This window comes from Sander vitreus, chromosome 1, assembly GCF_031162955.1.
Source record: "Sander vitreus isolate 19-12246 chromosome 1, sanVit1, whole genome shotgun sequence".
Taxonomy (NCBI): Eukaryota; Metazoa; Chordata; class Actinopteri; order Perciformes; family Percidae; genus Sander; species Sander vitreus.
The window spans coordinates 34,472,416-34,616,594 of record NC_135855.1 but is presented as its reverse complement, the minus strand read 5'-3'; the positions used below and the strand labels follow the sequence as shown (position 1 = coordinate 34,616,594).

General features: G+C 40.6%; 3 protein-coding genes and 1 pseudogene across 7 annotated transcripts in view; 3 read left to right on the top strand and 1 right to left on the bottom strand.

Annotated features, from left to right (window-relative positions):
* The window catches only part of lrrc49 (leucine rich repeat containing 49), a 37,483-nt gene extending 6,450 nt beyond the window's left edge, over window positions 1–31,033 (top strand). Inside the window, exons 8-18 of the mRNA XM_078258161.1 lie at window positions 1,623–1,766; window positions 6,569–6,630; window positions 8,949–9,096; window positions 11,246–11,329; window positions 14,257–14,432; window positions 15,329–15,424; window positions 20,863–21,097; window positions 25,051–25,236; window positions 26,368–26,477; window positions 29,043–29,196; window positions 30,220–31,033. Of these exons, the coding sequence (XP_078114287.1) occupies window positions 1,623–1,766; window positions 6,569–6,630; window positions 8,949–9,096; window positions 11,246–11,329; window positions 14,257–14,432; window positions 15,329–15,424; window positions 20,863–21,097; window positions 25,051–25,236; window positions 26,368–26,477; window positions 29,043–29,196; window positions 30,220–30,435 (1,611 nt within the window). The 3' untranslated portion in view covers window positions 30,436–31,033. The remainder of the gene's footprint in view (window positions 1–1,622; window positions 1,767–6,568; window positions 6,631–8,948; window positions 9,097–11,245; window positions 11,330–14,256; window positions 14,433–15,328; window positions 15,425–20,862; window positions 21,098–25,050; window positions 25,237–26,367; window positions 26,478–29,042; window positions 29,197–30,219) is intronic.
* A 5,729-nt stretch (window positions 31,034–36,762) lies between these two features.
* thsd4 (thrombospondin type 1 domain containing 4) lies at window positions 36,763–86,056 on the top strand. 4 transcript variants are annotated; one of them, XM_078253403.1, is made up of 18 exons: window positions 36,763–37,175; window positions 37,825–37,879; window positions 38,135–38,204; window positions 39,451–39,773; window positions 41,070–41,502; window positions 43,249–43,351; window positions 47,510–47,646; window positions 76,177–76,381; window positions 78,571–78,746; window positions 78,911–79,007; window positions 79,347–79,472; window positions 79,623–79,752; window positions 80,223–80,427; window positions 81,493–81,666; window positions 82,325–82,498; window positions 82,671–82,850; window positions 83,713–83,857; window positions 84,232–86,056. In XM_078253403.1, the coding sequence occupies exons 2-18, from the start codon at window positions 37,851–37,853 to the stop codon at window positions 84,372–84,374; spliced, it is 2,850 nt and encodes a 949-aa protein (XP_078109529.1). In that variant the 5' UTR covers window positions 36,763–37,175; window positions 37,825–37,850; the 3' UTR covers window positions 84,375–86,056. The 4 variants fall into 4 exon arrangements, with proteins under 4 accessions (XP_078109529.1, XP_078109519.1, XP_078109511.1 ...); XM_078253393.1 differs by having other exon boundaries at window positions 79,344–79,472; XM_078253385.1 differs by having other exon boundaries at window positions 79,275–79,472.
* A 280-nt stretch (window positions 86,057–86,336) lies between these two features.
* LOC144523279 (xaa-Pro dipeptidase-like) lies at window positions 86,337–100,458 on the top strand (annotated as a pseudogene). The gene is made up of 11 exons (XR_013502491.1): window positions 86,337–86,429; window positions 89,670–89,921; window positions 90,345–90,472; window positions 92,020–92,134; window positions 93,575–93,636; window positions 94,373–94,417; window positions 95,257–95,332; window positions 96,166–96,193; window positions 97,637–97,821; window positions 99,379–99,573; window positions 100,430–100,458. The product of XR_013502491.1 is annotated as a xaa-Pro dipeptidase-like (transcript).
* A 1,155-nt stretch (window positions 100,459–101,613) lies between these two features.
* Window positions 101,614–115,748, bottom strand: pepd (peptidase D). Its single transcript, XM_078253362.1, has 15 exons — window positions 115,640–115,748; window positions 114,145–114,328; window positions 113,594–113,721; window positions 112,447–112,510; window positions 110,407–110,454; window positions 109,787–109,848; window positions 109,002–109,046; window positions 108,236–108,311; window positions 107,364–107,410; window positions 105,494–105,562; window positions 104,851–104,928; window positions 104,433–104,581; window positions 104,123–104,307; window positions 102,436–102,627; window positions 101,614–102,103 (listed from the first exon to the last, which is right to left on the bottom strand). The coding sequence occupies exons 1-15, from the start codon at window positions 115,657–115,659 to the stop codon at window positions 101,960–101,962; spliced, it is 1,491 nt and encodes a 496-aa protein (XP_078109488.1). The 5' UTR covers window positions 115,660–115,748; the 3' UTR covers window positions 101,614–101,959.
* Window positions 115,749–144,179: the final 28,431 nt, after the last annotated feature.

The following is a 144,179-nucleotide window of genomic DNA, read 5'->3' as shown; positions in this document are numbered from 1 at the left end:
TGAACTCCCTAAAACAAGAAATAAATCAACTGCAATTAATCTAAAAGTGCGCTGACTAGGACTGGGATGGTAAGCACATATCACTTCCCATGTACCAGTGGTTCCCTGTAGGTTTATCTATTGATTTTAAAATCCTATAATTAGTTTTTATGCATATGAACCTACAAGATCTCCCTGACCATCTGGGAGTGCCGTACTAAGCCTAGAAACTTTTGCAGAGCCTGCTTTTGAAATAGTTATCCTTTTTTAAGAGATGAGCTGAGAAAAATAACAAAGCTCAAAACTCATCGTGGTTCTTATATTTACCTGCGCCAAGGAGGTTTTGTTTTCCGCTTGGTTTGCCTGTTGGTTGGTTTGTTTTGTTTGTTTGTATGTCAGCAGGATTATAGAGAAACTTCTGGCCCAAGGAAGAACTCATTACATCTTGGATATGAATCACAGGGTGGTTACACAAATAAGCATTGGGATACAGGGCATTTGTGCTGCATTCATGTGCTGTCGGAATAATCGGATTGTATAGAATAGTTCCTGATCATATTTCGTGGCTCACCTAATCCATTTCTCTTCTTTGTCACACCAAATACTGGAAACCGCTATCAATGTGCTGTTCAAATGCTCTGAACAATAAAATACAACGCATCTTTTTTGTAGTGTCCATGTCATTTCCACGTTACGACTTAAAGCTCATGAACACACTGAAGTCGGATGAACGACTTTCCAACTCGGGAAATGGGACCATCCGTGCAGCATTTGAATGCATCAGTGGCCTTTGTGAAGGCCTGCGCTATCAAAGTACCATTCTAGTTATCTATATTTCTAGTTTGAACAGCTTTTCATTATTTTATTTAATTCTAAATTTCAAATCCAAATTATCTACCGTATTTAACATTTCAACTGATTGTTGGGTGTTGCGTTTTGACAGAATCCTTGAACCCCTGATGCCCTTTTAACCTTATCCTAACATGTACAGTGTTCACTAGAGCAAACACATCATTCTCATTGTAACAAACACCAGGAATTCTTCTGAAGTACTGTGTATAATGTCATTATGACAGGGACCCCTACAGTAAGTATTCTCTCCCAGAGAGAGGAGGGGGGAGACCTGGGTATATTGTCACTATTGGCTGACCCTCAAATACTTGTTTGTTATTATGATTTGGGAGGTCAAACAGGAGTCGCGGCTCGATGTGACTCACTGCATATCAGTCATTCAAGATGTTACCAAGTGATGCAGATTGTTGCTGTGAATTGGTTCGCTCTGAGGTAAATGAAGGGAGTGGAAATACCATTTCTGTTTTTTAGCAAAAGGTGTAGCCTCAGGCATTGCAAAGAAAATGGAGCCCATTGCGTTTTGGTTTTCTTGCTCCCCAAAAACATTTAGCTGTGTGCAGGCTAAATCAATTCTAAATAGATGTGAACTGTCTGATGATAGTTGATATTTAAATACATGATTTGCATGTGATAGTGAGCAATGAATGTATACAATTCATACAATGTTGTTATGCTCTGCTAAGCCTGCCTCCTATTTGTGTCTCTCTATACGTGAAATATCGTTATCTAAATTGCCATTTCACATTGTTTTATGTTATGCACTATCTTTGTCTCGCTGTGCTTTAATCCAGATCTGCAGGATCGAAAACATGTCTCACCTAATCGAGCTGCGAGTGTTGAACCTGGCAGGAAACAACATATCCAGAGTGGAAAACCTGCAGGGCCTCAACTGTTTGACTGAACTCAACCTACGAAACAACTGCATCTCTGTTGTGGTGAGGGGCCTCTTTCCCAATTAGCGACCGCTTAAAGCATTTTATTCACTGCATGCTCACTATTCTGCTCCTTCATATAAAGGAAAAGGCCCCAACTGTTCATCTCATTTTCAACCAAGACTGTAGCTTCTGCTTCCCTTTCCCTTTTATGTGGCTTCTATTTTCTTCCACTTGAAAGTGCAATGAGGAGTTAGAAATATTATAAAAATGTGTTACAAGATATCCCAGTAAGATATTTGCAGGATACAGTAGTTGTAGACTTCAGAACTTTTGTGGCTGCTGCCATAGAATGATTTAACCAGCCTAGTTCTTTGACAGTGTGCTGTGTCTGATCTGCACAGCTTATACCAATGCATCATACACATGTACATCACATTACATCAAATGTAGCTGACCCTTTTATCCAAAGCAACTTCCAATAAGTGCATTCAACCATGAAGGTACAAACTCAGAAATTTAGAACCGCAAGAATCATCACATAGAAGTACATTAGCTTCAAGTAAGCTAAACTACAAAGAGCCACATGTAAGTGCATTTTTTATTTTGTAACCATCTTCTTAGCCAAGACGCAGTCGGAAGAGATGTGGTGTTTAGACTTGTAGCTCTCCCGATGTCAATAGGGGGCTGTATTGCATTGTATGTATTGGCTCAGTGTTAATAATTCAAACCTAGTCCCAGATTGTTAACTCTAGCTGCCTTATGATTTGCAAGCGCCATGGATGGTTTCCTGCATGCACCATGTTCCTCTTAGGATAAAAGTACTAGTAGCGTGCTACATCTGGGCGCCTGTGGCTCAGGCGGTAGAGTGGTCGTTTATCAATAGGAGGTTCGGTGGTTTGATCCCTGGTCTACATGTCGAAGTGTCCTTTGGCAAGACACTGAACTTTGAATTTCTCCCGATCGGTGTGTGAATGTGCATGAATGTTTATCTGATGAGCAGGTGGCAGCCTGGTCCACCAGTGTATTAATGTGTGTGTGTGTGAATGGCGAATGGTGCCTATACTGTGTAAAGCGCTTTGAGTAGACTAGAAAAGAGCTATATAAATGCAGTCCATTTACATCTTTCATCTTCATGTCATTCCTTTGGCTAATGTCCTATGGATGGCTACTGTTTTCTCTGCTGTCTCATGATATCCCATGTAGCAGGTTTTACCGTCACAAAATAACAAACAAAAATGACATCAATAGAATCATTGTAAGAAAGTCTGTGGTGAAATATCTCTCTCTGGCGTTACCTAGGGAGACGTAGCTCATTACCCACAACCTCCCTCTGAATTTATGGCGCAGTGAAAGAGAAACTGGATATTCTTAACACGGAAATTCACTCCCCTTGGTTTCTATAGTTTTAATCTGATAAACAGAACAGTGCATGCCAAAACAGGCCCCTTCATTTGTATGCAAATCCCTGAAGCCCTTTCCTGCTTTTTGGTAGAAAATAGGAATGGAATCCAACATTGTGTTGTTGTATAAAACCTCTTTCCATCACTCACCCTGTCCTCTGCCTGCAGGCTCTGATCAAGAACCACTTTCAGTCCTAATTATCGGATGTAATATTTGATGCACAGGAGAGAAAAAGTGCTACTCCTCAGCAGATTCTTGAGTCTGTCATTAGTGGTGTTTGCTGCCAAGTGCCTGTATCAGGCACAAGGTAAATAACATCCTCCAGGTGTCCAGGTTTTCCCTTTCATTCAAGGCAGATGAAAAGTGGAATTGTGGACTATAAAAAAGCTATGCTATGCTATAATAAATGCTATGAGTTACTTACAAGTAATTGATGACCTTATATTTAGTCTCATTCAGCTAATACATAAATATATCAGCATTATATGCCACATATGCACTACATATACTGTATCTTTAAGTTTTTTTCATTTCGACACATCAATACAATTAGTATTTAATGTATTCTTGTACTGTATTGAATGTGAAACTATCTGTTGTCTTGCACGCCTACGCTTTTCTTGGCCAGGTCGCCATTGCAAATGAGAACCTGTTCTCAACGGCCTACCTAGTTAAATAAGGGTTAAATAAAAAAAATTAAAATGTTGTAATACATCTCATGTTGTAATGTTGTAATACATCATGTTGTAATACATCTCTCATGTTGTAATACATCTCTCTGAATGTTATCATCTACATATTTCCATAGTTTTAACCATACATTTCTACTTCAATCCATTACATTTTCATATAAATGACACTCTAATGTTTACAACACATTCATTGATAAAACAGTGGTGATTTAACGAATCACTTCATAAAGCTGTTTACATATGCTCTCAGGTGGGTCTTTCCATTGAGAAATCTTGTGGCATTCAGGAAGTGATGCATTTTATATTTTTGGCAGCAGGAACCGTGATTCGTTTGGAAGAGCTGGGTAGTCAGCATGAGCATTGATAGAACAGACAAAGCAAAAATGCATCACCCACAGGCAGACTGGCTTATGAATTAGCAGAACTGTAATAAAAAAAAGCAAGATAACTTTTGCAACTTACAGTTTTATCCAAACTATTGAATAATAATACAAAACCAGATTGTTACCTCAGCATGTGTACGCGCATAATGCACAGCATCTGCAATTCTAGCACACAATACTTGAGGCCAGATGTGTGCCGGCTAAGCTCACACCTCAGCTCTATGCTATTCAAAGAGTAGCCACAAAACCCAACAGCTTACAAGCTTTGAAACCCCCTTGGCATCCACATGTACCTGTGTGTTGATTTGAGCAGCTTTCATGCTCTTTTGTGGTGTATGTTTGCATGCAACAGAGACAGCGGTGATGAGAGGTAGTTCTGTGTTTGTGGAGTAACGCCTCTGCCAGAGCTCAGTATAAGTGTGAAAAATGAAGACACGCAAACTGTCAGTGAGAAGAGGGTGGATCTGGGATAAAGAGGTGAAGGCGCGGTCACATAAATACACAGCTGCAGGCAGACACTCACAGCAACACAGCTCTACGCAACCTCACATCAGATCCGGTCAGCTGATTGGTTCTGATCAATCAGTTTAAAAAAGAGACCAGATTGGGGGAGATTATTATGCAGCACATCAGCTCAGTGATGACATCATTCTGTCTGAGACAGGGCTGCTATATTTAGTCTCAGACAGTGTGCAGCAGTGGCTGCAGCCTCACCAGCATCCATACAGGGACTGGCACAGACAGAGACTGTGGGAGTGTGGTGGAGGGTCAGATTAAGCTAGCACTGGATAGCATGACTTGCAGTTTTTTAAAAGAAGGAAAGAGGACACGCCCCTGTACTGCGGAGGTGCACAGTAAAGCATTACACAATCTAATTTTATTAGACTTAGTCTCAATTCATTAAAATATGCTGTTGCCATAAGAATTATAATTTGTACCTCCATACATCAGAAATGTAGCCTAGAAATCTAGACGCACCCTAGTGGCAGCAAATGTAATTTGCTGCCGCTATCAGAAATGACAATGTCAATGTGATTTTGTTTTACCACTAGGGAGCAATAAACCTGTCAAGTGCTAATGGCTAGCATGTTTGCATACAGTTGACAAATTACATATTCGGCAAACGCATAACAACTTGCTTTTAACGTTTAAGTTTTGTACGGGAAAAAATGTCTGGGTCGCTTTGGCTTGCTAGATGTTCTGACAATGTCAAATGTCACTCATACCTCGTCTCGCCACCATTTGGTGGTGGACAGGTGCTGTATTGCGTAATGGAGTTTTAATGCTGGGAAAACCACCAATTCCTGTATTAAAACACACTGTTTTTGCAAAGTTACTTTTATTAATTCCATAGGTTTAGCATCAACAATGTAACACAACAGTCACATACACAACACTTACAAACCCTCTAGCATTGCTCCTGATGTTGCATACTGTACTATAGTGAGCATTTTGGCCGTTGGAATGGATGAAACAAGGATGAGTAACTGTGTACTATATTTATATGTTTGTGTGGATGGGGGTGGTAGGAATTTTCAAAAATGTCAAGACTCTGTGCTGCAGTATTAGTACTGTTCGCTGCAGAGGAGCTAGCATAGCCTAAATGCTAGGCTGATCTCTCATTTGAATGGAGACTGGCAACAGTTCTGGTGGAGGCTGTGAGGCGTTGGCTGCAATATGGGTGGACGCTGACGCAGCTCATTCAGTGTCTGCTTTGCTTCCAGCATATGCAACACTGGTCACTGGACACCCACCCACACACACACACAATCTGATTAGCTGATGTCGTGGTTGTGACTTTGCCTACGTCCCCATGTATCCTCTTCAGCTTGCCAGCTGGCCAGCTGCTGCTCCTTACTCCACCCCCTCACTTAATTCTGCATTGATTTAGATGCTTAGAAAGAAACAGCCCCCATCCCAGTCAGTTTCCATTGAAATAACCCAAGCTATTGTTCTTGCGTGAGATGGTACAGTAGCTAACTGCTCTGAGTGTGTGCGACTGAATGTATATGTGTTCGAGTGGCATCCTGAGTTTGCCTCCTGCAGCAGGGGATCTCTGCATTAGCGCAGCACACACTCCACTCTCTCTCCCCTCCCCCTTTCCTCCTCATGCTCTCTCTCTCTCTGTCTCTCCTGCCCCTCCTCTCCATGTGCAGACAAGGCAGCGCGCTGTGTGTGTGTGTGTGTGTGTGTGTGTGTGTGTGTGTGTGTGCATGCGCAGGATGGATGGGGATGCTGTATGCTGGAGCTGAGAGCTGCAAGGTGATTGAGGGAATGGAGAGAAATACAGAGCTCTGGCGACAGTGACGATGCAGTGCCCTCTTCCTGAGCACCTTCTTCTCTTCACATCCCTCCATCTCTCTCTCTTTCCTCTTTCTCTTTCTAGACTGAGGTGTACCGCCTGCCCTGCTTGCAGCGCCTCTTTCTCAGCTGTAACAACATCACCAGGTAAGAGCTCGTATCGCTTAACTCCTTCCTCCCCGCAGGGCAGGGACAGAGATGGTAGCCGGACAGTTCCTTGTCCACTCCCTTGGCTCTTGACAGGGCCTGGCCAACAAGCCGCAGGCAGAATACACACAAACGGTTTGCTGTGGTGGGCAGTTTCTGTAACCTAAAAAAAACCCATAACCTGGATGTGTTCTTTATTGTTATTGATTAGCATGCTGTTATCTATGGGTGTGCCAGTACTTTAAAGTTATTCAGACAATCAGAGAAGCAGGCTAACAAGAAGCAAATTAATAACAGATTTGAAGGTTGAGTAAATTCAAGCATTTGCAGCATTGCTAGGTGAGAGAAGTAAGATGAATGAGAGGTGTCTTTTGTTGCAAACGTCAGCCTGCTTTACACACATATTCCAATATCTGCGGTCTGTGTTTTTTTTTCTTTGCATCTTCCTCTCTGAACCTAGCTGTAAAGGTGTTACTGAGTTAACCTGTTCAAGCAACATATCCCTCCCAATGAATAAGGCTGCTTTAAGGAGGGGTCTGTATGTGGGATTATGGGTCAGACAGTGTTTATTAGCCTCCCTGACCATAGTCACCTTGTGCTGTGATAGATCTGACCTGACGTCTTAAGCCAGCCGTGCTGTTCTAGTGTCTGTATGATTCTGTATCTGACACACTGTTACAGAGAGAATTGTGACAAAGAAATAAGCAACAAATAATAAACAAAGGTTTGTATTCTTAAACTTCTTTATGACATTCTAGAGGGACACTATTCTAAGTGGAGCGTGATTATTCAACTAATTTCCATAATATGTACATTATTTTATACATTTTCTTTCTTCTTCATATTCTTACTATTACTATAATGACCTTTTGGTAAAGGCATTTGAATTCAAACTTCTCTTTTGAATGGTTGCTCACCATGGCATCGTAGAAAGGTGGCTGGTGTACATTTTGAAACTGTTCAATTCTGATAGGAGAACAGTTGTGCTCTGTTGCTAGGTAGAGGGACATAACATATTGTCTACTTGGTGCAGTCAGTTTGCCCGGTAGAGGATGATGGAGCAAAAAACAATCCCTCATGAATGTTTTTTAATTATTATTTCACTTATCGTAATCTTGCATTTTTGACTTTACCTGCCTTGATTTTGAACACCTTATGAATCCGGTGAAGGCAGACATACTAATGAGAAGTCAGTAAAGAAATTGGTGCAGCGATTGTAGTGCCAGATGGATTTGGAAACTACACAGTTTTCAACCACAATCCACTCTGCACACACAACAAACACATATTTTTTTGATATTCTCTTCTGATTAGATATTTGATCCAGGGACATGCATGTATACTTAATTACTGCAACTATTAATGAGTGGTTATATCATAGTAACATTACCCAAGAGGGCATTGGTCACTGATTATGAATGCAAACAACTATGCAAAATGCATGAGATGCAGTCAAGCTCCACTGGGATCTCTCAAGTAGTCTTCTATAATCACTGTGACAAAACGCCATTACGTCGTTATTGCTAGATTATAATTGTCTTTATTATAAGTTCATATATGTAATGACACAAAGTATAAAGTATTACTAGTATAGTATAAGGAATTAATAGCAAATAATAATGCCTTGTCACAGTACTGTATGCACCAGTGCAGAAGAGAGGTCCAGCTGTTCCCACTGTGAGATAGGAGAAAATAATACTCAAATTAGTGCAGTTTCCTGACTAGATTGAAATGTTGCTTTGCATTTGTCATAACGCTTTATTTTATTGTTCATCAGAGGTCTATTGTCTGACCCTCTTTTGCATCCAAAGAATCCTGGCTAGGATCAGGCACAGTGCAGTATAGTAGGTTCATAAGGCTTTCAGGCAAATGATTCATCAAGGTTATTATCACAAATTAGCTATGATAAAATCTCCACTGCCTTACTTACTGGTTTTTCATGTTTCCCTTTGCCACAGGCTGATATCAACAGTGTAGCGAATATTTTTCTCTTCATTGCCCGCTGAGTAATGTCAGGCTGCCAGTGTGCCTGCTAAATTACCAGTTGTTCATGTCTTGTTTTAGCTTGGCTCTATTCAGTCAATACAAGCCTAGATAAAGGTATAAGAATCAAAACATAGATGGGGGAAGTTGTCTTGTTTGACTAAAGCGGTGGATGACTCAGGCTTCCCAAAATGTACTTAGGTCGCCATGCCTATATCATTGTAAAGCATTCAGTGTACCTTGTTTTTTTTTTTTTTTTAAACAATCAAACATTTGTTTGTTTGTGTAGCTTTAACTCTCGATCTCTTTTCAAAATGTTCTTTCTTTATGCCTAGTTTTGATCACCTAGCCTGCCTTGGAGAGTCACACTCCCTTTCTGAGCTCACCCTGGATGGGAATCCTGTAGCCCTGGAGACATGGTACAAGCAGGCCGTCCTGCGCTGTGTGCTTCATCTGAGACAGCTGGACATGAAGCGCATCACAGTAAGTCTGAACTGTGTGTGTGTGTGTGTGTGTGTTTACCAGAGTAAAAAACTGGCCACTGACTAAATGCTGCTAATTATAGCTGTTAAAATTTAGTTTATTGTCCCCTTCATTTTTTTTATTTTTATTTCTACATGGTATTTTTGACGTGAAGGTTTTTATCATGCCATTATGCCATAAGCAAACATGTTAAACAGCAAAGAGGAACGAGGATGTAGAGTTATGACAAACTAAAAGCTATAAAACCCTCATAGCTCATGGTTGTGCTGTACTTTGTATTTACAAAGCCTGCGTTGTATGTCATATTTGATGTCACTGTCTAAGCACATATTCCTGACTGCACTGTACATGTTGATTCTTGAGTGAGTCTTGACATCAACTTTATTATGGTTTTACTGTTAAAAACAAACTTCCGATGAACCCTCATAGGCAGTCTCCTATTCACTGTTAATGGGTTATCTCCAGGATCCTGTACATCGTGACGACACTATACTCATTAGTCTTTGTTTTGGGACATTTGTGCAGCATTCATAATTTTCTCGGTTGCATATTAGAGGCAAAAATGCATCAGTGACTAAACTATGACTATAAGCTAAGCATATACAATAGACGTAATATATATTCGGTTTAACAAAACAATGTTTATCCTAAAGCATAAACATGAAGTCATTGTATTTATATAACATTCCAGCAAAGTGCTACAGTGAAATACATCAGCATGCTTTTAGAGGCTGTCAAGCAGGGAGCACCAGGTCTGAGCTTGCACTTTAAATGGAATCTATAAGTACCACACACCTTGCCCTCAGAACATAATGCTGATATAAAAAATAAAAAAAATCCTCGTAACTCCTATTTCAACAATGTTCATGTTTTTACTTGAATGTTAGGGTACATGTGGTCCCTAACAGGTTTGGCAAGTTTCATGATCTCCAGAGCCCATTCAACCACTCCAACCAACCACCGCCCGTAGCTGTCAGTCCTGAAAACAAGGATGGTGGGTTTTTTTCCATAAAAGTTAAATTTTTGGAGATTGATTTGATAGATTTGGAAAAAGTGACATAAACAATGTCAGGCTATGACTGGAGTTTCCATCTTTTCAAACTGTGTCATGATATTGCTGGGGGCAAACTTCGTTGTAGCTACTGAAGATCGAGATTTTCCCCCCTAACCCATTTAACAGAATTTGCCCCCAGTGCGCTATGCTGTCAGCAGTAGGAGACAGATCAGATTATCTGAGATAAAATCTATGCCTGACTGCTGGCAGATTGGCTGTGATATATGAATTAAATGAGAGTTAATACTGTAAATGAGGAGATGCAGTACTACTTTTCAGCTTTGGGCTACAGTAAAAAAAAAAAAGCTGTTTCTTCGTTTCCTGTGTCAGAACTGTTTGGATTATTTCGAAACAGTGGGAAATTGTTTTATAGTCATATTTGATTGACTGATAAAACATATAATCCCAGTCTGATTATAATATTTACCTGCAAATACATTTGATATGGCAAAGAGAGCTTTTATGTATATATACACAATATATCATGCAATTTTCAGAATATAACTTAAATATGATTAAAATGTGTAATTATGTATTAAACTGAAAGCCAAATAATTATGTGGAGGCTGCCCAATCAAAGAAATTGTTATCTCAATAAGAAATTGATCAATTTCATACAAAAGCAGCGCTTTGGTGATATTTCCCATTGGAAGCTGTTCTTCGCACAAAAATGAGTTTAAAGCAGTGACATACAGGCCTTGCACCTTAATCTGTCTCCACTAGCTGACATCAGTGCCTGGACTCTAGTGAGGCTAGCATTTTGCCACTATTGATCAGACTGAAGCATCGTCACAGACAGCTGAATACCCCCAGCTCTTAGCTGGCACACTTAGCTAGTGTTGGCAGCGTTGCATTCTGGGAGTTTTGGCTTTCCCCAACAGCTGGGCTGAGTTGATCCGAGTCTGAAAATCAGACAGATAATCCTGTCATGCAGCCGGCTGATGTGATGAGAATCTCTCCCATCCTCCACAGTGGTCCAGTTCTGCTGTAGAGAACAGCCTTCCTTGCGGCGTCTTTTGTGGTTCCCCTCTCTCCTGAATAATTCAGAACTCATGAATGGCGCGACACTCTGATTGCACAAGCTTTCTTTTTCAGGACGAGGATCGGCGCATGGCTGGTGTACAGGCTCGAAAAGAGGAGGAGAAGAAGAGGGAGAGTCACAAGCAGACTATTCATAAGGTACCACTCTGATCGAATTTGCTCCTGCTGTCTTTGTCTGCCTGGATGTAGGGTTTGAATATGTAGCAAATACACGTGACGGCCTACAGAGTAGATGAAACTAGTGTCCACTGAACAAATGGCGCCCTTTTTTTATACATTGGGTGTTGTATGGTTAGTTATTCTTGGTAAAAAGAAGATAACTACTTGGTTCAAAGTATTGGATGGAGCTACATACTGTAGCATTCTAAAACTACCACATACTGTATTGCTGATGAGATGTGATTAATATCTGAATGTTACACTGTGTATACTGTAGTCTGAATCCAATGCCTTTTACAGTATTAGCCAGCTTCAGGCCATTATTATTTTTGGGATCATGGTTAAAGTAAGGGTTAAGTGTGTATTTGGAAAATAACCTCTTTGGCCTCTTGTACCAATATATATATATATATATAATATTTAGGTCATGCTCAGGACTTTTTTCCCTCTTATGTGACTTCTAATTAATGTGTCTTTTGATTGTTGAGGCTGCTTGGGCCATAAAATATTTTTACTTTTGGATGCTGACATGGACTTCAAGATAAGATAAGATAAGATAGACTTTATTAATCCCACACTGGGGGAATTCCTGTGCTACAGCAGCTCAAAAGTCAAATACACATTAATTAGACATAGGAGAAAAAATATACATAAACTATAGGAAATGGAAAAATAGAATAGAATTAGTTATAATAATAATAATAATAGTAATAAAGCAACCGTAATTACACAATAAACAACCTTATATAAACAGACAGTATATAAACACAGATATAAAGATGAGTAAGGTGCGAATGAATAGAGATGACATATTGCACAGTTGGAGGTGACACAGAGTAATAAATAGATAAATGTGTAGAATATTGTCCAGTGATGGCTCATATTGCAGAAACAGCTAGCAGTGCTACATTATGATGTTGTATTAAAGAGTCTGACTGCTGCTGGAATGAAGGACCTGCGATAGCGCTCCTTCTTGCCCTGAGGGTGCAGCAGTGTGCTGCTGAAGGAGCTGCTCAGGGAACTCACAGTCTCATGTAGGGGGGGGGTGAGAGGTGTTGCCCATGATTGATGCCAAACATCAACATCCTCCTCTCGCCCACCTCCTCTATGGTGTCCAGAGAGCAGACCAGAACCAACCAATCAACTTTTCAAACGTATCCACATCAGTACTACACAACAAAAGTTTGGGAACATTGTTGATGTACTAGAACAGTGCCTGTTGAACCCCAAAATGACTTACAGAAGGAGAGAGACGGTGTTGTCTCGTGTCGTATGATCGGCAGAGGTGTTAATTTCCGTGCAGGTTTAGTGGCTTGACGGTTAACGGTGAAGTAGGGGATTTGATTTGTGGGGATATTGACGGTAATGTTATTAGTGTTGTAAGTTAGCAGTAGACTTAATTAACCAGACCCAGGGTGAGTGATGAAAACTGCTGTGTCTGCCCGATTCAACTCTGAGATTTTCTCGCATTGCACAGCCCTGTGAAGGAATAATCTCTGAGATTACTTTATATTCTGCCTCTGTTTAGAAGTGGTGAATGTAGGCTACAGCTCACAGCAACTTAATACTATATAGTGTCTAGCTTTTAATTCTAGACACTGAAAAGCATAGGGCCTTTTTTTGCCAACCTCCACACAACAGTCGCGATGTTTTTATTTTTTATTTTATTGGTTTATTTGATAGGGACCATGCATATTTATGAACATTGTTGTATAAAAACACCATGTAAATATGCCAGAATTAGTAAAAATAACTACTTTTCATCTGCAGTCCCTAGGCAGGTAACATAGGACTGACATAGAGACAGCCAGCAGTCATACAGCACTCATTCACTATACATTAAAAAGGTTCACATAATGGTGACATATACATTGACAAAACAAAACAAATAAAAAAAATAAATAAAAAAAAAGATGACATGCATACATGATGATGTTCCTTTCAGCTATCCGCTCGTGTTCCAGGAAAGTGAAGAAGAGTTAGTTCGGTATATCCAGCAATCAGGTAGCTAACGTCGGAAGCAGCTGTTGTAAAGCGTTCTGCTTGTGGCGTCTGCGTATGACGTGCAGGTTACCTTCCCCCCAAACACTCCCCCAAACACGGACACACACATACATACAGATATGTCTCGCTTTATTAGATAGATGGGGAGGGGTACACTGTCAACAGTATTTGTAAATGGGTCTGTAAATTCTACTTTATTTCTCTAAATGGTCTAAGATGTTCTGTCTTGCCCAGGCATCTCTTTTTTCAGTGTGTGTGTGTGTGTGTGTGTGTGTGTGTGTGTGTGTGTGTGTGTGTGTGTGTGTGTAAAAGTACATATTGATGGTGCTACTGCTGTGAATGTGCTGCAGTGGGGTCTTTTGCTGAGAGATGGTCTCTGTGTGGAACACATTGACTCCCAGTAAACTAACTCCTGTTACTCCCTGGTGTTAAGAAAATGTTAAATTGAATGTTGCAGCCAAGAGTTCGTAAGGGTGAAGGATTCACTATGAATAATACTGACTCACCACTGCATCGGGGAGTGGCACATTCCATAACTGAGCGTACCGAAACTACAGCTTGGCCAGAAAGGAACAATTGAAAGACAGCGAAGGAGCAGAAATCTTCTCTCTTGCAGGGTGGGGATGGCACTTTAACTGCTATAACAGCAGTTAAATCAAAAAGCTGCAGTACCAAGAGCAAATAAATTAGACCAACACATGCATATACAATTTCAGATTTAACTTTGAGGTGTAATATCTGCCAGTAAGGCCAGTAAGCAGTTTCCATACTTTATTTAGCAACATACCTAGTATATGCCCTCTGTGTTCTGCTTAAGAGAACTGACACTTGAAACCTTCTGTGTGTGTGTGTGTGTGTGTGTGTGTGTGTGTGTGTGTGTGTGTGTGTGTGTGTTCATCAAGGAGAAGCGGCGTCTGGCGATCCGTAATGCAGCGCAGCAGTGGGAGGGCGTCAGAGCCTGCCTGGAACTGCCACCCACAAATGGTGCTAAAGAAGAAGTCAGTCCAGAGAACAGCCCCGCCCACAGCCCCGCCCAGACCAATGGCCTTGCACAGGAACCATCTCCAGATGAACCCAGGTACACACAGAAAGAGAAAAGTGAAATTTCAAAAGAGAAATGTAGAGGAATCAGTAAAAAATTTATTATTATCTGACATTTTACAATCTCTTTACTGTTACATCTACCGTCCGTACTATATGTATACGGTAAGTCAACATGGCTAACACTATGACAGTCTAATTATTTAGACTTGGTTGGACTGTAAATAATGTAGCTCAGATGGGAATCTGTAAACATAAGGAATGAATGAATGTTGGGTTTAGATTCAAAGGGGTTTGATTTGATACACAGTAGTCATGAGTCTCCTCTCCTGACAGTTGGGAGGGGAAATCTGATCTCAGGCCTTGGTACTGATGTTGGGCATGGAATATCTGTTAAAAGGAGCAGTGTTCAGATAAAGAGCTGTTGGCCGACTCATCTTAGGTGCCCTGATCATTTGAAACTAGTTTCATGTTTGCAAATAGCTGGACAATTATGTGCGTACTGTCTGAATGGACACACAATAGCCAAGGTAGGTAGGTCAACAAGGTAGGAGAAGGAAGATTATGTTTAAAATGACAACCATAAAGAAACATCAAGATATAGGCTTTTACTTTGATTGACAGCTGAGATGAAGGAAAGGAAATGTGTCTTTTAACATACGATCCTGGGAGATAGAAGTGAGACTAGTATGTGCATTTTTTTGCATGTTAATCTTAATAATGTGTTGAGTATGATTTCATTTCTAATCCTCTACTATATGTTTGTAATTACAAAGCAGAGCGTGTTTAAAATTGATTTTAAAAAATGATTTCAAAACAACCCTCTAATCTGAGCATTGCTTTACAGGCTTGCTCCTCCTTCATCTGAAAGGGTTCTGAAAAGAATGGTATGCTCTGTTGCTGAGTTTGTTTGTTTTATTTTTTGTTTATCAGACGGGTAAGTCCAGGTTTAGGACCAGAGCGACCATCAGGGGGAACGGAGAGCAGACTTCGCACCAACAGCCGTCCAAACAGCCCACGAGATCCCAAGTAAGAAAAAAATGCATGTGTGTGTGTGTGTGTGTGTGTCTACACCCACCCTGACATATGCGTCCACAGAAAGTAAAAAATAAGCAGCCGCACGGAAAATACAGTAGTCTGCGGTCAGTAGATCAGTAGAGTTCTCTGTGTTGACCAGTAACTGTATGAGACACAAACAGATTTCACAATCTGATATTTTCTGTTGGAATCTATGATGATTTTGAGACAGATGTAGTGTAATATTGCGTAAAGGATCAGTTCACTCGAATTGCAAAGAAACACATGTTCCCTCGTGGAATCTAGCCCCGCAGAAAGTTTTTGTTTTATTTGGTTGATGCCCGACGAGGTGTCCATTGTCAGGAATTAATGAATGACCAGGAGGCCAAGCGTCCGACGCGGCGCTTCGCCGGAGCTTCGCCGGAGCTTCGCGGAGCTCTGTGAGTACATACGTGTCTAAGATGTCTGAAGAGAGTTTTCTTCTTCCACTGTTTATAACATAATGCTGGAAGCGCTCTAAATCAACAGTCTGTGCTAAGTTTATGTGACCGTAGGGCTCTGATATACTCTCCTGCGCAGAGTGAGATCCAGGTCTAGATGAGTTATGAGGGGGAGGGCTGAGATAAAAGTGGGGGCTGTGTTAAGGACTATTATTACATGTTTCAAAGAAGGCTTTTCCTTCCTGCATAAGGATATGAAAATGGCCCCCGAAGCGCAATCCCTCAGTGGCAATGGCTATCCTTTACAGGGTCCATTATAACTTCAGTCATGTGGATTAACAGGTTATGGTGATGAACAGGACTCAGGCAATCCAATCTACCACACTCGTTTCAGATGGGAGTTGTATCACTTTGGCTTGTATTGAATGACAAAATACCAAGGGCCTTTACAAACCCTGGCACGACCAATAACTTGAAAGATTAGCAAGATCTGTGACTAAAAGGTCAAAGGGTAAAATCTTTAAAATACCTGGGAATGTGTACAGTAGCTGGGAAATGTAACGGTAGTTTCGTTCAGCAGTGTGTGAATTTATTGAAGGGTTATAATGCCTTCACAGTGTAGCCCAGATTACCTCTGATAGCTGTTGAACTACTACTACTATGCTGATGGAAATTACGTCATCCTCCCCGATAGAGCATGAAGGGGAAAATGATGGATGAACTTGTCTCTGGTTTTTGAGGCCTGTGAATCAACACTCTTGCCTCTAATGCATGACATTGTGGATCAGGTCAATGGGGGTGTGAATTCCCAGAAATCCCAACAGCAGGAGGTGGTTTATTCATTTGCACCCTGAAGAGACAGTGAATGGTTTTGTTGCAGGTCATCCATAACCCTGCTACTCCAGAATCTCAACAGATTCTCGGTTTCCCATTCAGGTCAGGGTCTGGGCCTGGCACATCTACACATCTGGATCTGCTCAGTGACAGCCTGGGGAGCAGGGCTACCTCTTATGTGTGTTTCTTATTTGAGTAACAAACTGGGGACTGCCCTCTATTTCTTTAACTCCAAGCATGCTGATCACCTCAACTAGAGACAATTTAAGAGTAAAACACAACTTTAATTGATTAAGTTTAGAAAAGTCAGAACAATGTATATCATTTGACACACTATGACTTTTTTCTTATGATAAAATCTGTTTTAGTCTCCACGATTTCTATGTGTTTGCATTGTTAGATTTCTGAAAATTATGATTTTAATCAAGATGTCTATTGTTGCCAATCGCTATGATAAAGAAATTTTGTTATGTGTCACAAAGGGTTAAAAACTGTCAAATATAAAGTACACAACTACACTCCCTCAGAATGTCGTTAAATGACAAATATGGAAAAAAGATGACGATATGATGTCATCTCTGGTTTGCATTAGCAGCCTCAGTTTGGTGGCAAATTAGAATGACGTTGATGTGAATGTTGACGGCACATTCAACGTGATAGTGTCAGTGTTCCTATAATACTGTAAGTATATTAGTAGTATATTATGTAAGTTAGTTTGTGTCACTACCAACTTGTGACAGTGTGAACAATTTAGGATTTATATGACCTCATTTCCCCTGTGAGAAGGGATTAGGGGTGCATGGCAATGGAAGAGTTATTTCTCAGAAATCCAATAGTGGTGTTGATCACCGTGTGGGCAGATGGAAAGGCCTTTGTACTATTCATTCATTCATTTAAAAGAGAGTTGTGCTGAGACCCTGAAGAGGTGGTTTTGCAGGCACATATATGATTTGTCCCTACAATGGTGAGAAAGAAGTTAAACAGGCTTCTCAAATGAAACCTTAGATCCAAAACCACCACACACTGTAGAAACAAACTTTACAGTAGTAGTCTGCAGCACTTGGCACCCAGTACATCTGCACTGCACCACTAACTGCCACTTGAACCATTTGTTTTCACTTTTCAACTGTGAAATGATGAAATGCTCTTTTGAAATAACTGCTCAGAGAGTAATGTTTCATACCCATCACTCCCACACAGTATTTAGGCAATTGAAGACATGTGTATGCTACAAGCCATGTCTTTGGGGGGATTAAGTTGTTGAGAGACGATGGATGAATGTCCTTTTTAAAAACTTTGTAGTGGATTAAGTGAGATAGCCCTAATTGAATTAGATTCAGAGTCGAATAGGCTAGAGCAGGATCCATGTAATATGACGGACTCTTTATTTGGTCTACCCCACCTTGTTCGCTTCTTCTCTCAGCGTTAGTTGCTGGATTCATGTCACAAGGGGATTTGGGGCCACCTTGCAGCCTTTCAGCTGCCATTATGTGGGGAACAATATATGACACAGTGCTGAGTGTGTTGTTGGCACACTTCCAGGTGCACACAGAAGTTACGCTCATTCTTAACGTGACTTATCTACATGTTATGCTCCATCTCCTGCACTGCTCTCCCAACTCATCCTGATTTACTGCCTTTGGCAGTCTTACATCTTGGAGGCATGGCGTATCCTGATGATTAAATTGCTTTTTAGTGTCTGGCTCCTCCCCTTCTATTGCTGGCATTTGCCTTTGACTTTGCAATTCGAACATTTCTTCACTACTGGGTTTTAATGCTTTAAGTATTACACCTGCTCTCAGTTGATGCTCTTTCCGCTTGAATAACATTTATCTACTTATACCTGCTTTTGTAACTGCGCTCATTGCAAGAATCCCCTATTTTGAGGCCTTTTCACATCTGTCAATGCCCTTGTCAATTCTAGATGTTAGTAGTGTAACAAGGAACCAGAGTAGTACTGTAATTGACCTTATGGGTTGTTAAAGGGGCCCTCCTAAAGTTTTACAGATATGTGTTTTGTAATCGTGATCATCAGGGGAAAAAGCTTTCTATGCCTTCAGGGGATTTTTTTAGTAGGAGTTTAATGGTTGGCCACTGGGAAACAATTACAGCAAGAATGACTCTGCAACATTGTATCCATTTTTTTAATATATCCATGGTATCCCCCCATATTTTCCTATGATCATCTCTTACATTTGATTAAGAATGGCTTTCATACGGGGTGCATGGAGGGTCACCTGAGGTATCATGTAAGAGTGTCTGGATAGATATGACGATTGAGTGGGATATTCCCTGTCAGTCACTGGGTTATTGGTTCAGGCTGTATTACACGATTAATCCTGTTGTTGTTTTTACTGGCAAGTGTAATCTGTGGCTTTTTATGTTTTTAAAGCTGTAGCTCTCCCAAAGGGTATTCAAAACTAACTGAACTAATTAAAACTGACTGAACTCTAGGGCAGACTACGGCCTCAAAGAAAACTTTGAGTTCCATCACACTGTATACTTATATAGACACAAGCGGGCCACACAGAAAGTTTCCCAAAAGCAGCCCTGTGGGAAAACTTTGCCATCTCCTGTGGCACCTGGCCATTCACCTTCACAATTCCATCATCAGTCTTTTACACAAGAATGAATACGTTAAAGTGACTCAAGGCCAAAGTATCACCTACCGAGAACCTGCTGTCAATGTCTAGTCATGTTCCTCTTTTAGCATTTTACACATGTGATGTGGACTGGGGGAATATTCCACTATATACTGGTTAGCGTCTTTACTTTTCAACACAAACACTTAACACAAGTACTCAACTGTTGTTTCGAAATTTAAAAAAAACCTTTGGGTTTTGTACTCTTGGTGGGGAAAAAAGCAATTTGGAGATATTTTACAGTTAACAGGTTAATCGAGAAAATAATCTGCAGATGAATCGATAAGGATAACAATCGCTAATTGCAGCCCTAATCAACAGCATATTACTATGGTGCATCAGCCAAATAATTTGTATATGATTGGGTTGACCTTTATAAACTGTATGTAATAAACCAAAAGCTTTAACTTCATATTTTTATCTTTCAAAGCATTATATTTAAGGCCTTGTTAAAACAAATGTATTTGGATCTAGGACAAAAAAGAAAATTAAGAGAGAATACTTATGGTCTCATATTGCGAACATCGTATGTGCAGAGGCGGGGTTTTGTTTACACTAGAAAGTTGATCTCTGTCTCCATCACTCCTCTCTTCTCTTGTCTTTACCTGGACCTCCTTATTTTTTTGACCGAGACTCCAATCTACTGTAGCATACCTCTCATTTTGATTTAGGTCTTTAATTATCCATTTTAATTGTTTGTCTGATTTTCCAAATCTTTGATCCTCTTTTGGCTGCTCAGCTATGAGAGCAAACTGTTCCTTTCCTCCGGTGGAGAGGAGTCACCTCTGGGGGGGGGTCAGTCTTACTGAGCTGCAACAAAAGTGGCCTTTTATTTTTATTTTTTTTAAATGCTTCAGTTACAGTACAGCTCGATTTTGTTTCCTTATTTATGTACCCTCTCTGTCTACAGTATGTCTGCTATCCTTTTTGTTTTTCTGTCCCTGATTTTTACTCAAAAAAACTAAATTGGTCTCAACAAGAATCTTGGATTAGAGTTCTGTAATCAAAGGATTAGTTATCTAACCACTATGGCTTTCTGTTGCGGCAAGATTGGGAGGGTGTGAAATATGAATAGGGGTGATTAGTTTGTTGGCGGGCTGATCAGTGTTGAGTAGCGTGCAGCCAGTAGCCATCTGATGCCCTGCTATGCTGAAAAGTCCCTTGAGTGTCAGCATACCCAGAGGGCTCAGCACATGGGCTTGGGCAGGGAGAGATTATGTCTCCTTGAGACTCACCCAGATTCTCCACTCTCACGACTCTCTTATCAGGGAAGGGCACTTCAACTGTTGTATAGCAGAATAGAAAGCAATTAAACAAGACAAGTAGGACATTGACTAAACCGCTGCGTGTTCTGTAGCGATGTTGCTTTTTCCTTTTTTTAGCACAATGTTTGCCTTTTCAAACAAATGTGAGCAAAGCACTTTTGGCACAAATATATTCTTCAAGTTTCACAAGGCAACAAATTCTGTGCATTCAGCAAATCAAGACTGGTTTACAAAGTGTGTTTTTGTGTGCGTGTGTATATTTTTTGCAGGCTTGTGGAGGCAGGGAGCGGCAGTATTCAGAGCTTGTCCCTCTCTGACAGTCACCTGGCGGAGCTGGATGGAGACACGCTGCGTTTATTCGGAACCGGAGCCCTGGAGGCCCTGGAGAGGGGCTGGGGAGTTCAGACTGCTGGTGCTGTCACTGTAATAACCTTCCGCTACATCAACTTTGACGCCATTGTACCAACACTGCCGCGAATAAGGATCAAGTTCCCAAATCTATCGGTGAGGACACTAGACACATACCATAATGAGCCATGGCATAATTTTGACTTAAAGAAGAAACAAAAAGAGTGCATTTGTCATTTTACCTTCAGATGTGGTTGTAGTACATGCTGAGTGTCATTTAACACCAAACCGCCATGACATGACACAAAGAGGGAGGATTTTGGAAGGGGAGCCTGCCCTCTCACAGCCCAATAGTTCTTGTTTGTCATTATCTTTGGCCTTTAGCCACTGAACCAATATAAAAAAATCTAACATCATCTGACCATGGTTCCCACGGGACCTTGAAATCCTTTATTGTTTGTGAAAATAGACATAAATAGACATGGGTATATTTTTTTGCAAATATGTTTTACTCAAAGTAATACTCAAAATACTGAAAAAAGTGGGCTGGGATTACCTCTACATGGCTCTGATGACTAAAAGCCAGTCCAAGATTTACTCTCGTCTGGCAGCCTCTTGCTCGTTACTCTCTCCTTTTGTCTTCTGAGCTTCCTCCATCAAGGTCCTCTTCGGTCTCTTCGCCTCTGCCATGAAGTCCGTAGAGGCTGTTGAACCCGGTTCAGTTACGCACTGGCCCGGCTACACCAGCAACGCTCTCTGCCAGTCCTGGTAGCATGGCTAACTGAGCTTACTAGCTGACAGCAGCTATACAGTTATCAGCAGTTAGTTACTTGAGCAACAAGTAAAGCTTTCTGTCCATCAGGAAACTATGTAAATCACAGAGTCGGGCAGAGCAGCCGGAGGACATCAAAGGGATAAACAGATAACATTTGTCCTCCCTAAAATATGATCCAGTTTCACCCAAATCAGTGGTAGTGCCATAAAGCGTTGCATACTTCTCCCAGGTGATCCACAGGGCTTAAACTTCTCATGGCATGGTGCAGTTTTACATTTACACAATACTTAATTCAAAACATTGTACACATTTCCTCCAGGGCAGCATTTTAGGCTCACAAATGGTATCTTGCTTGAACCCCTGGATCCAACCCGCTCGCCAAAGTTACATAGTGGGACAACAGGTGTTTGGGGCGCGCAGTGGGAATGCAAGAGGCACCATTCTTCCTATTTAAAGTCAGTGTAGCATGATGTTGAAGTGGTTAATTTAATGTAAAATAGTTAGACGATTTTCTGTAAAGCATGCTAGTTCTCATTATAAAACTTCTCAGTCTTGTAACAGTTATTAACCATGATCGTGTCTTAAACTTTACCATGTTGGGTCCTTGAATTTGAGGGAATTAGGTCTGGAAAGTAATTGAAAAGTCCTTGAATTTGATGTTTAAGATGGTGTGGGAACCCTGTCTGACCTTGGCAGATAACCAAAGGTGCTGGATATCCAGTTGTGGTCGTTCTGAACATCCTGCACAAAAACATCCATCCATCCATCTTCATCCGCTTATCCGGTATCGGGTCGCGGGGGGAGCAGCTCCAGCAGGGGACCTTAAACTTCCCTTTCCCGAGCCACATTAACCAGTTCAGACTGGGGGATCCCGAGGCGTTCCCAGGCCAGGTTGGAGATGTAATCCCTCCACCTAGTCCTGGGTCTTCCCCTATGCCTCCTCCCAGCTGGACGTGCCTGGAACACCTCCCTAGGGAGGCGGCCAGGGGGCATCCTTACCAGATGCCCGAACCACCTCAACTGGCTCCTTTCGACGTGAAGGAGCAGCGGCTCTACTCCGAGCTCCTCACGGATGACTGAGCTTCTCACCCTATCTCTAAGGGAGACGCCAGCCACCCTCCTGAGGAAACCCATTTCGGCCGCTTGTACCCTGGATCTTGTTCTTTCGGTCATGACCCAGCCTTCATGACCATAGGTGAGGGTAGGAACGAAAATTGACCGGTAGATTGAGAGCTTTGCCTTCTGGCTCAGCTCTCCTTTTGTCACAATGGTGCGATAAATTGAATTCTGCCGATTCTCCGACCAATCTCCCGCTCCATTGTCCCCTCACTCGCGAACAAGACCCCAAGGTATTTAAACTCCTTCACTTGGGGTAAGGACTCATTCCCTACCTGGAGAAGGCACTCCATCGGTTTCCTGCTGAGAACCATGGCCTCAGATTTAGAGATGCTGATCCTCATCCCAGCCGCATTGTTCCTCTTCAACCCAAGGTTCGACTATTGGCCGAACCCTCCTTTCCAGCACCTTAGAGTAGACTTTACCGGGGAGGCTGAGAAGTGTGATACCCCTGTAATTGGCACACACCCTCTGGTCCCCCTTTTTAAACAGGGGAACCACCACCCCGGTCTGCCACTCCTTAGGCACCGTCCCAGACTTCCATGCAATGTTGAAGAGGCGTGTCAACCAAGACAACCCCTCCACACCCAGAGCTTTAAGCATTTCTGGACGGATCTCATCAATCCCTGGGGCTTTGCCACTGTGGAGTTTAACTACCTCAGCGACTTCCACCAGGGACATTGACGACAATCCCCCATCATCCTCCAGCTCTGGCTCTACCATAGAGGGCGTATTAGTCGGATTTAGGAGTTCCTCAAAGTGCTCCTTCCATCGCCCTATTACCTCCTCAGTTGAGGTCAACAGCATCCCATCCTTACTGTACACAGCTTGGATGGTTCACCGCTTCCCCCTCCTAAGGTGGGGAACGGTTTTCCAGAAGCACCTTGGTGCCGACCGAAAATCCTTCTCCATGTCTTCTCCGAACTTCTCCCACACCCACTGCTTTGCCTCTTTCACGGCAGAGGCTGCAGCCCTTCGGGCCCTTCGGTACCTTGCAACTGCCTCCAGAGTCCTCTGGGATAACATATCCCGGAAAGACTCCTTCAGTCGGACGGCTTCCCTGTCCACCATGGTGTTCAAGGGTTACCGCCCCTTGAGGTACCTAAGACCCTAAGACCACAGCTCCCCGCCGCAGCTTCAGCAATGGAAACTTTGAACATTGTCCACTCAGGTTCAATGCCCCCAGCCTCCACAGGGATGCACAACGTTCCCAATTTACCCGCACTACCCGTTTGGGCTTACCAGGTCTGTCCAGAGTCTTCCCCCACCCCCTGACCCAACTCACCACCAGATGGTGATCGGTTGACAGCTCCGCCCCTCTCTTCACCCGAGTGTCCAAAACATACGGCCTCAGATCAGATGAAACGATTATGAAATCGATCATTGACCTTCGGCCTAGGGTGCTTTGGTTCCAGGTACACTTATGAGCATCCCTATGTTCGAACATGGTGTTTGTTATAGACAATCCATGACTAGCACAGAAGTCCAACAACAGACAACCACTCTGGTTTAGATCAGGGAGGCCGTTCCTCCCAATCACGCCTCTCCATGTATCTCCATCATTACCCACGTGTGCGTTGAAGTCCCCCAGCAGAACTATGGCGCTCAGCCGGGGGCTTGTGAGTATCCCCACACCCGCCCAGCACCTCACACCCTGGGCAACTCCGGAGAAGAAAAGAGTCCAACCCCTATCCAGGAGTATGGTCCCAGAACCGACTGGTAGCGCTCCACCTCCCGCACAAGTTCCGGCTCCTTCCCCCACAGAGAGGTGACATTCCACGTCCCCAGAGCCAGCCTCTGCCGCCCGGGTCTGGTCTGTCGAGGCCCCTGACCTTCACTGCCACCCATGTGGCACAAAAACATCCAATTTCTTATTGGTTCTTTTGTGGCAGAACTACTCCCAACCTAATTTGTCATATTTGTAAAATTGTGTGAGTAATGCGGTAAAGAGAGCAATGGTTGAAATAAACCTGTTTTAAGCAACTTTTAAGAAGGCTATATTCTTTATATTAAATATACTGAACAAAACACTTTGTTCATGTAACATACAGTATAATAAGGTGCATATTTTTATCCAAAGCACCTTACAGTTTCCTGAAAAGCATATATTTTTCAAATCGATTTCTCCAAGAGGAATAAAACTAAGTGAGGCATGAACAAATATACAGTTGCTATATAATTCTACATCTCTGAAACCAACATGTTACTCTTTCTGCAGCACCTGATCTTCTTGGAAACCAACATCAGCCGTCTGCCCCAGCTGGCTGCCTTGACTCAGGTGAGGCGTCTAGACCAGCTGACCATCCACCCAGAAGGCAACCCAGTGGTCAGTCTGGCTCTGTGGCGCTCCTTCCTCATCTACCGCCTCCACCATTTCAACCTGCAGAAGATCAACGCCCAGGAGGTACAGTGTTTAATGCATTCCTCCTGCCGCATTTTAAAGACACAAATATAGTAACCAATTTGAACAACAAATTTGAAGGTTAAAGAAATAGTTTGACTTTTTGCGAACTACACTTGGCTTTCTGCTGGAGAGTTAGATTGATATCACTTTCATTTCTTCCCGTTAAATGTAAGGCTTCTAGACTTCGAGCAGCTGGTTAGCCTAGCTTAGCTCATGGACCTAGCCTGGCTTTGTCTAGCACCTCCAAGGATCACTCATTTACACTTTATATCTTGTTTGTATCATATCTATACAAAATTCTCAAAAACTCATCTCATCTAACTCCCTGCCAGAAAGCAAATAAGCCTATTTCTCAAAATATCAAACTTTTCCCTTACATTTAAAGGAAGGTTGGGCAGCCTGTGGTTCTCACCACTGCTTTTCTACTCACGTCTCATACCGACACACACACACACACACACACACACACACACACACACACACACACAGACAGGTTAAAGTTATGCATTCACACTTAATGTAGGCATCTTTCTGCAGAGATGTGTGTTTATTTGTGCCTTAGAACGTAACCACCCTGAAACAATCAGAAAGCAACATTTTATTCTTCTGATTCACTGCTTAGTTCGGCGCTCCCTCTCTTCAGTCACTCTCAAGTTCGCCCGACCACCGCTGCGCTCTCTCTCTCTCTCTCTCTCTCTCTCTCTCTCTCTCTCTCTGGCTATTGAGCCGAGGACTTTAAACACTGTGTTTACAAACAGTAAGCGCTATTGACTGCATATTATACCTTTAAATTATGGGCCCATGTCTCCTTGATTGATCTCATGTACTTCTAAATTAGAACTCTGTAAAGACTTTGTTTGATTAATGATTTTTATTTTATATTATACCTGCTGTTTCTTTTTTCTTACCTTGTTTTCATTGTGTTAGTTTTAATGTTTCATCCCAAACAGCGTCTGTTAAATGTTCTTAGATATAACACAGTACAGAGTTGTACTTTTGTGCTGGGACTGTAACTTTTGACTCAGTGACAAAGCTGTAACTCTTACATCTGTGTTTTCAGAGTTTACAGATACACATGAAGTTACCAATCAATCAAGTATCTCCTGTTGTGTGCTTGTCCGTCTACCTTAGGTCACCATGAATGATGTGATCGCTGCAGTGCGTGTCTTTGGGACACTGGGTCATATAGCAGCCACCGAAACTCCACGTTGCCGGCTCCTCCTGCTACTAGAGGAATCCAGGTGAGAACTTGATATCAGGCAATTAACCACAACATAACATTAGCTAGAATTAATTGACAGGTGTGTGCTGTGTCCTGGACTGTGTATGTTGTTCGTTTGAATATGTCAAGAATGTATGATTCTTACATGTGCATATGTGTGAGTTACAGCTTGCGAGCAGGCTAATGTACATGCATGTGCATGCCTGTTCTGTGTGTATTTTGCCTCTATACATTTGTGTGTGTGTGTGTGTGTGTGTGAGAGAGAGACAGCAAGACAGAGCCTGGCACAGAGGAGCCAGGGGAATTAGACTATGTGTCTCTGGGTAAGGATGGGTTCTTGGCACTTCGACACAAACATTCTTCTCTCTCCCCAGCCAAAAGCTCTCGAGGTCCGTCACTCGTGGTTAATGAAAAAACATCTTCGCAAAGCAAAAATCTGCTGAATTTTGTCACGCACAGGAGCGTTTTTGAATGGTTCTCATTATCTGGTTGGTTATGGGCAGCCTAAAAGGTCAAAAGCAAACATAGTATTACTGTTCTCCCAAAGATTTAACTATTGCCTGGTCGAATCATTGACTGGTTAAGGAAACTGTATTACATGTGATCCCTCTAAATAACCTCGATTTTGATGACATAATAAAGGAAATTTAATTTCTTTGAGTTATACAGTTAGAAGTTGAAGACAGTGACAATGAAATATAAACAAAGCGTATTGAGCAATGAGCTGCCTCAGTGTCCTCAGTTGCCCTTTCAGAGTCTGAAATGAACTATGCAAGTAAACTTTAGGACAACTGTCTCTCGGCTTGATCTCACCATGGTTCATACACTGTTATGGATAGATAATAATAGTGACTGTGGATACATAATATACAACAGCCCAGGGCTGAAGATTATATTTGCATCAGCACTGAAATCTTAATCACTCCATGCAGTCATTAGCCCTTAAGTCAACATAGTATCTATTTGTTTTACTAAATGCTGTTAGATTTGTCTTTGTATCTACCAAAACCTTCCTGCTGTAGACTGTGTGTGAAATAAAGTGGGTCTTGGATGTTATTTTACATGTAGCTGTGAATAAAGACTTTGCTCATGTAAATGTGCATCATAGGGGTTCTTGTCAAGAATCACTGTAACCTACACATCCTTATGGAATCCCATTTCACTAAATACTTTCAAATATCATTTTAGTAGACTGGACTATACAGTATCTTGCAGCACAAAGAACATTAACTGTATTGCCTTGTTAACACATGTAGCACCCCAAGTAAGATAAAATGTCTCCAAAAAAATCTGTTTGACCCAGATGTGACACTGTTTATGTTGCATCTAATCATTAGCTATTAGATTTGGATTACAGTTTGTCTTGGACACATGCTTCTGTAAAATGGACCATTTGGCCAGGTTTTTCCAAGACAAATTGTTTGAAGGGCAAACAGTTATCACTACTGTTCTCTGTTGAACAAGGCTTTTTGCAGTCATCACTAGCAAGGGTATACACTAGTTGCTACCAAAAATAACACATATCCTACAATTCATCACATCATAAGGTCCCTCTGTTATAGTTTGTGGTTCTTTTGCTTTCATTGGCTGTTTATTTATAATTCTGCACTGTGCAGACGTTCTAGTAAAGTGAAAGAAAGGCCTTAAACATTTTCTTTTATTAGAAAACGTTTGTAAGGACAACAATTCCATGTATTGCTTGTCAGTGTTGTTTGATTTCAACCTCAGTTGACCCTTGAACTTTGTTGAGAACGAGCAGAGTTCACTTCTTGGAATTAACACATTTCATCACTAGGGGTCCCGCTAAAGGGAAAATATTAAGGAAAAACTGTTTTAACATGGAAGTGAATGCATCCACTATAATACTAAAGGCTGTTGTTGCATACAAAGCCTTTTATCTTACAAAACGCAACAATATTTCACAATACATTTAAATAGATTTCAATAGCTGTGTTTGTAAAACTTCAATCAGCAACTAAATTATCATGTTAACTTTTAGCTCAAAACCCAACATGTAAAAATTCTCTACAAGTAGTGTTACAATGTTTCACACAATTGACTGAGTTGATCTTTGTTACAGTCCTATCATAACTGCTGTTCTCTCAAGAGATGTTTACACTCTATTAAGAAATACACACAAATACACACACACACACACACACACACACACACACACACACACACACACACACACACACACACACACACATCGTATATGGAATATTTGCCTCCAGCCTCCACTGAAAAGACTATTTCAGCATCCTGGCACTGGCCTGTGGAACATGTTGGTGCAGTCGTGTAACACATGAGATTTCGTACTGATAGACAGCAACATTTGATGTAGTTTACATCACTTTTAGAGTGAGTGAAATTAAAACACCGACATTTATGGGAAAGCTATTCAAATGTAAAAAATATTACCATTTTTTTGCGTGACAGTTTGACTCACTGAGGTGAGACATTTTATTTGACGGACACAAGAACACACCTTTATTACCTTGGTGTCACTCACTTTCTGCCACTGTTTCTCCCCAGGTGTCTCTTCACTCTGTGTCTAACTCATTCTTCTCTCTTCACCCTGAAGGAAGCGTCAGCTGCAATTCCTGTTAGAGGGACGTGGCAGGCGGGCGGGACTGAGTCCGGAGGAGCTGCGAGATAATGGGAAGCTCCTGGGAGAAGGCCTGAGCAGGGCGCTGTTCAACTACCCAAGCAGAGACTGCAGTGCAGAGAGCCCTGAGGTCAGCTCTTAACATGTATTTTTTTGGCCTAGTGGTTTGAGATACTGCAATAACTCTTGAATGTGACTGAAAAGTTAGTAAAAGCTAGTTTGAGTTACCACATCAATCCATTTGTCTACCAACAGCCAACTGGGTTATGGAGTCACATACCTAACCCCACTATATGTCAGCCTACATCTCTTTAACCAAAACCAAAAATCAGTTCAACCAATAAAATGGATTTGATCTTGCAGTAAATCTGTGTGAGGTTTAAAAATTGCTTTACCAAACTCACAAGTATTTCGATGTAAAAGGCATCAATATTTTAATGCCGTTATAAATCTAGCACACCGTCAGACAGAATCAACACTCGCCATCCACCCTGTATAATTGGTGTGTGAGTGCATGCATGTAACAGAAGTTATTATGTGGGCACCTGCAATCACAGATGTTTTGCTGAATGCACCATTGCAACACCAACATCTGATTTTACTTTCTATACTATTGTCGTTTAAAACCATGCTGTGCTCCAAGTCCCAAACATAACTCAATCTTTATTTCCACTGCAATAAATAAATAAATAGGGTTTAGAATAATGGAAGGTTAATTCTATCAACAAACAACACCAAAAATTTAAAGCAGCACAAATGCAGTCATAATACAATTACAACCACCCTTCCAGTGGGTGTGGAGTGGCACATTTTAGATTGTGTTTGTGTAGATCAGGCACCATTACTTTTCTGCCTTGTGTTCAGATCGCCCACTTTGATAACCTGCATCCACCAAGGAGTGGATGCACATTTTCTCCTGGTACAGATTTAAAAGAAATACATCAAAGTACAACTTTTAATTCAATCAATTGATTCATTTTAATGTATGATACATCTAATGAGTGAGCTTTTTTAAAACCTAGATCCAAATTTTTTTTTGTCAATCATAATACCTAGTATGCAAGCTTTACCCCTTCCTCCTATGATTTTCCTGCCACTGCACCTCACCTTAATGTACTCAACAGGACTGATAATTCTCTTCTTTTCCTCACAGGAGGGCACTGTGGAGTCATCGGAACGTGCTGCCATGATAGAGCAGTACCTGCAGGAGTTGGTCCAAAGGGCGTCAGACACCAATCTGAAGGGTGAGGCACTACACAAGCTCTGGCCCTCCATGTTTGCTGAGATGGTGAGGGACTGTGTGTTGGAGATGAGGGACCGAGCAGCCTTCCGCCAAGCCAGCCTTGCGAGGCTCTCTGAGACCAAGTGAAGTCGTTCACTCTTAGACTACACGCACACAAACACACGTGGACATAGGTTTACCTGGCGCCCACAGGGCTTCATCTCAAACTCCATTCACATAATCACTCAGTGACTTATCATCACTGACTATCAGTTATTAAAATCGTTGGAAACTAAGATCTGAAATCCCCCAGTGTGTGGGACACTCTTTAAGATGGCTGTAGACTTTTTTTAAAGAAGTTATCATGACAAATCCGCCTTGATTGAATGTAGATTTTCACTGAAAACACACTGTTAGATTCATCAATGCTTGGAGCTGTAACATACTTGAAAAACGTTAAAGGAACTTATTGACTCCCAGTGCATTGTGGTCCCTACGGAGCATACTCTGCACTTTTAAAGCTTTCTGAATGACCCCTCTTCACGGTTAATGTTATCAGCTGAAAATAGCCGGTGTCTCTTTTGTTGAGACTAGAATGATTTTTCTGTGTCTTAAATAATGTTTCACGCATCATTCTCTCACTTGCTCCTGTCTGACGTAAAAAGACGGGCACAAACAAGGACAATGACTTTTCTTTGTTTACCACTGATTTTCTGTATTGTACTTAGTATTAAACAATTCTGTATTAACACTCAGTTTGTGTACATGGTTTGCATGGTTGTTCTTCATGGAAATCTGTAATGGCATCAAATGGGTTCAGATCAGCTGTTTTGCTTGGTGTAAGTGTTCACCTGTGTCTACCTCTAAAATACATCAATGCTCACAGTCATCTCTTAGACTTGACCATCACCTTGAAGTCAGCATTATCAACACCTCATGCATGCATGCGCATGTGTGTGTGTGTGTGTGTGTGTGTGTGTGTGTGTGTGTGCGCGCGGTAGCAGATCCAGGAATCATGAAGGGTCCTCTGGGTAGTGTGAACTCAGACTGGAATGTCCCTGAAGGCATAGAGGCTTCACCAGTTTATCACCACCTGTTCCTGTTCCCTTCACTCAAACCGTTACGCAAAGAATTTTTTAACCCTTATTTAATCAGGCATGACGGCGGAAAACACAGCACCAGCCTGAAGGAGCAACTGCAGGGGGAGGGAGTGTCAAACAGCATCACACACACAGATCAAGGAGTTGACTGGCACTGCTGTTCAATGTCATCCACTCCACTGGACTTCAAGGCCTTGTTAACAGGTTAAAGAAGAGACTTGAAGAAGACAAGAAGTCAGGTTGTATATTACACGAGTTTGTCTCCTTCCAGCGTTGGATTGTTTTCTGGTTTTAAAAAGGGGTGAAAGAATGATTATATAGGGTATTTCACACTGATCCTTAAGGTCTCCTAATAGGGTATGTAACATTGGTTGGGCTGAAAATGTCCCAGGTGCTATTCTATGGGCCCTTGTGCATCCCTGTGGAATGTCTTTATTTGGAACGACAGCTTTTCTTCCAAATATGGTATGCTCATGAATATTTAGATGAGCTGCGCGCTGATTGGTTGAGCGAACCACATACACATACATTGGAGACGAGACAGCAGGTCTCATATTTCAGACACTGCAACGTTCTACATTGTCTGCTATTTCGTTATTAAATTCACTTATGAGACTTTGTTATGCGAGAAATCAACTATATAAAGCTCAAATATGGGCCGTTTTACGAAAATTGATGCAAATTTGGTGACTTCAGGAGCTCCACACAGTCTGACGAGAAAGCGGCAGCCTGCTGGGCTCCATACGCAGGGCAAAGTTACCGTTTCTGGGTTACTGGACTACCGGGGCTCGATCGGGCTGCCAGCTGCCGGCATAACTATCGTATATTTACAGTTTGAATTTTGTCACGGCATGTATATCACAACTACCCTAAGGTCTTACAAAGCTAACACTTGTGTTCGATTTCAATTCAAGGCATTTTTGTGAATTTGAGGGGTCTCGTTAGGAGGAGCTGCTAGCTAGGCTATGTGTCCCATTCATTCCTATGGGAAAAGATCACTGCTACACTTTTGGCATAGTATATATATATATATATATATATATATATATATATATATATATATATAAGTATAGTATATTTATACTTTGAAATTTGTCACGGCATGTATATCACAGCTACCCTAAGGTCTTACAAAGCTTAGCTAACACTTTTGTCCAATTTCAATGTAATACATTTTTGTGAATTTCAGAGGTCTCGTTAGGAGGAGGCTAGCTAGCTCTCATTGATAGCTCTCCATCCAGCTCACTCGCGGACAAGAGGCGTTTATTTCCCCGATCGTGTGTTTAAATAACTCAACACACATATCCATTATAAGATTAACTGTAACCCGTGGTAAGAGATTGCGGGTGTAACAAGCTCGCTGACTGCGCTCTCACTCACACACACCGGCCATTTAGCAGGAAGAGGGGAGCTGCAGGCCCTGGAGCTCTGTCAGGGCAGCGGCGTTTGGTAGTCCAGTAACCCAGAAACGGTGACTTTGCGCGGGTATGGAGCGCCGCGGGCTGCCGTCCGTGACGGAGCTCCATCTAGCTCACAGCGGGCCGGGGTCTGTGAAGGAGGACAGGCCAGGCGGCTAGGCAGCACCGGCCGCTGAATTCCGACACGCAGTCGGACAAAATTTGCAATTAGTCATCAATTTTCGTAAAACGGCACATATTTGACCTCTACATAGTTGATTTCTCGCATAAAAGTCTCAGAAGTGAATTTAGTGATAAAATAGCAGATGAACAATGTATACAATTTCTGAGATCTGCGTGACCTATTCAGAAGACTACCTGATCTCAGATCCGTCGTGTAGCCTATGTAAATGTTGGGGCGTGACAAAGATAGAGACTAGAGCTAAATGAGGAGGAGCCACCGAGTTGATGTCAACTATTAGCTTCGTTGAGATTTGCCCGTTTTCAGAGGCAGTTTCAAATTGTGAGATTTACAGAGGAAAGAGGTGTCAATGGGATTTTGAGGTTCTATGTATGTCTTATTTACCTTCCAAACTGTCGTTATTCAACTATGACAAGGTAAAATTGGTTTTGCATTCTATCACCCCTTTAAATGGTGACGATTACTCTGAAATAATCCTTTTCTATCTAGCTGTGAATGTTCTCAATCATCCAGGTGGTACACAGAAAGTAGTTGGTTTTGGGGGTACCTGTCCATCAAGATCTAATACGAACATGAAAAATAAATGCAATGTTTACTTTTCTTTAACAAGAAACCATTTGGTGCAAATGTCTGCTGTCAAAAAGCTAGTTTTATTTGAGCAACTCTGATGAACAACATCGCTTTGTGCTGACACATTTAGTCATTTCATGGGACTACGGCTGTCAACATCGTGAGAGGAGCTTGGTCCCAAAGGACTGACAGAACTCCATGACTAGTGACAGCATGCAGACACAGAGGCAGAGAGCAAGAACAATGTCTCATCGTTGGAAAGCAGTTTAGAACAGTGCAGTAATTCCTGAGGCCCACACAGTTAAGAGCTCAACAAATTAACATGAAGTCCATATGTCTTGGTGAGTAATAACACACAATCAATCTGTTGCTCAAATTAAAAGTTGTATTTGTTCTTTATAGAGGCTTTCCATATTTGGCCGAGAGTGAGGACAGTGCACCAGGCCTGATGACTGTCAGTGCATGACAACCAATATATAGTCAGCAAAATTTGTGTTGGTAGTGGTGGGGTTTAAGGGTATTAATTTTTTTTCGTATATATATATATATATATATATATATATATAGTTACTGAGTTATATATATATATATAACTTACTTTATTGTACATATATATATATATATATATATATATATATATATATATATATATATATATATATATATATATATAGTACAATAAGTTAATCAGTTAATACAGTAATACAGTTAATCTGAGTTATCATGGTCATTAAAATGGCTTTTATTTAAATTGTTAACTGAACTCTTCTGCTACAGATGAAAGTGACGTGATAAATCAAAGCACTGTTTTTTCTGTCACATCTGCATCATTGTAGGCCCTGGCTCTGCCAATGCATAGTGTAGATTGGTCAAGAAGGACTCCGGTATTTTTGTTGGTCCCACTTTCTCTCAGTCTGCCGTGTACCTCAAGTTTAGTTACCTACATTTCCCAGAACACTTCTTGATAACCCCCAGAGAACATGCCTGAACTTGTTTCATTCAGCTGTATGTTTTATAGCTGTACCTGTTTAAAAGAGTAACTTTGTAATCATTTATGTACACATAGAGGAGGAGTGACAGCAGCTTTATTGCACTAATATGCCCTTCCCAAAATATTAGGGTAATGCGATATTATCTTCACAATTTGTGTTTGGGTGCAGACAAGCAATAAACCTAAGCACTGGTTTGGATGCTGCAGTGTTGATGTGCTCGGCCATCTGATAGACTTTTGTCTAGTCTGGAGACACGGCTGCCAATTCGTTCCACCTCACAGGACCAACTATTAGTTTCTCCTGGAATGAACCAAGTGCATTGTTTATTGTTAGCCATCCGCTGCAAAAAATAACCACCTGAAACTGTAATTTCAATTTGTTTGGAGGTTTATCAAAAAAATCTCATTTTTACCTAAAGCAACAAACTCAGCAATCGGCAACATATTTTGCTTATTTCTAAATTAACCATTTTGTCTTTCTTATTTCTTTTTTTTATATTGTAAATCAGATCACATTATTTTTGTTACCAGGCCAGTATTCTGGCTCGTTTGTTCAAGCTTTATTAACCAATGATTAGATTAACAAATGAATTTCTTTTTGCAAATAGGCCTACTAAAGTAATGTCCAATATATTATTCTGTTGAAGTATCAATGATTTATTTATTTTTTTTCTTCAGTGTAGTGTCTGTCCAGTGGCAAGTCATATTGTATATTTTTGTCCATTGTCAGACAACAGATAGTCTCCTCTACAGATCTCGTCTGGAGAGGCCTTCGATGGGTCATCCGGAACGGTTCGTTAACAATGCTTTAATTGGAGGCTTGTTTGCCTTTGAAGGGTTTGGAAACATTGGGGTTAAAGGCAAATTCCTGAGCAGTATCAACGTCTACGCACCAGTGAGGACAGTCAGTGTGGGCAACAACAGGACCAGCTCTCCTGCAGATACCTAGAGAGATGAGGTGCAGCAGCACACGAATGAGCAGATGGATTCACAAACTTACATTTGTAGATGCATTCGCACACTCAAGTTCACTATATTTACAGATTATGTTTGGCTACATAATGAAGCAAATGTCAAGCCAGCATGTTTACAGACAATGAAGACCACTGAACCGTGCATAGCTCTGTTTTGTTGTGTCAAATTAAACAAACAGGCTAAACACAACAGTAGCCTACACCAAGCTTTTTCAGTTTATGAATATGAACAAGTAAATGTCAGTGATTTTGCCCTGGAAAAAAGTTTCACCACATTCCCCTTCTGTAGGCTGTAAATCCATAAGTGTGCAACACTTTGGGGTGCACCCTGATACATTAGGAGGCTTTTGTACAAACCAAGTCCCATTGTTCATTGAACTTAAAGGTCTTTTAGTTTATACAGTTTAGTTGTATTGTTTTTGGACACCAAAGTAAGCCATGGCTGGGTCCGGGTGACATGCTTGAATTAATAGTTGGGTGTCTGGGCTCACCCTTCAGGACAGGATGAAGAGGCTATCTGGAGGAGGCTATCCTGGTCTTGATGGTGCCCATTAGTACATTAATAACCACTATATGTCACTCCAGCTTGTTGGTCATTTTTCTACCTTTGAGAAAACAATACAGCTGTTTTCAGTCCTCCACTGTTTTTTTTCTGTGCACTCTGGTCCCATTTTGTACCACTGACTACAGCATCAGTAACCAATCCCATCGGCCAATAGAAACAACAACTGAAGTGTGAGGAGTGCGGCCAGTGTGTCATCACGAAGTGGGGGGGGGGATATGTTAATTTCTGTGATTTGGATAAACTGACCCTTTTAATCCTGCTGTAATGACATTTTGTATAATACTGTTTAGTTGTGTGAGTGTTATCCTACTTCTTTTTAACGATGTTGTAAAATCAAAAGTAACACCATGCATATGTTAAATGAAATGCCAAACAAAAGAAATAAGTTTCCGTGCTTCTTTTCTGTCTTTTGTTAAACCATGACAGAGCATACTCATTTGTAAACATGGCCACACTGAATGCAGCTGACTGATTGTATATCCCTGGTGGTGAGATCATTCACCTGTCTATGGCTCCAATATGCACATTTAAGTGTCAGAGAGAGGCACTGGAGACTCTCTTCCACACGCGTCACTCACGGAGTGGGATAAAGGAGGAGACACACCTACATATTTACATGGCACACACACACACACACACACACACACACACACACACACACACACACACACACACACACACACAGAGACAGAGAGAGAGAGAGAGAGAGAGAGAGAGAGAGAGAGAGAGAGAGAGTGGTTGTTGCGGCAGAGGGCGCAGCAGAGGTTGTTTTCTTTCTGCCGTGTCGGTTTCCAGCTTTCTGTCATTCTGTGTCTTTGTGCGTAAAAGCAGAACCGCCGGAATCACCATGATGACCAAGGTCCGGAGTTTCTACTGCGCCAGGATTTGATTCACAACTCTGGATACGGATTTACTGACTTAAATGGCTTAGCACAAAGTCTCTGTAGGGAAATCCTGAATTTCCACCTGGATTAAAGTTTCGACCGTGAGGATACCTGCGTTTGGGAATGAATCTGTGGAGGACACACTAATTCGAAAGTACAGTGAAGTAGCAAATATTTCTCCGTACCCGCATCATTGACCTACAGGTACGTCGACATAATTATATATGGGCTGTTAATGTTGATTATTAATTCATTTATGAATTAACAATTTGATCCTTATGAGGAGTTTTTTTTCATTCCCTACAATCATTGCATACTATGTATTCTGTATGTTTTTCTTCTGATTTGGATGCTATAAAGTGTGCAGGACTTTTTTTGACCATCCTGTCTGGTTCAATGAACTTAATTTAGACAACAAAGCTGAGATATATGGCCTGGGGTGAGAAGTGAAAGTCCTTCCCTAACTAGACCTCAGATATAGGGTAGCAGTTTTTCAGCAGGGAGGGGGGGCTTCCTCATTAGGAGTAAAAGGCCAGAGAGGTCAACTCACACGGTCTAATGGGTAGAAGTCGTTTATTTTTTCTCTGAGTTGCTGAGTCAGTGTCTTGAGGGACTGTCAGGCAGATGGATGTGGTGTAGTGGCAGTTGAAAAAGTAGCAGGATTTTGACGTTCGTGGGATATTTACAGCACACAAAATGATATTCTGTAGATGGGTAGTGATTAGACAGAGTTCCTTTGGATTTTGACCCTCCAGTGCCTCTATGCTGGGGCACCACAGACAGCATTAGTGTTGAAAATGTGAGTACAACTCAGGTGTGTATGCTAATGTGAACTTCTCAATTTTCACTTAAGTGTCCAACTTTAAGAATCCAGGAGCTATGCAAGCAGCCTGTGTCTGGATTGTCAGGTAATCTCAGATTCTCAGTGATCGTTTCAATAATGGATTACTTATTTGTTTCAAACGTTTTTGTATTAATTTGTATTTGAATGCTGATGAATCTCTTTGTTTCTATTTTGTTATTCTCTGATTACCTTTTAACTTTTGAATATAGTGATATTGTATTAGCACTACAATGCTATGTATATTCTTGATTCTAAACCAACAATTACTGTAATTAAAATTACCAGTATCATCAGTATCACTTCTGCCTGTTTCCTGTAGAGCTTCTGTCCTCCTGCTGTTGCTTTGGTCAGACCTCCTGGACTGCCAGCACACAGCTGACCACAGGAAGGTGAGCAGCAATTGCGTAGCAAGTGTTGCTACAGAAAAACAAAAAAATCTGTGTTCTAGCATGTGTCATCTATTTGACACCCTCATGCACACGATGGTAGACCTCCCTCGAATATTTCCAGGAATCAGTCTGATCGCATGGTTGGCAAGTGGAACGCTCCTCTTGTGGGACATGGCATGCATGGTCGTGTCTTGGCATAGCCAAATGCCGCCCTAAAGTATATACTTTTATACCTTGCTTGTTCTGTCCCAGTATTTGTAGACAGTGAGAGTATTCCCATGGGGAACTTGACCAGGGTGCTAATCTGTTAACTTGTAATGAGAGCATGAGTGAAAAGCACTGTTGATTGTAGTAAAACAGAGAGGCCTTATGTCAGCTGTCAGCAAACCACCCCATGACCTCTGGAGCCACAGGAACCTCATGGAAGAAACTAGTGGATGCACCTCTTGGATGAAGCTGACTGACAGATCAACTATCCGGTCAGGTTAGAGGGGGTCGGCGCAAGTCGGCTTCATGGGTTTCCATTGGGAATCCAGCTGTGTGACCTATGGCTGACCCGGGGGATGACAGTGGCGTTAAGTTACAAAGGCTGAAGCAGGGTAGAGGAGGTGGGGTGGTTGGGGGGGATATGTCTGAGATCTCGCTGAATAGCTGCACAGGCTGATTGACAGGAGAATAACTTCCTGCCAACTCTCCCTAGTGGTTCTTTATTCTCTTTCCATTTGCTAAAAGTCAAAGGCAGCTGAGCTCTTACTACGGCCATGTGTTTGCCCAGAGAGGTTGCTGTGAATGGAGACAAAGTGCTCCTTAAAGAGCAGGATTTCCACGCCGCTCCATGGATAAAGCTGACTTGGCACAGGGCTTCTCCTGGCAGGTTCCTCAAACAGAGAGCACAGTGCACACTGCTAATACGTCCCTGGCAAAGTTGCGCAGAGGAATAGAGTCAACAGTGAGAAATGCAGGTAGCCAATATGGGATAGGCCACTAACAGACACCCACTAATCAGCCAAATCAGGGCTTTATAACCGTGAACAGAGGTCTGTTTCATGGACAGTGGTGGGAGGCGGAGGGGCAGGATAGTCATGTTGATGAGATGAGGTCACTGACTTGAGCCTTTATACAAGGCCATGATCTGGGGAGATTAAAGTCTCGTTGATGGAGGCTTTCCATCAATCCTTGGCACACACTATTCAGCTTTCTTGCACTCTGGGGTGTCGCTAATTTTGGTTGTTTCATCTCCATACAGGTTACTCAGAGGGCAGAGCCCCAACAGGAGTTCAGGGCAGAGCATGGAGAAATTCAGGGCTCCTGGGGCGCCTGGGGGCCCTGGTCAACCTGCTCCCGGACCTGTGGAAGAGGGGTACAAGAGCAGAGCAGGCCCTGCCTGCCTGTTTACACTCCATCCCAATACCCCTCTAGAAGAGCTGGTGTTCACCCCCAGCAACCAGGCCATGTCATTTCAGCCCTGCGGCCAACAGTTCCTCTGCACCGCAACGCAGGCAGGTCCTCAAACAGCAGCAGCCGGGGAGATCAGAAGGAGGAGAAGGAGACCCGGCCTAGTGGACGCAGGTACTGTATCATCCTGCACAGGGTGATGAGATTGATTTTGTGCTACAAAACGAACTGAGGTGTTGAAATCAATGTGCTTAAAACTGGAATTTGTAAATGGAAGGCTGTGATTTTATATCTATTTAAAGGAAGTGATACAGATGACTGACAAAAGGAAACACCCGATAAAATGAATGAAGAAACATAACAACACATGGCACAAGGGGTCAATACATGATTTTGATCAGTGTGAAAATAATGTTAATGATATTCTACGGCCTTCACCATCACCAGATCCTAAACCAGATGAACACCTATAACACATTGTAGAGCTGGGTTATAGATAGCGCTCTCCACCATCACCATCAACATTAAATGAGGTGAAATCTTTAAAAAGAATAGTGTTAATCTTTCCAGCTCAGTTCCAGAGACATGGAGAATATATGACAAGGCTCAATACGTAAGACACTTTATGCTGGTTTTTCTTTTAACTTGTCACCTATCAGTAGCTTCCGACACAACACACTGCAAATAGTCGCAAAAGAGTAAGAAAATAATGACTATCTATTATCTATTTTATTGTAATTCATGATCATTTATTTAACCTGAGTGTTATTTAGGCATTAAAGAAGTACTGTGAAAAGAACTGTCAAAATTGGAAGTAATCTGACTATCATGATGGTCCATGAAGAACTTTTTTCAGTATTGCAGCTCTTTGTCAAGATCTGCAAGTCCTTAAAGAGCCTGTACGGCTGTGCTGCATGCTGAGCAGCCTGGTCTAAAAGTGACTTTTCCGGAGCCCTCACTGTGGGCCATCTGACTGCCCTTCAGTGGAAAGCTAGTCTTTTATGGATGTAGTCAAAAGCTCGGCTTGTGCTTGGCAGCTTTGTGACCTCCTTCCTGTTGTGCTTGCATTTAAACAAATAGCACTGACAGCTGAGTAATGGGGGGGTTGTTTGAGTTGGAATCTAAGGAGCCAAATAACAACAAAAGCTCCCAGAATCATGCTACTGGGACCTGGATGCTTCTCAAAACTTGTGGCAGTTTCCTCAGCAAAAGAAGAAATTTAGCTAAAAGATAAAATAAAAGGTGTGTACCCAAATATACTGGATGGCCTCTGTTGTACAATCTCGGGTTGGTTTTAAAAGGCAGAGTAGATGACATTTTCTATAGGTTGACAGACGATATGTGATTCAATTGTGTGCTTCTGTGTCAGCGGGGACGTGTGGCGGTTTAGAGATGGCAGTGACAACTAGTACAGTTAAACTAGTACAAAATCATTGGTTTAGTTCAATCTCCTCATGTTTGTGTCTTCAGGAGGGTCACTCAGATCATCCCGGGGAGGTATGGCTACGGGAGAACTCCTTATGTTGCTCCTCTTCAGACAGACACAGGCCAGGGCTCTGGGACGGCTCGCCCTCACAGACAGAGACGCTCTGCTGCAGCTGATGCCTACCACCCTACCACTAGTGGTCGCGGTGGCCACAGGTCAGACAACCTCGACCCCTCCAACAACCTCCATCACTATAGCAGACCCTACATGCAACCCCGGGCACAGCAGCCCAAAAATAACCAAGTCTGGGCCCCTCTCTACCAGCCTGGTTCGGCCAACCATGCTCAGGGCCAGCAGGAGCCACAATCGAGCAGCCAGACATTTGGACCCCAGCAGCACCCAGAGAGACCCTACAACCCCCTGCCTAGTTCCTTCTGCACAGGGGAACATGCTCACTACAGGATCTGCAACAGTAATGTATGCAAATCTTCACCTTGTTCCTATTATTATTTTTAGCATGTTGGCTAGGTAAGGCAAGGCAGCTTTATATGTAACTGTAGTAATTGTAATTGTAGCACATTTCAGCAACAGGGCAATTCAAAGTGATTTACATAAAACACTGAAGAGCAGTTAAAAACAATATAAAATATAAAAACAAATAACACGATTTTATGACGCTAGTGTGGGACAATGTATAAGGCGTTGCTATGTACACATAATCCACCCGCAATCCTTGCCGTTCCCAGAACGGCCGGTCTCACTGGACTTACTTTTTAATTCTCATTATATGCTTACATAGATTGTCATACAGTTCCAATGTTCAACAAAGTAACTTCAGTAACAGCTAAAAATATAAAAAGAGATACTGGAATAAAAGTTACAGTGCAGTATAAGAAGTGAACAATTAGTTAAAGAAAGGCAGCATCAAAAAGAAAGGTACGGGCATTTAATGGATAGATAACATGATTGATTTCACTTATTGTTCTGGTTTTTATTTAGTTTTATTCCATAATCTCAGATGAGGAAAATTCTACAAAATCAAAAGAAATGTGAGAACAAAAGATAGAAACATAACACTTGCACAGACAGACATCTCGCAAGCTCAGTTTTTTTCCACAGTGCAAAGTATTCAAGAATCGTACTGTATGTGTGGCAACAGCCTTTGAGGTTTACAGTAAAGACCCACTGCAGGTGGAGCGAGGCAGTGCTTTGCAAGGCATTGTGGGGTTCCAGGTGGTGCGGTACTGACTAGTGATGAAACAAAGGGATGGGTGGAAAGTTTAGTTGACATTTTCTATCTTTTTGCAAATGAGGGCAAACTGTGCCTGCCGGGTATGCAGTATTTTGCTGAAAAACAGTGATGAGTCAGGAAATTTAGTGTTTACCTGCTGTGGAGCTGTGGAGGAGAAGATCATTATTGTACTTTCTGGGATCCCTCTTTTCTATGTCCCCAGCCTCAAGCATTACAGTTACAAAACTAAATGAAGGGCTGCTTGGCACAACATCATGTAAATTGTGGGAGGAAGTGCAGGTTGCTTATTTACACACTGTTTGCTAATGAGCAAGCTACATGCTAGCTTGCGAGCGTTCACACGCCCACCATGACGAGCAAGGCAGACGAGAACTCCATTTTTGTCCAAAGACTATACAAAACAAAATATTTGTTAGAATTCAAAGCTATAAATCCGACACTAAATATTTTCCAATATTGGTAAAGCTATTGGCTTAGCAAACCTCATCAGTTAAACCCCAGCTGTAAAGTGTGTGAATGGGCTTTGCTTATCTGAGCCGAGGTTATGGAATCCATCCAGTACATTAAAATAAATTAAAACAAAAGTGGCTGGTTCTGTATATTGTCTCTGGTGTGCGATGTCACAGATATTTAAGCGAAGTAAAGCAGACCAGGGGCTTGTTTAGACAAAGGAGATATGGGGGGATGTCAGGGAGGTTGAGTTACACTGGCGAGCCTTTATAAATACTGGAATCTAACCGCTTTTGGCAAAAAAGACTGAGCTACAAGCACAGAGTTAAAACTGTTAAAACAGAGTGGGTCATCTACAGCAGTCAATCAATAGCTACAGAGCGTGACAATGAGAAATATGAGCTTGCTCCTGTTACAAAGGATTTACCTGTTGGAATCCGTCTTTGTGGAAAATAAATGTGTGTGTGTGTGTGTGTGTGTGTGTGTGTGTGTGTGTGTGTGTGTGTGTGGTCCGTCCTCAGGCCTGTCCTCCATCCAGCAGACATATCAGGGCTGTTCAGTGTTCTTCATACAACAACCAACCTTTCATGGGCAGATTGTACGAGTGGGAACCTTTCAATGAGGGTAAGTTATATGTATACAGCATGTGCATATGTATATGTTCTTATGGAATTGCAGTATTATTTTGCAGTATTACTTTACTAGTTAGTTTAGTACTTTTTAATACTATAGTACTGTTTTTGTTTATCTCTGTGTACCCTGGGAAGAGTAACATTAGCTGGTCAGGGATTCAAAAATATAACAAATAAAGACAAAATTGCATTGTGATAGCATTTATCTTGAAAACTCTAAATTATGGCAAATAGTGATCTGTAATGATCATATAATTGTAACACAAAAGTAGTAGGCTGATGGGAATATCATTAATAGTAATGGACAAATTAATGTGTTGACCTGATGAGGGTTATGTCACCAAAGTTATTACAATTCATCCTGAAGGGGACATACAGTAAATGTGTGTAATCCAATAGACACAAACAGAGAGTTTAAAAGAGGGTAAAAAAAACAAAATAAAAGAACAAACAAGTAAAACTGTTTATAAAAATGTGTTTAAGGAGTGACAGCACATGTGTAACCACATGGGTCCTGCCTAGATGTCTGAGATAACCTAAAAAGTACTTCATCTTAAGGTCGCACACATTTCATAATTAATCACATTTTCACTGTCAGTTACATCTTCAGCTGCCTGACCTATATGAACTAAGGTGTGTAGCGATGTAAGCACTGCGGTATGTCACCTGACTGTACGCTCACTGATAAATGTTCACCCATACAAACTCTCTGACTTTACTCACTTGAAGTATCCAGGCAACAGTCAAAACACCTCCTGAAATGTAATTTCTCTGAGAAGAACACTAATGGAAATAACAGTCTCCAGATGAATATCCTGTCAAACGTGTGTATTTGAGATCTCGTCTTTGTACTACAGACTTTGACTGACGGGTAATGCAGATGTAAAGATTAAATAACCTCAGGTAAATGTAAGAGGTTGAGTTTGGATTATTTGACACCCATCTTGAACAATGCTTAACGTACTCTTGTACATCTGTTTAAGAAATACCTTGCTTTTGGGCTTATAGCACACATGTCAAACTCAAGGCCTGCGGGCCAAATCTGGCCCCTTGCTAATTTTTATCCGGCCCCTATATACATTTAGGTTGACAATACATTTTGGCTCAAATACTTTTTGTCACTTCTCACAATGTTATTTTTGACACTTTTTCCAAACGTTTTTGGCATTTTCTTCGTCATTTTTTACAACCAAACTGTAAGTGAGAAGACTATATGAAACATACAATAATAAAGTCAAAGATATTTGACTTTTCCCATGACATAAAAGCAATAAACTATATGTCTGGCCCTTGATGTGATTCTCATTTTCTAGTGTGGCCCTTAGGGAAGTTGAGTTTGACACCCCTGGCTTATAGTATATCTCATTGATATTGCACCTGAACAAAATGTGAAGTACAGGGGTCAGAATCCTTCGTGGTCACTCACTGCAGTTTTTGTGTCATCAAACAAAAGCATTTTAGGGATTCATTTTATTGTTTGTTTCATCTAGCTTTTGTGCTAGCTCCTGATGCTCTGCCCAATGGGCATCAGACACTTTCTGAATTTGTAAACCCCTCTTATGTGCTACTTTAGTAGCCTGGCTCCGCCCTCCTACTTACTTCCACTCAATTTTCATTTCCCTTCAGTACTCTGTCTGGGTTTGCGGTATATTCTTGGGTTTTCTCCGGTCAAATATTTGTAGGTCCAATCAGCGAACAGAGGGAGTGGCTGAGAACGATGACGTTGAGGACGTGCGCTAGAAAGATGCGAGCGAAGCCATTCGGTCCGTTGTGGCAGCAATGCTGCCGAATATCCAGAAGTCAAAGCCCGAGCAAGAACAATCTTTGCTGAGTTTTGTTGGTGGCCATGATGTTGTGAACCTCCTCCCCACGGGGTTCGGGGAAAGTTTGATTTTCCAGCTCGCTCCGTTAGTGGTGAAGGAGTTGGCTAAGGCTAATGCTAGCGATGCTAATGCTAAATATAAGCCGATAGTTGTTGTCGTTCTCCCCTCTTGTTGCACATGCGCATGACATATGTCACGACCAAACGTTAGCGATTGGTTATGGCCAGTGCTTAATTTGTAAAGAGGGAGGTCCCGGAGTGCAGAGGGGGGGTGGATCCAGCGACTCAAAACGGGGGTTGGAGGTAACGGATCAAAAAAAACAATTACACTGCCTACGTAGCTTCTCTGACTAAAAACACCTAAACAGCACTGTGTGTACATCAGGGCAATGTTTATTTTTATTTCAGAAATGTAAAAAAAAAATAAATAAAAATATACACTGCAACAATCGTTGTCACAAGCAGCAATTATCCATCGGACTATTCAATTAACCAAAAAACCCACCGTGGTCTCCACATTCTTGATCGGCTGAAATGGTTTTTGCTTGTTTGGGATCCGACTGGCCAGCGTATTTGAAAAAGTTAAGCAAACTTTGTTGTCTTTTTGACAGCAATCTCAACCAGCACATCTGCCTGTGTCACTTGAAGTGCAGCGCCGCGCTTTTGAAGTGCCTCCCCTCTCTCCGTCCCCCCCCCCCTCTGTCTTACCCTGAAAATTCACCTCAAAACGCATCGAAAACGCAAACACAAGATTTTTGTGGAACTTCAATGGGGAATAAAGACTAACAAGACAGATAAAAACATTGAACACTACACAAACAGTAATTTATTTTTTTCATTTAGGTGATACATTTTTCATGGTGACAGAGGAGGTGCCGGATCCAATAAAAAAAGGTTCCAAAGTCGGAGGTGCCGGAACATGTTCCGGCGTGTTCCGGCTCAAATTAAGCCCTGGTTATGGCAGATCCAGAGTGGCTCTGGGCAAATCCAATAGTTTTAAACTTCAAAAGAGTACCCGCCTTCAAGGAAGTTAACACTTGTCAATGGAGAGAGGCCAGACTCTCTGTACAAATTAAATGTACGAGAGTCTGGTAAATGTAAATGTAAATGTAAATGGACTGTATTTATATAGCACTTTTCTAGTCTTAACGACTACTCAAAGCGCTTTTACATAGTACAGGAACCATTCACCATTCACACACATTCATACACTGTGGCCGAGGCTGCCGTACAAGGTGCCACCTGCTCATCAGATAAACATTCACACACATTTACACTCCGATGCGCAGCATCCAGACCAGGCTACTACTTTAGGGCACTTAAACACAGAATCATTTCCAAACTGTTGCTATGTTTCCATTCACTGCCGTTTTGTCGAGACACAAAGCAACCATTAATATTATTTTTTGCCTAATTAAATGTTGTTTTAGTACTTTGACTGACTGTAATTACATTTCATTTAAGGCTGCAGGGTTAGATAGCAGACCTGTGTATTAGTTGTATTGGTAACATGGTGACATAATGTTGCTCTATGTGATTTTTCACTGACATCTAATCTTTTGGGAAGTTAAGTATTTGAAGGCCTGTGACGTAATATTCTCATGCTACAAAAAGGTCAGTGATATGTAAGGGATAATGTGGAGCGACGACACAATATGTAGCCTACGCTTCGCGTCGGGGTCCTGCATCACCCTGTTGGGGTTGTATTCGCTATAATGACCAGCTCGCTCTACATTATATATATATATATATATATTTAACCCTCTGAGGTCTAAGGGCATTTTCACATATCTTCTTAAATGTACCTTTTTTAGGGTATTTGCATACATTATTGCATATATTTATATCAAAATGTTCAGAACAAACTCAGCTTTGCGTATATTGACGCCCACATTTTTGCTAGAGCAATGTGTAAAGAGATAATTTGGTGCTAAAGCTGAAACATTGATGTTGGCTTTTTGAAATTCCTCAAATCTCTTTTGAAAACAAACCTTAACTTATGATGTGTTGTACGAATTGTTTCGGTGCTTGAAATGAGTTTACCAAAGTCGTATAGGTTATATATATTTAAAATAGTAGATAATTGTCTGAAATTAAATGTTGTAATATCGTTTTTTGAGTGGGAGTTTTTGTCAAACATCGTTTAGACGTGCCGGTACGTCTTTCGTCCTCAGAGGGTTGATGTTACATGTAACAATGTTGTTAATGTTGACACATGATAAAAGTATTGCATTTACACACTCGATGTAACTATGTAGATTGATGTAACGTAATATATATGTTATCAAAATGTCTTGATTTGTCACAGCCTTCTAAATCTCTTTTCAGTTCCTGGGGACCAGCATTGTGAACTGAACTGCCGGGCTATAGGGTTCAGGTTCTACGTGCGACAGTCGGAGAGGGTGATCGATGGGACGCCATGTGGGCAGAATGATACTTCTCTCTGCGTGGCGGGAAAGTGTTCGGTAGGCCACTTCATAAACCCTTCTTTATTTGAGCCTTTTAGTCACAAGCCAGCGTCTTTACTTCCTTTACCCTATGACTCTGCCCATTTCTACCAGGTCCATGGTGTTTTTGAAGATGTATACCAGAAATAATACATTCATGTGTTTTACAGAAAATGCAAACAAGAGCTTCCTCAAGCTTTGTTTTTATAAGTTGACAATGTTGTTGGATCCTAGCGTCCTTTACGGTTTAATATCTTTCGATCAAAATACAATTAATAAGAGGACATGAAGGATGTATAAAGATCCTGGAAGTTTACTGTACCTATATGTACGTATATACAACATTATATTGCATGGACATCAATGTCAAAATTGATAGGGGATCACTTATTTCATCCACATTTGCATCGTGAATGAGCAGGTGGTACACATATTTTGCTCAACACTTTATTTGCATATTCTATGCTGCAATCTTGGAATATGGTTCATGTTTCACAATGAGTCATTTGTCTATTAGATATATTATATCTCTATCTCTATCTGTAAACCATGACCATACGCCAATAATAACCCAACCTGAAGGTTTAATCCTAACCCAAACATTGTAAGTAAACCCAGTACATCATTTAAGTGGCACGACATAGTCAGTTGATTATAAAAGAACTGGACACTTGATCTCTAATATGACTAACATGTATGTAGTAGCAATGGCTGTGACCAGCAGAGGGCAGCATGGCATCAGAGTGAGAGCTCTTCATACAGTATGTGATGTGGAGGAGTGAAGTGGAGGTCAGGAGGAGGTTTCTACGCCCTTGGGCCTAAGCAGCAGACCTGGAATCTCAATGTAGGACATATTTCTACTTCTGACCCCGTATTTAATACACACCATGAAAACATACCTGTGAGCACAGAGCTGGAGAGACATAAATTGCTGTGTGGGCCTGCTTATGGCTGGCTATGTATTGAGTGTGCTGGATTCACTTTGACGTTCTTTTGATCAGGGTTTAACTAGAAGAAATATGTTGGAGCAGGAGCTCGTTTCCAGTTTGGTTGTGCTGACCTCGCTCTGTTAACCCCCGTGTATTTCCCATGCGCTGTAATCCAGCAACAATCTCAACATTAAGATTTAATCAAGATAGAAAGCCCTCTGATCTCTCGTTTTGGCCTTGATCACATTTCCACTGTTAACACACATGACATGATGATCCTTCGTGTGGGAAGGGTTGATTTATTTTTAATAACGGAAACTAAATTGTGCTTCATGAGTCTGAATGAAGGAATTACACGAAAAAAGTTTCTACAAGTGTTAATTATTTTTTTCCCTCCCTCAGACCACTGGCTGATTATTTAAGGATTCAAATTCATCAGCAGTTTTTCGGGGAGATTTTTCAAAAAGTTTTCTTATCACTCTCCCAGCTTTCTCAGCTGTTCCAGCCATTTAACCAGGAGACCTCCTCCATGAGGATGGAGTACAACCAAGCGCAGTCTGGTATACTGTATGTGTTATTTGTTTGATGGTTTCTAGTATTGGAAATACAGGAGGAATATTACATCATCAGTATTTTGAAAGTTGATTAATGCATTGTGAGTGTAGTCTGGCTATCACCAGACCAAGCTCAATCTTTTAAGATTGAACATTAGTCTGGGGAGTCTGCTCTGTATTTTCTCTGCACAAGAGGCGTGATCAACAGGCATAGTTCAAATGACTCTGTACGCATTTTGGATAGTCCTTCAACCAATCAGACCAACGATCTGGGTGATGTAGCAGCGACAGCAGCATCAAAGGGTTGCTGCCATGGAGTGCTGCCAAAGAATTTCTAATAAGGGAGATTCACTCTCTCGACACTTCCGGCTTCTGAACTGGTTGCAGTTCCACTCTTCGTTTCATATAGGGGGCGCTCACAGGCGAGTGCAGAATGAATGGAACTCTATGGAGCTATACCCCTCAAAATCCACTTTTAGGATATCATTTTTTGTCTAGTAATTTGAATGTTGCATTCGAAAGGGGAGGCTAAGAAAATACACACTGCTGGGTGTTTAGCTTTTTTGTTCTAAAAAGCCTTTTAAAATGTCAATGACGTCATACACATATACGGCCAGAGATACTGCTTTACGGCAAGCTCTGAGTCGCTTCCTTTTTTCTCTCGAGGCATCGACAACACAGCTAACAGGTGACAGCTCTCCCTGTCAATACACGTGCTAGAAAGAGGTTTGCTAATGTTTTAAAGACCACGCCAAAATATTCACTCTGACATTCTGGTTCTGCTTCGGATGCCGTCAAGCGGGATCTCCGATCGTAATCAGTCCTTCACTGACCAATCAGCATTCATTAGCAGAATGCTAGCGTGTTATGGGCAACAACGACTCAACCTGTGAGAACTCAAAAGGACATAAGTACTCATTCATTCAACTTTTGACCTATAATCCATGTTGAACTTGCAAAAACTACAATCAAATCTGAGATTTCTCAACGACAATCAGGCGAAAGAGACAAATTTAGCCGTCTAGCTCCATAGAGTCCCATTCATTTAGCACTGGACCGCGATCACCCCCAGTGGAACTCTGGTGGAACTGCAACCAAAGTAGGTACAATGGGGCTAAATAGGGAGTGAAGAGGCTTTCCGTAGACGTGCTTTGGTGCTGCGCTTCGGTGGCCGGCTTGTTGAATGTAAACAAAAAGCTGCTTGTTTGCTTCTCTATCGTCATCGTGTTAAACCCGCCAATAGCGCACCAGGTGGATAAGCCAGTTTGTGATTGGTTCCCGCAAATTTGTAACGGAAGCAGGATAGATAAATGTACAGGTTTCCAGCTTGAGCTGCAGGGCGAAATCAAATCACAGGCAGATTGGGCTCGGTTTACCCAGTCTATCGTGAGTGAGCACATTTGATGAATTCTCCGGTGATGGTCAAGCTGCATGAGTTGATTTTACAAGTGGGACACTTTACATACAAGATTGTATTTTACAACATTTTTCACACATTCATGACATGACTGTTTTTAGTTGTTTCTCTGTGGTAAGCCCAGTTGCAGTGAAAACCGGACTGTTTCATTCTTTTCTGACCTGACGGAGTTTGATTTCTGTTTATTTGGTTGTCAAAGCAATACGTCCCTTTATAGCTTTTCAAAGTCCACTTTTCACTGACTGGTCTCTTTGTGACATATCCTACAAAAACTCTATATGTTATTTTGCCTCAACCTATTTATGTTGGCTATTTTCCAGACCAGTAACAGTGACAAAGTTAAAACCAAAGAGATGTTAAACTAAAGTGCAATAATCTCAACACTTGTCTATTTAAGTCTGAACTAACAGAACTAAAACACTTCTGTACTATAAAGATCAGTAGGTATCTCATACACAGCTACGGTACAAGCTGGTGCACTGTCCCCAAGGCACTGAGAAGTGATATACTCCGAAATACCAAGGACTCTATTACCTCTGATTTAGATCAGAGCCAAACCATGCTATAATGTCTTTCTAATTATTCAAACGGAGGGGATCCAACAGGTCAGAGCCTGTCCTTGCACAGCACAGAGATACTGAAGTACATATTTCTGGAAGCTCAAAACACATTGATGACATTGTCAAGAAACAACTAGTCTATATCCTTCGCGTTCTACTTCCGGGATTGCCCCCTTGCTGTAGGATGCATGTATTTTCCGTTTCCTTCCGCTTTCTTGGTGTTGGAATCAGGGGCATAGCACAAAATTCTGGGCCCTGTAGAAAGGCATTTTCTATGGGCCCCTCCCCGCATCCACAGCTATTCATTCTAGCATCTTTTTGGGCCCGCCCTGGGTACTCAGTCCCCTTTTTCCCCCCAGTCCAACGCCCCTGGTTGGAATTTTAAATTTGGTGGATTTATGAGGACTATTGTTGACTGCTCCTCAGATCTCTGCAGGGTAAATTGAGACAGGAGTTTAGCACCGCCCATGACGATTCTGATTGGTTTAAAGAAATGCCATTAAACCAGAGCACCTTTTCCTCCCATCCCTGAATGCTGTTTGGAGTAACCCGACTCTCCTTCAGCGTGCTTTTGGAGGAGGGTCTGGCAAAGCGAGACTAAGAAACAACTAGTTGTCCAACTGTGTGCATTTTTCTTGAAGAAAAAGGATGATTATGTTGAACTTTTGCTATTTGTACAAATAGGTAGGTGTATATATTTTATTTAAATCAAACATTCAAAGAATTCATCATTTATACACCTACTGTTGCAGAGTTATTAAAAGCACACATACAAAACTATTATGGCATTTTCCAGAGGGTAACATAATATATGCTTAACCTTGGTGCATTAATAACATGCACTTGGTTGGACAAAATGATTAGTGTGGACCAGGTACGGAGTGTGGACTGGTAGCTCGAGAGGTGCTAGTTCAACTCCTGGGCACCAAACCCCCATCTCTCCACATTTAATGCATGTCTAATGGTCCTGTGGAGCTGCTGCCCCCGCGACCCGACCCCGGATAAGCGGACGAAGATGGATGGATGGATGGTCGTGTGTGTGTGTGTGTGTGTGTGTGTGTGTGTGTGTGTGCGTGCGTGCGTGTGTTAATGAAGTAAATAACAACAGAATGAAAAAAGGGGGCAAATAAATGACTTATTATTATCATTATTATCACCCTTAATATAGACGGGATGTAGTATACCTAATACGATATTGAATGAAGAAGGTAGACCTCTGAAGCTATGGTTAGTAAAAGCTGAAAAACTGCATGCACTGAGTTTATATGATTGTGTGTGTGTGTGTGTGTGTGTGTGTGTGTTAATGAAGTAAATAACAACAGAATGAAAAAAGGGGGCAAATAAATGACTTATTATTATCATTATTTTCACCCTTAATATAGACAGGATGTAGTATACCTAATACGATATTGAATGAATCTTAAGTTTTAAATTTATATTGGCAAATAGTGTCACATATTGTAAATTGAAGTCCTCAGTTTGTGGAATAATACAGCGCAGAAGTAGAGATTATTGCCTGGCCTACAGTATGGCCTTTGATCTTTCATGTAGACTGCAGAAGGTAGACCTCTGAAGCTATGGTTAGTAAAAGCTGAAAAATTGCATGCACTGAGTTTATATGATTGTGTGTGTGTGTGTGTGTGTATGCAGGGGTGTGGTCATAAAACAATTATTTAAAATGAATAATTATTTTATACATTTTATATTATTTAAACATGATGTGACGGTGTTTCTAGACCTTTGTGTGCACACTAACACATCACACATGGGTGGGAAAATGAAAGGTGAATGAATGAGAGAGAAAAGGAACAATGTCATGAGCTGAGGTTGAAGCTACATTATACTCACACAGTATAGCAGCTCACTGTTTCCTTTGAGAGGTTTTTTTTTTCTTTTCTTTTTTACATTGCAGTAGTGTCTGGAGGTAATTTTAGTTTTGGCTTTAATATTGGTCTAATTGCGCTTCTCGGCTGCAGGTTGGGGCAATGATCTGATTTTTAAATCTTAATCATGATAATGAAAAATGAATTGAAAGCATTTGGACTGTACTCTTGTTTTAGAGGGAAATGTGGCTCAATTATCATGTTATTTTAACTTTCCATATAAACCAACCCACAGAGGTTATGTGCTCGTTGGGGTGACGCACTGCTGTTGATTACAGTGGAAACACTGTCTTCTACTTTACAGCCCACCGTTTGTGTGGTCCCTGATACTTCTCCCTGACACCTTTCATGCTGCATGAATAACAACCCAGCTCTGTCCATTTGACCTTTGGCTCCTGGTGCCACTTCAGATGTACATCTCAGATTTCTAAATCTGACACAGTGACACCCTCATATTGGCCTTTTAGAGAGACTCACGTCTATCCAACTGATGATGCAAATCAAGGTCTTTTAAGGTTTGTACCTGTACTGTAGCACTGCTACAGCTTTTGTCTGATGGAGGACTGATGTGATTTCTTCTTCATCTCACACCTGGACTGTTGCCCAGCCTGTATGCTGTTTTGGCACCCCAATGCTTGCCCTGCACTGTCTGAGATGGGATGGAGCGAGGGCTTGGTGACGTGGTTGCTAGCAGTTTGACCCATAACAAAGGTTTCAGTGTTCTTGTCCATCAAAAAGGTCTGGAAAGTTTAGAAAGTGGCAGATTTCAAGGTTGTTTCCATGTTGGTGCACTGTCCAGAGTGCCCATACAGATTTCAGTGGCCTGCTACATTTGGCTTTCCTTCATGATTTGGAAAACAAACCATTTTTTGTCAATATTGTTTTCAAGAGGGATTGTCTCAACACCTATGACTTTAGTGTTGGGCAGATTTATTACAGTATCTTCAAAACTTCAGCCCCTTTGTGCTGGATGAAGCAGCACAAAGGAAGCATGTGCTAACATGCTGATGTTAAGCAGGTAAACTGTTTACCATGTTCACCATCTTAGTTTAGCATGTTAGCATGCAAACCTTTTCGATTAAAGCACTAAACACAAAGTGCAGCTGAGGCTAATGGGAATGTCATTAGTTCTATTTCACCTGATCCTAATGATCACCACAGTGATTACAGTTCATCATGAGGGGAACATGAATATCGGTACCAAAGTACATGGCAATCTATCCAGTACTTCATAGTCAAGATGTTTTACTAAAAGCCAAAACAACATCTGATGGTGCTAGATGAAAAATTAGGGGATCACCCAAATCAGTAGGATTTAAGTACTACGTAATTTTTGTTAAATTATAGGATTATGAATAACTATGATTTTTGAGAGTTATGTCGAGTATATTTGATATCTAAATATCCTTTGATCCGATTCTTTTGGATCACCATTTGTCTTTAAAAAGTGGAAACGCTGAACATTTCCTATAAATCACATGTGTATATGAACATGTTGAACCAGCCAGCTCTTATGCACTGAAACCCCCCTGAATGTGGTTACTCATTTCAGATGAACAGTGAAAGAAAGATCCCTTTATGGTGGGAATTCCATTCAGCTGTGACTTCTCTCTCTTTATACCAAGGAAGGGCATTTGAGAAGGGTGTGTGTATTTTTAAAGGCCGATCACTGACCCCACACTTCTCTGCTGACGGTGGTGGGCCTAGCTGAGGGTAGAAATCGATATAGCTTACACTTCTCTAGACCCAGTAGTTGGTTTGCACTACTTCCTGCTGCTCTTTACAGTTAGGTGCTAAACGATGATGAAAGAACGGGAAAACAGTTATGAAAGCTGATATTGAAATCTGGTTGATACATGTTGATAAAAGTAGCATGTTTTAATTCAGGTTCTATTAGTATAAATGCTTACTGATGTGCAGTGCAACATTTAACTACCAGATTTTGGCATGGATTTTGACGTATTGTTCTTAATAAAGATGACAGATAAAATGAGGCTACTTCTGACCCAGTGCAGTGTCGAGGTCTCAGCATCAGTCATCCTCTGACTGGCATGTTTCCCAGCACCCAGAGCCAGTCTCAGGCCCAAACTCATCAAACAACATCCTAGGCCACTCCTCACTTCTCTCCTCTGACAGCTGCATCTGTTTTATGCATTCCCCGCTGTGGTGGACAGACAGACTTGTTAAAAGGGAGATGACTGCTTTGATATACAACCTGTCTGGTGAAGACTGGTGTAGATACCTCAATCCCTTCTCTGTCACGACAAGCCCCAGTTGCACGCTCACAGGGTGTTCTCCACCATTACCCACTGCAGATGGTTATCATGTCAGCAGGGCCTGTCGTCAGTTATTGGACATGTGCAATAACAGTTATGATGGGTATTTGCTGAGGAAAGATGCTGTCTTTACAATTACCATGCGAGCTGGGATGGCAGTCTAGGGTGATCAGTCAGTCCACCACTTTGAGAATTAAATATCTGTATTTTGTACAGATATTCATGGTACCCAGATGATGTATCATAATGACGTGGATGATCCCCTGACTTGACTTCTCCTGTAGTGCCACCATGAGAATGAAATTTGTAGTTTTGAGTGAAATGTATGGACTTATTGGATGGATTGCCATGAAATCTGGTGTAGACATTCATGCTCCTCTCAGGATTAATTGAAATTACGTTGGTGGTTTACTGACCTTTTATCTAGCAACATTGTCAGATCTTGGTCTTTTTTTAAATTAAACTTTAACAGATTGTCAACAAAGGTTACCCAACAGAACTTTCTGAAACTTGCAATTACAAGCAATTATCTTGGAGTGATAGTGTAACAGTTCAGCAAGTGTGCAAAATGAAATTTTATGATGGATTTGTCTGTAATGGAAAGTGGAAATGGAAATATCAAAAACAAAACATAAATGAACAAAAATATAGAACTGCCTAATGTATCCCTTGAATGAAGATAGGCCTACTGTTCCTTCTAGCTCCCCTCCACAGGGCGTCAAAGGTCAGGTTTAGCGATAGAGCGGCAGCACTGGAGCTAGAGATACAGTATCCTGCTTAATGACACTTGTTAGAGCACTTGTCCCTGTCAAGAGGGCTTGAATATGAGTATTCCAGTTGAAAGACAGTTAAGACAAATGGTGTTTGAGAAGTTAAGGTGTGAGGGAGATGACAGATTGATGTCTTAGTTTGGCCTAAACCTCCTGGTTCTTAATGGGCCATCCCACCCCCCCCCCCCACTGGCTTTTACTGGCCCACGTCGGCCCTAACTGGCTCTGTGTGACCTGTGAACTCCGGTAGGCTTGAGCGCTCTGGGTTCGGTGGTCAGACACTTGTTCTGCACCACTACAGCTCATAAAGTTTTTCTTCAGGAGACAGGGGAGTGTTTAACCTTGTGAGTGGGGCCTCCTTCAAGCTGTGAAAAAGCAGAGTGTCTGCATTTGATGGGATCTCCATTTGATGTGTTTCCAACACACTGCTGGTTCTTCTGTTTATATCCTGTTTTTTTTACGTGGTCTGGTACTTTCCTCCGAGTAATGTTCTCCTTAGTCCTGCCTTAATACCCTCTTAGTCCTGTTTGCTAATATAAAACTTTTTTAAACTAGTTTAAATTAATGTTTGTATGAAGGGCAGTCATTACTCTCAGGCTTTTTGGTACATTGGCTGGGTTATATTTTCATGGTACCACATGGGACTATTAGGGGACTTCAGGAAGAGTAGAAGACAGCCAGTGTTCAGCTGGGTGTTGAACTTCCATTTCCTGGTCATATTCTGGCAGTTCAGCACAACAACAGCTGGGCCAGTGCCTTCAAATATTGGTGTCAGCTGAAAAAATAAAGCGTTTGCACAGATCAGATCCATATGCTTTTTTCTTATTTCTTAGTCTTAATGAACATCAAAAATACCTTTGCTGAATTATGCGCAGATGAAGGAAGATTATGCCCAAATGGAGCAAAAACTGGAAAGATTAGAAAAGTTGACTGTGGTGTGACTTTTTTTTATACTCAATATTTGTTATTATAGTTATTTTGTTCTGCTATATCCACTAAACTGCTATTCTGTGATTCCTTTCCATTCTCACAGTGTGGGACTCTTTAGCCCTGCTATGATCATTAGGCATGTCCCTCACAGTGTGCTGACTCATGATATCATGATGATGTGTGGTTCTGTGTGGAGACTAAGCAGGTGGACAGATGATAGCTGATAAGATGGATGGATGATGGTGATTTGGGGACAGTTGATGTATAGTGAGCTACGTGGCTGGCCCACAACAGGTTGAGCTCTGCAGTGGAATGTGTTTTGAGGGCAAAGAGCAGCCAGTCCCAGTGTCCGTTCTCGGAGACTGATTTATGAGGGTGTACTATACAGATACAAGGTTGTATTTTTAGCACTCAGTGGTCACACAGGTCTTCCTCAGACAAACAGCTGTTGACAGTGATTGGTTGCTATCTGGGTGGCTGTCAATTGAGGAGACAGTTTAGCACATTGTATGCGTCATCGGTTTGTTTGGAATGTCTGAAGCACTCAAGGTGTGGTCAGCGCTCAATGGGCACTTGGGATTTAGGGTCATTTGATAATAAGATAAGACACGTAGGTGTGAGTGTGTGTCAGGTGGATGTTGCACTTCCGGTAATGTGTGTGAGAATATTATGTGAGACACTTTGTATGCATAATATAAGTAATGAATTATAAATGCCTAATTGTATATTTCTATGTCAGCATGTGTTTGTTTGTGTGTGTGCGCTTGTATATGTGTAAATCTGTTACTAAGAGTGTATAACAGAAAGTGTGTCTATGCTGTAGGTTCCCTGCTGCTCAGGGTCAAACCCCATTGTAAATCGGACTCTTATCTGATGGTGTCTAATAGCTTTATTAACAAAAGGCCTACAGCAGGTGTGTAAAGACATTAAACACAGAAAACAAATAAGTTAATGCGTGACTTATTTGGTCTATGTGTTCATTGTCTTGTCAGTTGCAGTTTTGTGTTACACCAAAGCTTCTTGTTGAGGTCAAGATTATTGAATAAGAAACAGGCCTTGGAGCGTGTACAGGCAGCAGTCTGTGATACATTTTCACCAAAAAAAAGTTGTTACCAAATTTTTAAGCCTTTATCCCATTCCCCTTCCCATATCCCATATTCAAGAGGAAAGACAAACACCATATATTTTATTGATTTATTGATTTATTTTTTCTGCATACAGTCATTACATACATTCAAAATCATTTAGGATAAAACACAATAAAACCTGAAGACTTATTTCCATTGTGGTCCGCTACACAGAACACCATCCAGTTTACCAGTAGAATGCAGCGTAATCAAAATGACTTTGTGAGAACTGGTCTGTCCAAAAAAGTAGCTTGTTTTGGCAATAAACTTAATTCTTTGATTTATCTTGATGAGGGCTTTTAAAGCCATATTTTCACTTGATAAAACCTGTCTAAATGCAGCCAAGATAATTTACACTGTATTTAGCAGTTGTAGGGAACTCTCCAACTTTAACCATAAAACCCGGTAACCTTGCTAATTTTATTTCAGATCCAAAAATAATTGCTTTAGTTTTTCCCAAGTGTACGGATAATCTATTATCTTTCTAAGATCCTCACTGAGGGTATTCTCAACCACTGTTTTTTCTTTGTATGCTACCTTATTATCAGAATTTAAAAAGATTGCATGAGGCAGCTGCTTTTAAGTCATATTAATGAAAATAATAAAGGCCCCAGAATACTACCCTATGGCATCCCACATCCCATAATTATAACGATTTGATTATGATTTGATAGGTACAGTATGACTGTGAGTCACCACTGAACTGCTATTCTGTGATGCTTTTCTATAATCAGAGTGTGGCAGTTATGTGTGCTTGAAGGGTGTCACAAGTCCAACTGTATCTTCACACTGTGAGCAACATGGTCAACAAATCACTGAAAGTCAAATTAATTGCTATACAGCTACAAAGTGAGACTGGATTAATGTACTTTACACACTTATGTGACACTGCTCTTTAATTCATAATACTACCTGTCAAGTGCAACATTGACAAGTGGTTCATTTCAGCTGTTGTATATTTTTAGTTATGTGCTGGAAAGTTACATGAACTATTTCATATCTCTTCTGGAGACCGTGTCATCCATTGTCGGAGCAGTGGCTTCCCTCAGCCACACCTTGCCCCTCCCAGCCCAAATCTCCTCTCAACCTGCTTTATTCATTAACCCGCCTCCCTAGACTGTGCTCCTGCCTTTTTTAGTCAAATACATTGCTCAAAGGAAACAATCATGGGACCTACATGCCTTTGCTGACTAATATGTTTCCCAGATGCACAAAAATCACGTGTTTTCTCTTCATACTTTTTGCCTTTTCTTAACTTTCACTGTTTTAGTTAACTAGTTTGAAGAGGTGGATGAAAAGAATGGAGATGTTGGAATATGATTGAAAAGCAATAGAGATTTGTTAGAAATTGTGACTATGGTTGCCGAAATGAGAAAGTATGTTTGTGCTCCTGCAAACAACTCTGAGGGCTCTGTATGTATGATGCATGATGTAAGCTAGATTAATGATAGAGGCATGATAGCTGCCAGGTAGAGTGTTTCCCACTGAGGCAACACCTGCTAAAAAATTTTGCAGTCATGATTCTGCTAATGTAGCCTGGCTCAGCCCTCCTACGTACTTCCGTTCAGTACTACGTCTGGGTTTGTGGTACATTCTTGGGTTTTCTCCGGTCAAAAAATTAACGGTCCAATCAGCGAACAGAGGGAGTGGCTGAGAACAATGACGTTGTAATGGCGGCGTAATGGCGGCGGAGAAAAATGCGAGCGAAGCTATTCAGTCCGTTGTGGAAACGCTGCTCGAATATCCAGAAGTTAAAGCCTGAGCAAGAACAGTCTTTGCTGAGTTTTGTTAGTGGCCATGATGTTGTAGCCCTCCTCCCCACATGGTTCGGGAAAAGTTTGATTTACAGCTCGCTCCATTAGTGGTGAAGGAGTTGGCTAAAGCGAACGCTAGCGATGCTAAGCCGACGTCACGACCAAACGTTAGCGATTGGTTATGGCAGATCCAAACAGAGTTTCAACAGAGTACCCGCCTTCAAGGAAGTTAAAGCTTGTCAATGGAGAGTGGCCCTACTCTCTGTACAAATGAAATGTACGAGAGTCTGGTAGGACCAGGCTACCGCTAATGAGCTTTGGATTTAAACGTCCTCCAAACTGCAAATGCTATAAAATGCTGGAAACGTGACAACAAATAAGAGCAGGAGCTAAATACAGCTATTGTATGAGCATGTGTCTGCTGGACCCTGACAGTGTACAGTCATTTTGAGCCCACCTGCTGTAGAGCATGACTCGGACATGTGTGGGTTGGAGACTGGAGGAATCAGGCGCCTGGTGCCAAGGTTGCTTCAGAGCTGACCCAGTTGTTGAAGGAAACAAAGACCCCAGGGTGTACTGGAGAGTCAGTCTGGCCCCGCCCGACCTCTGGGCGCTATGCCTCCATAATGAGATCTGTCCAGATCAGAGGCAGATCAGGGGAGCAGGAGACGATGTATGTTGGTTCATCACGACGGACGGGCTGCTGAAAAGAGCCATTCCCGTCCAACACACCTGCAGCTGTGCTGTTTTGACCATAGACAGTATATAAGAATGGACCAACAGATCCCGTTGCTCTGGACGGAGACCAGTGAAGGCCATTAGAAGCACTTTTCCGGTGAGCGCCGAGAGTTACTGCGCAGCCTCCAACTGAGAGAGACAACGTAAATGTGACGTGAGCAACCTGTCTGAAAGTTGTAAGTCTTCTGGTAGCTGTGCCAAGAGAAATCTCAATCATTCCCAATCTTGCAGAGACGGAGAGCGTAGGTATAATGAAGGAGATAACATGGACACAGGCTAATTATTGCTAACTAAAATGCTAGTTAACATTAGTAATTAAACTTAAACAGCTAATGTAAGTCGAAACTGTCTGCGAGCTTCTCCTGTACTATATGGTAAGTCCTCTACTATGCGACAGTAAGTCCTGTGGTTATGACACAATCGTTAGCCTATTTTTACAAAAACATCTGCTACGGAGCCATAATGTGAGATACAAGGTAATGGAGCCTTTTATACATTATCGTGTTTCTTTAGAAATAAACAATGGCCAAATAAAGTCTTTAAACGCTTCAGATGTAAAGTTATTCGCTGTCAAAGTGACGTCAAAATGAATGGCAGTCAATGGAATGCTAACGAAAACAAAGCTGATTGAGTGAGCCATTCCCAATTTCAGTCTACTACTGTTTTGTTTGGGGAAAGTCACATGCTACTGGCCGGATGAAGGAGTAGACGTGTGTCAGGTGTGGAGATTTTTGTTTCTTGCTACGCTTCCTTGCACTCAGTGCCTCTACTTGCTCTGTGAAACAGCTTTACAGAATATTAGGAAAGGTGGCAGAGTGTGATTTATTATTAAGTATAGTGCTAATATATAATATAGTATAGTGAAAAACATTCTGACACTGGGCATATGTCCCTCATTAAAAGTATTTTACAACCCATTTGATATCAAATGTATTCCACTGTTAATTATTCCATAAATTATCTCATTAAAGTGTCTCTGGCTTGCTCTGATATGATGTGCTATGCAGGATAGGGTAAAGATAAGCAAATTATTAGGCCAAATACCTTCCAAACCTGAAGTGATTTGATGTCAGTGTGTACATTTGAATGTGTTCTGGTAGGGAAACAGTCATTTTAAGAAAAGTAAATAGCCACATCACAAGGGTGAATGACCTAGAACAAGTGTTCTTTTATAACATGGATGACAGTAAATGTAATGAAGTAAGGTAAACAGGGTATAAATATCTCCCGAAAAAGATTAAATATGTCACCAGTAAAGTATGTAATCGGTTTGTTTTCGTTCTCCCTCTCCTCTCCTTGTATTCCCACCATGTGTGCCCTGATGCTCGGCCATCTGAGACACAGCCTTTCAGTGCATACAATAGACTTTGCAGCAGCCTGTTGTGGTCTCTGTGTGCCACTTCAAAACAGCAAAGTTTTCGATAATCTCATGCTTACTCCAGAAGGCTCTTTGTATAGAAACAGATCCAGCCACAATGTCCCTGATGCGCTAGGTCTGCCTATAAAATTTTAAAATTTAAAATGTACTCCTTACCTCAGTATGTCTTGGTCAATTAGGGTTTAATGTCGTGGAAACAATGGTGGTGCAATAGGAAAACCATATGATGAGTCAGGTTTTTTTTTTTTGGCTGCAGAAGTTGTGCTTCCAGCATTGAAACTGGTGGTGGTGGTGGTGGTGGTGGTGGGGGGGGGGGTTATAGAGGGCAAAGGGATCTTATTCTTTTTGAGTTATTGTTTCTGTATCTTGAGAGTGAGCAGAAACAACAAAATATGTTTTTCATGTGGGGTTATTTCCACTTCAGGATGCTCATTAGACCTTGGAACCTTATTATTTTCCCCCTTTTTCTGGTTTGAACGAATGTGATGTCCAACTTAAGTGTATAATTCTGTAATTCCTATTTGTTGGCATGCCTACCTGCCAATTATTTCCACACAATTTTAACCACAGTGGTTTTGCTTACACATTAATTTTAGTCCTGCAAGAATTTCCTTCCTCTCACTTTTTCTGTCACATCAAAAATATTTCCCAAAGCTTCCTCTCCGTCTTACAATTTACTGTCAGCAGTAGCTGTCCCACTCTCCTCTATGCCTCTTTTTCCCTCCCGCCTCTCTCTCCTTCCTATTCATTTTCTACCTCTCCCTTCTCTAAAAAAGCCCCAGTCCCCCCTACCTCCCTGCACCTCCCCCAGCTCAGTTTACAAGGGGAGCTCGTTGAGAACAGCTCTGTAGTGAGAGTGGCATTCTCAGAGCTACAGAGGCAAGGAAGAGGCTGACGGGAGCAGCCACTGGGTTCTAATAGAAGCCTGAGTGACTGGTCGAACATTTCTGTGGCCACATGAGAGAATGCTGTCAGGACTGGCTCTACTGCTGCTCGTCTGCCTCCACATGCACGTGCAGGGGAAGCCGCGGTCACAGGTAGGACCCGCTTCACCTCTGTTGGGTCCTAGAGGAACCTGGGAGAGAGTGGGAATTCCCATTGATGCTAACACAACTTTAAGAGTTGCATTGCATGATGCACTGCTCAGTGTAAGTTTCTTTTGGACTCTTTACAGAGAGGTTTTGGAAGTCGTTGATGTCACCAAGAGAAATTCTGTGCAAATATTGGACTTGGAGATTAAAGTAGATCTGATTAAGACATCGACATTTCGTGGATGTAGATATAAGTAAGCCTGGTACTCATTTTACAACCAGTTTTTAGTGTTTGTAAGCAGCTCTGGACAGCGTTACTACATAACTTGGACTGTCCTTGCGGCCCATGATCCTGTGGTCCATCTACTGAGTGGTAGTATTTACAGTATGGCTGTTTTCACTGTGGCTCTGCTTGCTCTCCGAGTGGTTTATTTTTCCACCGCACATTCACAGGCTACTTCACAGGATTAGATTTCCCTCTGAGTGGAAGACTCGGTGAGACAAGCCTGTTTTGGGACAATAAAGTGTACTCGTAAATGTAAATGTACTTGGAACTCTATTAGGGATAGACTGCAAGCATGGATTAACCTGTCGCTGCCTGTGGCTCAGCTCAGCTAATTTTAGCTCACCTGTGCTTGCTGATGATTAATGAGGCTGGTGTGTGAGGTGCCTGAGGTCTTTAATGCAAACTTGTGAAGTGCCGAGGTCTTGATGATGATGTTCTGTGGCAGCTTTATATGACCCTTAACTGCATAGCTAGCTATTTCATATAAATGTTGGAATCTGTCAATGTATAAAATGCAGGTTGAGTTACTCGTGTGATATTTTGTGTTAGCACCTACTTAGACGTCAGATTATTAAGAGTGGTTGCGTGTTTGGAGAAATCAAGTTGACAGACGTCATCATAAATGTTTGATAGAATTAGATCTAAACTCAGTCTCAATGACTACAGACTGAAGACAGCTGACATCACCTTGAATAAGAATGACGTGTTACTGTACATCTTGTGTATTTTCTATACAGATGTTGGGATTATCTTTCTTTAGAGATCTGTCAGGTATTTCTGTTAAAAAATACAGAAATGAGCAAAACCCATAATTTTTATGCTGTATGACGAATATTTTATGAGCTATGCATTAAGAAAAATTAGATTAACTGGACTTACTGACACATAAGTTACTAACTTATGTTTGGTGGCTAGTAGACCTGGCTGAGCAAACTGTTATAAAACTCCAATAGCAGAAATTAAATTATAATTATTTGAGATTTGGGATGGGTAGTGCTGCATGAAAGATAAGAGCATATATTTATTTAACCATGGTTTACATCTCAGCTCTCCGAGACCCCAAACAGAAGTGATTTGTCATTGACTATAGCGGACATGTCACCGGTTCAAATGTTTAATGATGCAAATTCTCATAACATTAATAAAATGTAAGCTTATTATACTTAATATAATTAGCCAAAACTGTTTTTTGAGCTGTTTAAAAAGGGCCTAAGGTAACCCCTAACAGAACATTGAGATTGTATTACAGGCACAAAGTTTTGTCAGAACCACAGATAGCACAGCTCATGTCAAAATAACAGTGACATAATTTGACACATTTGACACTTTGACGTTAACTCAATGAAACGTTGGAAGTCCTCCTTTTATCATAATAATAATAATAATAACTTTATTTGTATAGCACCTTTCATACAATGAAATGCAGCTCAAAGTGCTTTACGGTGTGGTATTAAAACAAAATACAATTATTAAAGAAAAAAAACACATACCTGACAATGACAACATACATAAGAGAGGTTCATAAGAAGAGAATAAAAACAATAAAAAGGCACAGAGTTAAAAGTAGAAAAGTGGCAGTAGAAAAAAAAGAAGCTAAAAACAAACCACATTAACTAAATGGCAGCCTGAATAGGAAGGTCTTTAGTTGAGTTGATCGTGTCATCAATCTATGTTGTTTTGTGGTAGTTTCCAGTTGGAATCAAAGCCATTACCTTGCAGTGTTGACACCCAGCAGAGACCCTTTGCTCATTCTGTTCCCAAAACCAAACAGAGGAGTGATGTCAGGAGAAACCCAATGCGCTTTTATGACTGTAGATTCAGCATGCTCAGTGCTATTTCTGAGTGTTTTACAAGCATGGGAGTCTTTAACGAAGACGCGCTGCCCTTCGCCCCGGGCTTCGAGGGCAGATTGTGGTGTGGATGAGGCCTTCTTTTTACTGTTGGGATCAAAGGTCCTGCCACTCATGCCTACATTTCCATTCAACACTTGGCGATGCCTTGCTCGCAGCTTGTGGGATATCTTGCAGATATGAGATATGATAACCTGATAGGAATTTTGAGACTTTTAGTCCTGCAAAAATAATTTTAACAACACTAAAATAAATGCGGGTAACTTGCTTAATCGCCAATATAAAAAGGCACAGACAGCTGTAAATTGTAAATTTGTCGGAACCAACGCCGCCACTTGTTTTGTTTTGTCCTCCTCTCATCTTTTCCTATGTTAAATAATCCCAGCTTGTCTGGGTTCCCATTTTGGTTTGACACATGTTGATATTGGTTTCATGAAAAGCTATGTTGTGGAGAATGGAATGCTGAGTGATTACTATCCAAAACACCAGAACCTGTGTTTCTGTTTGTGGTTACAAACCACGGTTAGTCTTCTAGTTAGTGTTCCCATTTTACCAGAGCCAGAAATGAAATCTGAGGGAAAGGAACACATTGAATAAATCTGCAAGTTTTGAGCTATTGATGAAGTCACATCTCCCATTAAGTACATGCATGACTGGGCTAGAAGCTTGATTCATCTTGTTTCCAGTTAACTTTCCAGAAAGTCTTGTAAAAGGGGTCTTATGGGCACATACATGATATTGTGGTAAAAGACTCCCACCTCCACCCAGAGCCCTTTGCTGCAGGTCTTCCTCTCTCTCTCTCGCCTTCCCTCTTTATCTAAATAAAGCACACAATGCCTAAAATATATCTCTTATAAAAAGGCTCCCACCAGAGGCTGCATGTCCCGGCGAAAAATCTGCATCCTCACGAGTTGATAAAGAAACCGCATTGTTCTTGTAGCAGTGTAGAGATAGGTAGTCCTGGTATTTTATGTATTATTAAGTATAATAAGGAAATATATAAAATCTGAATATTGTTACTCTGCTATACCCTGTTCACTTGGATACTTAGGTAACGTTGGCTGTGGTTAAATCCAATAAAGAGCTGGAAAAAGATGCTAACATTAGGCAAGGCAAGGCAGCTTTATTTGTATAGCACATTTCAGCAACAGGGCAATTCAAAGTGCTTTACATAAAACATCAAAGTGCAGGTAAAAATGATAAAAAAAACCAACAACATTTCTCCGTCCACAGGTCCTTTTGGCTCCAGTTACTTGGTGTTTTCGTTACCCATTACAAGATTGCAGTAGTTCTACTTTTCACTACGATGTAGCCGTCGCTACAAAGCCTAGTTTAATCTCGGTAAACCTTGCAAAATCCGGGACAGTTCACAGTCTGACAGACGTTCACAGACTAAATCTGACCAGTTCACAGACGTGGTCCTTGTATGGATAATCTATTGTCACACCCGTGTTTTTTGAGTTCTAATCTATGTTACACCCGCGTTGGAGAAATTCTTTTATTATTCTTTTATTACCCTAAACTCTGGTAGCAGCCAGGAGCGGCTTCCACACAGATGGGAAATACTGAAGAGTTTGTGTAAGTAGTCGTGAGAGGAAATTTTTTAAACATAACCTGTAGCCCCATAAACACATGTTAATGAGGTGCTCCTTGCTTTTGGAACTTGGAAGTAACGTTTTGTTACTACTGTAGGTAGTAAGCTTGCAATTGCAGCTTACAGTAAAGTCGATAAACTCGCTGTTTAACACGTTCCTTGCTCTTGTATTTTTGATTTTTGAAAAGACAAAAAAACACGGCCCTCTAATCTCTTTAAGTGCTTAGTATCTCTCTTACTACAGCCCTGTGTTTACCGCGTCAACATGCGCAGAAATCCAAAGCTTTACAGACCTGACTGTAGTTACAGTTTCTAAGCTGTGATTGGACAATCACTGTTTGTGGGAGGGGTTTAGTGAACGGTCTAATCCTTTCACATAACCCAAAGAAGAAGAAATCCATACCAACAATGGATGTGCCCTGAATCCTGGAAAAGAGGAACTTTCTCTAATATTTTGTACTTAACTGTGTACATTTCACACAGGATGTAACAGTAAACCAGTGGTTCAGTCCGTTTATTAGTGAGAATGTCACATGTGAACTTGATGACAGTGTGGCTTCCACATATGCAGATGTGTTTGAAGTGCTGACTGAAGTAAAAGCAGTGTCTCCTTCACTCGCTCATTAAAACCAGTTAAAGATCCACAGCATCCCAGCATGTGGGAGGCAGATGTTGGTAGCCGTGACAACCACAATGTGCACTTCATTTGAGAGAGAAATAAAAATCTATTTAATCATGATCTTACTTGATTTTTATGAGATGTCTGTGAAATCTCAGTAATTTCATTTCCAGACTCAGCATCGTGTCCTGAGGTCACTTCCACTCTAAATTCTTTGTCGTTGGGATGATGTTGCCTCTGTATTCTCAACCTGGAAGCTAAGTTAGGGCTGTATTGCATTTCCAGATGAGCTGGGGTGTCACAGCTGACCAAGTCATGATAACTTCATTGGCAGTTTGCCAAATATAATTATAACCTTTCTACGTGTGAAGAGCTGTAGAGATCCCTGTGGTCACCAAACAGCCCCATTTTAACCTCACGCTCATAAAAATGCTTTAAAATACTGCACTACCTCCATCCCGGGATGCATTTTTACAGTAGGATTACAGATCATACTGTAGCATGCCTTTATTCCTAGAGGTTTACCATGAGGAGCTGTGCTAATATCCCACTGGCTTTGCCTGGCAGGAAGTACACATCTCACATTTGTGTTGTTTTTTGTTTTGCTTTTTGCTCTTAGTAGGAAAGCTGAGAGGGAAACCACTAAGACACAGGTTAGAAGGTTCTGGTGGGATCTGAGCCTCAGCCAACATGGATGATGCATGTGGATGGGGGGGGGGGTTAACCGCTGCAACATCTCCAGACTAAGAAAACATACTTTTATTCATAACGTCCTCCATTTCATTGCAGAATTATGACCAGCAGAATGTAGCCATGTGAGTTTTTCTGGGCAGGAATTGTAATTTTTAACTAAAACTACTATCAATGAGAAATATCCAGGTGATGCTTCAGTGCTTGACACAGACTCTTTACTTGTTGATGTTAATCTCCCATCATGTCTAGGGTAGCACTGGTACCGTACAGTTGTAGACTAACATACTGTATTGTGGAACCTCTTTACCTGGCATGCTGCCCTGGACATGGGAAAGAGGCAGCAAGTCACATAAAGTTTGTATTTGCGTTGTGCTATGCCTGTTAAAGCCCCTATAAACATGACATTGTATGTCGACAAACTGCCTCACTACTGCTGATTTACAACATGATTTGGTTATAAACCACTTTATTTACTATGAATTATTGTCTTGGGACTGTTATCAATTATATTTAGAGGATGTAAGAAGCTAATGTATGAAATGTTTGTTGGACATATGTACTGTATAATTATGACAGACCAGTTTGAGTTATGTTGAATGTAGGGCTGTGCAATTAATCAAAACTGTAATCGCGAAACAGAGTAAATGAGAAAAGCAATTATTTTGCAGATTATATTTTTTTCTTGTGTTCTGAATTTAAAAAAAAAAATTTCAAATGGAAAAGGTATAAAGGGGAAATTTTTCAGTTTTCACTGTTGATTTGTTTAACTCATTAATCGTTTTTAAGGTTCAATAATTGCAACATCTTTCCAAAAGACTCGTGAGTAATCGTGTTAAATAATCGTGATTATGATTTTTTTTACATAATCGAGCAGCCCTAGTTGAACCTAGGGCTGGGCAATATATCGATAATATATCGATATATGAGGCTAGATATCATATCACAACTGTCGTCTTTTCCTGGTTTCAAAGGCTGCATTGCAGTAAAGGGATGTAATATTCTGAACTTACCAAACTGTTCTAGCTTCTAGCAATATTTCATTTTCTCCATCTCGCCCATCTAGTTGATGCTGAGCCTTGTGCAATATTTAATGTCTACAGCTTCTCTTCACCTGGGTATAGTTTGGCCCAAAATGTGGATACTGCTGGTACAGTGGATGTAGTGCAGCTCTGTGGCCCAGTGTCAATCTGTCAGCCTTGGGCTTGATGTGTCTGTCAGTCGCACAATTTTCTGTCTGAGCACCCAAAACACTGGCTGACAATGTTCATCTGTTAGACGCAGAAACTGGTGCCTTCACTTTCCAAACTCTATTACATGCTTTGTGATTTTAAAATACATTTTGTATCTCATCCCGTAACTAAGGTCTCAGATACAGTCCCTTTAGCAGCCATGTTTCAGGAAGACACCAGACCACTTATTAGTCTGTTACCCAGGAGCACTTATGTTATTTGAGCAGACATAATAATGTTAATGAAGCTGTATAAATAACTCATCCTAATAAAAGTATCATCTGGGTCACAGAATAATCTGCGTAAAATATCTTGACCGATGCTTTAGGCCAGGGTGACAAAGAGCTGATGCCTGATGATATCCCACTTCACCCAGTAAATAACCATGTCTGACAAAACCTCACAAAAGATTTGAACTGCTGCAAAACAACAGAGTTCATCTTAGGTACACAGACCCACTCTTCTGCTCGACATTCCAGCAACAAGTAGAGCCTGTTTTCCACCACATCTCAAACTTAATTTACCTCAGGAGTTAAAAGCCTGCGTGATATAATTCTTAACATTCACATTGTATTCAGATTTGCATTCCTAGTTTGAAACCACAAATCAGGCCTCCTGCATGGATAAAAGCACTATTATTGCAAGGCAACTGTAACATTATGCCAGAGCTGCCGGGAAGCGATCTAGTGCCTGTGCAACTGTATATCTTGACTTTATGCATGTTTACTGTAAAGGAATGATACAAATGTTCTGATATTTGCCCCAATTCTCTGATAGTGGTTTATTCACTCCCTCTAAATATGTATTACAAGAAATAGATGCCTCTGCACACATGCAAGTGAAACAGCAAACTGGGAATCATTTGTACAATTATGTTATAACAGACAGCTCAAGGGGCCAGTGCAAATCATCACTCATTTCTGGGGTACAATATAAAGCTCTGTATTAGGTGCTTGGCCTCATATCTAGTTGCTAGAAATTGTTAGAGGTATCAGAACTTGTATTCAGTCCAGTGTGTGATTTTCTTTATACGCATTAATGCATATTGTCTGTAATTATTACCACACACATTTATTGTGCTTGTCAGTTTGTCCCCTTTAAAGCTGCACTAGTCTTGCATTGCCAAACCTATATTCACAGCACTGTGAAGTAAGGTCTGCCTACTCTACACATACATTCTAGGATAAGAGGAAAAAATGCTCGAAACAAAGGGATTTTCAGAACGGCAAGAGAGCGGAAGCAGAGGGACATCCAGCGCTCTGCTTCTGTCAGGCCATTATCCTGGAAGTGATCCAGACGATAGATAGATAGATAGATAGATCTATTGTCATTGTGCTCAGAGTACATTGAAAATCTGTTCAGCAGGTCATCAGCAGTGTGCATAAAAAACCAAAGAGCTGTTACTATCAGTGAAGCAAGCCATCATTAGGCTGAAAAATCTAAACAAACCCATCAGAGAGATAGCAAAAACATGAGGTGTGGCCAAATCAACTGTTTGGAACATTCTTAAAAAGAAAGAACGCACCGGTGAGCTCAGCAACACCAAAAGACCCGGAAGACCACGGAAAACAACTGTGGTGGATGACCGAAGAATACTTTCCCTGGTGAAGAAAACACCCTTCACAACAGTTGGCCAGATCAAGAACACTCTCCAGGAGGTAGGTGTATGTGTGTCAAAGTCAACAATCAAGAGAAGACTTCACCAGAGTGAATACAGAGGGTTCACTACAAGATGTAAACCATTGGTGAGCCTCAAAAACAGGAAGGCCAGATTAGAGTTTGCCAAACAACATCTAAAAAAGCCTTCACATTTCTGGAACAACATCCTATGGACAGATGAGACAAAGATCAACTTGTACCAGAGTGATGGGAAGAGAAGAGTATGGAGAAGGAAAGGAACTGCTCATGATCCAAAGCATACCACCTCATCAGTGAAGTATGGTGGTGGTAGTGTCATGGCGTGGGCATGTATGGCTGCCAATGGAACTGGTTCTCTTGTATTTATTGACGATGTGACTGCTGACAAAAGCAGCAGGATGAATTCTGAAGTGTTTCAGGCAATATTATCTGCTCATATTCAGCCAAATGCTTCAGAACTCATTGAATGGCGCTTCACAGTGCAGATGGACAATGACCCGAAGCATACTGCGAAAGCAACCAAAAGAGTCTTTTAAGGGAAAGAAGTGGAATGTTATGCAATGGCCAAGTCAATCACCTGACATGAATCCGATTGAGCATGCATTTCACTTGCTGAAGACAAAACTGAAGGGAAAATGCCCCAAGAACAAGCAGGAACTGAAGACAGTTTCAGTAGAGGCCTGGCAGAGCATCGCCAGGGATGAAACCCAGCATCTGGTGATGTCTATGCGTTCCAGACTTCAGGCTGTAATTGATTGCAAAGGATTTGCAACCAAGTATTAAAAAGTGAAAGTTTGATTTATGATTGTTAATCTGTCCCATTACTTTTGGTCCCTTAAAAAGTGGGAGGCACATATACAAACTGTTGTAATTCCTACACCGTTCACCTGATTTAGATGTAAATACCCTCAAATTAAAGCTGAAAGTCTGCAGTTAAAGCACATCTTGTTCGTTTCATTTCAACTCCATTGTGGTGGTGTATAGAGCCAAAAAGATTAGAATTGTGTCGATGTCCCAGTATTTATGGACCTGACTGTATGCAAGTTATCTTAAATAGTAAAACTCAAAAGTGATTGTGCAAAACAAAAACTGCACTAATCAATATTTCGGTTAACAACTGGTGAAATTACTACTTGTAATGTGAAAGTTGTTGCTCATTGGAATGAACAGAGCAGACAGAAAATTATCCCCAACTCTGCACTTCTCTACAGTGCGTTTTCGAATCATTCGGCTCATAGTTTGGGTTTAACAGGCCGAAACTTGTGTTGGTTCGCTTTTATCACTCATCTCATCAACCATGTTTCAAGCAGCAGCAGGGAGCTGTTTTCAGCTCTAATAAACCCAAATCTGGCAAGAACGACATGGTAAACTGGCAAAGTTAGCAACTAACAACGTAACAACGTAGTGGAGCAAAAGAGACAGATCTTTCCTTCAGGAGTTGGTGGAGACAAAAACAGATCTAAAAGGAGAGCAAGCATTGCATTTAAATGTGTTCGGTTGCCTGAAACAAGACTCCATATGAATGTGTGAATAGGCAGTTGTGCTTATAGCTTGTTTCAAAGTGGCCGCAAATAATTTAATACTGCTTTAAAAGACTACTTTTATGAAAAACAATTGCGAGTAGCCTAACCTGTCCTAAAAATAACATTTCCTGAGACATAGGGGCTATGCCATAATCCTCGAAATACAAAAAGTGAAAGAGTACCTTGGGTTTAAGAGATTTAGCGAAATACGAGCGAAAGCCCCTTCCTTCTATTTGTAAGGTCCCAAAATTCACATGACCCCAGAAATTAGTTAAAATGACTTTATTATTCATTTTAGGACCCAGCACACTCAATGTATGTGTTAACATTTATCCAATAACTCACAGTTTACTTGACAGGCTAGTAGCTATATACTGGCCACTGTGACCCCAAGGTTTACAGTCTCTACCAGAGTTTATTTTCAATATTCAAACTTTATATGTAATATTCAAAATGATTTGGGTATATGGGTTATTATTCGGTTTGATGTAGATAAAAGGAAAAGAAGTAGAAAAAATGTGGATATGTGTGTATGCATGTGTATATGTGCTTGTAGGTAGGTAGATATGCTGTACATGTATGTGTATGTATAAATATATAAATAAGTGAAGCATCACATTGTTTTGTATTTAACTAAAGTACAAAAATAGAAAAAGGGTTTTTTTTAACTTCTTCCTACTCCTTGAACATGGGAATCCTTATTTGAATCATTTACAATACTTTTGGAAGATATGTTTGCTGGGGACTTTGTTTTTATTGGTTTTATTGCCTGTGCTGAAATGTACTTTTTTTTTCACTTTCTGCAAAGTGAGTGGAAGTGCTGCTATCATTGAACTATAGGCCCGTGGGGAAAAACAATAGTGCAACAAGATCTCACCTCTCAGAAGCTCTGTGTCTCATTCTTAATATCTTGTGTTTTCTGGGAGAAGAAGAAATCTTCAGTGACATGTGCCTTGGCTGTGTGTGAGTTCAGTTTGTTACAAAAACGCTGCAATATGATGAGTTTATCCCAGCTGCATCGCGTGGGACAATACCATCAGGATTTACTTTAAGATTATGTTGTTTTTTAGTGTTCACGAGTTGACTGGGAGTTGACTCTACCGTCCTAACACATGTAACCATTTCCAGATGAAGGTGGGCTTTAGCTGCGTTTTAAAAAAATCCTATTATAATTCCACTGAAAACATGGCGATTTCCCTCACCAGATGGCACAAGCCACCCACAGAGAGAAGGTGCAAGAAAGCATTAACGGTGGTCTCTGAGTGAAGAAACTCCAAAGCTGCCTCCTCATTCATCAACCACCATGAGATTTCTGTTTGAGTTCTTCTAGAAAGAGTTGGCGAGGCTTTCGCCAAGCCATGCCTGCATTCATTTGTCCTGACACCAGCGACACCTCATGTTGATGGGTTCACGGTTAAGGTCACATTAGTCAGAGACAGCCTGGGGGATTATTTAGGGACAGATTAGGATGTTAGTGTTGTGTGCAGAGTTTGTCTTGACACTTGGTGTTTTAATGGTGCAACTGTCCAAATCACTAGATATCAAGGAGTCCCTTTACTCTCTAATGCTTCCTGCAGTGTAGAAGTAAAACCTCTTGGCTCTTCCCATATAAGAAGAACAAAAACCCTGTGTTTTTTTCCATCCACAGTCATACAATATTACATTAACAATTCTGATTTGGGGTACGCACATTTGACTGCTCATTCTTGTTTTGATACAGCCATTTTCCCATCCAAGATAACCTCTCACTGTGTCAGCATCTGTTTTATGAGAGGGACATTTTTCCCTTTTTCAGGCAAAGGCTGCCTAGCTATAATTGTGTTGTTTTAGTTTGAAGGGATTTATGGTGAAAATGGAGAGGTAGAGGAGATATTCATTGGTAGTCATGTCACTAACAGTCCTCCTTGACTGTATTTTTATTTGTTTTCCACGGTGGACTCATTGTAGCTTGTCAAAATGTCCCAAAATAAGTTTTACCATGCATTATGAATTCCTTTATTGCTGGCCTGTTAGTATTCTGAGTTGCTTTATATTCACTGATCTGTAAAGGTTCGATCATGAAATGCAGCAGTTTTTCTCTGAATGTTATCGTGTTATGTTTAGTGATTTTTATCCCGGCTTTATTCAGCCCCATGCTGTACTGCAACATAATTCCACAGAAGCGTTTGGCAGTTTTATTTCCTTTTTTTCCATCTCTCTTAGTTTGCTGTTTTTTTTTTTCTCTCATCACTTATTTCCTGTGTGGAAGGAGGCAATTTATGTTTGTGTTGGCCCAGGTGGTGTTTTGGCCCAGAACACAGTGAGCTACTATGGGTGGGGAAGTGCCAGAACTCCTCTTGAGTTCAACCCAACTGCCACAGTCCACCCCTGGCCGCCATTTTTTCCTCCATCTCTCCTGCTATACCTCCATCTATCCCGCTTTTCATCCCTTTACTTTACCTTTCTCCACCTCCTTGTCCTCTCCTTGCTCTCTGTCCTTTCCCTCTGCCAGCTTACGGCTGCTCAAGTACAGCTAAACCCATGAAGATGACCACAATGTTTAGGACTTATACACTTCCTGTAAATTACTTTGTCCTTCATCATCTCAAGTTAGTTTTGGTACCTCATGACTAGGGCAGGGCATCATTCAAAAATGTTCGATACCAGTTCCTAAACAATACTTTTTTCGATACCAATTTTATAAAACAAAAATAAATTACAACATTACATGTTACGGCACTGATTTTTTTTCTGCCTGCCTCTACAACGTGAAATGCTAAACAGCCAATCACAAGCATTATAAGAACATGGTAGAAGCATGCTGCATGCTCATTGGCTCACTGATGCTAATGAGATTTACTCCTAAGGTATTGAAATTGGGTATTGAATGATGAGGCATTTTTCGATACTCGATACTTTAGAGGCAATTCGGTCGGTGCCTAAAAAGTATTGATCGAATTGTCTATGTTGTTAAGGAAGTTGCCATATTTTAACATGTTTTTGAGCCAACATTCATAGCTCTGAGGGAAATATGCTTGCATGACATGACAAGACAGAGCAAGAGGAATATGCCAGCTTCAAACAGGGAATACACATGGAAGCCATGCAAGGTCTGCAAACTGACTAGAAGGCCGGGAGTTTGGCTGCTGTCCAATCCCAGAAAGCCTTTGTATGATTATGTCCCTCCCCCCCACAATGCCCACTCTCTTGGTTTCCTTATTGGCGACCGAGGTCTGTTTGGGACTTACCCTGGCGCTGCAATACCCACAGCCCAGTGTGTTTTTGTGTACGGTAGCTCACTCGGACCAGTTTTGGTTGCTCCACCACCTGTTTCCACAGCGAGTTGCTTTTACTGCTGGTTTGAGGGAATTTATGGACTGCTGATGTTAACTGTTCTGTTTTTACTGTACCCAGGTTTCCTGTAATTTATTACCACCAATGTGACACAAAACACTCCCACCCTAAAGATTCAGGAAGAAAATTCTGGGATCAGTTTAAAGTCACGCCAAAATGATGCCTTCTGGAAAGTAACAAGATCTCTGCCAATTAGATATATAATTATTGTAATTAATGGTATGAGTTTATGGAGTTCATTTTGCAGGAACAACTTGGCTCAGCTTTGTAATTACAATCGTTAATACCTAATTAGCTCTTGTTATTCTTAAACAGCTATATTATTGAACACGTTTTATGCAAAATTGTAATAATACCTCAGCTGTGAGCTGTTTCACTTCGTAATGCTCGTCACTCCACACTTCTTCATTAAAATTGTTCCTCCTCTGTCTCACAGGATCTAGGCTGCGATGAGTACCTCGGATCAGGGAAGGCGATGGACAAGTGTGGAGTGTGTGGAGGCGACAACACAACCTGCAGGCTGGTCTCCGGGGTGTTTAAACACAGTTTAACCAAGATTGGCTACCACAAGATAGTGGAGATCCCAGAGGGAGCCACCAAGATCAACGTCACAGAAATGGTGAAGAGCAGAAACTATCTAGGTGGGGGAAAAAAAAAACACTCGCATTGATACAGCAACATATATCCCACACACCTTTTTCATTATATAATGACATTATATTGGTGCACTTAAGATGTCTGCTCACTCTGCCACATCACTCATCTGAAAACTATGTCATTACTTACTGCTGCATCTACTGCTGCTGTTGTAGGCTTTGAGGGCTTTGAGTCTACCTTCCCACAGGGGAAAGCAATCATTGTCTCTCCCCACTCCCTGCTGTGCTGAGCTTGGTGTTTTCTTCTGGGGAGGGATGAGGTCAGAGCCTAGACGCCAAATATCAATGCTGTACATATTTTGCATTCACACAATAATCCTTTCCATGTGAGTTGGCTGAGTGAACTATTGTACATTAGGGGGGAAATCCAACAGAGATCTTTCAGTTTCTTAGCAGCATGTTAATGTGTTAAAACCATAATACTGTTTGCATCTCTTAGTTTGCCTAAAAAACAGGGTTTTTAGCCTTTGTTGCTAAATGGTCTGAGCAGTTAGTAATGCTTGAAAATGGAAGGAGAGTCCTAATCACTGAGGCATTGGCATTGACTGAAATCCCACTTCTTTTTTCTGCTCTATTTTGAAATATGAGGCCTCTCAGTGTTTGCTGAAGTACTTGTGTTCTGTCGCAGCTTACCCTCTCATCCACAAATCGTCACGTCCGGTTTCCGGTTTCAAAACCAAGTTGGTGACAGCCAAATTGCCAAACACAACACTTCAAAACAGTAGTCCACAAACCAATGGGTGACGTCACTGCTGCTATTTCTACAGTCCTCAGTTGCAGAGCTCTGCCTTTATTCCAGTTCAAAACACATGTTGAAGGAATGGGAATCTCCATCCACCGCATGTAGTATTATGTTACAGATTAAAAGTATGACACCATTGGAAAAAAAAGTTAATGTAAGGTCATAGTAGAAATAATTAAATGATAAATGCATGTGATAAGTTGACATTTGACAATTGTTGACGATTTATGTGATTAGAAGGCAGATCAACCAGGGGGCGGTGTCACTTTTTAAGGATTTCTCCGGCATGCAGCCTATATTACCACCCACCACTGTGGTGCAGCCTTTCATTGAAACCTCTGAGTGAAACACACTACGCAGATAATTGGCATCTTTATAGAGGTGTAACAGTAGGACACACAAGTGGGTTATTTTCAGAAGTGACTGTTGGAATGTCAGACATTGTTTAATTAGAGCCATGGCTCAACTCAGCAGGAGGTTTGGAGGAAGAGGGAAATGGCCCCGATCCCCCATTTAATTAAAGTGAGGAATTTCATCCACTCTGTAAGAAATAGGATGAGAAATACTGAAGATGGATTCAGTGTCTACCTTTTAAAATGCCAAATACTTGGATGCCAAGTATGTTTGCCTTCTTAAATCTGAGTTATGTACAGCCACATACACAAATTTCACATACATATGTATTTGCACCTTCCGCAACATTTACACGCACGCATACTGTATATTTTGGACAGCACTTCACATGCAAAATCTTGCATGGGCAATAGCTCCTTTCACTTTCAGAATGTTAGACACTGTGAGTCCTTGTGGGTAAAATAAACCGGAGTCATCTTAGAAGTCAGCTTTTTTTTAAATTTGATGAAGATGGTACAAAATTACAGCATTTACCCCAAAATAGACATATAGGTTTTAAAATGCAAACAAGAATATGAGACAAGGGAAGGAATCTAGCAGGAGCCACTGTATCCTCGCCACGTCCCTGATTTTCCCTCAATAGGCCTCTGTTCTACACTGTGCATCTCTAATGTGCTTTTAGTTGTCCAAACACTCTTTTACAAGCCTGTCTAATGTTACACCTCTAATGCTTTTCTAATGGCCTCTTGTACCATTCCATGTACCAATCCATGAAATCAATGGAAAACATTTTGGGAGATTTTGTTACAGGATTTGCATGAAAGATTTGCCAGCACAAACATATTGTCACGTTTCTAAAGGATATTTCTTTAAAAGTGCACGTGAGAGCATTTATTCCGTAAGCTATAATAACTTTTTTGGGTGGAGAAAGTCGGTGTCAGAGATTTGATTTTTTTTGTTCTCATTCTCTCATCAAACAATAATTATGTGGAAGTGGTTGTGGCAGTATATTTTCCTTTTCGTTTAAACTCAGGGCTGTCAGTGGTGATTGTGTGATTATTCTCTCTGTCTCTTCCAGCTCTCCGAAGCCGATCGGGGCGATCCATCATTAATGGAAACTGGGCTATTGACCGACCAGGGAAGTATGAGGGAGGGGGGACTATGTTCACCTACCGTCGACCCAACGAAATCAGAAGCACAGCTGGGGAGTCCTTTCTCGCTGAAGGACCCACCAATGAGATCCTGGATGTTTATGTAAGTAACAAATCAACTCCGACCTCCAGAAACTAAGGTCTGTCATTATATGATCACTTTTCAGAGCAGAGATCATTTTAGAAGGACAACCCTTCAAATATTTGAAGGTGGAGAGTATTATTTTACTGTATGATAGTTACTGAGTCTCATCTACTTTGCCTTAGATGATCTTCCAGCAGCCAAACCCTGGTGTCCACTACGAGTACCTTCTCCCCTCTGAAAAACCAGTCGTCCCTCAGCAACCAAACCACAGACCAGATGGTAAATGACACCCACTCTGTACACCCCTTACTGTTTATTGCCATGTTGGATTGCTCAATACATTTCATAGGCAAGACAATTGAGAAAATAACTGGCGAATAATCGATAATGAACATTAGCATTGGTTGTAGCTGTATACAATCAATCTATTTAAACCCCAACCAAAACCAACCAAGCATTTATTCATCCTCATATATCTAATAAAAAATGTCACTTTCCCCATCCATTCACCACAGTCATAACTCATGTGTCTATGCCTGAAAGCAGGGAACACTGTGAATGGACAGGGTGGATACGACCATCACAGCAACACTCACCAAGAAAACTTCAATTCAGCAGGTGGTGGGTGGGACCCTCCTCATCTCCCAGACAACCAGGTTCCTGCCGTACAGCCACCCAGACAGGAGAGAGAGTACAACTGGAAACTGGCTGGTGCTACAGAGTGTAGTGCCTCTTGTGGTAAAGGTCAGTCAAACTATTTATATTTTAGCTTTTTAGTGAGGATGACTCCATTTCATAGAATTCATTCAATTCGTTTTTTTTACTGCTTATTTATTCTATTTCAGATGTAGAAGTCAGTGCTTAAATTAAACATCTGCTTTGTATGAATTTTAGGATTCAGATACTCCATCTTTCACTGTGTCTCCCGGCTGAACCATGGCCAGGTATCAGATGCTCTTTGTGACAGCAGCAGCAGACCGACTCCGCAGGAAGAGGCCTGCAACCTGCAGCCCTGCCCAGCCTTGTGAGAGACCACACTTTTCTGTTCTCACACTTGTGCGCACTGCTAAATACTGCTAAGTAGAAAAGACTCTCCACTCAAAGAGCAAGTTTACTAAATAGCATACACACTACTATTATGAAATGATGACTATACTTTTTTTTTTTTTAAATGGTTTAAAAAAATAAATAATAATAATAAAGACTGAGGACTGAGTTTGACCCAAGAAGATGCTGTGTTAGTGTACCTGCTAGGTTATGCAGTATCTATATGTTATGCAGTCTATGTTAACATCTGTTTTGTCAACCCATAATTACAGTAGTTCGATCCTTTTATAATTAAAAGATTTTATCCTGTGACTGCCTCATTCTCATATGTGGTTTCTTTATACTGTATAAACAACATGTATATAATATACATACATAAATGTACGTAATATACACTGCCTAGGATACCCTCCTAACACCAAGCTGTTATGATTTCCCCCTGAGCAGCTGGGATATTGGAGAGTGGTCAGAATGCAGTAAGACCTGCGGCCTGGGCATGCAAAACCGTCAGGTCCTGTGTCGCCAGATTTACGCCAACCGCACCCTCAACGTCCACACGAGTCGCTGCCGACACTTGGAGCGGCCCGAAATCGCCACTACTTGCCAGCTGAAGATCTGCAGTGAGTGGCAGATACGCTCCGAGTGGACCACGGTGAGTGGCAGCTGTCACTCACAATGTGACTGCATTGCATTAAACACTTTTACTTTTACGTTTACATCTTTATTACATTGTACTTCTCATTATGCATACACGTTTACATTACTGTTTACATTACATTTTATTTATTGTGCAATTACTGTCTACCACAAATATATATTATTTTATATGTTATCCCTATATTTTAACTTCCGCACTATTTTATATCTAAGATTCAAATTTTTTTTACTTGCGTGATTTTCTTTTTATATTGAATGAGCTCTGTTGGATGGAGCGTGACATCTAATATTTTCATTGCCAACGACTGCTTCTCTGTAATTGTTGTCCATATGACAATAAATAACTTGAAGCTTGAAACATGAATTGCACCTGTCTGACATGTCTCTACAGTTAGCGTACATCATCTTTAATGACATACAGCTTTAAAAAAAATCAGTGAGGTTCAACAGAAAGTTCTGTGCATGTTTGAGATTTTATCCCTGACATCATTATGATTTTTTTCTCTAGTTCTATTCTTTGACACTTGTATCAACTTGTATTTTAAGGAAAGTTCAACATTTTGGGAAACATGCTTACTCTCATACTGTATCAGACATTCAGAAGCTGGAGCCAGGAGACAGTTAGCTTAGAGTGTGAGTTTTAAAATGACAAGATGTGTTTTTTTTGTGTTTGTTATATCCCAAACTATTTCTTGGTCCGGCGCTGTGACTTCTGGAGTCTCAGCTGGTTTCTTGGAAACCCTCACCGTGATGACAAGACTCCAGGAAACCACTGTGCTTGGTCAAGTAGTATTCTCACACATAACCCCCTTAAAACCACAACTTGTCTTTGGTGTTTGCGCAGATTAAAACGGCTATGATTTATATTTTTATGATAACGGTGTATCAAATGACCACGGGAAAACAATGTCAAAGTTGTCGCTCGTAGTGATGAACAGAGGATTATCACCTGAATCTGCAGCTCCCCTCGGCTTTAAGGAGCTTTATCCAGCAATCCAGTCTCTCCAGCAGTGCTTACCTCTACAGTATAGTGTTAACCATGTGGCCTGTGTCTCCATAGTGTTCGGTGCCATGTGGGCTGGGTCAGAGGTCACGGGAGGTCCGCTGTGTCAGCAACGTAGGCGACTTTGTTCCTGATGAGGAGTGCAACATGAATCTGCGGCCCTTCGATGTAGAGAACTGTGACATGGGATCCTGTGCCAAGAGCTGGTTCTACACCGAGTGGGGCAATAGGGTAGGTGTTGTAGTCTACTACAGGGACATGTAGTAACGTTCATTCATTCCTAATAACAGCGGTAGTCATTGTATAGATTTGTCTTCATGGATCTAGCAGCTGTTTTGATATTCAGGTAATTAATTGGTCTTTTAATATAGATTCTGATAGCCTCAAAGAAAGCAACTGTATATTGAGGGTCAGGGTGCTCAAGAGTCAGAGCCATATAATGAATAATTTGTTGCCCTTTCTGTAGTATGATTATAAAGGAAATTAGTATTTTTGTTTTACAGTGCTGCAGATCTGATGAGCCTCTTAACTGCACCCTGTTATGGCAATACAATGGGATGAAATGAAATACAATGATTTAATATAATCCACTTCAGACTTGAGGGAAATGAACCGCAAAATTAAGGGAGGTATGACTTGTTCAAAAGCAGGCAAAATTGAATCTTAATAATATATTTTGCCTTCACAGTATACAGTATATAGGCTACTGCCAATCAAAGTCAACTCCAAATTAGTTTTAGTTCTATTTAAATCAGGTTATGGCCCAGTATTTTAGACTTCACAAAATAAAAGCCCACAGTGATTTAAAAAAAAAAATAAGATTATAACATTTTTATTTTTGCCAGTCGGTGAACAACATTGAATTGTAAAACGAGTGTTTACTCCACAGTGTTCAGCTGAATGTGGGATGGGTGTACGGACGCGGGGAATCGTCTGCCTGACCAACCACATCAGCAGCCTTCCTCTGGAGGGGTGTGGCAGCGAGCGGCCCGCAGATTCTCAGGTCTGCAACAACGGCCTCTGTGAGAATCGCATCGAGTGGTTCACAGGCCCCTGGAGCCAGGTATGAGAATGACAGAAGGTCCCACTGGGCTCAAGGGGAAGTTGTCTGGAGTAGCTAAATGCATGGGATTTTACAGTGGTTTTACATTGACATATTTTTTTTTCCTGTCTCAACTTCTGAACTGTGTAATTGAATCCATATGATCTCAATGCTATGGTTGTATGTGACCCAGTGCTCTGCAGAGTGTGGCGCAGGCAGCCAGCATAGGTCAGTGGTGTGTCTGGTAAAGGCAGATGAGGGATTCACCATCATGCCACCGTATGAGTGCTCCTCACTGGATCGGCCCCTCAGCCAGCAAAGCTGCAACCTCAAGGCCTGTGGAGCAAAGTGGTACCACACTGACTGGAGCGCTGTGAGTAAGATATGAAACCCTAAGGCAATGCATCTATTCCCTACTGCTACTCACTAACTGATTCATGGCCAATCAGTGATGATAACCTGGGTATCTCAAAATCCTATTTAGATACATTGTAGTATACATTGAGCGTACAGACACAGAAAGTGTGTCAATCACAGATAAACTCATTTATACAGTAGGCCTTTGATTTGTCAGAACAGGGTATAAGGGCAAAGAATAGTATGCTTATTTTCAGGGTCTCCTTAAGGAAGGAATTTTTGTATTGCATTTAAAATCTCAAATTGTGAATTATGTTCATATCTGCTACTATCTCAGGAAAAAGGGCAAAAAATTATCCTTTATTTTCTTTGTACTAATATTTACCATGTGTAAATGACAGTATTTAAACCCCCTGAAAACTTGGATTCAAACTGTATTCATAACATCAAATATTCATCATTAACTTAGCAACAATCAAACAGTATTAATCAGGAGTGTGGTGTGGGTTGATCGGATTTGATCATGTCGGATTTGAGTGTCATCCGATTTTGATTCAAATGTTTAATGTCTAAACTCCGATTGTACCATCACCTTTTATCCAACTCTGCCCCGCCCCCTTCAAACCACTGTGAAGAGCACAAAGAAAAAAAGGAATACATCTTTTGTGAAAAAACCACCTCACTTTGGCAGAAAATACTGTGTTTAAGTAGGATCCCATCACATAATAAAAAACTGATGGAGAAAATAGGTTTCCAGGTTCAGTTCGCAACATTAACAATGTTTGAAAAGTAGCAGCAAAACGTGGCAGTAGATCAGCTTTAGGGGGAAGTTTTATTAACCTGGCACTGACTGCTGTCCCTGACCCCTGTCCTTCCAGTGTTCAAAAACATGTGAGCGAGGTTTCCGTGTGCGGGAGGTGCGCTGCCTGTCTGACGACATGCTATCCAGCGAAGGCTGCGACCAGCAGCTGAGACCGGCAGCCAAGGAGGACTGCAACCCAGAGCCCTGCATACCTAGCATAGGTCAGTCATTATCTGTTATCTGGAATATTACTCACTTTTCCTAATGATTTTAGCATCCTTAGAAACACAAGTGGCATTATTGTGACTGTAATGGCCAGCTGAGGAACTACTTGCATGAAGAGTAGATGAGTAATGTTCTGTGCCAGCTCAGAATGCTTGAAGTGTATCTTGAGCAAGGTGTTGAACCCCAAACTTTAGTCAACAGTAGAAGTTCAAGCAGCACTGGGAAGCTATAAATGTTGGTAACTCTCCCATCCCCCTGCAACACTTTACCCAGGATCTATTGTTCTTAGTCAGCTCTCTCGATTAAATACGAGTCATATATTATTTGCTGGAACTTAGCAATAAAAGCTCAACCGTTCTTTTTGTTTCAGATGAAAACTGCAGAGACAAATACTTTAACTGCAATGTGGTGGTCCAGGCTCGCCTTTGCGTGTACGATTACTACAAGACGACGTGCTGTGCTTCGTGTTCACGAGTAGCTCACAGACAGTTGTTTAATCTGGGCCGCAGCTAGCACTCTCTACCAGTGTCCCTCAGCTCAATGTTGGGCAAGACTCAATACCCGCTGCAGGCACTTTGCTCCTGGGCCAGCCAGGGGAGTGGACCAGCTGGACCTTGGCTTAAATGAACACTTGTTTTGACTGCCAAGGATGGAAACTGAAGAAAGAACATTTCTGTTGGTTCATTTAGAGACAGCTGTTGGGAGAAAGGAATACCTGAGAAAAGTGGAGGACAGGAATCCACTCACTGGATAAACAGAGCCCTGGAGGGGTGACAGAAATCAGTAGCAAACCGAGGAAACTACAAAACACTTTATGGATTTTAACCGCCAAGTTTGATATAAAGAATACATCTGTTTTTATTTCAAGGCCAGCAGTTTGCAGCTGTCTTTTACCTATAATGGCTGTTGTGTATTACATGATATGAAGAGGAGAACACCTGTAAACTTTTTAAGGTGGTATACTGTATATATAGAAAGTATATGTTCTAATATGGTTCTGTACACTTCAATGCTCAGATTCATGCCAAGATGTCATATGAAGTTGATGCAGTCTCACCTATAATCAATCTATTTACCACCCACTTTGTTGACCAAAGATATGTAACCTCCACAAACTGAAGACAGTTACAAATGAACACTTAAACCTTTGAAACAAATACTGTGCATCAAACCCTCCATGGTGCTGATGGTGAATCCTTTATGCAACATGGATTCACAAGAAAATGTTTAGTTCTTTGTGGTACAGATTAGGTTTTTCTGATTTCCTAAGCAGTGGCAAAACACTTCTTTTTTCCCTGCCTGCACAGCTATGAGGTGTAAATGCAGCCTTTGTAATATGTATGTATATATGTGTGAATGATAACAGTCTTTTTTAAGGGTTCTCAGACAGTCTTCCCAGCAACTGAAGAGAAAAAGGCCCTCTTTATTTATTTGAGTGGCTCCCCAGGGAGGTTACTGGTTTATCGGCCACCGGTGGCCCCTTTCTGGCTGTGGGGATAAAACCTTTGCTGGCTCTCCTCCAATCACAGCCTCTGAACTGAATATAGGCATTCCACAGCCTGCTGGATGGTAGAAGCAGATGGTTGAAAACCCTAATGTATTTTTGAAGAGGTGAAACAAACTGCAAATATATTTTGTTTTTCTGTGGAAGATGATCATTACACATTTGTACAATTCCTGATAAATCACCAATCATAAATACATTGAAATATCCATGAACTATTGTTAGTGTTTGATTGTAGAGATAAATCATGGAAGTATTTGATCTGGTATGGGATATATAAGGTTTACATTAATAGTAAATTTTTGTTTAGGAATCAGCCTTTCCTGCCAAATCACCCCTTTTTTTCAGTTTCATACACAACATGCACACAGTACCTCTCAAGTGTTCAACTGTTTTTGTATTACATGTTTATCATTTCCCTCCACACACTATAAACTTACCTCTGATCCATAAGTACTGTATATGTATCAATGTTTAAGTTCAGGATGACTTTAACATGCAATTAATTCAATCTTTAAGGGTAAAAATAAAATCCTGTATGTGCCAGCGTGATTCTTGATTTTCCACAAAACAATCAAGAAGAGTGGAACTAAAATACTAACATTCTTCAGTATTTCACATATGACTGCAACTAGCAAAACATCTTTGCCTTATTTTACATTTCTAATGTTCAACAGTTGATTTTTAGTAAGGAGTGTTCTTGAAATTTTCTTTAATAAACAAAATTACTAATTATTTGTACACTTTACCGCATACTTTCCTCGTGTTCCAGTTTTAAATCACATAGAGGATGAGATATCGATGTTACTGGATTTAAGTCATCCATCTAGAGGACAAAGACGCTATTACAACCTAAAGATTTATAGGAGAAGTTCCACCGGTCATAATGCACTGCTTCATCTTCAGGACAAACTGTCATCAATATCTGAGGATCTTCTGTCTAGATACTTTACTAACCATGGTTGGTTGTGATGTGGGAAATCGTCTGCCCTCTCCACAGGCTACCCTCCCTCAATGATGCCCAGCAGGTGTCCCAGGCTGTGGGGCATGAAGACGGGGACCAGGTGGACCTTGTCATTCAGGATGCCGATCTTCACAAGCTACTATAGGTGAAGCCTGTCAGCCATGGGGTGCCTTTCAGCCCACTTCACACAAGCAGTTCTGTTAATGAAAAACAGAAGTTTTTTATCTTCCATGCTTACAAAAATTATAAAAAATCAGTACATTTCATATATAAGATTCAAGGCCTAAATCCCTGTGCAGCCTATACTGTAATCTATTTTACCGCCAAAAGATGCAAGGTGGGTGTTGACAAGTCAGTAAAACAGGACACTACCTTGGATATCAAATTTGAACAATTTACAGATAGCTAATATAAATTAATCTGGTTCCAGACATCTAAATTGTAACCCATATTCCCCATTTGTTCAGTGATTCGATTGTGAAGTGAAATGAAATGTATAACAATTGTAAAGACACCATTACAGTAGTCTAGTCTACTGAAGATAAAATCATGGACACGTTTTTCCAAATCCTGCTGAGACATAAGTCCTTTAACCCTTGATATATTCTTAAGGTGATAGTAGGCTGACTTTAAAATTGTTACATTTGCTCTCTTCCTGCCTGTTGCTTCTTAGCCTTGGAGAGAGCTGATAGGAGCTAATAATTCATCCCCTCCCATTTGCTGTCAGCCTTCGAGAGGGCTAATAAGTGAGTGATTCTTTAATGTCTTTGTTCATTCTCTTATTCTCATCTGTGATGAACTGAACCTTCTTTGTGTAAATAATAAAGACTTAAAAGATCTCATCTATGTATTGAATTTCCACCACAAGTGGCTCTGTGATGACCAGGTGCTACTTGTTCAAGCTCTTAATTTGAACAGGAAATAGCTTGCATCCACTGACCACTAATCTCCAGGCAGTAGGTCTATTCATTAGACATGGCCTGTATTCAAAAAGGCCAAAGCATGATTTGCAACATCTCAAAATTCTTTATCCATGTTGCCATCTGACAGCTGAAAGCCTTACTTTCAGATACAAGGGTACGAGGTGTGATGCATTCCTCCCTTGGTGTGGCACTAGTGCTGGAACAGGCTGCAAAGGAAAAGCACAGCAGTGATCACACTAAACACTAATTAGATGAGGAACTTTCACTGGCCTCTTCCTGACTCCGTGCTTTTTAATGTTTATTTTAACCTAAATAGTGGTAGATGGGGATAAACTGTTGGCACTTGTGGACTGGAAGAGTACTCAATAAAAACAATCAAAATCTGAATATAAATCACTTTATTCACTATGTAAAATTAACATAGGAATTAGACTTGGTAATCATACAATGCAGTGAAATAGTAAAGTGAAATTGCAAGTTAAAAAGTCAAATGTTAATGGTGCTATTCATCTTTTGATTTAGAAAAACTATTTATAATGTATAACTGCAGATGTAGAAAAGAAAAAGAAGACAGGGCTGAGGGCTGGATGATGTCTGCATAACTGTTAGGCTACATTATAACATTTAAAATGGTTGTTTTTATCTTATTAACATCTAACTCTGAACATTCAAAAATGGATAATGTTGCAAAAAAACATAAACTGTAGGCCTACATTATATTACAAAAACATATTGCATGCGGCTTCTGTATTATTCTCTGCACTTGTTTGTGTGTCTACTTGCTGCTCCCTATTGTATTGTATTGTATAGCCTATTGTAATGACGCAAAAATACCACCGGTTTTATACCATTGGCAACTAGGCTACTTTACTTACAACAAGGATGTGACATTTAGGGAATGAAGAATGTACACCAGTATTTTCAGACAGTGTGTGAGTCTAATGATGGAAAGCCAAAAAAGAAAAGGGAAAGGTGGTGCTGCGATGGTCAGACTCAAAAGGAAAAAAAGGGATCGTGTTTCTGTGCTGTGTGTTGTTCATTCATTCACCATCCGAACATTCATCCCCCCCCCCAACCCCCTAACACTAGATGTTTTGAAGTTCCGTTTCGTAAGGATATAACGTTAGTGAACTTTCAATTCAACACTATTGATATTTGAGGAGATATTTTTCATCATTAACAGTCTATAAAAAGAACACAGTTTCACAACAGACCAAATGTGAAGCATTTTAAAACTTAAAGAATGAAACCCTTACCATCACTTTCTTAAAGCCATAGTGCGTAGCTTCTGTCGCCCCCATTAGGAATTTTAACCCAGTTGCTTCGTAGCCAAGGAGGACACGGAGGATTAAAAAAAAAAGCATGATTGACTCTTCAGAAGAGGTAATTATCTTCACTCGAGTTTCTAAGTTTCTAACCCTAACAAACTTTGAGCATATACATAGGCCTAGCCTATATATGATTACCCTGCAGGGTATTTGGCTTGTAGTGTAGTACATGCTTGTGTCAACAAATGTGTTCAATTAAACTGGTAAACTACAGCCTCGTGGTGCATTTGAAGTTATGTCCATTTCCCATCTGGTGGTTGTTTTTGTCGTTCAACAGCAATTTAATAGTGAAATAAGTTATTGTTATTGTTATACATTATTATTAAATCATTTAATTTTGACCATATGGCCTTAGCAATAAACAAGCCGTTCTTTAATGTCACCAACTGTTGTTTAGTACCCTTCTTTTTTCTTTTCTTTTTTTACTTTCTTAAAAAGTATCGCTTCAGGCACCGTTAATTATGTATGCGATTAATTTTGATTAATTAATCACAGAGTATGTAATTAATTAGATTACATTTTTTTAATCGATTGACAGCCCTAATAAAAACATAATTTACCACTTTACTGAGGCTGATCTCTCCTCACAGATACACAGTTACACCTGTATACTCAGCCAGCAGTGAATGATACAGAAATCCTTGAGCTCTGGTACAGTCCAGGCTGAATCAGATATGTAATGTTGGTTATCTTATCAGCAGAGCCATGACCAGAGATCAAGATTAATGGCCAAAGACCTATCGGTTTCAAGGAGGTCTATCTGTCTATATCTATATCTTAACTCTTTCTGCACTGTGGTTCACCCACCTCTTCAGGCTGAAATGTACTGACCAAATCCTGAGGATTACCTCCAGAGAGAACTGAAAACATAACGGGTCCCCTCTCTTTGCTCAGTAAATTAAAAAAAATTCTGAATTTATTTATTTATTATCAAAGCTTTGATCAAACATTTTCAGAGAAAGAGATGCAAATGATTGAAATGAAAAAGAGTTAAATGATGATAGGGACAGGGTGGGAAAAAAAGTTATTTAAGTTATATAATGTTATTTTAGCCTTGTGCAATTTATGACAATTCTAATCTTGACCCAGAGTCCTACAGTTGAGTCAGTATCTCTAACCAGAACGCCATCTTATCTTCTGTCTCCCTGTCCTTTCAGACCTGTCTACTGGCTGGGTAAAGACACCCTGAGGGTGTCTGCTGCTCTGTTTGCAGAGAACCGTCGACAGCTGTGCAATGCGCTGAAAGCCAAAGACGAAGTAGTGCAGCAGTCAGTGGTGGTGCTGCAGGGAGGAGAGCAGAAGCAGAGGTACTGCACAGACACAGACGTCCTTTTCAGACAGGTAAGTAGTCTCTAGTTGACTCTGTGCAAAACTGAGGCTGAGGAGGGGGCAAGGTATTGCATTTATTTATCCATCCATCTATGATCCCCTAGCCAGCAGTGAGTTTAAGTTCCTCCAGCATGTCCTGTGTCATGTATCTTCATACTCTGTCAAAAATATGTAGGCCAGCCACTCTGCAGAGAAATCACTTGTGTTCATGATCTAATTTTTTCCAACACTCCCATCTAAGCTTGTGACTATAATTGGATTTTGACAAAAATCAAAGAGCACATTGAACGCTCTGTATTCACCTCTGTGAACTGGTTTTAGCAAGGACATCTTATTTTTTGTAATGTAATAATCTGACTAGAAGTAACCTTCTCTTCTAGCTGACTGTTATAATCTCCCTCTCTAATGTTTTGGCTGATTCTTTCAATTCTGCAGGAGTCTTTCTTCCACTGGGCTTTTGGAGTAACTGAGCCTGACTGTTATGGCGCCATTGATGTGGACTCTGGGAAATCCATCCTTTTTGTTCCCAAACTGCCTGAAAGCTATGCTACTTGGATGGGAGAGTGAGTCACACTAATCTTCAAAGAGCGGTGTACATGGCCAACAATCGTCACCAGCGGGTCCATAGCTAGAGCTGTAACTTGAAGAAAGGGTTGACAAAGTCATGTGCTACAGTTACATCTTTTACACCTAGTATAAACATGTTTTTATGTGAGTGTATATATATTTTTTCAAATGTATTGTAAATGCCACCAAGAACCATTTAAGACGTAGACTTTTGTCATCACCCAAACCACCTCAGACATGTTAGACTATACTGATACCAAAGCCTGCTGCAGTAATTCCGGTTCACAGGCTACACATGTGTAGGAACTGAAGACTAAATTGCTCAAATAAGTTGCATCTATTTGTTTAATTGCTCATTTTGAAAATTATTAATCCTCTTGCAAATGGTCAAAACTACAGCTTTAAAATGACTTTACTCGCAGATGAAGACTATTTAACACATTTTGCTGCTTTCTTTGAAAACTTGACAACACACTGATTGCTGTGCTAGGCTAATTTCATGAGGACAGGGTGTGGATTATAAGAAATGTTGCATACAGTGATGCAGACTCCCTAGTGCTTGTGAAGAGAAAAAAATAATGTCACGTACAATGTAGTGAAATTCAATCTCTGCATTTTACCTAGTCTCGCTGGCCAGTCCACACATTATTCCGGGATGGGAGAAAAACATGCTCTGGTTTATTGGCATTTCTTTAAACCAATCACTAATCGCTGTACGGAGCAACGGCGCCTCTGCAAAATAGCCTCAGGAAAGAAGTTGTTTTGGTGGAACATGTGTACGTTTAAAAGTTGTTTTAGTCATGCAAAGGAAAACTCAGATTGGACAAATAGACTAGCTAGCTGTCTGGATTTACCCTGCAGAGATCTGAGGAGCAGTTAACCATAATCCTCATAAATCGACCAGAGTTTAATATGCCAACACAAAGGAAGCCCAAGGCAACGGATATCCGGCCTAAATGAGTGAAATCCGATGGAATTTCCAACCGAGCAATCCTGGAAGTGGAACGTCCAGGATATAGACTACATTTTACCTATCCTAAGCATTACAAGCAATGGACAGCCACATAGCAGCATCCGGGGAAGAAACTTAGGGTTCAATGTTTTGCTCAGAGACACTTTGACATGTGGCCGGAGGAGGCAGGGATTGAACTGCCAATCTTGTGGTTGATGGCTGACCCGCTCTCCCGCGATCGACAGACACCCAGAGAAACCACTTGACATGATGATCTGGAAATAACCTGCAGATTCTTTACCATGTCTGATCTATAAACCTCAAAGCATCCTTTGTCATCTGACATGTATAAAAGAGATCCTTTACACATTTAGGAGATATGTGATTAACACTTAACACTACTGGGTTCATTAGCTTTGCTCGCTCCCTTTTTAATCTGTTGCCCTGACTACTTCAGTTCTGCTAGTGTCTGCCAGAACTGTAACATAACCTGTCTGTTATGTTTTTACAGATTGACTTCTTAAAATGTCTAATGAGTGTAAGTCTTTGTGTTGGTTGGTTTTCTTTTGTGTCTTTTGCATCTGTTGACAGGATCTTTCCTAAAGAGCACTTCAAGGCGAAGTATGCTGTCGATGAGGTGCAATACGCCTGTGATGTAAGTCTGTCTGTGTTGCTGCTGGTGTTTACAGAGTGCTTGTGTGTGTTTGTGTGTTTTTAACAGTTTTCTGTGCCGTAACTGAACCTTGATGTTCACTCACCTTTCATAAAGTTACTGGAAATTACATCATTGCCTCCGTAGACAGTTTTTAAAGGTGAAGATATTTATTAATCCCACTTTGGGGAAATTCCTGTGCTACAGCAGCTCAAAAGAAAAAAATGTAAACACATCAGAATAACACAAATACACATTAAGTAGACAAAGGAGAAAAAAAATTGTCATTCTCTTATTTGAACCTCCTGGCAAAGCTATCGGTGGCACCAGATAGTAGGACCAATATTCATTTTGTACTAGGACCTTCTAGTAGAAAGTGTCATTGCCTATATTTTTAGTACAGAGCATGCAGTCCAAGACATCATTGGCTATTGACCGAGGAAAATGCAGACAGTAGTTGGACTCACAGAGCACGTGGAGCATCATACTGATAATTAATTTGTGCGCAAAGATCAACCACTGACATTCTCTGGGGACTTTGGTTATTGCATTTTATTTTTAACCCACAGCTCCATTATCTTCATTTTAGTCTAGTTTAAACAATACAGTCCTGTTCAGACTGTCTATAATTGCCTATTTTGGGAGTTTGGGAAAACAGTCATGTATATCGGTGTTGACAGCAGATTCACAGCAGACTATATTGGAGGCTTGACAGCTCCAGAGCTATTTTGGAGGTGTGCATGTTGACATATCAAAATAATATAATCAGACTATAATACAACAGCTTTCACTGGCATTTGAGATGATCCCATACAATTTAATATTAATTTCTATATTTTCCCAGCAACCTTTGATGACTCATCCTGCTGATGATATTTCAGGTATTATTTTTCTAGCTTTTCCAACGTTTTAGACACAGATATGGTAATAATAAGAGTACAAAATGATGTGAAAAAGAGACGCAAAACTAGGATATAGGATATAGACTACAGATTACCTGATATATACATTTATTATAATATCAGATGACTGACCACAGGACCAATTCTTCAAGTGTCATGTGGGAGTATTTTACTGAACCACCTTTAAGCATGGTATTCTGTAAAAGGTCCCCGGCAGATCTGCCTCCCCTTTCTGATGCTAGCTGCCACCTCACTCGTCATATCAAACATAAAAACACAGTCCTTTTCATTTTGTCTGTGTGTAAGCTGTTAAATGTTGACGCAGAATATCTGCTGTTAGGAATCTGAATCTTCAACATTGTCAACTTTTAAAAACCTGATTATTAAATTGATCAACTGCTTAAAAAAGTGCAGTGGGAGAAATAAATCTAAACTCCTTCAACCAATTCTACAGCTGACAAAAGATTGTCCATTGGTCATGAGAATAGATCATGGATATATCACCTGGATATAGACCAGTTGAATGTCCTGTTGTGACATTTGAATGCACTTGGTGGTGATTTAATTTGTTTTTGTGTTTTTCTCCACGCAGCGAGGTCAGAATACAGATAGTGGGAGCATCTGCCGTGAAGCCTCCTTTGACGGAATTAGTCGGTATGTTTAATTGGCACCACTTTGCATTGGCATAATGATACTTTGATTGGGGAGGGTTTTGTTTTGGTTTTATAACCAAGGATACAGACTGTCATGCATACACATTTTTGCTAATTAACCAAATTCAAAATATAATTGAATTTAGCAAACCATCTTCCTTTTGCTTGTTATCAGTGTTACTGTGTTCTTTTTTTAACTCCTTACATTACACCCTTTTTTATTCTACACTCTGACCCTGACTGCTTTGAAAAATGAGTCTTGTATACTTATTTCAAAGTGAATATAATAATATGCATCAATTTGCATTTGATTTGCAAGTGTATAAAAATATTTATTCAGATTTAGCTAATAAGACTCCATCGATGAAGCACCTCCATTAGGGGTAGGATGTGTGATGGAAACTTTCTGGAAGTGATGCTGGTGATGGGGAGGAGGTGGTTAGTAGGTCTGAAACAATGACATTTAAAGAAAAGCATCCGGGAAGTGATTGGCTTGAGAAACGCGGTCAAAAAGATCATTGGTCAAGTATGGTGATGTCGGAATTGTTAATGCAGGGATTTTGACAGCGTGGGAAAGAGGAAGTGACAGAGAAAAAATAGCAGACATTTACTCATTGAGGAATAAAAGCAGAACTTATAATTATGGGATCTATCTGGGAATAGAGACTCCTTCATGAACTTTGGTCAAAGCTTCATTTATGTTCATAATGTGAGTTTCTTGTTCCTTTTTTTATCAGCTTCCAAGTGAACAACACTCTTTTACACCCAGTCATTGTGGAATGGTAAGTAAATAAAATACGTTCTATAATATTATTCAGAAAGCCCACTCAAGATATGTATAGAGAGTATACTTTCATCTCTCCTTTAATTACCTAAACATTTCTACTGACTTAGCTCCCAAACCTTCCGGTCAGGTAATTGTGTGTCTGTAATCAGAAACAGGAGCTTGTCTTCGGCTTGTTTTTTACCCTTGCAGAGTGAGAAGCCAGTCCGCACAGATGTAACGGACTTCGTGCTTGCCTGGTTGTCCTTGGCATTAGAGTTTGCACCCTTCAGACGATTTGACATTTTCTGAAATAAGGAGGAATGCTTTTCAGGCACGTCTCCTGGGGAGAAAGACTTGATTGAACCCCTCTGCTTCCTCTTCTCTGAGGAGCTCACAAGGCTCTCTTTTATAATGGGATATTTTTGACACCCAAAGTGCAGCTACTGCTTTCCAAACACAAATGAATGAGAAATGGTGAGATCACCAGGCAACAAGGCTTCAGTTCTAATATAGTATTTCAGCTTAGATTTAAATCAAAGACTGTAATACATTTTATTGTGGTTTGAAACATTTTTAGCAGCCCTGCAACAGTAGATTATGGCAGTTTCCCACTGGAATTTCAAGAAACGACAGGTCTCATTAATATACAATGTTCCTGGGAAAGAGGACCATCTGCTCGACATTTGTTCATTACATCAGTTACTGTATTAGCAGTGTATATAACAAAGATGGATTTCTTCCTTTAGCTCAATGTGAGAGTTGAATTCTGTATATATTTGTTGGCTGTACATTTGATAAACTGGCAGCGTATCGATCAGAATGAGAAAGCTGCTCTCTCCCTTCTTGTGTCTGCAGCCGTCTGATTAAGACTGATATGGAGCTGGAAGTCCTGCGCTACACCAACAAGATTTCCAGTGAAGCCCATAAAATGGTAAGATACTTCTCGGATAGACAGTGCATCTGCAAGGGTGCTCAAATTGGTAAGTTTTCACCCAATAAAAGAAAGGAACCGAAGGAAAAGACATGTTGAGAGCATAAAGTTAAACGGCCAAAGTATGGAAGTATCAAGCAGCTTATTGAGTTTAAAACCCGCCCAAAGGATTCAAGATGTCAGGATCCTCGAAGGCTATAAACTGTTTAAATGCTATCGATTTTAACTTCATCCAGTAGCTCAGAGGCCAGCCGTTAACAGAGATAGCCTTTGACCAATAAGCTGTAACATTAAAGCAATATTTTACTTCTGCACAGGATTTCACTTAAACACCATGAATAAACACTTCAGGGGTTGAGAAGCAGTTAACCTCTCAATGCTATCTGTCCTCTGTACTCACTCACCATGAGCGTTCAATATCGTTTTCCTCCTGTTGTTTGCTCATTGTTACGATTGTGATCAGTTGACATTTTTAGAGGTGTTTTCTTTACCCATCTGTTCCCAAAGCCACCCTATCTGGCAAATTTCCAGATATAACTTTCCCTGTAGGTGTGCAGTAAAAACAGAAAATGTTCTCCCAAATCAGCAAGTGCTTAAGGGTACAGTCTCACTGACTGTTGAACTATTTATGACTACTTTGCGTAAATCCTGCAGACTCTGCTTTCACGTACCTAGGATTGCTATTTTGCATATAAACTGAGTGAACAGCAAATAATCAACTACACACAGAAAACTATAATTGCTTTGTGCATAGGGTAAACATTGAGATTCATTTAAAAAGAGTCAGCAATGGTTTTATCTGAATCACATACAATCTCACTTTTTCTCTGTAGATCATGAAGCATGTGAAACCTGGACAGTGTTTTATTTACAAGTGGTGCACGTTGTCAACAGATCCTCTTTGTTCTGTCCAGACATTTTAGGCCCATGTCTGTCTACTCCATTATAGCTATGGTAATATATACAGTATATGTGGGGATTAAACCAGCCCTTATTTTATTTTGCTCTGCTCCTATCACTTTCATTTGGATAGACAGTATGCTGATACAGTCACTGTACTCATTAAATCAGTGTTACTGGATAAGTTAAACTCTTTATTTTGATATGTGAAATGAGCTGCTGTGATGAACTCGTTTGGATTACACCCCGCTGAGTCAGAGGAGGAATAAAAAGAAATGTCACGCCTCAGTGCGTGTTGACACTCCAGTAACTGATTGTTATTATAGGTGCAGTGGAGTAAGCACTATGGGGTTCTTGCTTATTAAAGGTTTGCTATATTATGTCACTGGTAGACCTGGCACTGTCAGGTGTACTTGGCCCTTTACTGTATACTTATGAGTATAACACCCTATGTAAATGAAATATAAAATGAAATACTAGACAGGTTATTACGGGAGCAGGGTTATAATCAAATGGAAGATCAATTCAGTATATATATAGTATATTATACTAACCTTAATATTTCCACTATGAACGGACCAACGATTGAAAGAATCACAGGATATAAATATCTCGGCATCTGGATTGACGAAAAGCTCTCTTTCAGGTTTCTTGTGTGGAAAAAAGTTGGCTATTTCTGTAGAAATCAAAGCATCTTTCCTATGTTTTGTAGGAAAAGGGTTGTTGAAGCAGTTTTCATGTCGGCCTTGGACTAATAATGATGTGATTTATAGACATGCATCATTTTCAACTCTTAAAACTCTGGACTTAGTCTATCACTCTGCCTTGAGATTCATAACCGGTCATGTCTATGGTCACATAGAATGTTTGGGTGGTCTTCTCTCCATGAGAGACGTGGTATTCACTGATATCTCTTCATATATAAGGTTCTTGTTGGAAAACTACCATCTTACCGTACAGAACTTCTCTCATACTCAGAGAGACATTACCAGACTCGCTCCGCTGACTGGTTCCACGAGCTCGCGCTGAACTTGGAAAAACTGCTTTTAACTTTAGTGCACCTGACTCCTGGAACAAATTACAGCACTTCCTTAAAATCAACTCACTGGTGCCTTTTGGTCAGAAATCTGCTTTTAAACCTGCAAACTTCTTCTTGTAATTGCTTTACATAATTGTACTTTCTTTTGCATCCTTGGTATCCCAATTTATTTCTCAAATCATTTTTCCAATTCAGAAAGTTTGCGTCTTTCTATTTTTCTTATAATGATGTCGCTTCTTTTCTGTGTTTTTGTTTTGTTTTTGTCTTTGAGATTTGACTCGATGTCATTGTGAATGAGGGCTGCCCCTCAATGATCTCTCAAGTATAAATAAAGGTTCATCAAAACAAAACTGCTTGTGTTGAAGGTGTGAAGTGGGCCGACATGCACCACATGGCTGACCGGGTTCACCTGGAGGAGCTTGTGAAGATCGGCATCCTGAATGGCAGCGTGGAGGACATGTTGAAGGTCCACATGGGCTCCGTCTTCATGCCCCACGGCCTGGGACACCTGCTGGGCATCGATGTGCACGATGTGGGAGGATACCCTGAGGTGAGAACACAAGACTTAAATTCTGATATTATTGGTAAGTGTTGTAACAGTTAAAGTCTCCAAACAGAAGAAGAAAACACATTCCTGTAACTCCGTGTCATATTGATGTGTCATGAATAATGGAGAAACCCTCGATACAGCAGTGAGAGCGCAACAAAAATAGGCCAATCTGCAGGAACAAGTTCAGGATGAGGGCAGGAGAGAGAGAGGAAGGTAAAATGTTGTCTGAACTTTGAACAGATGGTTTCAGGATGTGGTGGAGGATTGTGTACAGTTATACACTTTTGATAACTAAATACAGAAGGACAGTTAACCCACAGAAGCTCCACTGGAAGTGCTGAGAAGGTGTCAGTTTGTGTAGCATACTGTGAAGCAGGGCTCACTGAATTCTGTCTGACACGTGACAAACTATACTGTTGGCTAGTTTCAGTCCAGACAGTCAGACCTACAGGAGATGGCTCAGTGAACTGACATTCATCTCTAATCACAGTCTGAACAAGAATTGTTTTTTCTCCCTTCTGGGTAGAAGGTTTGTCTTTGTGCAGTGGACTTAAAGCAACACTAGAGAACTTTTCCCGCTTCGGTCCCCCTATAGGTTGGAAGCAGAATTGTCCATTACATTACATTATGCAAGTTTGCCAGATCGGGTAGCGGATCTGTAGTTCAAATGAACTGGACAATGTAATGTAATGGACAATTCCGCTTCCAACCTGTAGGGGGACTGAAGCGGGAAAAGTTCTCTAGTGTTGCTTTAAAGACCCAGAGTGCTAAAAATTTCTAAAAAATTCATTTTATGGTAATCTGCCAGAGAAACTGATTCACTAAAAATAGTTAAACACTTGAAAAATGTTTCCTGTAGCAGTGTCTGTGCTCAAGGAGCAGCCTCCGTTAAGTCTAAGCTGCAGATATCCTACAGCAGGGGTGTCAAACTCAACTTCACTAAGGGCCACACTGGAAAATGAGAATCACATTAAGGGCCAACATGTATAGTTCATTGACATGCTTTTATTTAATCAAAAGTCAAATATTTTTGACTGTATTATGGCATGTCTCATATAGCTTTCTCACTTACAGTTTGGTCGACATAGCGGCCTAAAAAGTCAGTACAAAAGTTCCTTCCTACCTTAGCCGTCAGAGTTTAGCAAATCAAGCAAACCAATGATTACATATTTTACAACAACCTGTTTCACAGCCTGAATATAAAAACTCTCTGGTTCAGGGGGAATTTCTGAGTCTCAAAGCTGGCTAATCTGCCAAATTCTTCTTTGAGTGTCGCGTAATTACAGTTTGTCAGTTTGTTTCCCGTCTTTTTGGTTTGGCGCACATCTTGGCGGCCCAACATTTATTGTGAACCTAAATTGATATGCATGGCTGGATCAAAACTTGCAAGGGGCCGGATTTGGCCCGCGGGCCTTGAGTTTGACACGTGTCCTACAGTATATTTCCTCTAAAATAAAAATAAAAATACTAGCTCAATACTATTATCAATTTTCTTTTTTTTATTACAGTCATGTTAACTGTGTAGCTGTGGTTTTAACAAACTGTACTGTTGTCCAGGGGGTGGAGCGTATTAACGAACCTGGACTGAAGAGTCTTCTGATGGGCTGCCTGGTGCAGGAGAGGATGGTCCTCACCGTGGAGCCCGGCATATACAATACTTCATCAACCACCTGCTGGACCAGGCCCTGGCCAACCCTGCCCAGAGCTGCTTCATCAACAACCAAGTTTATACAGCTAACTATTTACATATTTGTGTTTCACAGTTCTTGTTTACATGTTTCATTATATACATCAGCAGTAATTATAATCTCCAAACTTTACTTCTGTGGTTTTCCTCCAATGAACTACTATTTACTACTATTTACTATAGTACTGCTATAGTCTGATAGGTTAGTTCAGCTACATGCAGGGTTCAAAATTGACTTCATCGTCCACCAGCCAAATGGCAAGTTAATGTTCAAATTTGACCAGCCACTCAATAGATTACATTTGTTTGTTTTTTTGGGCTGATGAGTGAAGCAAATCTACCAGCCACTTGCATATTTTACCAACATTTGGCTGGTGCATGGTGCTAATTTTGAACCCTGGCTACATGTGAGTGAGAAACCAGGAAGTGTTGTTGTTGTGGAGCTGTTGTGGAGCTGAGAACATCAAAGGGCTGCTCAAAAAAGTCTCCATCCGGCTGTTTCTTCTCATTAAGAGTGATCCAACCACCACATATCGAACCCTCACGTTACAAATGTTAGCAGTCACTTTAAGTGACGTTAACGTTAATACATTAAAAGTGTTCATTTCTGTGCCTCTTGGAAAAAAAGACGTTTCATTTTTTAAATAATTCTTAATATGAGAATTATTTAAAAAAAATGAAATGTCTTTTTGTAAACATTGATTCACAAATAAATGATGTGAACTGAATTTAGATAAACATTTTAATTTGCAACTGTGTGCAGAAGAGTTTTGTTTGTTTATTTAGTTGGTATTGTGTATTCTTTCAGTATTGGAAGATAAATCTTTTATACAAATTAGTACATTGGACCACAAACTTTCTGTGAACCAGAGGAGTCATCTTGTCTCATCTTAAATCAACATGTCATATCTGTGTATTCAGATTTGACATGGTTCTGGAGCATCTGTTGAACAGCATAAAATAGTTGCAAACAGCAACCATGTCTGTAGAATGCAGTCAATCATCATTTTTCATTGAAGAATGGCAGTGGCCCCTGGTGGCCAATACTTGCAAGTGTGTATTTTACCTTAAGCCCACCTTCCCTGCCTTAAGATTTTTACTGTAGTATGTTTTATTTTAACAGCCATCTTTCTATTGCATCCTTATCATTCTAATTTATTTATGAAATCATTTCTCCAATTCAGAAAGTTTGCGTCTTTCTATTTTTCTTATGATGGTCTTCTTTTCTGGGTTGTTGTGTTGTCTTTGTAATTTGTTAATTGTAAATGAGGGCTGCCCCTCAATGATTTCTCGAGTATAAAGAAAGGTTGAATGAATGTAACAGTATAATGTTTTGTAACAACTGTTCATTTTAACAATGCAGACAGTTATACAAACCACTGTCCTTACCAGTTCAGCTTTTGACAATACTGTATTGTACCATGTAATTATTAAATTGGTACTCAACAGTTAAACAAATACGTGGTTTAGTTTATTTCACAGCCCCATCATAACCCAATTTGTTACCTATTTCCTAAACTTTGGCCCTTGTACATCCACCTCTCTTGTTCTTGTATTCTGTTATTTTCCTCCCAAGCACTATAAATGTACCTCTGATCCATGAGTACTCAGTGTATCATTGTACAGTATGACTCAATTGTGCAATTGATTCAATCTGAGTGGAATAACTATTCTGAATGTGCCAATGATAGCCTGACTGAACATTCAAGAATATTAAGAAAAAAATACCAGAATCGACCACTTTGAGAATACATTTTTAAATTACAAGTGTTCAAAGACAACATACTCACTTCGTTACCATTTGTTAACTTTGCAGAATACTTTTCTCGTTGGATTCTTGAATTGATACCTTCATTGTTGTCACTGTTTTACATCACAAAGAAATTACTGTAGGTCTCGGACTGAAGTCTTCCATCTAGAGCACAATGGCCGACTGACAACAAAAATATTTGAGAAGTTCCACTTTTCCCAATAATACACGTTGATTTAAGATGAGTTTGTGGTTCAATGCACTACTTTGTATGAAATAAGTGTCTTCCTGTACTGAAAGAATACTTGTAAAAAAATACCAACTATATAAACAAACAAAACTCTTCTGCACACAGTTGGAAATTAAAATGTTTATTTAAATTCATTTCTCAGAAGGCACATAAATGAACACTTTTAATGTATTAATGTTGTCACTTGAAATGATTGCTTACATTTGTCACAATTTTCAAAACATTATGTAAGCTTTATAAAATGTTCTGTATGAAACTTTTCATGTTTTTTGGTTATTATCATGTGTTAATTCAACTGCTTAATACAAAACTTGATTGTGTATCTGTTGTATAAATGAGAAATGAGAGCGAGAGCAATAACTTCAGTTTCACCGAAGAATTTTCATTGTTGTTGTTTATCTACAGTAATCAATGACATCGCAGCGTTGAGCTCTTTATTGTGGGAAACCGATCAGAATTTGTCACTGCTGGCGACGGGGCTGAAGGGTTTTGCAGAGTTGGCCATGAACGCTTCGATCTCCTCCACAGTGCGAGGGACGCAGGTCAGCAGCTCTATACCGTCAGCTGTCACGGCAATGTCATCTTCAATGCGAACCTGCACACAGTAATGACACAGCAGTCAAACACGGTGGAATTAGAAAGGAGATGTTCAAAGAGGCAAACTCAGTCAATGCAAAAATGCAAACGCACATGAGAATTCATATGTTGAATCTGAGCTGGATCAGCCACTGAACAATCTGTATTCACATAGTTCTTAAGATCAGACAGTAAGTCCAGCAGTGCAAGAGCGGTTAGACAAAGCCACAGATTGTAGACGAATCCACAGTTTTGCCATTTTATCTAAACTACTTATTTAAAAGTGAACATTAAAAGTTAGGACCTTAAGATCTAATAGTTCTGTTAGGAAAACTGTGCGAGCAGACTGACCCCACCAAAGCCGCGAAAGCGAGCCAGCACTTGGTTGTTGATGAAGCAGCTCTGGGCAGGGTTGGCCAGGGCCTGGTCCAGCAGGTGGTTGATGAAGTATATGCCGGGCTCCACGGTGAGGACCATCCTCTCCTGCACCAGGCGGCCCATCCGAAGACTCTTCAGTCCAGGCTCATCAACACGGTCCACCCCCTGGACAACAGTACAGTTCCTTAAAACCACAGCTACACAGTTATAACGACTGTTTATATATAGATAAATATATATATATATATATATATATATATATATATATATATATATATATATATCTCAGACTAAATGGAGATTGCTACCTGAGCACAGACACTGCTACAGGAAACATTTTTCAAGTGTTAAACTATTTTTTTTGAATCAGTTCTTTAAAACTGTTTCTCTGGCAGATTACCATAAAAATAATTTAATTTGAGTGTTTTAGCATCTGAGTTTAAGTCCACTGCCATATTCAGTGAGCCCTGCTTCACAGTGTACTACACACACTGACACCTTCTCAGCACTTCCACTGGAGCTTCTGTGGGTTAACGGTCCTTCTGTATTTAGTTATCAAAAGTGTATAACTGTACACAATCCTCCACCACATCCTGAAACCATCTGTTCAAAGTTCAGACAACATTTTACCGTCCTCTCTCTCCTGCCCTCATCCTGAACTTGTTCCTGCAGATTGGCCTATTTTTGTTGCGCTCTCACTGCTGTATCGAGGGTTTCTCCATTATTCATGACACGGAGTTACAGGAATGTGTTTTCTTCTTCTGTTTGGAGACTTTGACTGTTATAACACTAACCAACGGCTGGTTGTGATGTGGGTAATATCAGAATTTAAAAAGTAATGTTTGTTTTTTTTTAACCTATTTTCCTATGTGTCTAAGTGACTGATGAAAACAATCTTTGACGGTCCAGTATTAAGCAAGATCGCAACAAGCTACAATGTAAGTTATTGGGAAATTGCGCACCTTTAATTTACGTCCACAAAAGTGCTTGTTTTACCACTGACATGCTCAGATTATTATTCCAAGTGTCTGACAACATCATGGAAAGGATTCCTACAGACATCTGCGTAAGATCCTTTTTCTAAACATAAAAACATTCCTGAAATTGCTATCGCTAAACCCACCAGCCTCCATGCAAATAAACAGTAATTTTAGCATCGTAAAATACACAATATTCAAAGTCGATTTTATTTATAGTTCAGGTGCTGCCAGACACCTGAACTCATTTAGGCCAGATATCCGTTACCTAGGGCTTTCTTTTTGCTGGCATTTTAAACTCCAGGTGATTTATGAGGACTATGGTCAACTGCTCCTCAGATCTTTGCGAGGTAAATCGAGACAGCAAGCTAGACTATCGGTCCAGTCTGAGTTTTCTGTTGCATTTGAACGTGCAAGTTCCACCAAAACAAGTTCCTCCCCGAGGATATTTTGCAGAGGCACCGTTGCTGCGTCCAGCGCCGCCCAAGACCATTTGTAAAATAGGATTTTACAAAAAGGTCTCTCTCTGTAGGGATCGTTTCCATAATGTTGTCAGACACTTATAATAACAATATGAGTCTGTCAGTGGCAAAAACAGAACTTTTAGTGGACAAAATTGACGATGCACATTTGCCCTATAGGATTACATTGCAGAAGTTACCCTTTAGGTCTGGTGTTCTCACCTCAGGGTATCCTCCCACATCGTGCACATCGATGCCCAGCAGGTGTCCCAGGCCGTGGGGCATGAAGACGGAGCCCATGTGGACCTTCAACATGTCCTCCACGCTGCCATTCAGGATGCCGATCTTCACAAGCTCCTCCAGGTGAACCCGGTCAGCCATGCGATGCATGTCGGTCCACTTAACACCTTCAACACAAGCAGTTTTGTTAATGAAGAACAGAAGTCTCTTTAACCCGAACTTTAAATTTAAGTAGGGATGTTGATACTTTTTGAAGTGTACTCAATATTTAAACTGACTAAAAGATGATAACCTGGTTTGATGGCAGCCATGACAGCGCGAGAGGATTTGAGGACTGCCTCATAGATGTCCCTCTGGTCTGGAGTAAACTTGCCATTGGCTGGGAAGGAGCAGGTGATGTCTGAGGAGTAGCAGTAGTACTCTCCGCCCATGTCGAACAGACTGCAGGCGACAAAACATCAGAACGATTTCAGTCAAATGTTTTTCCAAGGTGCTTTGGGTTTGTGTCCTAAGTGAGTTCGAGTTGTTTACAGTGCAACAAACATGTACACAGATAGCAAAAACCCTAAAGAACACAACAGAAATAGAACAGTAACAATGCCTATGCTTAGTGGCACTTCAACAAACGGGAGAATATGTAGAGTTTGTGAGGGAGTTACCTGTCAGTTCCAGGAGGTGCTTGCATCTAAAAACAGCTGATAGCTACTCACCACATGTCTCCACCTGTAATTGTCTTGTCGTTCGGTGCACCAGCATGTCCGTAGTGGAGAATGGAGGAATTATTGCCCCTGTTAAACAATAACACAATATGTGAGTTGAAAAGACAAATAGTTTAACTATGAATAAATACTCAGTACAAGGTGGTAATTCCATCATATGTGACTTGTATAAAGCTACCATGAAAACAAATTTGAATTAAATACTGCATTGCAATACAGCATTAAAGGAATTCCAATCTCTTTATTATAGAAAACTCAGACACAGTGCATCTTTAAAGAATCACTGTGACGATCAGGTCCTCATTTTTCAAGCTCTTAATTTGAACAGGAAATAGCTTGTATACATTTACCACTAATCTGCAGGAAGTACTCATTCCACATGGCCTTTAATACAAAAGGCCACAGCATGATTAGCGGCAGTGTCTCAAAATGTAACCATAATGGTGCCGCTAGCTGACAGTAACCCTGCAACAAAGAGGAAGTTGATGGTGCACTCTTTGCAGACATGGCTTGGTTTGGCTAATAAGACTCCTTGGATACTGCAGGGTTCCTAAACTCTGCTTTGTTTACATGATGTTTACACGGTCTTTGGAGAAGCATCATTTCAGATTTTCTGGTAAAAATGATGCCTTACGTTCCACAGATACAGGTGTACGAGGTGTGACGCATCCCTCCCTCAGTGTAGCAGTAGTGCTGGAACAGGCTGCAAAGAAGAAGAAAAAAGAAGCAGTCCTTCAGAACAAAACCCCCGTAAGAAAAAAGGAAACTATTTAGTTTCAGCACAGCAGAGATCACAGGAAACAGTAATTTGCTGAAGGACCTTCACTGCCCTCTTTCTGACTCCATGCTTTTTTAGAATTTATTCAGCACTCGGTCTTTAATCAGCTCACGTTCACGCACATCAAACACTTCTATGGATCTGGACAGCGTCGCAAATCTGTGTATGATGAGTAAAGAGAAGTACATGTTTCCTGGTGCACACAGCAAGGCCAAATTATAGCTGCACAGCTTGACTGCAACGGCTTACATGAGGAGAGAATTCAAAATACTGTCAAATTTTACCACACTACTTCTACCATGAGATCAAATTTTGTCATTAATTTAATGAACATTGGAGATTTATTAAAACTTTAGTGCGTAACTTTTTGATATTAATGAACGTCCGTTACATTCAAGCCATCGCCAAATGAGTTGATACAAAGCTAATTAAGACTATCGGCTCCACACAACTCTCTCTGTATTTCTCAGTATGGCTATGTTCAGAAGATTGTGGCGTCCGGTGACTTTACCGCACAGAAGCACAAGTGAAGATAATTAATTTTCTGAAGAGTCCATGTTTTTTTAATCCCCTGTGTCCTCCTTGGCTACTAGTAACTGCGTTGGAGGAGGGGTGGGGGCGCATGCGCGATCAAGGAAGGCTTGTATCACGTGGATGCGCCGACAGTGTTGTTTGTAATTACTTAGAATTCCTCATGGGGGCGAGAGAAACTGCGCACTATAGCTTTAAGGGGGAATTTGCAGTATTTGTTTACAGTACTGTTTACAGTAAAACATTTTGATGCACTGCAGGCTTAATTTTAATTCAAAAAAATCTGGCTGGATCGTTTGTGGAGGACAGTCTGAAGATGCAGCGGAGCAGTTTTGGTGTCAATTGAGCAAAGACTTTGGGAAGGACTGGGGTTTAATTAATTTTACAGTTTTTGAGTAAAACAGAGAGATGGACCTCATAATTCCTGCAAGCTTGAAGCACATGAACATTTCTGCTCTACTCGGCCTTCATTTTGGTAAAAGTTGCAAATTTGCAAAGCTTGACTTTAAAAAGCTACAAGCAGCCAATTATGGCGTAGTTGTGTTTCTCAGTTAAAATGTGTTTTTGGTGAATCAGAAATTATCACTCATTTCACTGTGACAAATGTCCAATACAACAAAACCATGTTCTGAATCTAGATTGGATTTCCATTTGATTATAACCCTGCTCCTGTAATCTGTCTAGTATTTCATTCTATATTTCATAGGCTTTACTTAGGGTGTTATACTCATAAGTATACAGTAAAGGGCCAAGTACACCTGACAGTGCCAGGTCTACCAGTGACATAATATAGCAAACCTTTAATAAGCAAGAACCCCATAGTACTTACTCCACTGCACCTATAATAACAATCAGTTACTGGAGTGTCAACACGCACTGAGGCGTGACGTTTCTTTTTATTCCTCCTCTGACTCAGCGGGGTGTAATCCAAACGAGTTCATCACAGCAGCTCATTTCACATATCAAAATAAAGAGTTTAACTTATCCAGTAACACTGATTTAATGAGTACAGTGACTGTATCAGCATACTGTCTATCCAAACGAAAGTGACAGGAGCAGAGCAAAATAAAATAAGAGCTGGTTTAATCCCCACATATACTGTATATATTACCATAGCTATAATGGAGTAGACAGACATGGGCCTAAAATGTCTGGATAGAACAAAGAGGATCTGTTGACAAAGTGCACCACTTACCTCTCCATTTCATATTCTTTCTGTCCAGGTTTCACATGCTTCATGATCTACAGAGAAAAAGTGAGATTGTATGTGATTCAGATAAAACCATTGCTGACTCTTTTTAAATGAATCTCAATGTTTACCCTATGCACAAAGCAATTATAGTTTTCTGTGTGTAGCTGATTGGTGGCTCAAAACGCTTGATCCTCTGTACATGGCACACCCAAAGTTACTACCTGATATGCCATATAACAATTTTTAATGTAGATTAATTATTTGCTGATGTACGCAAAGTAGTCATAAAGAGTTCAATAATGAGTTCAACAGTCAGAGTGTGCCTTTAAGCACTTGCTGATTAAGGACATTTTGTTTTTACTGCACACCTACAGGGAAAGTTTAAAGCTGAAAATCTGCAATCTTTGGAGACAGACGGGCAAAGAAAACACCTCTAAAAACGTCAACTGATCACACTTGTAACAATGAGAAAACAGGAGGAAAACGATATTGAACGTTCATGGTGAGTGAGTACATAGGACAGATAGCATTGACTATCAACTGCTCCTCAACCCCTGAAGAGGTTATTTATGGTGTTTAAGTGAAATCCTGTGCAGACGGGTCAAAGGCTATCTCTGTTAACGGCTGGCCTCTGAGCTACTGGATGAAGTTAAAATCGATAGCATTTAAACAGTTTATAGCCTTAGAGGATCCTGACATCTTGAATCCTTTGGGCGGGTTTTAAACTCAATAAGCTGCTTGATACTTCCATACTTTGGCCGTTTAACTTTATGCTCTCAACATGTCTTTTCCTTCGGTTCCTTTCTTTTATTGGGTGAAAACTTACCAATTTGAGCACCCTTGCAGATGCACTGTCTATCCGAGAAGTATCTTACCATTTTATGGGCTTCACTGGAAATCTTGTTGGTGTAGCGCAGGACTTCCAGCTCCATATCAGTCTTAATCAGACGGCTGCAGACACAAGAAGGGAGAGAGCAGCTTTCTCATTCTGATCGATACGCTGCCAGTTTATCAAATGTACAGCCAACAAATATATACAGAATTCAACTCTCACATTGATCTAAAGGAAGAAATCCATCTTTGTTATATACACTGCTAATACAGTAACTGATGTAATGAACAAATGTCGAGCTGCACTTTGCGTGGCTTGATACAGGAGAGTATTCTAGAATACTATTACCAAATAAATAACACAAGGGAGTGGTAACCATTGGTTGCACTAATGCAAGTTTAAAAAATATCCCATTATAAAAGAGAGCCTTGTGAGCTCCTTAGAGAAGAGGAAGCAGAGGGGTTCAATCAAGTCTTTCTCCCCAGGAGACGTGCCTGAAAAGCATTCCTCCTTATTTCAGAAAATGTCAAATCATCTGAAGGGTGCAAACTCTAATGCCAAGGACAACCAGGCAAGCACGAAGTCCGTTAAATCTGTGCGGACTGGCTTCTCACTCTGCAAGGGTAAAAAACAAGCCGAAGACAAGCTCCTGTTTCTGATTACAGACACACAATTACCTGACCGGAAGGTTTGGGAGCTAAGTCAGTAGAAATGTTTAGGTAATTAAAGGAGAGATGACAGTATACTCTCTATACTCATCTTGAGTGGGCTTTCTGAATAATATTATAGAACGTATTTTATTTACTTACCATTCCACAATGACTGGGTGTAAAAGAGTGTTGTTCACTTGGAAGCTGATAAAAAAAAAAAAGAACAAGAAACTCACATTATGAACATAAATGAAGCTTTGACCAAAGTTCATGAAGGAGTCTCTATTCCCAGATAGATCCCATAATTATAAGTTCTGCTTTTATTCCTCAATGAGTAAATGTCTGCTATTTTTTCTCTGTCACTTCCTCTTTCCCACGCTGTCAAAATCCCTGCATTAACAATTCCGACATCACCATACTTGACCAATGATCTTTTTGACTGCGTTTCTCAAGCCAATCACTTCCCGGATGCTTTTCTTTAAATGTCATTGTTTCAGACCTACTAACCACCTCCTCCCCATCACCAGCATCACCTCCAGAAAGTTTCCATCACACATCCTACCCCTAATGGAGGTGCTTCATCGATGGAGTCTTATTAGCTAAATCTGAATAAATATTTTTATACACTTGCAAATCAAATGCAAATTGATGCATATTATTATATTCACTTTGAAATAAGTATACAAGACTCATTTTTCAAAGCAGTCAGGGTCAGAGTGTAGAATAAAAAAAGGGTGTAATGTAAGGAGTTAAAAAAGAACACAGTAACACTGATAACAAGCAAAAGGAAGATGGTTTTCTAAATTCAATTATATTTTGAATTTGGTTAATTAGCAAAAATGTGTATGCATGACAGTCTGTATCCTTGGTTATAAAACCAAAACAAAACCCTCCCCAATCAAAGTATCATTATGCCAATGCAAAGTGGTGCCAATTAAACATACCGACTAATTCCGTCAAAGGAGGCTTCACGGCAGATGCTCCCACTATCTGTATTCTGACCTCGCTGCGTGGAGAAAAACACAAAAACAAATTAAATCACCACCAAGTGCATTCAAATGTCACAACAGGACATTCAACTGGTCTATATCCAGGTGATATATCCATGATCTATTCTCATGACCAATGGACAATCTTTTGTCAGCTGTAGAATTGGTTGAAGGAGTTTTGATTCATTTCTCCCACTGCACTTTTTTAAGCAGTTGATCAATTTAATAATCAGGTTTTTAAAAGTTGACAATGTTGAAGATTCAGATTCCTAACAGCAGATATTCTGCGTCAACATTTAACAGCTTACACACAGACAAAATGAAAAGGACTGTGTTTTTATGTTTGATATGACGAGTGAGGTGGCAGCTAGCATCAGAAAGGGGGAGGCAGATCTGCCGGGGACCTTTTACAGAATACCATGCTTAAAGGTGGTTCAGTAAAATACTCCCACATGACACTTGAAGAATTGGTCCTGTGGTCAGTCATCTGATATTATAATACATGTATATATCAGGTAGGAATGAGTGATGCACTATTGTAACTACACTATGATACGGAGAAACCAACAGCATACCAGTGTTAGGAGCACTGCTGGTGTCAGGTTGGACAGGACATCAGCAATCTGCAAGGAAGCAGACATGGATTCATTAAAAGACAGACACACACACACACACACACACCGTAGTCTCTCTGGTACTCAGCAGCACACTGAATGACAAACCTCAAGCGACTTTATTACTCCTCTGCCAACAGCCTAAATGTCAGATAACAGTTCCCCGTTTCAGTGCTCAGAGACTGGTGATATTTGAGCATTGTTAGAAGTATTAACACCACTAAAATTGACTTCCTAAAACAGTCACTGCAGAAAAAGCCCTCCCCAACACCTGAAATCTAAAGACAGCTTAATTATGAGACATTGGAAAAATTGCTCTCATGCTTAAAAGTTGTATATGCTGTTGAGAGGCTGTCAGTTAAACAGTGATTCAATGATTAGATGCAATAATAAATCCAACCAGTAAAAACAAGAGGTTGCCGCAACCATTTTATCAGTAACAAATCTGACTTTTTATTTCCATTTTTGATAGAAAAATATCTCACTAGAAGACATTTGAATTCTAAATGAATTTAATGCATGAATAAAATGTCTGTGTGCAGTAGTTGTAAGCCACTTGAGTAAAACACATTTGTCAGTCAAGTTAAGTCAGACAGAAGGACTTTCCTGAAATATAACAAAATCCAATGTGAACACTCCTTTGGTTTTATTTTTTTTATTAAAGAGCTCACTTGAAGTCAAATAATAATATTCTAATATATAAATAAAAAAATAGGTTTGAGAAGGCAAATGTGACTCACTAAAACATAGAATTTTCTTAAAATATCACAGATATCAAGAAACTCTGCCAAACAATAAATAATGAAAGTAAACACCAGCCAGATATTTAAAAAAGGTGAAAAACACATTATTGATTCACGTTCTCTTTTCCCCAAACTGCTTCATTCAACAATCTAAGGAGAGCCGTTTGGATGTTAAGCAAGGCAGCTCTGATAAAAGAGTGTGTGTGTGTGTGTGTGTGTGCAACAACACCTTCCATGTGTAAGTGTTTGAAAAATATTTAAAAAAAAAAAAAATACTCAAATAGTCTTGACCTGGTTCTGATAAAAAAAGAAATACTGTTCTCTTTTCTGTAGGCAGCATTATTAACGGATTGCTGAACACCGGCAACTGATGCGTTTGTCTGAGGAGATGACAGTATCAATATAACAAATGCAGAGGCAGTTATTATATGATTTAATATTTTCTAATAATACACTGCAGTGTTGAGAGCTGCTATAGCTTCATGGAAGACTTGGCTGTTAACTGCAGTGATAATTAGCATCCTAACCTGTGATTTGGAAATCTTAACACCTGCAGGCAGGCACAGAGATGTAAAAGTACCTGAAATATCATCAGCAGGATGAGTCAAAGGTTACTGTGTAAATATAGAAATTAATATTAAACTGTATGGGATCATCTCAAATGCCAGCGAAAGCTGTTGTATTATAGTCTGATTATATTATTTTGATATGTCAACATGCACACCTCCAAAATAGCTCTGGAGCTGTCAAGCCTCCAATATAGTCTGCTGTGAATCTGCTGTCAACACCGATATACATGACTGTTTTCCCAAACTCCCAAAATAGGCAATTATAGACAGTCTGAACAGGACTGTATTGTTTAAACTAGACTAAAATGAAGATAATGGAGCTGTGGGTTAAAAATAAAATGCAATAACAAAAGTCCCCAGAGAATGTCAGTGGTTGATTTGTGCACAAATTAATTATCAATATGTTAATAGCCAATGAGGTCACGGACTGCATTCTCTGTACTAAAAATATAGGCAATGACACTTTCTTCTAGAAGGTCCTAGTACAAAATGAATATTGGTCCTACTATCTGGTGCCACCGATAGCTTTGCCAGGAGGTCCAAATAAGAGAAGGACGACGTTCACCTTTAAAAACTGTCTACGAAGGCAATAATGTAATTTGCAGTAACGTTATGAAAGGTTCAGTTACTGCACAGAAATCCATTTACACACACGTTGTAAACACCAGCACCAACACAGACAGACTTACATCACAGGCGTATTGCACCTCATCGACAGCATACTTCGCCTTGAAGTGCTCTTTAGGAAAGATCCTGTCAACAGATGCAAAAGACACAAAAGAAAAATACAGTCAACCAACACAAAGACTTACACTCAGACATTTTAAGAAGTCAATCTGTAAAAACATAACAGACAGGTTATGTTACAGTTCTGGCAGACACTAGCAGAACTGAAGTAGTCAGGGCAACAGATTAAAAAGGCAGAGAGCAAAGCTAATGAACCCAGCAGTGCTAAGTGTTAATCACATATCTCCTAAATGTGTAAAGGATCTCTTTTATACATGTCAGATGACAAAGGATGCTTTGAGGTTTATAGATCAGGGAAGAGCAAACATGTGACATGGTCAAGAGTCAGGAACAGGTTATTTCCAGATCATTATGTCCCATGGTTTATTTCCTTACACACAAGCACTAGGGAGTCTGCAACACTGTATGCAACATTTCTTATAATCCACACAGTGGATCAGTGTGCTGATTTTTAAAGAAAACAGCAAAATGTGTTAAATAGTCTTCATCTGCAAGTTTAAGTCATTTTAAAGTTGTAGTTTTTATCATTTGCAAGAGGATTAATAATTTTCAGCCAAAATGAGCAATTAATAAATTACTCTTCAGTTCCTACACATGTGTAGTGTGTGGACTGGAATTACTGCAGCAGGCTTTGGTATCAGTATAGTCTAACATGTCTGAGGTGGTTTGGGTGATGACAAAAGTCTACGTCTTAAATGCTTCTTGGTGGCATTTACAATAAATTTAAAATAAATAATTAATTTTATATATATATATATATATATATATATATATATATATATATATATTACATATACTATATATATATATATATATATATATATATATACACACACACACACACACGTGTTAATTGGTCGAGCATAATGCGTTAATTTTTAATTTTTTTTTAAATAGTATTAATCGCATGCTGCCATTTATTAATTTTATTTTCACTTCACTCAGCTTTGCCATGAACATGTTTATACTGGGTGTAACTGTAGCACATGACTTTGTCAACCCTTTCTTCAAGTTACAGCTCTAGCTATGGACCCGCTGGTGACGATTGTTGGCCATGTACACCGCTCTTTGAAGATTAGTGTGACTCACTCTCCCATCCAAGTAGCATAGCTTTCAGGCAGTTTGGGAACAAAAAGGATGGATTTCCCAGAGTCCACATCAATGGCGCCATAACAGTCAGGCTCAGTTACTCCAAAAGCCCAGTGGAAGAAAGACTCCTGCAGAATTGAAAGAAACAGCCAAAACATTAGAGAGGGAGATTATAACAGTCAGCTAGAAGAGAAGGTTACTTCTAGTCAGATTATTACATTACAAAAAATAAGATGTCCTTGCTAAAACCAGTTCACAGAGGTGAATACAGAGCGTTCAATGTGCTCTTTGATTTTTGTCAAAATCCAATTATAGTCACAAGCTTAGATGGGAGTGTTGGAAAAAATTAGATCATGAACACAAGTGATTTCTCTGCAGAGTGGCTGGCCTACATATTTTTGACAGAGTATGAAGATACATGACACAGGACATGCTGGAGGAACTTAAACTCACTGCTGGCTAGGGGATCATAGATGGATGGATAAATAAATGCAATACCTTGCCCCCTCCTCAGCCTCAGTTTTGCACAGAGTCAATTAGAGACTACTTACCTGTCTGAAAAGGACGTCTGTGTCTGTGCAGTACCTCTGCTTCTGCTCTCCTCCCTGCAGCACCACCACTGACTGCTGCACTACTCCGTCTTTGGCTTTCAGCGCATTGCACAGCCGTCGACGGTTCTCTGCAAACAGAGCAGCAGACACCCTCAGGGTGTCTTTACCCAGCCAGTAGACAGGTCTGAAAGGACAGGGAGACAGAAGATAAGATGGCGTTCTGGTTAGAGAGACTGACTCAACAACAGGACTCTGGGTCAAGATTAGAATTGTCATAAATTGCACAAGGCTAAATAGAACCTTATATAAAAACGTAAATAACTTTTTTTTCCCCCCACCATCACTCAACTCTTTATCTGATGTCGTAATGCTGATATACATTTCTTTTCAATAATCTTTTTCTGAACGTTTTTAATCAAAGCTTTGATAGGAAAATCTGTGAGCAAATTCAGGAAAATCTGTTATTTACTGAGCAAAGAGAGGGGACCCGTTAGGTTTTCAGTTCTCTCTGGAGGTAATCCTCAGGATTTGGTCAGTACATTTCAGCCTGAAGAGGTGGGTGAACCACAAGATATAGACATCCTTGTAACTGATAGGTCTTGGTTATAAATCTCCGTCTCTGGTCATGGCTTTGCCGATAAGATAACCAACATTACGTATCTGATTCAGCCTGGACTGTACCAAAGGTTAATCCCTAACCTCATAGTATTTTATGGCTCAACAATTTCTGTACCATTCACTGCTGGCTGAGTATACAGGTGTAATCTGTGAGGACAGATCACCCTCAGTGAGGTGGTAAATTGTGTTTTTATCACACAGCACCCAACACACAACACACACACTGTCACAAGGTGTGCCTGATTTGTTCCAACCTCTGGCAGAGATTACCTTATTACTGCTGACAACTTTATGATTACCACAGCAGATTCTCTCGCGGTTTTATCTAATGATCACAAGGTATCTGCCTGGGTTGTGTCGTGATCACAAGAAGATGACGTTTGTTCATTACTAGATAATTACTTTAGGATTGCAGCATCATTCAACAACAGTTATTCTATGATCATGAGAAAACAAAACACAAATATACTGTTGGCTTTTCATACATTACCATTTTAAATGCTTTCAATTTGGTCTGTTAAGAAAATGTTCTTTTTTTATATATACACTGTTAGTGACGTAAAATATCTCCTCCAATATCAATAGTGTAGACATTTCTACACTACATCCTTACGAAACTGAACTTCAAAACATGTTGGGTGTTAGTTCCGCAGGGACAGACAGTGAAGTAACGGCACATCTGCTGACAACAGCTTTTTATATATATATATATATATATCAGTCGAGCTCGCGAGTTTAGCGAAGTAACATATTTATGTTTAGTAACACCTTTATGTTCAGTAACATCTTTATGTTCAACAACATCTTCATAGATTGACAGTAAAAGCTAACAGACCTCTAAAAGAAATACATTTTCTAGTCAGAAAGCTCAACTTACTGTGGTCGTCCTGCATCCATGTTGATGTGCTGCTCCAGAGTGTCACGTGCTGACAGCAGTCACGTGACTTTTGTACGGCTCTGGCGCTAATCAGCTGACGTGTATTGTGCTGCGTTCAAGTCTTGAGGAAATACCAACTTCAACAGTGAAGTTACATTTAGAGGCTTTTGTGGTCCTATTTTATCAACTTTGACTGTCGCTGACAAAGTGTTGTAGTCAATAAGAGAAAACAACATCAAATACATTAAGAAACTATTAACAAATTATCTTTATATCTATCTATCTGATATCGACAGAGTTATGCAGACATCATCCAGCTTTCAGCTTACTGTCTATTTCTTTATAATTTAAGCTACATCTGCAGTTATATGTTAGATTTTTTTATTACTTATTTTTTTTATTGAAAAGAGGAATAGCACAATTACTGTAACACACGTGACCTTGTAGAGTCAAACAGGAGATCTGCCTACGGTTCTTTTTTTGTTGTCGTGCTGAGGAAGTGAAATTATTCATGGTCATGAGTGTAAATAAGCCCCCACTAAGACAATTAAAACAAGTTCTATAATCTACAGGGAACACACAATGTGTTTACTTGACGCTATTATTTATGTATTCATAAATTGTTTCTTGCACTTTGTCAGTGAGTTTTTCAAAGAAGAAGACTTGCTTTGTAACCAGTGTACCAGATTTAATTGTTTACAAGTTAGAACTGGAATGAGAAATACATAATTTTTGATTGATTCTTTATTTTAATTATGATACAACATAGGCCTACAGTAACACTATTTGTCTTCTGTATAACCTTTGGTTATTACATGCCCTTAAAATTACTATACATTTCGATTCCAGCCAGTAGCCTACGGCAGATAAACTTCTACACAGGATATCTTGTCCATATTAAAACTTAAAAGTATTCTGAAAACAAAGTGAGTAAGACCTTCAGAGCCACACATACAAGTGTTACAGTGTACAGAATACAGTCTCTTTTGATTTGATTTGGCAATGGTGCTTTTACAGTAAATGCAGTAGGGGGAGATGCAACTCTCTTTTGTCACTATGCAAGAAGAGTTTGAGAAATAATTAATTATTATGAGTGACTGCAGATACATGATGCAGGTAACTTTAAACAATGTGTCATAAAAGACAGCATCCAGGCGACAGACTGTCAAGAGGTTTGGTATATTACAATGAAACATGGACAGCTTTTACTGTGAAGACAGGTAGGCATATGTGGTAAGAAGACATTTTGACACCGAGCTGTTTTTCTTCAGAAATAAAGTTTTTATGGGTTCATACAACTACAATCTACTAATCCAGGTAGATAAAAGTTATCTTTATTGTTTATTTTAAGCTCAATGGAAGTAGATGGGGGATAAACTGTTGGTACTTCTGGACTGGAAGATAGTTAAGTACTCAAAAGAAGAATCAAAATCGCTTTATTTGCAAAATGTGCCATACGCACAGTAGTTTGACTTGTTGATGATACAGCGCAATGAAATAGTAAAGTTAAATTGCAAGTTAAAAGAGTTAAATACAGAATTACAACAATTACAAGAATGATATACATGTAAACAAATAGGAAATAATAAATATGTTGCATATAAACTCAACAGAGTCCACTGCCTTTACAGTTGCGTTGTTGAGGCCTAGTGGAGGAAGTGAAGATGGGTGTTTATGGAAGTTCATAACCCTCTCCACCGTCTTGTTGACATTGAGCTCTAGGTTGTTGTCTGTACACCATGCTGCCAGTTGTGACACAGTGTCCCTGGGGGACTCATTATTGTCCTTGATGAGGCCTAGAACTGTGGTGTCATCAGCCAACATTGGCTCAGCTTGATGGAAGTGTGGAGTATAATTATTAGTATAAGAGAATAAAGTATTTATACATTTGTGTGTGTGCGCACTTGTTATTTGCACTTGATATTTTGCTGAAAAATGAACACTGAAAACTTATTTAGATTTCCAGATATTATTAATAAGCGTCTCAACCTTTCCATCACCCTTTCTGCCAGTGTGGTCTCAGTTAAATGAGGCCATTGCTCTCAGTAAGTTTTACCTCATTTGAATTAGAAGCAGTTTACCCCAATACTTTATGTGCATATATTGGCTACGTTTCAAAAGGCCAAAGTACAATCCAACTATAGTCATCCTTGTTGTTTTTTTTTTGCAAAATACAATAAATGTACAGAAAAGTCAAATTAGTTCCCAGACAAATCAATGGCTTGATTCACACTCCTTCCTGACATGCCACAAGAACATATACTAACATTACACACTCATAACTTTGTTGCTCCTCCTCAGTGGCCCCCTGGCAAAGACGAAGTGTTTGTGCTGGTTCAAAGCAAGACTCTGGGACACCAGGCATCAAGCCACGACTGTCACTGTACACTGAGTGCCAATTCCCCTGCATCCTACATTTTTATCTCTAGTGCCAGCTGTAAGTTGTTCCGATACAGTTGTACTGCTCGGCTTTGAACTCTTCACTTTTCTCCTTGCGGGCGTTAGACATTTGCAATGGAAGGAGGAGTGTCCTCAAAGACACTCAGACTTTCAGGACAAAAGAGGGCCAAAAAAAACTACATGTACGTGTAGGCCAGCAAGAAAGTTAAAGATACACTAGCCTACGTTCTACTAGTGAAAGACACCAAAAAAAGTGGATTATGGAAAATAAGTTGACTGGAAAGTTCCTGGTGTGTCTGTTCAAACCAGCTCAAGAAGCAAACCAGGCTTAACCCTTAACAAGCAAGACTGAGATTGTTGAAGGCAGCTCCCAGATGTAAACTTGTGTATATATTCCTTGCTGCCTACCTGTTTCTAAAGAATACACTTAGTGAACATACCTTATTTAATAAAGCCTAAAAAAAATATTTGCAGCTAGCATTTTTTCCATAGAGTAATGAAGAACGTTACTAAATAGTCCGGTACAGAGGTAAAATATTGGTAATGCTTTCCTGTTGCCCACTGGAAGGAGAGTCATACTGGAACACAGTAGTAGGAGGTACAGGATTTTTCACCACTTGTGTAAAGATGTGTATTTAGTCTTATTTTGGTGAAACATGACTAAAAGTGTATGATCATATTTGTGCGTGTGGGCTATCATGCAGGAGTGATTTGACAATGTTCTTTGAACAGTTTGATACTTTTTTATCCATTTCAATGCCTTCTCACTGTTACGTGAGAATTCGATATTTCATCCACTTCATCAACTTCACAACAACAACAACACTTCCTGGTTTCTCACTCACATGTCGCTGAACTGACCAATCAGATGCTAGCAGAACTTTGGCTGAGGTAAATGTGAGGAAAAACACAGAGGTAGATTCTGGATGTAAATATGTGTAAATAATAACTGTGTAAACACAAATATGTAAATAGTTAACTGTATGAACATTGTAAATGTATTTTTTAGTAATTAACTCAAATATATGAATTCCCTTGTACACCTTACATCACTATACTGGAATCCATTATAACCATCATGAATGACCAAACTACAGATCAACCGAATGTGGGATGAGACTGTCATGTTCTAAAGATAGATTCACTGACTTTAAGATTCCTCCAGGAACTAACCCAAACCCTCTCTTACAAAAATGCTTCAGTCAATTAAGCAGATAGTGGAGTGTGGCGAGAAGCACTATTGACTCCGATTATTTACTCTCTTCAGATGACCAGAAGAGGTTTAATTAAAATACAAAAAGCTGCCTGCAGGCAGATGGATTCGGCTGAGTGGGTTCTTTCTGTAATACCTTTAGTGTCTCAGGCTATGTTTAGACGGAAATGATCTGAAGAGAAAAAGCAAAAGTGACGTTGCGTTCTCACTTTTTATTCCGCGTTTAGACAAGAGTTTTGGGGGGGAAATCTGCGTGCATATGGTGACGCAAAAGTATGTGAAATTTGATGTAGTATGCACGCCAGGCGGCTAGGTGGCACTGCCACACAACACCACCAAGGCTGGTGCACGCCTACGTAGAACCTTCCTTCTACTTCTCTCCTTAGTAGCGCGAAACCAAAACATGTCGAAGCGAACAACAAAAGCCAAAGCCGGTCTACAGAAAGCCTTTTCCCTCCCTATTCAGCCCCATTGTACTGAATTTGGTTGCAGTTCCACCAGAGTTTCACTGGGGGTGATCGCGGTCCAGTGCTAAATGAATGGGACTCTATGGAGCTAGACGGCTAAATTTGTCTCTTTCACCTGATTATCGTTGATAAATCTCAGATTTGATTGTAGTTTGTGCAAGTTCAACATGGATTATAGGTCAAAAGTTGAATGAACGAGTACTTATGTCCTTTTGATTTCTTCCAGGTTGAGTCGTTGTTGCCCATAACACGCTAGCATTCTGCTAATGAATGCATTGCTCAGCATCGGTCAGTGAAGGACTGATTACGATCGGAGATCCCGCTCGACGGCATCCGAAGCAGAACTAGAATGTCAGAGTGAATATTTCGGCGTGGTCTTTAAAATATTAGCAAACCTCTTTCTAGCACGTGTATTGACAGGGAGAGGCTAACCTGTTAGCTGTGTTGTCGATGCCTCGAGAGAAAAAAGGAAGTGACTCAGATCTTGCCATAAAGCAGTATCTCTGGCCCTATATGTGTATGACGTCATTGATATTTGTTGTCATTTGTTTAACCAATGTGCCTTGAGCAAGTTTCATTTATATTTATTCATAAATTTAGTCATACTCCCAATCTCTCAGTTTTAGTGCACAGCCATCAGCCAATCGGAAATATAAATTCCTAGGCTAGGCACAGGCTATAGCGCACCACAACTCCACTACGCACCTTCTGCCACAAGTGTACGGCGCACTGGATGGGACCCATTTCCCAATCCTTCCCCCATGCGATGGATACCGGGACTATACTCATGTGAGTTACATGTTCGCTACGTAGGGTGACCAGATTTCCCAGAACTAAAACCGGGACACTTTGCGCATGACCGTAGTGCTCATGCACGCACACACTTTTTAACGTGCCAGCCCAGGTCAGACATAGACACAGACAGATTAGACACAATTTTGCCAACAGCACACTTAGGCCTACTGCTCACAACATAATGGGGTATCTCAGTTAATAGTCATGAATTTTCTTGGTATGTAGCCTACACATCTAAGAAATAATATTAAAAGACATTGAATGAGTTTTGTGTGGGACCAAGTATATTTTTCAGAATTAAAGCAGAATTAAAGCTTTTGGAAAATGCACCCACTGAACTTGTGAAAAACTTTGTGAAAAGGTATTTTTCATTGCATGGCACTAAACGAATTATTTGGAACTGCTGCCACAGGCTTGAACTAAAGTTATGGTAACACTTTACGGTAAGGGTATATGAATTATGAATTAATGCATGAATTAATTCATGATTTGTGCATTACTTCATTCCTTTATATCTTATGAATCATCAGGAATTGACATGAGTTCATAGCCTTTCATTCATGACCTCATGTATGAACAACACATCAACTAAAGCATTAGGTAAGGTGGGTACATCATTATGCACAAGTTGTGTTCAAATCAGAATTTGCGCAGTGATGACCACATTTTTTACATAACATAATCATGCTTAATAAATCATAATTCCTAATGATGTGCCCACATACCTAATGCTTTAGTTGTGTTGTTCATGTATGAGGTCACAAATGACAGACTATGAACATGTCATTTCCTGATGATTCATGGGATATTAAGGAATGCAGTAATACATAAATCATTAATTACGCTAATTACCAGCGCTACTGGTTAGATCTGGTGGGGCTTACCTCTACGCACAGTCTTGGTTCTGGAACCATACTCCTGGATAGGGGTTGGACTCTTTTCTTCTCCGGAGTTGCCCAGGGTGTGAGGCGCCGGGCGGGTGTGGGGATACTCACAAGCCCCCGGCTGAGCGCCGCTACGTTGGAGTTTAACCCGGTGGACGAGAGGGTCGCCTCCCTACGCCTGCGGGTTGTGGGGGGGAAAACTCTGACTGTTGTTTGTGCATATGCCCAAACAAGAGTTCAGAGTATTCGGCCTTCTTGGAGACCTTGAGTGGAGTCCTGCATGGGGGCTCCAGTTGGGGACTCCATGGTTCTGCTGGGGGACTTCAACGCGCACGTGGGTAATGATGGAGACACATGGAGGCGTGATTGGGAGGAACGGCCTCCCTGATCTAAACCAGAGTGGTTGTTTGTTGTTGGACTTCTGTGCTAGTCATGGATTGTCTATAACTTGAACACCATGTTCGAACATAGGGATGCTCATAAGTGTACTTGGTACCAGAGCACCCTAGGCCAAGGTCAATGATCGATTTTATAATCGTTTCATCTGATCTGAGGCCATATGTTTTGGACACTCGGGTGAAGAGAGGGGCGGAGCTGTCAACCGATCACCATCTGGTGGTGAGTTGGGTCAGGGGGTGAGGGGAAGACTCTGGACAGACCTGGTAAGCCCAAGCGGGTAGTGCGGGTAAATTGGGAACGTCTGGAGGAGGCCCCTGTCCGACAGACTTTCAACTCACACCTCCGGCGGAGCTTTTCATGCATCCCTGTGGAGGCTGGGGGGCATTGAACCCGAGTGGACAATGTTCAAAGTTTCCATTGCTGAAGCTGCGGTGAGGAGCTGTGGTCTTAGGGTCTTAGGTGCCTCAAGGGCGGTAACCCACGAACACCGTGGTGGACACCGGTGGTCAGGGAAGCCGTCCGACTGAAGAAGGAGTCTTTCGGGATATGTTATCCCAGACGACTCCGGAGGCAGTTGCAAGGTACCGAAGGGCCCGAAGGGCTGCAGCCTCTGCCGTGAAAGAGGCAAAGCAGCGTGTGTGGGAGAAGTTCGGAGAAGACATGGAGAAGGACTTTCGGTCGGCACCAAGGTGCTTCTGGAAAACCGTTCGCCACCTCAGGAGGGAGAGCGGGGGAACCATCCAAGCTGTGTACAGTAAGGATGGGGACGCTGTTGACCTCAACTGAGGAGGTAATAGGGCGGTGGAAGGAGCACTTTGAGGAACTCCTAAATCCGACTAATACGCCCTCTATGGTAGAGGCAGAGCTGGAGGATGAGGGGGATTGGCATCAATTTCCCTGGTGGAGGTTGCTGAGGTAGTTAAACAACTCCACAGTGGCAAAGCCCCAGGAATTGATGAGATCCGTCCAGAAATGCTTAAAGCTCTGGGTGTGGAGGGGTTGTCTTGGTTGACACGCCTCTTAAACATTGCGTGGAAGTCTGGGGACGGTGCCTAAGGAGTGGCAGACCGGGGTGGTGGTTCCCCCTTTTTTAAAAAGGGGGGGACCAGAGGGTGTGTGCCAATTACAGGGGTATCACACTTCTCAGCCTCCCCGGTAAAGTCTACTCGAAGGTGCTGGAAAGGAGGGTTCGGTCGATGAGTCGAATCTCAGGTTGAAGAGGAACAATGCGGATTCCGTCCTGGTCGGGTGGAACAACGGACCAGATCTTTACTCTCGCAAGGATCCTGGAGGGAGCCTGGGAGTATGCTCAACCAGTCTACATGTGTTTTGTGGATCTGGAGAAGGCGTATGACCGGGTGCCCGGGAGATACTGTGGGAGGTGCTGCGGGAGTACGGGGTGAGGGGTCCCTTCTCAGGGCCATCCAATCTCTGTACGACCAAAGCGAGAGCTGTGTCGGGTTCTCGGCAGTAAGTCGGACTCGTTTCAGGTGAGAGTTGGCCTCCGCCAGAGCTGCGCTTTGTCACCAATCCTGTTTGTAGTATTTATGGACAGGATATCGAGGCGTAGTCGGGGTGGAGAGGGTTGCAGTTCGGTGGGCTGGGGATCTCATTGCTGCTTTTTGCAGATGATGTGGTCCTGATGGCATCATCGGCCTGTGACCTTCAGCACTCACTGGATCGGTTCGCAGCCGAGTGTGAAGCGGCTGGGATGAGGATCAGCACCTCTAAATCGGAGGCCATGGTTCTCAGCAGGAAACCGATGGAGTGCCTTCTCCAGGTAGGGAATGAGTCCTTACCCCAAGTGAAGGAGTTCAAGTACCTTGGGGGTCTTGTTCGCGAGTGAGGGGACAATGGAGCGGGAGATTGGTCGGAGAATCGGCACAGCAGGTGCGGTATTACATTCAATTTATCGCACCGTTGTGACGAAAAGAGAGCTGAGCCAGAAGGCAAAGCTCTCAATCTACCGGTCAGTTTTTGTTCCTACCCTCACCTATGGTCATGAAGGCTGGGTCATGACCGAAAGAACAAGATCCAGGGTACAAGCGGCCGAAATGGGTTTCCTCAGGAGGGTAGCTGGCGTCTCCCTTAGAGATAGGGTGAGAAGCTCAGTTATCCGTGAGGAGCTCGGAGTAGAGCCGCTGCTCCTTTGCGTCGAAAGGAGCCAGTTGAGGTGGTTCGGGCATCTGGTAAGGATGCCCCCTGGGCGCCTCCCTAGGGAGGTGTTCCAGGCACGTCCAGCTGGGAGGAGGCCTCGGGGGAGACCCAGGACTAGGTGGAGGGATTATATCTCTAACCTGGCCTGGGAACGCCTCGGGATCCCCCAGTCGGAGCTGGTTAATGTGGCCCGGGAAAGGGAAGTTTGGGGTCCCCTGCTGGAGCTGCTACCCCCGCGACCCGACCCCGGATAAGCGGATGAAGAAGATGGATGGATGGATTAATTACATAATGCATAATAATACATACATCAATTAATTCATGCATGAATTCATGATAATTCATGTACCCTTACCATAAAGTGTTATTCTAACCAACAACACACACACACACAAATGTAATCTCATTTGATAGAGCAAATAGCTTCCCTATTGGAAACATTAATTCCGTATATTTGTTAGAGGAGTGAATTTGCTCAAGAATCAATTTGTTGGCTGAAAGCCTTCTGTGAAATTGCGCGCAGGTGTCAGCAAAATTGGCCCGTGTGACGAGCAGCGCCTTTAACTTGGGAATGGTCATGCAGTTCCTCTTGTCAGTCCATGTGTTGTTCATGAGCGAAAAGATCTGCTCAACGGGATCATTTGTGCCTGGTTACCGTTAAAACGAGACAGTTAAGAAGAGGCATTGCAACAATGTTTACAAATATACATTGTAATGCTGGCTGCACAGATTATGCAGACCGCTACGATTGACTGACACACACACACACACACACACACACACATTGTTAAAATCATATGCTGGACGATTTATTAGTCTTTCTACATGGGTTTAGTTAATGATCGGGCTATAATAAGACCACGTCCGCTATGTAATCCCTGACAATTTCATAGTGGTTGGTGTAAACTGGAACATTTTAGCGGCCCAACAGGCTTTTGTCGGGACTCGGGACACGCAACTCAAAATCGGGACTGTCCCGGGACGTTACTTATTCGGCAAAGCTGTTTCCATCTCCCATTTTGCGCATTAACTCTTTTTTCGAAAAAGGCAAAAACCACCTCAAGCGAGCGTAAAAACTTTTGTTTTGCCGTTTTCATCAACATTTTCTAATGCAACACTTCAAAATGTGTGTAAAACACGTTGATGGAAACATGACTAGTGTAAAGGTGTGCTTGGACCGGAGAGCTCAGGTGTGAAGGCAAGTAAGGATATGAATGTGAATAAGGAGAGTGCTAAAAAAGAAACTCTAAATACTTGAAATTTAAAATTGTGTGGGCACAACTACACCACTCTACTGTTTAATAAATATAAACAACTTTTTTTAATTAAATGAAGCTATAACTTTGTTAGGTGCAAAAATATGACATTTCTTTCAGCCTATAGGAGGTACACTTCATGAACAGAAGATAAAGACTATTTGAGACAATGAAATGTGGTCTAAGGTGAGAAACAGGTCACACTTGATGATGACAGCAGTCAAAGATCACAGAAAATGCTAATCACTTCAGAGCCTATGTCTCCATCATCTGAAGCACTTTCTTCCTTCCTTACCCCACCTTTCCTGGTCTGCAGCTTTACTACAGTATGTTACAAAATGTTCTCTAATCATCACACACGCAGCCACATCAAAAGTAACAGTAACCAATTTAAGACAAAAAGCTGTATTTATTACATTTATCATTTGAAGTTATTCTGATAATAATCAATACAACCTCATGCCTTTGCCTCATGACAAAGCAAGGGAAGATATAAATGTGGGTTTACAACATAGCAGCATAGCGGGTTATAGGACAAGGCTAATTATGAAGATTAATTATTCTGATAAGTCTGTTTATACAGCGCTAACAGTTTTATTGTTCACTGATTTCGGAACAAGAATCGGTCCCACACAGTAGGAACAAGAGCACTGTTGATTGAATATTGTTCTGTATAATGCATACATTAGAACTCTACCTGTATGGAAACACTGATCACTATCTGAACAACCACAAAGGGCTGAGTTAACAGAAGAATGGAAATTGTAGCTTAAGCTCCCTCAGTAGGGGGTCTGTTTGAGGTAGAGTTACGCTGATTAGTAGCTCCTGAAGCAGAGGCTAATTACAACAACACTTTCCACTCCAGTAAGAAAGAAAACCAAAATTGCTTTGACAAACTCATATGAGAACAGCGCAGGAAAAATCACACTTTTCCTAACAGTGAAGACAGTGTAGCTTAGTGGTGCATTTGGTATGGTGCATATTTCATGTTTCCGGATCTGTCTTGCTGTTACTTTTTGTGGGCTGTATTTTAACTCTGTGGACCACACCATCCTTTAAGACCATCTTGAGCACTCTTTTGGTCTCAACTGTATGGTTTCCCTGTCTCACTGTATGTGGTGTCCCACAGGGGGAAGTACTTGGACCACTTTAGTTTTGTTAACCTACAGTATGGTCTCTTGGTCAGAAAATATGGCATAATTCTTCTCTGTTATACTAATAACAGTGACGATCTACCACCTTCCTCCCAACTTTTTGATACATTTGATTTTAATTTATTGGATTGGATTATTTATTGATGAGTCACATTTGCTTTGATTTCAGCCTTTAGAAGTTCCAAGCAATAATCCAGACATTGCACACTGTCTGTAGAATGGGAAACATTATTTGTGGCCACATGGGTGACAGTCCCAATCAATCTGGCTTTGGCAGGTGGGATTGATCTATTGAGGCCACACGTACACTGCTCCAAGGTCAGTGTACTTTCATCATCATGCACATGCACAGACTATTCACTTGTGTGGTACATCCAGATTGCATGATAAACCCCTTAAGGAAATCATCTGATTGATTTCCTTGCATTTCATGATAAATTGGGTTTATATGTTTTTATAAGCCTATGGGATACCATTTTTCCCAACACACAGAAGACCATTTAGTTAGACAGACACATTTATAACTATTCATGAGGTGACCTGGGGGATTGGCAGTTGTAATACAACAACAAAAATATAACCATACCAACAGTAACTTTACTGTATAACTTATATCCTTCAAAGTTTGACAGCTACTAAGTTTGCATCATAGGTGCAATGCTTTTGGCACAAGTATGATGTGCCAATTCCTTTCCATCTGCCGAGATGCCAGAGCGAGAGATGAATGGTATAGTAGAGTTAGCTGTGCTTTTTTCCATCTTGTTAACGTACCTCCGAGAGGCCTGCTGTTGTCAGGAGACTCGCTAGACGTTGATCTCCAGAGAGCTGAACAAGATAAACACTGCTGTAGGAGGCAGTGGAGACCTTCAGAGCTGCATAGATAACCCTGTACAGAGTAGAGGACAAGGTGTTCTGCTCTGCTCTTTTTGCAAAGATGGAATTGTTAAAGCTGCATTAAGCTGCAAGTCAACAAGGAGTCTAATGTGAGCAAATCAAGTTATAATGGCTAAACTGTTAGCAAACACTTGCAGGCGTAAGGATCCATCAGAAAAAGAGCAATACTGTGTGAGCAGTCCTCTCTCTGATCAATAGTTGAATTTCCATTGCCATTTAAGCCCTGGTTTAGTTACCCTGGTCACTTTATGCTGGATATGTAGCTAACAATTGGCTTGTGTTAAGTTGTGGGTAAAAGAGCAGCTGCCCCCAATTTCCTTTGAACCTAGCATTTGTGGTTAATCGGGCCAAGCGAATGAGCGGAAAGTGTCTGAAAGCTGCACAGAGGTGCATACTAGATTTGTGCTTCTCGTTTGGATCAGCAGTCAGCAGCCTCACATTAAGAATCATTTTGTTCAATATTAATAATAATATTGCTCAATACAGCTTTAAATCATATTGATTTAAGCTGCAGAATGTACTCTATATTATGTGTTGGAAAATGAATTGAATTTGGAGGCAGGTTTCACACCTTGCCAGTACCAAAGCCTTGTGTAGCCAAATCAGACTGTCACAATCACAAGTCTTTAATATAATCTCTTACATTCTGCTTTTCAAACCTGCTTCTTGTGGCAGCTATTAGACTCCACATCAGTATTAGACCACCCGTAAGTAAAGCAATGTTGACTAATGTCCTCATTGAGTTTTAGAAGTCTGGATGAAATATGGGTAAGACAACAAGGGAAAGCATTTTTTTTTTAACTTCTTAACAGAGCCTGAACCTGTACAATTTAATGCATTTCTGACGTAACAAAAAACAATTTATCAGGTTATAATTGAATTCATCCTTATATTAATCCCAATACTGATAAATTAGCATTGTGTTATTTATTTTCTTTGATTACGTGCAAACAAATGGACTCATGCAATCTGCCCATTAGTATGAATAACATGTGAATAACATTCTTGTTGTCTGTTGTTCACCTAAACAACACTTTTTCATCAGTAGTAGCAGAAATATATTTACTTTTACTTAAGTTATGTATGAGCATGTCCACTTGCAGTGTAGACAACCTTGCTCACAGCCTAAGATGTGTCTGATTCTTCTTTCTCTATCACATAATCAGATTGTTCTCATAAAGTGTGTTCAAACAGATCTAAATATATTAAAAGGTACCATGACATGTTCCCCTTTGGATGCTTTTATATAGACCTTAGTGGTCCCCTGATACTGTATCTGAAGTCTCTTTCCCGAAATTCAGCCTTGGTGCAGAATTACAGCCACTAGAGCCAGTCCCACAATGAGCTTTCCTTAGTATGTGCCATTTCTGTGTCTGTAGCTATTGAGGAGGAGAAAGTGGGGGCAAGGTGGAGGGTGGGGGTGTGGCCTTGACCATCTGCCACTTTGCTCGTTTGAAAGCCATGATGTCTCTCTCTCTCTCATGGGTGGGCCAAATTCTCTGGGCGGGCAAAGCAGAGAAAGGGGAGGTAACCTAGCTCCTGATGAGCTCATAAGGAGAAGATTCCAGATCGGCCCATCTGAGCTTTCATTTTCTCAAAGGCAGAGCAGGATACCCAGGGCTCGGTTTACACGTATCGCCATTTCAAGCCACTGGGGGAATATAGGCAGGTTGGGGGAACGCATATTCATGTTAAAAAACCTCATAAAGTGAAATTTTCATGCCATGGGACCTTTAAGGGAATCACCATGATAATTATTAAAGTTGATTAAACATTATAAACACGATATTACCGCTGTTTAATCAGTCCGAACAATTCCTATTGGATATATGGAATGTATACCCATATTTTCACTATTGTCATATTGGTATCCTCTTGTAGATGATAACTTGTTGACTGGAATGCTAACAATGTTGTCAGTGCTGCAGCCCATCTTATTAAGCTAGGATATCAAAACCGTTAACCCATGTTGTAAGAATTGGTTCACATCCTTTTCAGTAGTCAGTTTCTTCACACCTGTCAACTGCCCTTTACAATCACAGTCTTCTGGCAACAAAGAGGCCTCTCTGAAGTTACAATGAAGCAGTTCAGTAGTTCAATTAAGCTGTTTAAGGAGGAATTGTAGTTTTTTCAATGTAGTTAATTGGACTGATTAAAAAAAAGAATAGAATATTTTTTTTAAAAATGATGACGTTACACATAACTAAAAATGATTATTCTTGTTAATTTATTTACCGTCTCTATCCACTGGTTACAGTTAATAAACCTGGAAGTGGAAACCTACCACACCTGAATACAGCATATTATATTAATGAGCACTGTCAAAATGGAACAACAATATGGGAACACAAAAGCTAAAAATTGCATAGTTCCAGTGAGAAGCTTTTAGTTTAATAGTATAATCTGAATGTAAAACAGTTGAAACTGAAAACAGGGTGCATTATGAAACATTTGTTGCTGTCTGAGAAGGGAATGAATACAGCAGGATAATGCTCATATTCTTTACGTCCTCTGCATGTAAATTCACACCATGAGGGTCTTCAGGGTATACATAGAGACCCTCATGGTGTAAATTCCAGCCTTGACCTTCACACATGTAAATGCAGTCTCATGACAAAATAATTAGCTCAAACAGAAAAACTATTTCCCCTACAGGCTGGAGAAATTGGCATATATTCTGTAACTCGCTTAAGAAAGGTGATGATGACTGTGGCTGCATTCAGCAGCACCCAGATGCCAGTGGGGGTGAGCGAACATACAGTAACAAGTAGGACTTGTGTGTGTGCATGCATGCACAGGGACGTGTGCTTAAAGCAACGATTAAAAAACAAGTGAAGGCTTATGAAAGGAATTAAACCTTTGTTTGATGCTGTTTTATCTTTCCAAAACAAGAGTAATAAAAGTATGACAGATGGTGGAGAAAAGGGATGAGGTTAGTGTGGGCAGAGCCAAATCCAGATCAAAGGCTGCTCTCTCGGCAGGTTAAGCAAGAGTCACATCCATAACCCAGGACAGCTGTTTATGATTGAAGAGGATTAAGGGCAGTACACACATCCCATCAGGATTTGCCCTCGTCATATTCTAAAACTAGATTGCTCTAAAGCCTCTCACTTTAGCTGCTAAATAATTTCAATTATTATTCAACTTCTTTCCAGTGGAGGTCAGCTGTGCCAGTGTCCCAGGCATTTGGCAGATCAGTCATTATTACCCTCACATGTCCTTCAGGTTTAACAGTGCAGGAGTAGAAAGAATGGAAACCATCTGTTTTCATTTCTAAATGACACAGATGCTTCTCTTAGACACATATTCAATCACAATACAAGGACAAGGGGAGCTATTGAAAAACTGAAGAGTCTGAGTCTGTTGTGGACTAACTACAGTGTAAGGACTCTTTCATTGTCCACAGCTGTCTGAGTTTTCTGTGAGGGACATTTCATTAGGTTAAGAGAGACAACCAGGGTTAAGAGGTCGAGGTTATTATAAAGCAGCTTTTACCATCCAATTACATCACAGCTCGCTGATTAATGGCGGATCACTTAACCCAAAATGAAAATGTATACTCTTCTACAAGTGTTAATCAAGTCAAAATCAATTATTAAAGTGAAAAATAAAACTTACCAAAAATTGTTCAGAATTAAATGCCACATGTCATCGAGAATTGCGTTTTGCAAACCAAAGATCTACAGCTGTCTTTTTTCATTTTCTAAGTATGCCATTTATAAAAGCACAAAACAGTTGGCCAGAAATGGGTGTGCTGCAGAGGCACCTTACAGAAATGGTATGTCTTGCTACAACGTAATGTGTTTCTCACCCTCAACTTAACCCCTAACTCAAGAACACAGAATGTAGATAGATAGATAGATAGATAGATAGATAGATAGATAGATAGATTTTGTTTCCGACCTACACCATTGGTATCTTTTAAGGCAGTGGTTCCCAAATGCTTTCACGCCAAGGACCCCTAAACTGACACAAATTAGACCACAGACCCCAATTTAATTAAATTAAATTTATAAGATTTAATAAGATTTTGTCCCAGGGGCCCCCATCTGATAGGATTTTTGCTTTGCTTTGGTTTTTTTGTTCTATTACAGAAAGTGCATGTAATCCATTACCAAAATAGTCATATATAATAGGGATGGGTTTCGAGACCCGGGACCCAGTTCCAAATTTCTCAAAACATGAAAATCAATAAGGTCTGAGCTTATCGATACTGCTATCGAGACTAGTGGATCGTATAACGCTATGCTACGAGAGAGTGCTAAGAACTTGTTGGGTTTTGGTGCTGTTGTTTGGTGACACAGGTGGTCACATTTTAATCTGACTACAGTCATGATTTGAACACGATCACCCAGCATGCACGCTATATATATATATATGCTATATATATATATATATATATATATATATATATATATATATATATATATATATATATATATATATATAGCTATATTTGGAACAAGTGGCCATACAGAATTATGTTCTTGTATTATTTGACCTTAAAAAGACTGCAGCAGATCAACTGCAGCTTGGTTTCACCAGGCTGGAAAGGCCAGGTGTTCTGTCTGAACGAACTACATGGGCGAACAGCTCCTTGAGTCCTTGAGCAGCACATGAGCAAACACATGCACCCACAGAGAGTCTGTCTGTCTCTCTCCTCCTTCCCCTTTCTCTCCCTGTGCATTTTAAAATAAAGAAACTGGAGGCCATCCAGGACTTTAATCTACACTTTTCCTTGTTCTACATAGTATACACGCAAACTTGTAAGAAGTCTGAAGGTCAGTTATGTTTCCATGAAAAAGGGGGGGGGGAAAGAATATGACATTAAAAGAGGCAGTGTTGTTAATCTCTGCTAATGTAACGTCCTTGTTGGTTTGGTTGAGAAGGTGAACAGCTGTTAGAGTACAAGATCAGTTTTGGATTGTTACTCTGCCGAGAAAACTATACTAATTTAGATCAATTAACTCTACATAGTGAACGCGGAGTGTCAAAACCAAAAAAGGAAAACCTAGGCGAGAAACTCTCCTTGCTGCCTTGATCATTACATGGAAAAGTGATTTGCAGACTAACGAAGAAGGTGAGAGATGGCTAGGTGAGGAAAAGCTACAAATGAATTGTGATAGGCTGATACATCATCGTTTTGGACCCCCGTTGTGTGGTGAGTTAGAGAGAAAAAAGTTTGGCTAGCCGGCTCAACCGCAACCAAGAAAATGATAGCTCAACGCTGGCTCCCCCCCCCACTCGCTTTGTATAAAACAGTGGTTGCCGTATTTTCTAGACATAGTTATGCTTGAGCTCTCTACAGCAAGGATTAACAAAACCAAATCATCGACTATCGATCTATGGAAAAGCGTAGCAGCACAAATATCAGTCCTAATGACCTCAGCGTCACAAGAATTAGAGGAGAGAGACTAGGCAAGGTGTGTTTTCTGTTGTTTTGTTTGTTTTGTTTTACTCGAGACCGCAGAGGGTGGGAGAGGGTTTATGTTCTTGTTCAATTGTGTTTGTTTGTTCTGTATATTGTAAAAATATAAAAAAACAATAAAAAATTGATCTAAAAAAAAAGAATTGTAGTCTATTAATCTGTCACTCAAGTCTGTAAATGTGTCATTTTGCCACTCAAATACTTTTATTTCTGTATTATTTGAAACATCAGCATCCTGGAAAATGCCCCAAGTATAAAGTGCTATACATGTGTAGTTTCTTATATCACAGCAGATAGTCCTAGGTCATAAATAATCATTAGGTGAAGATAGTGAGAGTTGGGGGAGACTGGCAGATTAATGAGAATAAAGGACTCTGTGTGTGTGCCAGTGTAATGAGTTTATAATACGCTTAACCCCGCAGAACAAGCTCAACTGATAGAAACTGTGGAACATAAATGTTATTTAGGCTTTGGAGGGGAATAGAGGGTAGAAGTTAATTGCGGATATATTGGGCTTTATATTCACACAGCAATGCCCCCTGTCCTCAGTGGTGTGCTGTGACATCTGCTTATTCATTTAGCTGTGACACTCCATCACCACAAACTAATTGCGTCTCCCGCCAGAGATAATATGAGATTAAAATATTAATATAATTTAGCAAGATAATGCATGCAAACCCTTTTTTTTATCATGATGGTCTATGGAAATATATTTTTAGCTGCGCAACCTGCAGCCAAACCTAGAGCTACCCCCCACCACCATGGAAAACAAATGAACAAAGTTAACCTAGTTTTGGTTTGAACTTCAGGTAAATTTATTATGTCTGTCGGTTGGACACCACAAATGAATTGGAATCTTCTGCCAATTGATTACACTCAGTGGCAGAGTGTCAAAATGTGAACAGCTCAAAGTGTAGCCTTGTAGACTAGTAGAAGCTGAATGCGGAAAGCTTTATTCAAATGTCGTGGATTAAAAGGTGCCCCAGCTAAGTGATCAAAAATCTGTAATCGACATTCATCAGTCACGTTGAACAGACTGATATGTCCAGCAGACATTTTAAGGGAAAGCTTGCTGAACTCATACAATGGACAGAAGAATATGAAATGCATTTAATTCTCGGACTCAAACAACTCACAACACAGATGCCACTTCCTGTCCTCCTCTGGGACATGAATGAAGGCGTTCCACAGCCAAACACAGGATCCCAGAAAGCACAAATGTGCTCCGAATGGTAAATTTGCTTAATAACACAGTGTGTTAGACATGTTATGTTGTGCACGTGAAAATAGGCTCCTATTTTGCCTAGGAAAATCTGTCCTAAATCATGTCAATGTCCAGCACTTTGGTCAACCTGGTTGTTTTAAATGTGCTTTACAAATAAAGTTGGATTGGATAGGCATCATTGCAATTTTAATACATGTTAAAAGAAGACTGACAGGAGAGAAACCTGAGGCTGCATTTATTCCTGCAAAGCCTAATGTCTTCTATTTCTATTGGTGGGTGAGAATTACTTATTAGGGATGGAACCATTTAGTGCTTAATTCAATTCATAATCTGATGTCCTTTTTCACACTGACTGCAGCAGGGGGAAAACACTTTTGTGACTTTACTAATCAGACAGGAAAATGTAGCCTGCACACAAAAAACATCAATGAAGTGCTGTTAATGAATGCATCTTGCATCATGCATCTACTTTCTGTGGGATAAAGCATTGGTTATTTAATGTTACCACAGCTGAGAACTAGGTGGTGTGCATGATCCTCAAAGAGGTCTTGAATCTCAAAAAGAGTCCGTAAGACTTAAGGTTTGAACTAATAAAAGAAAAAGAAAGTCTACCTCAACTTTTCATTCTTTGAACTTAATCATGTTGGATGGAGCATAATTCCATGTTTGAAGATGTAGAATCTTTTTTTCAACAGACTTTCTTTTGCCCCTAACGTAAAAAACCCCAAAACAAGTGGTCTTCCTTTGGTGACAGGGACACCCTGGGGGACCTCTGGGAAAGATAATGGTCGCGTGACTTATACTATTTTGAACACCATGAAATAGAGAAGTAATCTCCTGTCATTTGCTTTTATTGTTCCTAATTTGAGATTTAGAACACACATTTGTAATCAGATCTAGAGATTTATAATGTGGGGAAAAAGATGCCCGATCGCTTAAATCCTTCCCCAAAAAAATGCTTAAAGGTCAGTTAGTGTACAGTATATATACCCTATGAAAGATCTTATGTAACAGTGTAAAAGAGGGAATTATGAAACAGCTAAATGCAATTTGAGGACATCTAAAAGTGAAAAAGAAGTATCTTATTAGCAGGATGAAGTCAGAGGAATATACTGTAGTTGATATAAAATGAATGTGTGGGTGGAAAACCCTTCAGCGATGCAGCATTAACATTATCTTCTTCATTAATCCTCACAGACCAGAACACAACATCATGTACTGTGTGATTAACATTGCACTTAACCAATACTTACTTACCATACGAGAAAACTTTATAGGGCATAGCCTGACAACTGTCATTAATATTCATTCATACATTGCAAATTTAATTTAACTTTTCCTGAGGAACAACAGTGTATTTTTTTTTAGGTCTGCAGCAGTCACAGAGAGTTGAAAACGACTTTGACACACATGTTCCTCCTCTAAGCCTTTTGGGTTGATCAAAAAGCTCCTCCAGAGTTTGTTTCTGGAAGGCAGTGCTCTTTAAAGTAGATGATAGGGAGTGATCCTGGTAGTTACTGAGTGGGAATCAGCAGGGGGAGGAAATTCAGGCATCCCATCTTATCTTGCCTCCCACTCACATCATTACTGGGCTCTATTGCTCATGATACTCATTGCCCAGTAACGCAATGCCACACTGATCAACCCTTTGCATGCCCTTGCTGGCTGTAAACCTAAATAGTAAGTGCCCTGGCATGCCAGAAATCAAAAGAAAGCCATGACTTGTTATCTCGTTTCAGCTTTTCCCCAGCCTTTGCAGAAGAGCCATGTCTCCAGCTTTGAAGTCAGAGCCACTGGCAATGTCTCAAGCGCTGCTGCCATCAAGTGAGCGCCTCTTCATTAAATCCTTGAGCTGCTTCTAATTACGAACTATATCAGGAGGCCCTCAGTGCTGGGCACTGGGGCAGGGAACAATGTGCATGACACAAATGCCAAAAATCACAGGGGATGCTGGGGACACAAGCCTCAGCAGATAGAAGAAACTATCCATATCTCACTGCTACTCTATGTCAAGACTTTTAAACTGCAGCGTCACAGAAGTCATTAACACAGCTTCTGTCAGATATCAGTCAGCAAAGCCGCAACGGGGAATAAAAACAGATGATTAATTTTCAGGTGATCTTATATTCATACTTTAATTGATGCAGCACAGGTTTCTTTCTGTCTGCGGATGTTTCTTGAAGTATGTCTGTGTTGATGTTTCCCTGTAAGTTAGGAGATCTGCAGCGAGGGATTGTGGGGTGGATTTCATCTGCGTCTTTCATCCTGAAACTCTCAGTTCCCTTGTCACCTACACTCCTAGCTGCTCTATTTATAACTTGTAACCATAACAACGGATCTTTTCCTGTCACTAGGTGTCTTTGTGCTTCAGATAAAACGAATATCATATAGCACACCAAAACTTTTATCAGTGTTGTCAAGGGCAATGTTACTCTCTAAACATGTTAATGCCAATAACTTTGCAGATATAAGCAGGGATTTACATTATTATCTTATAGAGAGAACATCCCAGTAAAAATCATTGCTTTTTGAATCCCAAGAACAAATCTGGAGCACTTTGTTCCTGCGTGATGAATAAATTGCCAGTACTGAAGGGTGACTGGCAGAGATGAATGATACTTTGAAGAACAGCATAGGCAAAGTTTCATCTACTTTGCATCAGTTTTTAAGAGCTAGCAGATAGTTTTCAAGCTCAGATCGGATGTGTCTCCTTTCGTTAGGATGGAGAGAAAAAAGAAAACTAGTCTGTTGCATGTTTGAGAGTTTGACTAACAAACAGGCACATTGTGGTTTATGGGTGAATGGATTTTAACTAGGGCTGTCAATCGATAAAAATATTTTATCGCGATTAATCGCATAATGGTCCATAGTTAACTCTTTTTATCTGTTCTAAATGTACTATAAAAGGGATATTTTTCAAGCTTTTAATGCTCTTGTAAACATGGTAGTAGACTCAAAAAGCATACTGAAAGAATAATATGGCAAACCCAAGCCCATCAAGCAACAACAGCTGGGCATATTGACATGAATGTCCAACTTTACACATGTACTTCTTACTTCTTTATAATTCTTACAGTTCTTACGTCTCCTTTGCAAACTATCCGGATTTCACTCATTTAGGCCAGATAGCCGTTGCCTTGGGCTTTCTATGTGTTGGCATTTTAAACTACGGTGAAATTATGAGGACTATGGTTAACTGCTCCTCAGATCTCTGCAGGGTAAATCCAGACAGTTAGCCAGACTATCTGTCCAATCTGAGTTTTCTGTTGTACAACTAAAACAACTTTTGAACATACACGTTCCACCAAAACAAGTTCCTTCCTGAGGCTATTTTGCAGCCGCACCGTGGCTCCGTGCAGCGCTTAGTGCCACCCATGACGATTGTGATTGATTTAAAGAAATGCCAATAAACCAGAGCATGTTTTTCTTCCATCCCGGAATGCTGTGGGGACTAGCCAGACCCTCCTCCATAGGCACTGTGGAGGAAGGTCTGGCAAAGCGAGACTAAGCTTGGCCTGACTTTAGCGAAGGGGAGCAGGGTTCTCTTCATCCACCGTATGTTTGGCCAGCAAGTGATATTTAAGACTTGACATACTCCGGTGGTAACTCAGTTCACATCGACAGTACATGCAAATAACTTTTAGCCTGGCTCCGCCCTCCTACGTACTTCCGCTCAATTTTCATTTCCCTTCAGTACTGCGTCTGGGTTCGCGGTATATTCTTGGGTTTTCTCCAGCCAAATTTGACCGCCAATTTGGCGGTCCAATCAGCGAACAGAGGGAGTGGCTGAGAACGATGACGTTGAGGTTGTGCGCTAGACGCCAGCGAAGCCTTTTGGTCCGTTGTAGCAGCGATTGGTTATGGCAGATCCAGAGTGGCTCTGGGCAGATTCAATAGTTTTAAACTTCAAAAGAGTACCCACCTTCAAGGAAGTTAACACTTGTCAATGGAGAGTGGTCAGACTCTCTGTACAAATGAAATGTGTACAAGAGTCTGGTAGGACCAGGCTAAATAACTTTAGTCTTGTCGAGAGAACCATTGGGACGGGTTATGAAACTGAACTTGCCATTCAAAAAACCCTTTTATCCATTTCTGCTCGAGGAGTATTATTTCTGCTAGTTTTCCACAATGTTACTCCTGCATCGCTTCCTGATTTCCCAAACTACAGTGCGGCCTGATTATCGCTTTAATTTTGACAGACATAATTTTAACACAATGGTTTTACACTTTAAGCAACTCAGTCACATGTATGCACAGGCACGCACACACACACACAGGTTATGTTAAACAGAGTCTGAAACCACTCTGAGTCACAGTGTATGCAGCTGGGGAGTAGTCACGCAGAAACACAACACGCTGGCAGTTCACCCTCTCAGGAGCCGAGGGTAACAGGCATTTAGCTGACGAGGGGTGAAGACGTTGTTTGACATCTCGCTGCTCCCACCATCCAAGATCCTTTAGCGAGAACTAATTGCTCCCGGAGGGACCAATCCCATGGTCACACCTAAATGAACCTGACCCAAGTGCATTGTGGGGTAGTAGGGGTGAGATAGTCTCCACTGTCTAATGTTGCAATCTCGCATGCAGACAGATCCGAGATCAACTCAACAACACAGGCTGCGGGTGGCGGGGAGAGGGTGAAGCTTTAATCCCCATACTGAGAGTGGAAACGAAAACTGTTTATTTGCAACAGCACTGATGGAAAATAAATAAACAACGCAATTTGTCTTGTGGTGTAACAGTGAGATAGGGAGGGGGATTAAAAATGATTATCAAAATCTTATTATTTCTGAATGTGCTCTGACCTTGTGTGTAATGTAATTTGGAGTGCCTTAAAAGATTATGATGAGATGAGTCACATTCTAGTTCTCAAATTAAGGAACAGAGTGGTCTGCAGAGGGGCCAGAGTGAATGTCGTGCTAAAAATAATGATTCAATCCATTCCAATGCCAGTACAAGGTTGCACAGTTAAAGGCCCAATCTGTCATTCCAAACTTAAGACATCAGAAATATTTAGATACTGAAATCCAACCAGTTATTTGAGATGATGCAATGTTGCAACATTTTAAAAAGAAAAAATAACTGGTAACCAAACTCTTTTCTACAGTTTATGAGATTCATTGGTGGAAGAAGTACTCAGATCTTTTACTTGAGTAAAGGTAGCAATACCACAGTGCAAAATACTCTGTTACAAGTTAAATGTTACTTACGTAAAAAGACAGAAGTACAAAACATAAAAGTACTCATTATGCAGAATGGCTGATTTCAGAATAATGTTGATTATATTATTGGATAATAAATAGTGATGTATTATGCGTGGATAAATGTATGTACAGTAGTTAGCCTGTATCAAGTGAGAAACAAAGTATGCAGAGGGAGGACGTTGGAGTTGGTTGGGTCCTGTTTTCTACTGACAGACATGCACCCTGTCATTATGTAATGTAGACAATAATAGCTTTAATAGTTCCACAGCATTGTTACCTACCACAGGTACACACACAATCAGCTAGCTCAGTCACATCATCACCTCCACAGAAAGGTGATAATCTGACTAATCTCCTGCTGCTTTTAAGAAAAAAAAAAACATGAAGTGAGGGCAGATCTCTCCATTCTTCTTGTTTGACGCCATTTATTTGCACAAAGTCTGTTGGTAGAGCGCAATGATAACGCCATTGTTTGCATTTGTATAGTAAAAAAAGACGGGTGGTATTAAAAAAGACATGTTTTTAGCAGGGTTTGTGGAATTTGAGAAATAATACATTCTGCGTTCAAATTTTGCTTTTATGTTTTTGGACAGTGGGATGTGGCTGAGGCATCTGTTTTCTCCTGCTATCTAAGAGCTCTTTGTTTACTTGCTGCAGGTAAATAATCTCCTCTTTATATTGTATCAGCTTAAAATGGAGCAGCTTCCAAAAGTCTCCCTTTTCCTTTTCATTTCATTCCTCTCAGTGCTCTAAGAAGCACTACAGCAATAAGCACAGGAGGATATCACAAACAGGATTACTTAGTGTGGGCATGCTGAAAATCAATTCAATACTGTTTCAGTTGCAGAAGCCAGTAAACATGATTTATTTTCTCCGAGAGCCATGCATACTGTAAGTAAGCCTCCAAAAAACATTCAGCCAATTGTAAAGCTGAAACATCCCTCCATGTATCTTATGGTAAGCACATGTAAGCCACAATGTGTGTGTGTCTATTTTCATAAAGCATGTGAAGTGGGTGCATACTAGACCAATGTTATAATCTTTTACAACCATGAACCTCAGAAACTTTCTGGTTCTGTATGCAATAAAAAACATCCTCAAAAACTAACAATCAGTTCACAGTTATTCCACATTTCTCTGAACTATTTGGCAAAAGTAAAATTAATGTTTGCAAATACTTACTCATGGGCACTGGGTATAATTGGAAATTCTAATTTTAAAATTTGGCAAATATATATATTTTGGATATTCTGCCCAATTTATGGGCTGTTTACACTGTGTGTGAAAAGCTCATATCCCTTCTATTAGAAATCCTAATAAGACACCTGGGATATGGTAATACTAGCTGGGTTACTGAGGCATGTACCACCTTATGCCAGGGGCTTTACAAACTTTGGAAAGTTCCGTTTCCATAGTAATGCCCTGATCGAAACTGATGCCATTCATTCATTCATTTTGTAGCTTTATAAAGCAACACAAAACAGAGCATTGCATGGTGTTGTGTGTGGTTATGTTTATCATGTCCGCAAGAGTCATAACCCACTGTTGTGTCTACAGTGCCACAGCCTGATCGGTTAAACTGCACAATCTGTTAGACTCCAGCACTATATTGTAGGGTTAAAGGAATGATGATGTTACATTACATTGCTTTTCATTACATTACATTCATTTAGCTTCCGCTTTTACCCAAAGTGACGTACAATAAGTGCATTCAACTGTGTAGGTACAACCCCAAAAAGTGCAACCATCATACAAGTACATCAACTTCATCAACTATGCTGATCGGCTGCTGCTAAGGGCATACACGCTTTAACTTGTGATAATAACTACAATTCAATTGCAGAAATATTGAATTATAGGTGACTCTAAAAGCTCATTTGATTCAGACTAATGAATGTATCTACACGTACAGTAGGGAAATAGATGTTACTCTTTAATATGATTGAATTTCTACTGAATTTTGACTGAGTTTAAATCTAAGGAGGCAACATGAACCATAACCATAGTTCATTTTGTGTCCTTAGCCCCTACCCCCCCACCACTTATGCATTGGATGGCTTTTCATATAGCCTAATACATAATGTGTGCTCGCACCAAAGGTGCAAAAGCACAACTACCGCCGCAAAAAAGTTTGGTGCTTTACTTGTCCACAGTTTAAGTCAAGTCAAGTCAGTTTTATTTATCTAGCCCAATATAACAAGTCACTCATTTGCCTCAAGTGGCTTTACAATCTGTACAGACATTTAGAGGCTACATGCACAAAAAATACATCAAATCGATGGCAGCGATGACGACACATGCTTTGACCTTTGGTAGTGATCAGATGTATAATTTTTACACAGCCAAAAAGTTAAAAAACAATTTAGTGTAGAATGTGCACACTTTGACTGTTATGAGGTTTCCATTGTTCTCTTATCTCTTTAAGTAACTCAGCTATTTACATAATTCCATTTCTACTTAATACACTTTGAATTAAGTAATACAGTAAGAGCGTGATACTGTAGATATATCTTTGCTGTGGGCAGGTGTATGCTTTTGTGAGTCTGAATTAATTTCTGAGACGATGTGGAGCAAGAGTCTGCGAGCAAGGATCCCCCTCCATCCATCCCAAAAGTGTGGGTGTGAGTGTCCAGCCTTCGTCATCACACCTGAAGTGGCGGCAGCCTTGCTAAGGAACAGATAGGCTCTCACCAAACTTACACACTACCTGCGTAGCATAACACACAACACACTTTTTACACATCAGGACGGAAACAACCTGACTTACCTTTAAAGGAGAATTGTGAAATTAGACTGGATTTGTAGAAGACTGAGATGTGGACGACATAAGCCAAATCATGTATTGCGGCCCGGCTGATGAGGGAGCAAGAGGCAGGTGTGCAGATGGGTGTAGATCAGGTGACTGGACATGGAGGGAAAAACTGAGGGCAGCTGCAGAGCATGGTAACTGAGCAACAAATTGGCAATTTCTTGAGAAATGTTACATTTTCTTGTTAATTATTCATCTCATCATTCACTATACAGCTAAAACATTATACAGTCCTTAATAATATACTAAAGGTGATAGAATATACATGGATTTCTCGGCAACGTCATCACTGCTTGCGCACGCAACCAGGGGGCAGAAAGAAGACGTGTTTCGTGTAGCTAGTAGTAGTAGCAGCATAGCGTAAGTCAAAAGGCCAAGGAGTTGTTGCGTGGTTAATTGTACAAACAGAGCAAGTGATGGGTGCCTGATGTTTAACATACCTAGGGGGAGCATGCTTTTGCCAAAAACCGGCGGAGGCTATGGCTTCAAGCCATAAGAAGGGCAGTTTGGGGTCATATGCAATAGTCAGGCTCCCATTGTATCAATCAGAAAAGTTGCAGCTTGTTCAGTTGTTCAGCTAAGTAATATCTTCCTGTCAGGGCTGTAGTACTCGAGTCCAGACGATAGACAGTTAAAGGAGAACTCCGGGCAATTTTTACGTTAATCTTGATCGCTATAAGTATGTGAGTACTGTTGATAGAAGAAAAAAAACGAGCCGAATCGGTGCTAGTGTAGCATGTATGGAAAAGTGCTGTATTCCACCAAATATCCCTCATTTTACTGTGTATTCACAGTGGGTAATGCGCCCTCTGCTGGTCGTTTTGTGGACGTACTATTTGTTTTCCTGGCTCTCGTCAGACGATGTTGGATCTGGCCGAGAGCGGTAGGTACTTTGTGTAGCACGAGGCGAATGTATAAAATACTATGTTTAATGTGTATTTAAGTGATTAGACAGGCTGATTGTGGTTAGTATAGGTTTTTAGCAGTTGGACTGTTTCATTCTCTTTCGTGTATTTCTGTTTATTATTCAGTTCTGAGTGTTTTAGTGAGCTAGCTTACATGCTATGTTTTCATATGCATCTGCGTTGGCATTCGCCATTTTGTGTCCTGCAATGCACCCGTATAAGTATATGTATGTTCTCTTTATGTTGTTAGGCGTGTGTTGAGGGAATTTTACCAACGCTTTGTTTCTCCTCTCTAAAACACTCAACAGGTATGTTATTTGCACAGGACTTATTGTAATTTAAAATGTGTATTTTGTAATGCTGTGAGTTTGAAGTTAAAGTGTGAGACATCTGAGAGCAGTTTTATATAGGCTATATATTACAAAAGTATTTTTATATTCTTATGTTGTATTTTTGCATTTATTGTTTCATATGTGTTTTTATTTTATTGAGAAATTAAATTATTTCTAAGAGACGATGTTGGATCTGGCCGAGAGCGGCGTGTGTTGAAGGAATTTTACCAACGCTGTGTTTCTCCTCTATAAAACACTCAACAGCAATAAATGTCCTGTGCCAAAGTCTGAGTCTCCAGTCGTCTGCTTCACAAGTTAGACACAACGCAGGTAACTGGTACTGAGGCCAGGCCGGTTACACTAGCAATATGGAGCTGCTGCAGCTAATGCCGAGAGCTCCCATTATCATAAAGAGTGCCTTTGTGCCTCTTAACAGACACAAAATGCAATTAAAATGTCTGTGCAACATGAACAGGGCCCTTACATGAAGATGCGTTTTCAACTCAGACATTGTTTAAATTCACTTACCTTGTTAGCTGCTAGCTGCCGTCTGGGATGAGTGAGTGGGTTCAGCCAGGCTTCGGTGATAATCATCAAGCAGCAGTTCTGTGTGTATTTGTAGTAGGGCTGTCAATCGATTAAAAAATGTAATCTAATTTATTACATACTCTGTGATTAATGAATTGAAATTAATCGCATACATAATGTCACATCTGTGTTTTCTGCTTGTTTTCATTGACCTCCTGTTTTATTTGGTAATCCACTGTTTGTCTTCTTTCACTTCACTTGTCTTCCTGCCTTTGTTTGTTTCCCGCCATTTTTGATTACCTGTCTCCGCCCTAATGTTATTCACCTGTGTCTAGTTGTCGTCCCCTCCCCCGTGTATATATACTCACCAGTGTTCACTTATTCCCTACCAGATTGTTGTTACTCCTAGTGTCTCACTCTCCAGCATTTTCTTGTGTATGTATCCTGTGTTACCAGTAGTGATGGGCGAACGAAGCCTTGTGAAGCCTCT

Coding starts and splice junctions, on each gene's coding strand:
- pepd (XM_078253362.1), bottom strand. CDS start 115,659: ATGGATGCAGGACGACCACA. Junction 112,511..113,593: donor TATGCTACTTGGATGGGAGA/GTGAGTCACACT, acceptor ATCTGTTGACAG/GATCTTTCCTAAAGAGCACT. Junction 109,849..110,406: donor CAGCAGTGCTCCTAACACTG/GTATGCTGTTGG, acceptor TTCTCCACGCAG/CGAGGTCAGAATACAGATAG.
- thsd4 (XM_078253376.1), top strand. CDS start 37,851: ATGCAAGCAGCCTGTGTCTGGATTGTCAG. Junction 41,503..43,248: donor ACAGGATCTGCAACAGTAAT/GTATGCAAATCT, acceptor GTCCGTCCTCAG/GCCTGTCCTCCATCCAGCAG. Junction 76,382..78,570: donor GAAGAGCAGAAACTATCTAG/GTGGGGGAAAAA, acceptor TGTCTCTTCCAG/CTCTCCGAAGCCGATCGGGG.